The sequence below is a fragment of the Sinohyriopsis cumingii genome, unplaced genomic scaffold (assembly GCF_028554795.1).
Source record: "Sinohyriopsis cumingii isolate HCF-2022 unplaced genomic scaffold, ASM2855479v2 utg002407l, whole genome shotgun sequence".
Taxonomy (NCBI): Eukaryota; Metazoa; Mollusca; class Bivalvia; order Unionida; family Unionidae; genus Sinohyriopsis; species Sinohyriopsis cumingii.
Window position 1 is genome coordinate 151731 of NW_028316200.1, and position 144179 is coordinate 295909.

Below are 144179 nucleotides of genomic sequence, written 5' to 3' on the forward strand. Positions count from 1 at the left end.
TATATTTCCAAATTAATGTTTCTTTCCAAAAATGTATTAGATGAGCATTTTGTATTGATCTGTTAAACATCCCATGGTACATATTCCGTTGGAGATTCCACGTCCTGTTTCACTTATGCATTTTGTGCAGTTAATGTCGCGAATATGGTCCCATGTTTCCCAGAATAACACTTCAATTAAGAGTACATCACTCTGAATTCATATGATGCCTTTGCAATTATTGTCGCACGTATAATTACAGTAGTATCCCGTCCAGGACAGTTGACATGTACCTTGCCTATGAATACTAAACTGAATATACAATTCCACCCAAATGAAAATCACGATAGAGCTTATGAAAACGTTCGTTCAGGAAGGAGAGAAGGTCTACTTTACAAATATGTATAATACAGGAAGACCTAAGAACATAATAGAAAGCGTTGAAATAGACGCAGTCAGTGAATGTTGTTTTTCGGACATTTTGAAAAATAGGATTTGCTGTAACTTTAATTGTCGATAATATCAGAATTAAATATACTGTTCCAAGAGTGAATCTGAGTAAATGTTGTATTCAGTTAACACTTTCAGTTTATATTGTTCATGAATTTGTGCATACCGTGTATTAGTCCAATATAAAATTATAGCGCTTTTATGAAAAGGAAGGATCCGGCATTTATTGCGTTACATTTAAGATCTATTACAAAATTCGCCTCCAGCACAATGGCCGCTCTGTCCATTACAATTGACGCCATAAAGACCTGTTAAACATCCCATGGTACATATCCCGTTGGAGATTCCACGTCCTGTTTCACTTATGCATTTTGTGCATTTAATGTCGCAAATATGGCCCCATGTTTCCCAGAATAACACTTCAAATAACAGTACATCACTCTGAATTTATGTGATGCATTTGCTATTATTGTCACACGTATAATTACAGTAGTATCCCATGATAAGGTTTTACAACATCCAGGATAGTTGGCATGTACTTTATTCTGTTTATCAATGGGTCAATAAGAGGAACTGTACGTATTACATGTCATCCACATACGTTATTTTCGCAGTCTACAAACACCATTATAAACATGTGAACAACAACACAACTTGTACAGAAAATACATATAGATCATTCGTACCCAAGCCAATGTATTCATTTGGTGAAATATATACCTGGTTATTGTTAATACGTTCATTTATTCAATTAGCCCATGAACTGATGCTTAGTTTCTAACATCATAATAACTTATAATTCGGACATTACATATGATTTGTGAAAAAAATAACGTCTAGCTTATTAAGTTCTTCAGGAACAAATCCCATACTTTATAATTTACAACAAGCCATTCTACCAACAACAAAAAATATTTTTTGCCATGACCAAAATCAGTTTCTCTGCTTCCAAAAACTCTGATAAAGACTTTACAACTTTTTACGTAAATATATGTTTGATTTTTTAAACAAGACCTTGTTACTTTCTTAGTACCAGATAACTCCTTTAAACACGATGCGCTTCTCTCTTTTATCAGGTTGGATAGTATGTCCGTGAATACATCCTGCGACGATTCTCACTCAAAGATGAAAATATAGACTACTTGGAGGCGTTGAACTCTAATATAGTTTATTTGCTTTCATAGTTGGAATGAGACATTACTTTATGGAATGAGACATTACTTATGGAATGAGACATTACTTTATGGTATGAGACATTACTTTATGGAATGAGACATTACTTTATGGCTAAGAACAATTATATTATCATTGCGTTCGACTTTATGAGATATGATATGACTTTCATTCGACTTACTTGTTGTTTAACTTCGTTTATTCTGCTCTGAGTAAATATCACCGCCAACAGTAACCACTCGAAAGATATGGGAAGTTATAGTCTCATTCGCGATTGATGTGTTTTCATAATAGCATAGATAATAGTCAATAAATGCATGTCGCAATATACTCTCCATTGCACTTATTTAACTTTAAATTGATCTGCTTTAGATTTTTCCCTTAAGACATCGTTACCATCTTCAATTATAAAGTACCGATCTTACCACAAATTCATTAAAGGGAAACTCGGAGGATAAGTTATACTATGCATCGATAGGGTTTATTTTATTTATTAAGTCTGTACAATAAAGCACGACCCGTCCAGCAGTTCAAACAAAAACATCAGAAGCACGATGTTCGCCTTTTTAGAAGATGTCACATTTGGAACATGCAAACGGCACTTCTGATTATACCCTAATCAGTCATATCTGCTTGACCGTGTGTGTCTGTGTGTGTGTGTGTCTGTGTCTGTATGTATGTGTGTGTGTGAGAGAGAGAGAGAGAGAGGGAGAGAGAGAGAGAACTTGGGTATACTAGTTTTGCAAGTGCAAGCAAATGAACGAGGCCACTGCCATTTCAGTTCTAATTTATGTGATAATTGGGGGTTGAGGGCGTGACCCTCATTATTTTTGCTTCATTTTAAAGAAGGTTGTGTTAAAACTGATTACCGGCTTGCCACAATGTGATTAATAATTCACTCGAGTATTAAAATGATTTATTATGCAAAAACTTGACTGATGGGACGAATGACAAGAAAACATAAATATGATAATGATCATTAAATACGTTGTATTATTTTTGGTTACTTTCACTAATCAATATATAAATCAATGTAAACTTTATTATACCGTTCGGAAAGGGTGTGATTATGCGATCCAATCCGTCCTTGTGTGCGCGCATTTGTTCGTGTCTACGTTCATGCAGCTTTTGCAGCAAGGTTCAAGATTTTAATGTCAAACATTAGGTGTGAGGTTTTCATATATACACAACGGTTCAACCAATTTGATACAGACCCTCTTTGTGGGTCCAGTAGGCTCGATGTTTTGCAAAAGCTTAATAACTGTTTTTTTCTTCTCACATAATTAATGCCAGTTAGCAGTGAACCGCCCGGCTTACTAAACGTAGATTCAGCACATGTCGGCGAGAGAACAGTAGTAAATGGCATAAAAAAACTAAGACTATACCTGAAAAAGATCCAAATGCATTTAGAACATTAGTGAAATGCATAAACCCACCCGTCCCCACTTTCCATCAATGTTTTCAGTACGAGGTAGAAATATAAATTGTTCATTATACAATAATGTTATTCTTGAACTTCTATGAATTATTTAAAGAAGTTCAAGACATCGCCGACTTGACAACGTCATCAGTCTTGATGGACCAGTATATTCAAGATTTGGAGTTTATTTGGAGATTTTCATTATTTTGGACTTTAATAGGACTTGTACAGTATTATTTTGATTCACTTCCCAATACTGAAAGTACCTCTCATATTTTATTTGTAACTCTGATAACTAAATTATTTGCTATGTTTTACAAAACGTGTTGGTTTTGATTCGTAGTGTGATCTAGTTTATGACAATACAGTCGTAAAAAATCAACGCAGTTTGAAAAAGGTTAATAAATCATAAAACAATCCAAGTTACATTACTTCAATATTCAGCATCCAATAATAAACAGGTCTATATATATATATATATATGTATATATATATATATATATATATATATATATATATATATATATATATATATATATATATATATATATATATATATATATAGAAAGAGAGACAGACAGTTCTAAAATATCCCATCCATATTAAAGAAATATGCTTGTGCCGTGGAACAAGCGCATTTTTACACACTTTCGAAATAAAGCAGGTATCAAAATTCTTTCGAGCTATAAACTTTCTCGCCATGTTAACTGTACAAACTTCATTCGAACAGGACCCTACAAAACAAATATACTCTGTTAGAAGTTTCTGTTGAAGGAGACAAACAATAAAATAAACCGAAAAGTTTTAATAAAAGGTATAAGAAGTGTTTTAAAATGATTAACGGTTTTTTTATTCAAACATGCTTTAAAAGTTATGTGACTTAGTACGTGTTTGAGAATAAAAAACGAAGAAGACAGTTAAAATTTACAGTACCAATTACATGTTTGCTTCAGAGATACAATGTGCTATTTATTATGTATTCTGATGTGCTGAATTCAAATATGACAGTTAAACAATGTGTAAGCTATTGTTTCAAGATATTTAAGTTTTTAGATTTTTGTGCTATGCATGTTATGTACATAGTAGAGTTTTCATCATAAGCTGTAAACCTAGGTCTTTTCTTGTGTTTATGGTTGCTTTCCATGATAATATTTCACCTATCCTGTTTATGCAACACCTTGTAAAACAGTAAAGGTGTTATACAGATAATTTTTGTTATGAAACAAACGGCAACAAACTGTTAGGTATATATCATTACATAATTTAATCATTATTCAGTGTCTACTCAGAACGTATTGGCTTGTCTCTTGTATTCATTAAATAGAGCACTCTTCTCACTGTGCAGCAATAGTCTGCGTCATTTGAGAGGTTCCATTTGCCCTGACTGCGTTTCTCCATTGTTGCTATGTCCTGGTGAAATCGCTCGACTGACTCATCGGTCAAGAAGAATGGGACAAGATTATTTTGTCCCTCGCGGAACCTGGAAACCCTAACTTCACCTGCCAGGAGATTCCACTGCTGTAGTCTGGAGTCCAATACCTCTGCCTTAAATCCCTGACAAAGTCATTCAGTTCACCTTGTGTTATAAAGTGGGGTTGAGAGGTGGAGGATGTGATATATATGGGTCATGTGACATTCATGATTCAGGACTAGAAGTGTCATCCTCTGCCTCTTCTTCGTCTGACTCAAGTGAGAATGATTCTGGTGCTCCATGAACCGGCAGTCCTTCTCCGTTGGGTACTGGGCGTATAGCTGATGGAATCTTTAAATAATGCATAGTCCACTGTTTCTTCTTTGACACTCCTTTCCCAAATGGAGGCAATATGCAGAAGTAAGAATTACTGATATGATCTGTTGGCATCTTTGCTCACTTTGGCTAAACAGAAATGTGTCTCTTTTTAAAATCAAACACTGCCAAAAAAGATAGCATGACACTGTGATTGCTAGAACGGATACAGGGCAATTTGTTCAGCAGAATGATGTAAGCATCTGTATGATTGCATCATCCATGACTTCTATGAATAACATGATGCAGTCCGTATCATGTATGGCGCAATGGCAGCTTCAGACTGCATCATTCATTGCTTTGCCTAAAGATAAAGTGGTCCAAAACCTCAGAGGTTTATTCATAGCTCCGGTCAAAGATATATTTTAGTTATTTCTGGTTTAAATTGAGATCCCTTCCCTTTATAATTCACTTATCCTCCGCCATTCCCATGTCAATGGTCGTATATACGGACTCAGTATCATATCTTTATTGTTAGAGCCAATCAACAATTTTAAACATGATTTTCGTTTTCAGTGACACGGAATTAGTAAAGTTTGACTGCATTTATTTCGGAAGCATTTGAGCTATAGGACAGTGTTATTGAGCATTTCTTGATGTAATATTTTAAAACAAGGCATTTTACATAGAGGTATTTTCTCAGAACTTCATTCATCACTTGATTTGACGGCACCCTTTTATGCATCCTTATAAAACCGTAAAGTATACCAACATTGGAAATAGTTGACCGTTATGCATAGAAACTGGACTAAAACGCATTACGTAACACGATCAGAAATGTCACAACGAAGTTTGGTCTTTGTGAACTTCAAATATGTTCAGGGTTTGTAACATCTCACAATCATATTTAAATAACATATAACAATACCTCGCGAGAAGATACATTTGAACCAAGCACGTAATATTCACAAAGAAAAATTCAGTGTTCAATAACATCTGTTATGGTTACGGAATCTTGATATTGGGAAAAAGTATACCAATTTTCACATGAGAGAGTCACGTATTCGATACCTTTCAACTTTTTCTTCACAAATAATATTTTTACAAAGAATAACAAGTAAACATTTTATCAAATTTGACTATTAATGTGAAAGAAGTCATGTCTGCTGATATATATTTCTTCTCTATTGCTCTTTTTTCTCTTTGTTCTTCTTTTCTGGTTATGATGTTGTAAATGAATTTTATTAGGGTAATATGTGTTGAAAAACACAAAAGCCCATGGAAATTTATATATTTCTTATTCAAAAAAGTGTTTGATGCTATATGTATTGAACTGCTATACCCCAACAAGTACCAAATATTGTAGTGTTAACGAGGTTTGTATATTTTTACATCTTTATTAAAAATAAAATATCGTCCAATTCTACAAGCTTTGTTCTCCTTAAAACCAAATTTACAAACTAAAAGTAGAAACGATATATATATATATATATATATATATATATATATATATATATATATATATATATATATATATATATATATAGTGAAACACTAAACGTTAGAACAGTTTTCTAATAAATGTTAAACAAGCTATTAGTACCGTAATATTAATTACAATGACGCGTAAGAATGGATATTTCTTTCCTTTTGCTTTCGTTATCTACCATACAAATTTAATTTTAATTTCTATTATGTCTTGTTTTAGTATTAGTATTTTTATACTTAAATATAAAAATTTAATCAGTGTGAAACTAAACTGCTTACAAACTAACTGCTGAAAACGTGTCCATAGGAATGATTTTCCTACTTAACAAAAACAATATGTATTTTATCCCCTAAATTGTTTTAGTCAATGTTCACAAATCCGATATTGTACATTCTTCTAAAATGGCTACTGATAAGTAAACAACAATTTAGACATTGGAGGACAGTTTCTTAGATGAGTTTGTGTTTCTTAATTAAATGTTGGTATACATGGTAGATTTGTCCAGGCTGTAGAATACAACGTCATGGCAGAACTTGTATTGTTCCTGAAACAAACCTTATATGAAGTACATAATATCATTGTTGATCAATCGTATTGAAACAAATAAATTGTCGCTCGAGTTTACAAAGAATATTTACAACTATGAAATAAAAATTAAACAATTGCACAAAACACTAAACATTAATAATCAAATTACGCGTCGAGGCAATGTTTACATCGTTATTAACAAAGATAAAGCTCCTTATATTCATGAGAACTACCCTTTTGTGCAATATGCAACTGTGTCAGAACGTAAGAATTCAAAATGTATTGCTAAATTTCGGATAGAAGTAGAATGTGTTATTAGTGAACAATATTATTATTATTAAAGATATACTTAACTATGTTCTTGCTAGGGTTTGTGAGAAATTACAAGCTTTGAGATCCATCATCAAGTTTTTAATAATATATTAGCAGAATAATCATTGAAATTATACATAATCTTGAATTCTGTTTTCTCTAAATACGTTTCCATCATAATTCGCCTTTATGAAGTAACATTCACGTTAAATGTCTAGTACGAACGAAATAGAAAGAGTTAGATTATTTGCATACTTACAAAATTTGGGATGATGTGTTGCCTTCGAATACGCATCTGTCGGATGATTGATCGAATTGCCACCTCTCTGTCGGACTTGAGTTTCTCAAGGACACACCACAGAACGCAGAAAAGGCCACTTCTTTCAGCACCGTTCCTGTAAGAATTAAGTTACAGTACCATACGATTATGATAAATAACGAAATGGGGAGGGATGCCATGTATGCCTTTCCCCGCAAACAACTACGCAAGTGAAACCTTTCTCTCAAGATTATTGTAGCTTCATGCCATGGCGACCAGCGCCTTTTGCAAATATAAATTGATTCAGAAGAGTAGATCGAAATTTAATTTAGGTTTATATTAATACTTAGCACGATAACCCTGGCAATCACTCAAAGATAGAAACCATATAGCTCGGTTTATTGTTAATAGTCTTTAAATGTCCGGTTTGATCTAGCTATTGCTTGCTTAATCCTTCTGTATGGGGGTTCGCGGTAGGTCAGTGTGTAGAGCATTGGACTCTTCGTTTATTCTAGGGTTTTGGGATCGTTAATCACACAGGACAGCCAGCCATTGTGGACTGCTTCTATGTGTTTTGGTAAATGTACTAAGATCCCATTTCCTCGGCATGATATAGACAATAATGTGGTAAAATGCTTTAGAGCAAACAGTTACAAACCCTTTCTATACGCAGCGGACGCATGATAGACATTTTAATGAGGCTATGACCTGTTCTGATAAAAAAGAATAATGTCTATGCCAATTTAAATTAAATGATATGTTGTCAATTAAACCTTTGGCATAAAGATCAACTTGGTTTGTAAAGATATAGTATAATTTACATTCTTACAAAACAAGACAAGTGCTCTTTTGTAATTTTTCAAATATCAAACAATGTGAGAAGACAAATATAAATCTGAGAACAGTTAATGAGTCAGAATCTTACATGCAATGCACTAGAATCGGTCTCTCGCCTGACTGTCTCTTCCAGTCTTCCACATCATCTATGAGGCTTAAGAATCCATCCATACTTTTGGGAACTGCATCATTTAACCTCCAAAAGGAGCAGGCAAATTGCTTTAATGATAGACTCCCCTCCTTCATTTCGAAAGAAAATAAAATTAGTTTTTGTAATCTATCAGAATCAAGGACAGGTTTTTGTTTTAAAGGAAGTCTTAGAATAGCACTATATGAAGACAACGATTGCCAGTCTATAAACTATGGTAGCAGAGATCCATTAATTTCACTAGATACGCATTATTGAATAAATCAAACAGTCTGCATGCAACAATCAAAAGGATTGTCTTTATGAAAGTAGCAAATGGTTATTAAATTACGGTGAAAATATATATATTTCATAAGATATGATGGAGATCTAAACAACTGACATCAGAATAACTGAAGATATGGGGCATTATTATCCTATAATCTAAGCAGGACGAAAAAAATGTCTGTCAAAAACAACTATTCTTAATTTTCAAGTCTCACCTCCCCCTCTTTTGAAATCTGCAACATCCTTTCAATGTGGCTACCTTTTTCAACGTTAGATGTTATCGTCACTACGAAAGGCCCATGTCGGAAAGTCTCGTTGTTCTCAGGCCAATACACACCAACCTAAGTAATACAAGCCATAACTATGTGAATATCTGCTATTAGAAACATGCAATTAATCTTCCTACTTTAACTGTGTTATGGTCGAGGAATATACTAATCCCAGAAACAAACTCACCTTAGGTGTCACGGAATAAGGCAAGAAAATAATTTAGAACGCCTTAAAAACAATTGGGTTAATTAACTTAATATACGCATATAGCGTTACCTTGGGCAGATCGTTATTTTTGTTTGTTTGTGTGACTGAATAATACTTGCATTCGCAGAGATACTCGTTTAGCACGGTGTACACGGATGCTTTAACCCTGCTCGTGTGCATTTGTAGGAGGCTTATTCTTTATTCTTCTATGCGACACAGTGATCTCTTGTATTCTGTCAGGGAGTGTCAACATTATTTCCATCTACATCAATACGGTTGTATGTATGTATGGATGGATGGATAGACGGATATATCGGCTTGAAGAACCAGGATGGTGAATGTAGTATCCATAGTGTGGCAGTGAAGCGATTTCAACCGAGAGTGTATCTGTTTCATGATGGGAATTGTTAAATATGGACGCATACTTCTGGAGAAGGTGGAGGGATTATTACGTAAAGTCTCAACTCCTAAAAAAGGAGCGTGATGTTGTATAATTTATACAAAGATACATGTGAACTATATTTAATTTTCTTTGTATCACATGGTTGTTTGAACCATACTTCATTTACTCTTTGGCAAAAGGTTATGTGAACCATATTTATTATTCATTGGTCTCATCTGGTTGTGTGAAACATACTTATTCTATTTTTCGTCATACGATTCTGTCAGTCGTGCTCGTGTTTATTCATTTGTATCGTACGCTTTTGTAAATCGTATTCTTTTCATTGCGCATAGTGTGGATGTAAGAACCATACTTGTAATTTTGTTATACATATCTGAATATGTAACACGTTCAGTATGGTAGTCGTATATTAAATGTGGTGGGTGGGCCTGCGAGTCAATTTGCGTATGTGTTAAAGTGAACATTTATTCTTTTTATAAACTTTCATAACATTATTGATGATAACTATTACCATTAATTCTTCTCTTATGATTATTATGCATGCTAGATGCATTGTCATAGTGTACCATTTGATTAACAGTATAATTAAAGGACAAGGAATGTACTAAAGTTGAATACAATGTTTATCGCATGGCATAATATGAACGTTTGTTTTATGTATTCTTTACGTACTAAAATTTTAACGTATCCCAGAAATAAGTTATTTTGTAGTTTCAGACCAATACATAGATACACAGATGCACAAGTACCTGACAAACTCGACACATTGAGTTGCGCTCAACAGCATTTCCAGACTTAAATTTTGCATGATGAATGACGTATGAAATAATATATACAGTATTCATTTCGGCGACTTTTCTTTGTGAAACGTACCAATAAAATATTGTGAAACAAAATAGGATTTGTTAGATAATGGCTCGTCATAGAAAATGGCTCAAATGGAATGTTCGGGCAAAATGCATTCATTTCCTGTAAGGTCGAGAAATATATCAATTGATCAAATTCATTAGTACATTTTCTGAATAAACAATACAAAGTGGCTTATAAAAGACCTATCTATCTAAAACAATGTTACAAAAATTAAGTTTATTTTAGAAATGAAACGAACACACAAAATATTTACCACTTCTCCGGGCATAATTGCTTCATTCATCATGACAATCGACTGAACTTCGTAATCGTATACGAGTCGCCAGAAATCTATAACTGTGTTAGGTAACGGCATTTGTGTCACAAGCAAACCTTTTCCATTATATCGTGTCTAGAGATGGGGAGAGAAAAACTGCTTGTTAAACATACGTCATGAAACGTTAATAACGACTAAACAAGTATTCAGCCTCAATAATAATATAGAAGTAATCCAATTATTAATCTGATAGCTATACTTTATATATTGTTAATATGTCATATTTGGAATATCATGTAGTTAGGAAATAAGAGAGCTACCAGACATTTGTCTTTACGAACAATTTAATAAGATACATTTATTTATATATCACAAAATCTGACGTAAACTAAGTCAGGATTGCTTATAATACAATAATGCAAACATTTACAAATAAGGTATTGATATAGAACAAAATATTAAAACGGGTCTGAATAAAATCTAACGGTAAAAAGATATTAGAATTAATAAAATAGAAATCGGTCACCACATATTATAAATATTCGTCAAACGAACAATAATACCGGAAGACAAACTGCGTTGATGTAGTCATTGAGACCCGGTACGAACGTCGACAAATACGGCCGATATCTGTCCGCTGTAATAATAATAATAATAATAATATATGGTTCAGAATATGCGAAAGGGCTCTACAAGAGTCGACCAGTAAGGCAGTGAGATTAGAAAGCTTCCCAAATTAGTGAGGAAAACAATCAAGTCAAACTTGCCTCTGCTGTCCACTGTCAACGTCCAGTAAAGATATGATAAACGTAGCACAGGTGTGGTATTTTCACAGGTAGAGAAAGTAATTGAAAACAGCGAGATGAAAATTGCATACCAATTCTGCCATCGAGGCAAAACAAAAGACACAAAATAGGAATACGATAACTACATAGCAATTACACCACTGAGACAGGCCACATGGTACAACAGAGTGAGTGATAATTGCATGAAAATTCAGTCATCGAGACAGGCCACATACTGAAATACAGTGAGATGAGAATTCGATGAGAATTCTACTATCGACACAGGTCACAGCATACAACACAGCGAGATGAAAATAGCATGAAGATTCCACCATCGAGACAGGCAACAGGATACAACACAGCAAGATGAGAACTGCATGGGAACTCTACCATCGAAACAGGCCAGACGATACAACGCATCGAGAAAAGAATTGAATGTTAATTCTACGAGTAAGACATAGCACATGATACAACACAGCGAGACGAGAATTGCATGGGAATTTTACCATCGAGACAGGTCACATGATACAAAAGACCGGGTCAGATGGATATTCCTCTTCAATAAAGCACAGTTTATGAACATGGCATTATCAGGAAAATCACACTTCACAGATTATACAATAAGCACTACCAGGGAACATTCACGTCACATACAAGATCATTGTTATCTAAAACCGTAGTAAGTTACTCAACATGCAGATAAAATGATGTCTTACATCGGAAGGACTTAGATAACAATAGTAATAATAATAATAATACCAATAATAATAGTATCACATACGCAAAAACAGCAATAGTCATCGTCACATTCTTGATAATGATGCTTCGGGTATATGTAGGTGCGCATGTATATATATATATATATATATATATATATATATATATATATATATATATATATATATATATATATATATATATATATATATATATATATATCTTGCAGTATATGTATGTACTGATTATTTGTTAAATGAATAGTATGCATATTAACTTCAATAATATTATACCTCGTACAATGCCACTCTAAATGTAGAGATTTCCTTATATTCCATAAGTTATACAAGTGTTATTTTCTACTTTCTTAAATTGAAGTTTACACGTGTTTGTACCTTTTTAACGACAGATCAAAGCCTTAATATTTCAAATTATTTTAGCATTCTAAGTATTTTCGTCTGTTTTTACAAACCAAAGAAATGACGTACAATCTATTCAAATTAAGGACATACTCTCTTTAATTCATGTATATTAAACATGTAAATAAGAAATGTGTTTGTGTCCTATACGACTGAAATCTATATCGTTTTTTAAATTATATTACAGTATAAGATTATGCTTTAAATGCAGTATGATAGATCAGTTTTATTTAATGGTTCATACAAGGCAAAATATTATTGCATCTGTTTTTTGTCTTGTTTTCAGGCAGCTTCCCATCCAGAAATTCGTCTTTTGGGTCAGAGCCTTTGCCTTTCGTAACTCTCATCCGATCTATTTCAAAATAAATGCGTTCATCTTCTTGCAAGTTCTGAAATACAACCGTCCTTAGCGTTTTAAATGAAATATTGATACAACAAACAGTACAATGCACGAAAAAAATGCAAGGTAAGAAATGTGAACCGACTGATTAACCTATAAATTAATACTTTGATTGTCCTTTACGGCTGATTGGATTGGTGTGGGTAAAATGGAATATGACATTAAAATAAGAAAAATTTGGGCGAACTTATTGTGAGTCTTTATTGCATTTTGTTATGGTATTTGACTACGAACTTTCCATTACTGACAAATTTTATTTTTAATATAATTATGTCTGAAACTCACGAGGTAATCATGTTCGTTTTTTAGGTCAAATTTGGTTTATAATATTGATAGCCAATCTCGTGATCATTTTGCAGTGCTTCGTCATGCAAACAAGTAGAACGGAATTCACAAATAAGACTCTTTCAAAACTATTATTTAGCACTTTCCATGTCATAAACCAATACCGTGTTTGCAAATTGTATTTCATAGAAACAATTTTTTATCAAAGCCCTTATATATTGTTAAACTGCACTTTATATATAACAATATTGTTGCTGATTAACCACAAACAAAAGTCAGTTTGATAAATGAAAATAATAAATCCTAAATAACAACAAACCCAGTCTCAATACGCAATGTGTATTGGAATTTTTAAAAAAAACCTAATTGACAATTAAATCATGTATTTAACACATTCAGAAAATACAGTCCTACAGCACAAAATTATGGAATAGTTGTATTAATAAAAGCTATCGCGTACAGCCAATTTTCCACTGCCGTAACAAGAAACATTAGATACCTCAAACTCAGTTAGAAGCTTGGTTTGCTTCGTCTTTGGATCTATATGTCGCATCTGCGCGTAATGGTTTTTGAAATCACCGGCAGACATATCGTTCCCAATGTTTCGGAAGGCCTCTAAAATAACCTCGTGCAAATAGACATACTGCTCCTACAATCAATACCAATATATTTTATTATAATGGTCTGTGTGCCTAGGTAAGTATAGAGACAATTAGGGAAAGTAATTTTTGTAAAGTTAAGTTAGATTTTGGTTCACCCGTTTGGATTCACAAACATATTATTAAGGAAATTCTAATGCAACATTTCTTTAACCGCAATGTCAATGGGAATTATTTGATATTTTTTCCAACTTTTTGAGAACTATTATTTAATATGTCCATATTTTTCTTAAAGACTTTGAAAACTCCTTTTGCAAGACAAATGGCACATACTTTCATGGTATTGTAGTAGTGAAGATAATATTTGAATATTTCCCACGATAACCATTTCAAACTTAAACTGCAGCATTTCATAAACGGGCATCACAATTAAATTCATCAGCTATGACGATATATACCGTGGTCTGTACAAGTCCTACTCTCTGTTCCCTCAGTTTATTAATGCATTCAAATATGTTGACATATCCTTTTTCACTTCCTTCATCAAAACTATAGTCCAGAGCGATGTATGTTCCAGTCATTCCAATACCGGCGCTGGAGAAATATTGAAAATGTCAGACAATTTCATGAGCAATATTTTTAAATATTTAATGTGACATAAATCATTGCTGTTTGAAGAACAAGTGAACACACACACACACAGATATATATATATATATATATATATATATATATATATATATATATATATATATATATATATATATATATATATATATATATATATATATATATATATATATATATATATATATATATATATATATATATATATATATATATAATGTCCTTTATGAACAGGTTAGAAAGTAGGAATATAAATGAAATGTAGTCCTTTATTAGAGGGGCCTTCATATACAGGTGTCAGCTAAGTTAGGTTTGACTATTATTATACTGATTGATTGCACTTACTAGATCATCAAAAGCTCATTCTTGTATGCATACACACACATAAGACAGAGACACGAGAAAAAAAAACATATTAAGAACTCTTTATCAGGTATTAATTAAACTTGTACCTGCAATGAACAAGAATTGGTGAGTCAAGAGCACACTCCGAATGGCGGACTTTATTCCAAAATTGAACAAGACTTGAAGCTGTATCGGGTACACCTCTGTCAGGCCAAGAGGTGAAATGAAACTGCTTGACAGTCTTTTGTTTCTTTGAGCCAGTCTGAAGAAATTACAGCTATGCATTAATTCAGTATGAAACCATTCCAAAACAATGATGCATTGTGGGATTACCTTTTAACGAAAGTAAACGATTCTAACTTTCCTAACAAAATATCGTCTGTGAAACTTATAATGGATATCGACCAGGCTTTCTTGATTTTGTAATGATAAAATAACGTATATATGGCATTAGGTCACTTAGATGCTTGGGAGAAAAAAACACTAAAGAAAACGATCATCATTTCGAGTGCCCATTTATACTCCACACAGGTTTTAGGTTATAACAGCAAAGAGTGAGGAATGAGCCTGTACACTCTTAACAATTGGGAACATCCGATAGTATACCTCACCTGAAATGTATTAAGCTGCAAATATCAAAGGTAATGCATGTTGCAGTGCATGTTATCTTATGTTAATAAATGATCATATAGGAAAAAAATAGAGGAATCAATAACTCCATTCAGTATCTGGATTTCTAACGCATTGCATTAATTCCAGTGCATTTAAGATGGTTCTGAGTTTTGAATAGTGCCATGTGTGGAATACATAGCCAGGTGCCAAATATATTTGAATGCATGCGATTTAAGTAAACACATTTTGATCTAACCTGTCAGAACATACCATGTTACGGTCATCTTACAATAATCAAAGGACCAAACATTGATACTTGCTTAGAACTGAATATCTCTAGATTTAGACTATGGCATAAGAAATGTAATCACATAGCTTACGTGTCCATCGTGCATATTTTTTGCGAAAACAGATTTTGCATTCCTATATCTATTTTTTGGGATAATTGTCAATTCATTGAAAGAAGAGCTGAACAATGATATTATGATACATCAAGACTGTTTGCACCTCAGCACACTTGATTAGAATTCATTTGGAACACTATTCTCTAGGACGTCTGCTAGAACATTTAGGATTAAGTGATTCTAACTTACAATACTGTAGATTCCTTTTAAATTTCAATTAGATAACTTGAGGATTAATATATATCATGCACGCAAACCTCCAACACCTGAGGGTTTTGTCCCAAATGTAGGGGTGTCTCCTGTTACTTGTTGACATCTTCTGCATAAGCAAACAAACTAGTGAATTTGTGTCTCCATTTTTCACATCTACATGCCATTGTGGTATAGTTACGGCAATACTACCTTACATCATAGGACTGTGAACTGGCGTAAGCAGGCAAGACAAAGTAATTACTAGTGTCATTTGATCTTGTCAGTATTGATGGCTGCATTCATTGTTTGAAGGTCGTTGATGCGTATAATACAATGTGTGAGCAGAAAATGTTTAGACGGGATTATAAACATTAAGAATGACTACGCAAGGGTTACAAATGAGCTTAGTTACATAAAACAAACAAAAAACAACTTTTTTCTCTCAAAATAAAGTATCTGCTGTTTCGGTGCATAAAGGTGTAGAGATGGATACCATCAGAAGCAATTTTACATAATTAATAATGCTGTTCGATTATGTTTAAATTGCTTAGCAGCTCTAGTGGGATAAAACTACATTGGTTTGAGTTCACTGTTCAAAATTTGTATAGACACCTAACCATGCATGTTCTACCAATGACAAAACACCGAAGTACACCTGATAGAAATGATGGATGCAATCAAGTTAAAAAAAATGACTATACATTATGATCATTATGTAAGGCTAATTGTTAATTCGGTTACAGTAGCAAGAACGACATCACGTGTCATGCAGAAACCACGTCTCATAAAATCATATTAGCCCCAACAACAAATATGACACCAGTAAAATCCATGTTCAAGGAATCTTCATGATATGTGGATACAATTACATGTGCCTATACGCTTTTCCCAAATTCATATTCAATATAATGTACCCTTTCTGGTAGCAGCTTACTGTTCATATCTAATTTAAAAAATGTCAAACGACTTGGAAATCACATAAAAGTTCTCATGCAAACGTACAAACTCTATTCACATTGTGACCCAAACTTAATGTCTGGAACGAACGAGGTATTTATTTTAGTCCTTAATACTAGCAAGTACTATTTTTTAATACAGATTTGATTGTTTTTCTTAAAAAATGTGACAATGACAGTAACGATGTCAGCAATGTAGACTGCAAATTAGGCTTTAATTCACCAAGGATGACATGGTATAACGCAAGTGAATAATATTCTTAAATGACGTCAGTACATGCAATAAATACTCACTTATCCGACTAGGTAGGTTTTCATACATCGTATGAACAATATTCATAGTTATGATATTTTGATGCGTCAACAATGAAACAGTATTATTAGTCTGCACTGCGGACTAAAAATTAAAAGTAGTAATGGGTACCTTTAAGGAAAGATTCGCCACAGTGGTTATTATTTCCGAAAAAAAAATGTTTTCATAAAGTTCCAAAAACAATAACAAGCATAGAAGTGTAATTTCTTGACTTAAACATTATGAAACCACTGCAACATATTACAAAATATTTCAGAGACAGACTTCTTTGGAACAAATGCAAGTAACAGTTATAATGTGATGATTGGAAAGCAATAAAAAGAGAGAGAAAAAAATTCAAAGATTTTTGGCATCGATTGCATGTAGTACCAGGCTAACGTCTGTAGCCAGAATGGTAAAGAAGATCTGCCTCTGTCAGATGACGATATCATTATCTCTCGAGCCATGACACAGTGGATTATTATTAAGAACAATAATCACATTAGTGAAGTGACATAATAAGAACTAAGCAGGATAATGTCTGAGCAACAATAACAATATTTTAAATTCTTCTGGTATGTACAACAATAAAGAACAGTAATTAAACTAGTTTAACGTAACTGTTTATATTAATTTATTTTAATTGCTTACTTTACAATATCGTCATAATTGTTTTAAGCTTTAACTCGGGTATTCTTTTTCATACTCATTCAGTCATAACAACACGAATTAATATTTTAATTATGTTACACTTTATTTATTGATTTCGATTAATGTTTTGATTGTAATATCAATATATTGAGAATCTTTCATTTTATATTTGGTGTGCACTGAAATAATATTTCATAATATAGTTAAACATAGATGTTTCTCATCTATTTACAACAGTTACTAACAAGGCGGGCAAGTTTCCACTTCATAATGAAACCCTTGAAGACAAGCCCTACCTAAACCCAAAAGTCAAGGAAAAGTCGCAAATCCAACAGATGAATTTGTGACAATTTGTATCTTGTAAAAGTGGGAAATAAGTTTTACTGACAATAGGTTTACATTTTGTAATCTTTTTGAGAGCATAACTGTAGCATATACAAAACGGTTTGTAGCCTTCTGTTATAATTTTTGAATTTACGTATTGTATACACGTGATTAAAACGTCAACGTTCTCATATTTGGAAGTTGAATTACATTGGTAAATATGTCTGACAGATTCATTACATTAACCCAGAGTGAGAGGACTGCATTAAAAGATGTCATTTACAACAACCTTCTAATTTCCGAAGAATGTTTTTCAAAATTTGACTGTACCAGTCTTCAACAGTCGTGGCACAAAGGTAGGAAGTTGAATCTACCCATATGCAGGAAACATTTTAATCTTCTTGGCATTAAATTGGCATTACCACATTCCAATGCATACCCCGAAAGGATATCTTCCATTCTGAAAACAATTCAGACTGACGTCAGAGGAAGCTGTATTGTGCTATATAAAAGAATAGTATGAATAGCAACACGTTACTGTGAAAAGAATGAGTTGATGTCACAATGTGTATATTTTAATATTTTTAAAAATGTAAATCTTGTTCAATAGCTTTAATTATTTCGATTCGTATAATAAAATTTAGGTCGATAAATAGCGTCCCCATTTTGAGGTAAAAACTTCTGACCAAATTTTGGGAAACCTTTAGATCACTTATCACAATATATATATATATATATATATATATATATATATATATATATATATATATATATATATATATATATATATTCTTACCTGTGATACAAGAAGCGATCTAATTACGTATTCCGCAAAAATTTCTTCGTCAATAAGCTCAACCCTTATCATTCCGTATTCATGTGTGCCTTCGTTTGGCCAGTATTGGAGACATTTTTGCTGCAAATATTGGTGTCTTTAGTACATGCATCAAAACATCGAGAAGGTCAGCTTTTTTACCACCTAGCGTAAGCCAATAAATAGCATAATTAGTTTCTAGCTTCACTTCTTCAAATATTTTGTATATTAATCACTTTCATAATTTCAGGTATGGAACACTCATCCATAACTGTAGTACAACACGACGTTTCGGTGCTTACTGTATTTTAAAATATCCATTGTTAAATGAATATAAAGTAGTTGAGTTGGAAACTTATTTTGTTTTATTTTTCCTACATCAAAATATTAAGAACAATTAAGAACATCAACATCAATATGCTGAACATTATTAAAAATCGAAAAATATATCAACTTGTAATTTTTCTTGTTCTAATACAGATGTATTTATTGTTCATACCAAAATGAATGTACCGGCAAATAAGTTATGTTATCTTTGAATGGAATTCTCGTACTAACTAGCAGTCAGATTATCTGTGTGTATTGTAGGCGTTGTTCTTACGGAATAAGGTGACAGTGTATTTAGATCCAAACGTTACATACCGAATATCTCTGAAAAACCCAAGCACGTGACCAAGTGGAATCGCATACGAAAACTAAATGAAGAACCAAAGAAATTGATCGACATTGTGCTAATCAAAAGTAACAAGTCTGGTTGGGATTTGTGAACACGATGGTGTGAGAAGCCTCGTACGGCTCAAAGGAATCAGTAGGAACAACAAAGGTTGTATACGGTCTATGATCTTCATCATTAGCTACACGTTTAACAAACATTATTTTTGGACCAGATGTTCTCGAGGAATCATCGGTGTTCCTGGTGAATCAAACATTCGCAACATCGATGTTGTCAAGATTTGATTAGATTTCTTTTCAGTCGGTGAGATGACGAGCACTGTTTAATAACAATGTGATTGATTTGTTAATAAATCTCAATTGGGCATTGCCGGGGTATTTTTTTTATCATCGCCCTGTATTAGTTTTCCTTTAATTTCCTCGATTATTTCGCATGCAATGAAACCCGAGACGTGTCCTGCACAAGTAGTTCTATTTTTAATTGCTTGGGGTCTCTGGACAAGTATAGATAATACAGAAAATCGATTTGTCTTCGATTAACCTAAACGCAGGCACGCCTTGTCAAGTGCATGTTCAGATATACATTAAATTCGGCTATCCTTATCGATTTTGTTAAATATCTTTGCGTAACGGCTTTTGTTGCTTTACCAGTCACCTCCTAACCTACAATCCACTTTCCATTTCCAGATTTACAATCACTAAATCGGACAAACTTTGTTAAGCGGCTTTATTAACGACTTTGACAACCGCACGCATCATATTTACTGGCGATAGTAGCGTAACCTAACTTTGTTAATGCTAGAGTTAATATTTCTTACAGTCGATCTCAACTCGATCCCAGATTTTTCTTCCAGTTCATAGCAGCACCTTTGATATTATCAACGGCTCGCATTAGAGCTTTTACTTAGCGATTGATGCTGCGCGCGAGATCAGACTTCTGAATACATTTGGAGCTGCAGTGGACGATCAACGAACAATGTCACAGAGGCCACTTCCGTAATATGTCGCATAAACTGGTTTTCTCACGCTATCAATGCAAACAGTTCTTACGTGTCCAAGCACGACTTCACTAATATTATGGTTCAATGTCATGTCGATCACTAATTAATTGTTGTATCGTGACAGGATTCCCTTTTAGATCAACAACGCGTCCGTAATAATGCATAATGGTAACACTAATATGTGTCAATCGATTATCTTTGCATGAAAAGCACACAGGTGCTAAAGGCGCAATTGTTATCAAATCACTGGGGTTAACAGTTGGCGAATACCCGAACAGTATATAACCCTGAACAACTACAACTGTATTTTAATACCCGCATTCGTAAGTGCCACTGATACGGTCAGATATTGAATTGCTCTGGTCCTTGAGGTAATCCCCACAATGTCGAGAGCAGTTTGATCTCACAGACATACAAATAGTTTATCATCTGAAATATCGTCACCCCAACCAAAAACTGATCTTGATTGTTTGATATCAACCGCATACGTTTGAGATTATATTGCGATCACAGAACTGTGTGTGTACTCATTAGCCAACTGTGATAGACTGCTTCTGTTAAATCTAGTACTTTTTCATACGTCGATATTATTAGCCATTATTATATTTTCGAAGCTGTAGCCTGTGTACATCGATCCACCCAGCTTCTGCTTGGTAACATGTTTCACGAACGTGGATTGTTAATGATAGTCCAGTTATTGTACATTATATTTAGCTTGCTTGTCACGTCATGGGAGTGATAGATGCTGTGGTGAATGGCCAGGGCCCGAAAAGGCGATTGGGTGCAAAACACACACAGTATGACATTATTTAATTGCATAAAATACAGATTCACAGCTCTATATCCTTCATATAAATAGTGTTATCGTGATCATGTTATATATATATTCCCATACCTACCTTTCCTTGTTCTATTAATCCAGTGAGCATCACAATTTGTTGGATATCATACTGCCAAATCATCCGCCAAAAATCGGTGATATTGGACGCGATAGTTCCTTGATAAGTACATTAAAACAGAAGATTAATTTAGCAAAACAAAATAAAAACACGATCTGTGTTTATAGAATTCTACATTGCTTAAGAAAAATGTGCAGAAATAAATAAGTATACAACGAAAGGTATCTTCATCAAGAAGATAATTTAATTTCTTTTCACTGTTTTGTAATCATTTTATTTAAATCATTGTTTTCTTTTTAGATCCGACGTCTTTCACGAATGGACAAATATAATGAATTAGATTACCAAAATCAGCCTGTGTGGCGAATGGTACCATTCTACTTGTAGTGTATATATCAAGCATGTTTGTCACATATTCATACCTTGAGCCGCAATATATGCTCTCTCCCTCTTGTAACCCTGAAATGCAAAAAAACAATATCGTCATCATCTAAACCATCATTTTCTTCCTCCTTCACATCATCACAGTCAAAGTATTATTATTATCATAAATTATTATTTATCTCGGCCTATGTCAAAAGACCTATTTTAACGTATCAATATTGAATATGCAGTTATCAAGGAATATCCTGCATAAATCTTACAGTGAAAGAACTAAGAAAAAATATCTGAGAGCGGATTGATAGAAATAATATTAGATGACAAGATTTTATTTAATACATCTCATCACTTCCCTCTGTTCTCTTTATAACAATAAGCTTAATTACATGTCCACATCAGATTCAAACATTTCAATATGTTAGAAATAAGACAAGACATCTTGCGTTTATAAAGGATGCGTTGATATAATCTGTATGTGGCTGCACATCATAATCTGACATTTGAATATGTTAGAAATAAGACAAGACATCTTGCGTTTATAAAGGAAGCGTTGTTATTATATGCTCATTTTCCCCCGTTAACTTTACATTGTCAGAATCGTTCAATATTCTCCGATACTGAACGCGCGCGACAATACACATATAGCATTCACGTGAATAAAGGAAACTACTTTCATTTGTAAACAAACAATGGACTCAGACGCCAGCACTTTTGATTTGTAAACAAATCATGTGCACGCGCGTAAGAGGCTCTTTACGTTGTGGTTATTTAAATTTGTTTCTGAATGAACTAAAACATGTTTCGTGGACTGCCAAAAAAAAAAACAAACAGCTGTTTTGACACATTCCGCGTTGATACAATGTTTCGGATTTAGGTTAGCTACATTATATAAATAACGGAAGATTAGGTCTTTACAAATAACAGACAATTGACAAGGCATATACTGTTTTCTTTAGCTGGTATAAGAATGGCAAAATAAAATATGCTTACAGTTTTATATCCTGAATTTCCTCACAATGTATTTTCTTAATTCTGTAAATCCGAATTACATAAGCCATGTCATCGGTTTTCAATATGGATTACACATTTCGAAATTGTGCTGTAATTTCTATGATAAGTGCAACTGCATCCTCCTTATTGCACTCAAAATGAAATAAGCATTAAATTCCATAGCATCATTTTGATAACTGCAGTTGAAAGACTTCATATTTTTCCCACAATATGATTTGAAACATTTAATGACAAAAACAAACACATTTGCAGACGTAAACACGTTTCTCCCGCGCCACTTCAATCCGATGTATTTCATGTATAATTTGCACAGATGAATCCAGTCCAAAATTACAAACTTTCGTCGAATCGAAACAAATTACTAAAATATATTCATTCCAGATCAAATGGAACAGTTGTTGCAATGCGCATTCATTCACAATATGACTGCAAATTGCAACTTTAACTAGACACGCCATTTTCTTTCGAAAGTTATGCCGAGAGCGCGACCAAGTTCAAATTTATCTGGGCGGAGTTATGTGCGCATTAATAATGCTGTAATTGTGTAATGACAAATCTGCGCTTGTGTATTTAGTTTAGAATATATTATTCATTCATTTACATTGTTTCTTGTAGTGTATTTTGTTTATATAATTAAACCTACGGTAGAATAAAAAATGAGCATATAATAAAAAGGTTACTGCATTTGTATGGGAAAATATGAACTCATTTTGTCGGAAGGATATACTGCACTCACAAGTTCGTGCAGTATTCAATCCAAACAACTCTTTCATATTTTCCAATACAAATGCAGTAACCTGTAAAGATAAACTGTATGAGGCTACACATCATATTATGACATTTCAATATGTTAGAAATAAGACAAGACATCTTGCGTTTATAAAGGAAGCGTTGATGTAATCTGTATGACACATCATATTCTGACATTTCAATATGTTAGAAATAAGACAAGATATCTTGCGTTTATAAAGGAAGCGTTGATGTAATCTGTATGACACATCATATTCTGACATTTCAATATGTTAGAAATAAGACAAGACATCTTGCGTTTATAAAAGATGCGTTGATATAATTGTATCAGGCTACACATCATATTCTGACATTTCAGTATGTTAGTAATAAGACAAGACATCTTGCATTTATAAAGAAAGCGTTGATGTAATCTGTATGACACATCATATTCTGACATTTCAATATGTTAGAAATAAGACATCTTGCGTTTATAAAGGAAGCGTTGATGTAATCTATAAGACACATCATATTCTGACATTTCAATATGTTAGAAATAAGACAAGACATCTTGCATTTATAAAGGAAGCGTTGATGTAATCTGTATGAAACATCATATTCTGACATTTCAATATGTTAGAAATAAGACAAGACATCTTGCATTTATAAAGGAAGCGTTGACGTAATCTGTACGACCCATTATATTCAGACATTTCAACATGTTAGAAATAAGACAAGACATCTTGCGTTTATAAAGGATGCGTTGATATAATCTGTATCAGGATCATCGGATAGTGGCTCCAAAGTTACTCTGTTCTTGTCATCTGGAAATAAACGAAGAACTAAGTTGTTAAATGTCGATAACTTGTGTGGTGTCTCTTCGTTCGAACCGGAAACAGTTGTAAATTAACATTTGTTATGCTAATATAAAAATCATAATCAATATTTGATCAGTGTTCTGCGTGGCTGATGAAGTAAATTACATTAGGCATATGCTTGTAGACCATGCTAAGCCGTATATTGCTATAAGACATTACAGTTTTATTAGATTCATGCACAACTCAGTCCGTTGAATACTTTTCTCAAGTTTCTGCGCGTTTCCTCAGACCATGTCAATTATAGAACCAAATATGTACAATATGATGGGGAAAAATATACATACATGCATACATTCCTTTATATCGATTCTTCTGCCGATTTCTCGGTTTTAGAGCAATATTCATTTCGTGTTGAGGACCCGACAATAGCGTCTGCAAAACAGAATCCCAAAGAGTATTTTCTGATAGGTGAAAGAGCTCAAAATGTTGTCATTGGTAAGAAATGCAATTGTAAGAACATCCTTGTACCGTACTTCATCGGTATGTGAAACAATACAAATATAACAAAAGTGTATACAAGAATTCAAAAGTACCTCACCTATAACTTTTCTCGAAAATAATGTACATAAACACAATGTATTTTTAACCTGCTTAACCCACCCCTCAAACCAACTAATATACTCAAGACAAAAAAACATAAAACATAATATTGACAATTATTAATCATCAATGGAGAGCAAGAAAATGTAAAATCATTGCGAAGTAATTCAGATCGTTCCTGAATATGAAATTGGACATTCTATAAAGTATTTAGTTTGCTTGCGTGTACATGTTTTTACTCTGTAAATACACACGAACATTACTGTTGATGCGTTTATTTTATCATCATTTATACATCATTGTACATAACCGAAGGTGGCTCCAGTCCATATACATTTTAGTTTGTAGCTATCATCTTTATCGAGTAAAATATATAAAAATAAATTTAAAAATTCAATTATTGAATATAACATTTGCGTGAAATTAAGTTTCTCTTCTTAATTATATATAATGAAGCAGATAACGTTTCACCTTAAATTCTTCTTCGATGCCATTAGAACGATGAATTCCCCTCTTAATATACTCGTTGAGATCTTGAACTGCAACTCTTTTTCCACCTCGTTTAGAATTTCTCACTGTGTTGTAGTAAACATTTTGCTGGATTCCTTCATCCCAGTTTTCAAGGGTTTCCTCATTGTCACTCTCTACAACGACTTCGGTATCTGCGGGAGCATTTCTATAAACCTGTCGATCGATTCTTTCACCCGCATCTTCACATTTTTCAACAGGTATATCTTCTTTCTTATTCCTGTTTATCTTCAAAAAGGAATCTTCATTTTCTTGCTTCGTAACGGAACGTTCTTCTTCAGCATAGGAGAAAGGCATCGTTTTGATATTATTTCAGATGTTTCGATTCTAACACATATAAATCGATGAATGTATGTTATTGCAGGCAATGTGAATAAGGTTACTGAGTAATTTTGTCGCTTTTGTAATCACACTACAAAAACGGGGGGTGGGGGTATCAATATTCTCTTACATGCCATGACGCAATGGTATGGCATCAATGTTTTCATAATCGACCGCTCCTTTTCAAATATGATGTTTCATGAGTATAAAATAATTATTTCTCATAGAAAAGCTATTGATCTTCTATCATTTTGAAAATGTATATCTTAACGATTGATAGGAAAATCTGTTACATTAATACAATGTATGTCTTAACGATTGATAGGAGAATCTGTTACATTAATATTTGGTTATTATGGACCGTTCCATGAGATTTAAAACGTGTTCGTCCAGTTCTCACAGATAGAAACAAGATTCCTTTTGGACGAAATATCGTTATATTTGCAAGTTTGTATACTTGACACTTATGCAAAACAAATTACATTATATTAGGCTATAAAATTTTACTCAAACTATCGAACCCATCTTAATTAATATTAAACTACCTAGTCTTAAGGCAGCAGCATTTTCGTAGATATTCGACGAAAACTTGGAACCTGATGTACTCGGAACAGATTGTTCCGACTGATACTGCTTCGCTCGAAGGGAACCGTTCCTAAAATAGAAAAACATAAAAATTGGCATCATAGCTATCTGCATAATACATTACTAAATGTAGACTTTGAAGATGATAATTATATAACTATACCAATTCTTGTTCAATCAATTATTATTCTATCTGTATGCGTCCTAGTAATAATGCGAATTATCTCCGTTACATTGCATATCGAATAAATGTCCGGACAATTACGATCCATGTGCATGTCATCTGTCCTCGGGTAATCTCCTTTATGCAAGTGTACAGAAATAACTTAGCAGATTATCTGACTGCAATTGTAAGATAGAAATAAGCACCAAAGATAACGAGGTAGCATATTTATATTGTGAACAAACAAACAGTTGGGTAATTCATTCCCAGTTGAAATCAATGTCCTTTTAATATTGTTGTTTCCTTTAAATCGGCGCGTTTTGTGTAATTGTTGACCTTTTTAAAAAATGTATGTTTACGTAAAAGTACTTAATAGCCTTTTCTACCGTCTCTTCCAAAACATGATAGCGACCAAAATAACTATTAGTATCAGGCCAGCCGCACCGAGAGCCCCTCCCAATGGAACACCTATAGGCAAAACAGATTCTGTCGGTGTTGCGTCCCGTTGCAGACCTGAAAATGTAATGGTACAGTTCCAGTTGTACTTATTTGTGCACTATTTGTTATCTTTGACAACATTTCAAATTCTGCGCACTCATCGAAATATTGCAAGATAATCTCGATTATATAAACAGAGGAATGTGTAACTGATGATTTGAACAATCCAAATTTGAATGATCGTTTCTTTACAGAATATGAAAATAATTAGTATAGTTATGAAAATGTTATAACCTAACTCCGACTATCCAAAATAGCCAGATAGTATAGTGGATGTTTTATGTAATTATCAATTCATATTACTTGAAAGCTATTTATATTGCTGTATAATTCAATTTGCCTTTTACATTGACAAACTTATTCACTTTCTAAAGATCGCTGAAAAACGTATTATATTTGTATTCATGTTAACTGTCAACATCGAAATTGTTCTAAAAACAACAACAACATTTGCAAAAATTAATTTTACCGCAAAATAAAATAAAAAACATGTTTTATCAAAGCAAAAGTCAACAAGATTTGTTTGTCTCTTTTAACTTGTATGAAGTGTTTATTTTATGTTTTGTTTGCACTTTCAGCAACAATCGTTCTGACCGATTGCCAACGTGCAAACGACTCAACTCCATTTATTTCAAAGATCTTATTTTGAACCATGTAAAATTGCAGTTCTAAATTAGCCTACGTATCTAATGAGAATTTCGATACAATTTGATGTATGTACATGAACAAATTCTTACGTTCCAAACACCCTATTCCACTGTATCCTTCAGAACACCCCAAATAGCAGGTCCCATTGATAGAGTCACAGGTTGTATTGGCGCAATTACTACATGTATTACTGCAATTTATACCGTACCGCCCCTGTGAACAGGCTGTAAGAAAAATATACAAGAAAAACTTAAAGTATAATCCAAAACAATATTCATACAAAATATGTCAGATACAATTAGAATGTAACGAATTTCTATATTTTCTCTCACGTGAATGATAATCCTAGGTCATTAGTAGTTTAGAATAGCGCTGAAGAGACAAACGTGAATCCCGTGTTAAATAGAGTCAACATCACAAAGAAATTAACATTACGCCGCCACTTTAGAAGGTAGTTTTATTTTGCTTGATAACAAAATCAAATTCTTTACATCATCTAATCATGATATGAGGCCCCTTGTAAGGTTATGGTCTCCACCACATTCAATAATTGTCCCATCTCTTTTTATCAGCACAACAAACTACTATACTCAGAACACTACTAATACTTAGTTATTGTGTATACACAACGAAGTTGTCTACTATCCATCAGCAAGTTATGTACTATCCATCAACCAATTCTTTACTATCAACACGCAGTTTTCTACTATGCGGTTTTGAACCCCGACTGAGTCAAACCAAAGACATAAAAAAATGATATTAACAGCTGCCTCGCAAGGCAATCAGCATGAAGAGGTTAGCGTTAGAACTTGTGTCAGGATAATGTAGCTGGATGGGAAATCTTCCTGAATATCTGCGAAATGATGCCGCTGTGGTAGACATCACTACAAACTGCCACACGGTAGACATCGTAGCGATATGACTGAAAGATTATTAAAACTACATTAAAACTCCAAATCACACACACGCACAAACATATCTACTCTGCGCTAATTAGTTATCTACTATCCAACACGTTGATATCTACTATCCAGAGCGCATTTATCTACTATCTTGCACCTGGTTGTCAACATTTCACCAGCCAGACATCTACTACCACCACACATTTATCAACTATCCGTCACTCAACGTACTTTAACGTCTAGCATCTTTAACTAAACATTGTCACTTACCGTCCTGATAATCCCCTTTATAAATAAAGCATGCTAATCCTAAAGTACCAATAACTGCGCTTGTAGTGACCAGTACGAACTCATCTGCTGACCCTACGAAGTGTAATAAATAGAATTGTAATCCATTATCAACATATCGTTTTCCTATTTATCCCCACCACCACCTTATAATCCCTCTTATAAAGTAAAATCATATTCACCCTAAAAAAGATTTCCTTTAATATCCATTTCCATCCTTTAAAGCAAAAGTACCATGCCGTTCACACAGAGTAAGATCCTAATCCGAGGCATGTATTTATCGTTTTGTCCGTGTTTGCGCTTAACACAGCGGTAGTGAGAGAGCTAAAACAAATGTTCGAAAAAATGAACACCATTTTCTTAACAATAAAACCGATCACTCAAACATAAATAAAGACTAAAAGAGAATTAAGACTGTCCCATTCCTTTTTCATGTGCAGATGTCAAGTACTAAAGATAAACAGATTTACAGGCTGGCTACGTTTCAAAGTTAGATTCAATTTTTATTCATTTGGTACTATGACCCTTTAAAACAATTGTAAATCAAACAGATACTCATAACATTCACAGATCAACTTTTCTATTTTGTCATCGCTTCTAATCACGAGTCTGGTCTCTAAGGAAGGGATATTTTATTGAATACACTCACTAAATAATTGCCAAATAATTGCCAAGTATGTTACAGACAAGACGCTTCCAGAAAGAGTTCACTTTCAATCTAGTCCGACCTCCTCTGTTTGTAACTTGTTCATTCAATTTTGACTGGAAATGCGAGTGGTAGTAGGGCTTTGCCAAGGCACAACAAGAAAACACGTCTTCCGCAGCAGCCGTTTTAAGCAATGAGTTGAACTGAGATCATACATTGTCACATCTAACTCTAGCCAATGAAATCGCTTATCGTGACTAAGCATATCTTTGCTTGAATTTTCGGTGGATGTTAACTAATCAGTTTGGAATGAAGCTATCTTTTGTAACGTACAGCTTGTTCTAGTTTCTTTCAAACCAGTAACATCAGACATCCACACAGTCCAATCATAGCATGGGCCTTACTCAAGTACCATACAAAACTTAGTAGTAGTATTACTAGTAGCAGTGATGGCAAGATAATATATATGTAGGAAACCTTTTTTGGCTTTGCGGCATAAAATAACAAGAAGAAATTAATGGTAGGTTACTATTTTAATGAGCTTACCAATTAAAGGGTAAATCCTAAATTATAAACATTCATTCACATAAATGTCACATCATATATTTATTGTCAAATACATGCAGTAACACCTGGAGTGTGCCAGATCTTAATCACTAACGTGTCCTTCTGCATTGCCCATACTAACAATTTGCACAGACGCGTGCCAGATTCGGTTCTTCATTTGTTATGCTATGTTTCAAATCGGGGTCCCTTTGCTGTCAGCTTCCACAAACCAACGTTTTGTATCTGTCAGCGTACTTGAAATAAACTACTTGGAATGCAAAGTTAATGCAGTGCAAATAAGTTAGATACCATTGTCATTTAAATCTAATCATTCGATAGGAAGTTGCGTCTTTCTGTCTGTATGTCATTGTGAATGTGTGTTTTGTAAAACAGTGAGAGAAAAGGTCGTGGGTTTGTTCCCCGGCCGAGTCATACCACAGACTTAAAAAATGGTACTAACAGCTGCCTCGCTTGGCGTTCAGCATTAAGAGGTTAGTGTTAGGACTGGTCGGCCTGGTGTCAGGATAATGTGACTTGGTGGGACAACATGCTACATATCTGCGGCATGATGCCCCAGTGCTAGACATCACTATAAACTGCCACATTGCAGACATCGTAGCGATATGACTGCAAAATTGTTAAAGCTACATTAAAAATCAAAATCACATCATATCACATCAAATGTTCATCTGCGTGATGCAGCTTAAAATGGATCAGGGATAACCATTTCATTTTCACCTAAAAATACAAAATATTAAATACGAACAAGTTTGCAAGGGTGACACATTTATGATGACTAGACTCCCGATGATGTACTACATTGTCATATTACCGAATTTCCCAGTATTTATTTTTTGCAGAGCTGATGATAATTCATAAGATCGCAGTTACCTTTTGTTGAAAAGATCTGTCAGGCAAGTCGACAAACTGAGAATTATCTGGTCAAGTGTTTGATTCTTTCAGCTTCTCTCATAGTTTTTATTCTCGGGGTATTATCTAATCCTGCATAGCAAAAGTTATATGCTACACCCGCAAGGATTTATATACACGTAGATTTCATACGTAGTTGGCAGGATTTTATTTTGCTGCTAATATGGTCCAGGGTAAATTATTATCCCCGTTTATTTATTTCAAGGTAAAAAATATTTACATTTCTCAAAAGCAAAACAAAGTTCAGATTTTCTTATGTTCACCGGATTCATATGTCTTTGACATATGCAATTATACGTCGTTTTTAAGTGTCATATCCTAGATTATTATTATTATTATTATTATTATTATTATTATTATTTATGGTTTCTGTAGCTACCTTGTATTAAGAAAGACATCAAGCAATAAGCATCCCTTTCTTTCTATTTCAAATATGCATGCACACTGACAGACAGACAGACAGATATACCCAAGCATCGCATGAAATGCTTTAGATATAAATCATAATAGTCAATTTTAAGATATCCTTTCTCTCTCTCTCTCTCTCTCGTAAGGAAAACAAAATACTGCACTTACTTTGGGGTGCAAACTTTCATTTTCATGGTCGACAATCTCTAACCAATAACATCTCCCTCCCAAAATAGAACCAATATGTTACAAAGAGACCGAATCGGGCTTGACTTCTCCCGCACCTAAACATAGTCAACAGACCAACTCCTAAAGCGTATGACGTAATACAGCATTCCATTTCAAGAGAGACTTTCGCCTTATGATATACTGTTACAACACGTACCATCGAAATGGCAGCCTAAATTATTTCCGACGGTCGCAATAACAACAATAATACGAAAAGATAATAATAACAATAAGCATGATCATGATGAATATGATATCAAGTTGAAATAATCAAAGTTTTCTTAAAAGTGCTGAATCCGAGAAAAAATGTAATACTTGATATAGTAACAGATAAATAATAATGTAAACCAATGCACAGGCGAAATATATCTACCAACCGATGGAGCAATTTTGGTCCTGCCATCCAGGCTGGCAACCAATGATACAAACTCCAGTTGATCTATTACAAGATCCGTCACCAGCACAATGTCCGCAGTGTTTACTACAGTTGACGCCATAAAGACCTGTTAAACAGCTAACAGTACATATCCCGTTGGAGATATTACATTCTGTTCCATTAAAGCAGTTTGTGCAGTTATTTTCGCATAAATGACCCCATTTTCCCCGAGAACATTCCACACAATGTCCGTCACTTTGATTGCATATGTTGCCTATACAATTTGTATCACACGTATTATTGCAGGAGTATCCCCACCATCCGGTTGTACAACTTCCAGGACATTTGGCCTGTATTTTATTATCTTTGTCAATGGGTCCATCACAGTAGCAATAAGTGTCACATGTCCATCCACATACGTTGTTCTGGCAGTCTACAAAGAACAATATTAACATGTAAGCAGACAAAATATTTAAACTCGATTATCCAACAAACATAAATTATCTGAACCAATACATCATTTACTTGATGGAAATATCCATCTGATTAAAGCTTTACCGATTCAGTTGACCAAGAACATATAATGGCGTTCTAACATCATAATAACGTATAATTATGACTTGAAGAAATTTAAATACATTTTGAAAAGTGAGCCGAACGGGAAGATTGTTTCCTTCGCGAAGAAGATTTTAAGTTTAGAGAAAATCTCAAATAATTAACGTCCATCTCATTAAATTCTTACAGACCTAGATAGGTTATTATGACATAAATGGTCATACTCACTGTGACCTAATTTATTTCTTATGATCGAAAACGGTTCTTCTGGTTTAACATATCTTTCATAAGGACTATACCATATTTTGCGGAAATGTAAAAGAAGAAATGGAACGTGTCGATTTGCCAGAATATATAAAGTTTGAATTTTTTTCAAACAATATAAAATATTTTTAAAAATAAAATGTAAGTTAATAACAGCTATTCAATTATACTAACGTTTCACCTGGTGATATGACTTTTATTCGACATAATTTATCATGAGTACATATTTACATGCGATCATCATTTTATTGGGAATTACATTTTTGTGTTGGTGTTGTTCTAAGTAAATTGACCACAAAAATCAAACTCTCGAAAGACGGGATAAAATAGTCTTATTTGCGGACGATGTATTAGGTTAATAATATTGAAACAAGTCGGATAACAACCTGACACAAAGTGTGCTTCTTTGCGATTTGTATTTACAACTTGATATGCTTTAAATGTATCACTAAACCCTTAACATTATCAAATGGACTGTGTAGAGGTTTGCACAGTTACAAGGGAAAATCTGTACTAAAAAACTCATTGCATTTATTTAGTAAAATCTGAGCTAGAATGGTCCATCAATGGAACCGAAAAAGCAGCCATTAATTTTTAATTTATCTGACATAGCATGCTCGCCATTGTTTCGTTGAGTGTACTGCATTGTGTGTGAGAGAGATAGAGACAGAGAGAACTAGAGCACTGATTCTTGCAAATGAATCTAATGTAGTTTCAATTGTAAATTTTCTATCAGGTGTTGTGAACATTTTATTATTAATGTTAAACTAACAAGATCTAAATTCTCATGAACTGCTATTCACAATTTTAATTTCATGCGCAATACCAGCGATTATTTAAAATAATATTTTACGTGGTCTGAAGGAAGTATAAAGAGAAAAGCGAAACACGTAAATCCGTTGACCGGGGTTTTGAATGCATTGCAATATATTATTCTAGGCGAACTTACGCTTACTAAAATAACAAGTAAAAGTCATAAATACTACGCTATCTTTCGACAAACAGCCTATAAATAATGAGATTAATCAGTCTCAAATAGATGTGTGTGATCACCTATCTAAGAATCATCTCAGGTCATTGGGAGTAAAAGGACGAATTTCAAATTTTCAGCTGTCCTTGGTTTCTGTATTGTTTCTTACCGTGACGGATGTAGCCAAAACTTCTAAATATAACCTATTTAAAACACCAGACTGTACCCTTACATACACTTACTTGTCTTTGGCATGTCAAAACAGATGGCTTCGGGGTCCATCTTAAAAATCCGGTGACCCGACCCATGGGTCACAACTTTAATACAAACGTGAGCCTTACACGGTAACTTAAATTGGATCTTTTCGTACTCTTCTGGTACCTTACCAATGAGTCACATATTTCTTGGAATCTTTGAAACAAAGATTTGGGAGCGCAAGGATATATATTTTGCAAACGCTTTACTTGCACTTGTATACTTCTCAGGTTTATAGATACATTTATATGTATTTATGTTTCATTCTTTTACTCTCTTATGCCACCGACAGCTTTAGTATTTTCAGTTATTAAGCTTGCCCGTCCTCTGTAGGTTGATATAAATTATGAATGAAAATAAACCTATTTGTTTCGATAAAATATAGAATTCTTATGCAATAATGTTTGATTCACTTAATATCTATTTTATATTGTATACGTGTGAAAAAGGTTAGCTGGTACAATAATATGGAAATAATACATGAATAAACTCGTCTGAAACATGCGCATCCCAACATTTATCGTAAGAGAGACGTGACGATGTGACATCACGGTAAGAGGTAGGGAATGAGATCAATTTGACTTGGAGCACCTGAAAAGCCAACATGACACATTCCTTAGAAAATTAAATTTAGCAATCTAGAGTCCTTAGAAATCAACTTTTATACCTTAGAGCCCCACAGCTTCGTTTTCCTTTCGCTGTCTTACGAATAACGTGTTGAATAACGCCTAGGTGTCTACAAATAGCATGGTGTGGTTTTTTTAGGAAATACATATGTATTTGATTTAGCGATCCCAATATCCTTACCTCCGAAGACGAAAACTTCGCATAGGGTTAAAAATGTAGGGGTGGTCCTATTCCTTAAGGCGATCTCCACACGTTCTGCTAAATTGTCAGATAATGTTGTTATTTCCGTTATCACCATTGGGGTTCTCTCTGGATACTTAAACACCAGGCTAAAAGTGTCGTTTGTCGCAAATGACACCGAGAAGCCAGACAACCTTTCTGAAATGACCATCATGTACATTTGCAGTAATTACTTGAAACCACAAGAAATATATCTATCGAGACCCACACCTTCTGCGTTTAAATTAGCAGGTTAATTGATGTGTCAAACCCCATCTAATTCAGAATGTGGGCCTGTTCGACGTTTGCTTTCGGATGTACCTGGTTCGGATGCAGCCGTATGTCTTTGGTCTGGGAACAGTACTTCAGTTGTTTCGGAAAAAGACCAACTTGTGTTGTGCTATAAAATACTAAACCTAAAAAACACCAAACTAATTAGATCCTAATCGATGGAAAATGCACCCTGTGTTAACAATATGGTGTGTCACATTTTATCAGGGGGAAAAATTCACTCGATCGTTGTTATTTGCTGAGGCTCCTAAGTGAGTCTATATAAATGAGACACTATGCTATATATATATATATATATATATATATATATATATATATATATATATATATATATATATATATATATATATATATATATATATATATATATATATTAACACTTATTGGAATTTCAGTACGAGAAGCGTAACATATTTCAACATCTTAAATTCAGCTACTGAAACATCTTCGCTAGCCAATATTCCGATATATTAACCATATCGATACTTTGACAAATCGATCAGATAACGTAATGGCGTCTTCATTTTCAGTACTTCGGATCTGTGAATTTCAATGGATGCGCTGCGAACAAACGCATCCAACCAAAATCAAATTTGAACACTGTTCCTACATGATTTGACAAAGAGAACACAGATTAATAAATGAGTCAGTTTCCACTGCTGGTCTCTGTTTGTACAACTTTCGATGTTAAATTTAAAGTATACATTTGAAGTCAGTTTCCTCTACCGTTTTCGGCCAATGGATGCACCCCTGTTAAACACTATTGCTTCGTTTACGATACATACTAAGGGAGACAACTCATGAAATCCAACAGATGTCGCTAGGACAAAACACTAAAACATCTGATCGATGCGCCAAGGTGTAAATATGGTTAACACATTGTAACATCGGTTAGTGAAGATGATACTGCATACGTTTTCATTATTTTTCAGTTTCTTTTTTGGAAAGAATCGAATGTATTGGTACGGAAAGTACAAATTATAGAACTACAATCAGGAGTCAGGATTATCCCTAGCATGGATGGAGCACGTTATCCCCATTTACATATTTTTGCATATGTTGAGAATTTAATGTCTACAATATCATGCAATCGAAATGGTCCAAGAATATGAAAAGAATCAATCCCTGTGCTGTAAAAATTCGTTTAGCAGTTATTTAAACATGTTCAATGTGATATTTTCTTTAGGTGATGTGATAAACATATTTACCTCTGTGCAATACCATGAAGAGAACACATATAGGCTTTATTACAAATTGATTGTCATTTCAAAGATGAATATTCTATTACATTTTGCCTCTACGTAAAGTTGCCAAATAATTATAAGCTATATAGGTGTACAATGGCAAATACATTTTGACTTGGTCGACCAATACATACCGGTGCAACAGATTTCTTCTCTACCATATAGTACTATTCTCTTGATATCGTAAACCAATTCCAAATTTACTCTCCACCATGTTGACGTTTCCTCATTCGTATGAGTGCACGATCTAGACGGGAAATTAGTAGCAACATTACCATCTAAAGCCCGTGATGCCACAGCTTCTCCAGTGTCTCCGTTATATGTAGTACTTTGACTGGCATTGCGTCCGTACGCCAGGCTTCTACCTGGATATTAATGCAAAACACCAAAAATATATAGGTTAATAATATATTAATATGCAAAATTTTGTAAAATCAATGTTCATTAAATGTTATTAAAACAATATCAGCATATCTTTCAAAATATCGCACAACCTAATCAATCAGTAACTCAAATTGTAATCACTTGATTCCATAACCAGACGAAGGGTGGAATAAAACGTCAACAAATATAATTTGTTTCCTCAATTACATTATATCAGTATTCCCTCGAACTTTGTCTGAATGGCGCAATGCAGGCTAAACCGAGGAACCAAAAATTGTTTCCTTTCTGATAAGAGAGAGTGGAAAAGATGAAGACGACTTTACGTATGAGAGAATTTATAGAAATATCATGGTTCAGTAATAAAAAATTTTTTTTAAAGGAGATACAACTTGTATTACATGATGCCTTCGCTTCTGAAAAAATGAATGTATCACCGTAACATGTACTTTTGTTTCATTTTCTTTTGTCAAATTGAAAAGAGGCTTCGCAAAGATTTTCAGTGGCAATTTATAGGTAGTCTCATTCTCCAGATGCATCTACTATGTGTTGTGGGTATAGGGTAATTAAATGTCAGTTTTGCTAGGCATGTACACAGAATACCATTTTCCCGACTCACCTCCATAAACTCTGACATCACATATAGTCGTTCTTGTGGCAGTATCTGGAGTTCTAATTCTTAAATATCGCCCTGCTATCTCGGTTGTACATACTACGTGGATTTCTGTATTCAATTGTTCGGTGGTATTTTGTTTGAAACACGTTTGAGCGATGTCCGAAGATAGATTAAAAGAAGAATTTCCGACGGTAACTTCAAAACCTTGTAAGCCCACTGAAATTCAAATTCAACCTAGTATGTCTAAAATCCACACAGGTATTTGAGAAACAAAATCGAAAAAATTTGTATCGAAGGAACTTTCTGTGAAATTAACGCAGCTGATTCAAAGCATTTATTTTTTAGGATACTGTTCACTTTGTTTTTTCAAACGATTGCAGAACGTTGCTGCTAGAACTCTTTTTGGTGAGAAAGAACCATTCATAGTAAAACCTTACATACAATTTCAATTTTACGCATTTTCAAAAGTACGAAAGACAACATAGCATCGAAAGAAACTCAAGTATCTAAACTAAATAGTCCTTCTTTGTCGAAAATAAACAAATGCATTCTTCACTCATGAATTTTTAAAAGACGTTCCCATATGAACAGTTCATATTCCTGTATGATTTAGCTATGATTTAACTAAGTTTTTTTTAAATTCTATCCATGTAATTATGATTTAAAAAACAGATATGAAAACATTCTTTTAAATTTAAATGGAATTCTAAAGTCAATTGTGTTTATCACTGTCAAGAATAGACTCTACCTTAATTCATTTTATTCAAAGCGAATCGTGAACACTATATCTAATTGGTCCGTTGCTATGTGTGAAAAGTATTTGATGTAATAATCTTTTTAAAAATAAAAGAACTTCGCACATTTCTTCCTGATGCAATTATTATTATTATTATTATTATTATTACCTCCATTGCTCGAATTGATGACTAGTCCAGATATTGTGTACGTAGCATTCAGATCTACTTCCATCCATGTTGTTGACCCAATACAGGTTGCAAGGAGTCCGTCTGTTGCACTCCTTCCGTCGATTAGCGTATTCCTACCATATAATAATTGCAGGACTTGTTTGTTGAATGCAATATCCCCTGCCATAAGACAGATTAACATTGACAACAATCATATGTTAAATATGAAACCACGACACCCAACTTTTAAAATCTTCCACGTTTTAAAGATCCGGATACTTGTAAATATTAGATTGTTTGGAACCAGAGATACGTTCTCTGACAGAAGGACTGCAGCAGACCTTAGAAAGGGAGCATACTTGTGATTCTTATTCTTGAAACCTGCTTAGTTACCTACACTTTACTAATATTTTTTCTCTCTCTCTCTCTCTCTCTCTCTCTCTCTCTCTCTCTCTCTCTCTCAAATCAAATATTGCATTATTCATGCTGGGAATTATTATTATTATTATTATTATTATTATTATTATTATTATTATTATAAAAATAATAAAATATAAAGTGCTATTTATAGTTCCAGTTTAGTCTTATGCAAAATTATATCTGTAATAATTTGTTTTTCTGTTTGAATCAAACGTTGTTCATAACGGGGAATTGATAAAAACACTGTACGCTCTTAATCACAGTGTGAAAATACGCGACTCGCATGAGCGAAAGAGATAAAATTTCATAAAAATGGTTTTTTGTGTTTCATGTTTCAATACCGATAAATATATAAAAGGATGAATTCTTTGTCTGCGAGATAGTTTTATTGAAATTGCATACACTAAGAATGGTTATTTAAGCAAACAAGTATGAGCCAAAAGAGTATGGATCTAGAAATACTCAACACCGTTTATATAACTAATGTACTTGATGACTAAATAATATACAATACTTTCTTTGAAATGATTCCTTAAAAAATTGTTCACTACACAATACTTGCTATCAATTGAAAAATATGGTAGAAATCCCTAATAATTTGTCTTAGGATATCATAGTATAGCATGATACAACTACAAAATCACGAGCACATTTGTATCGGTGTTCAAAATAAATGACGGAGATATGGTGAAATATTAACAAACACAACCTACCATACTGACAACCAGGGCCCATCCAGCCTGCAGCACATCCCCCGGTACATTCCCCCGTAACATAGTCACACTGTACATCACCCACACAGTGACACCTGTACATACATCCGGGTCCAAACTGTGGCTGGGTGCCACTGAATCCACCGCTAGGGCACACCGATTCTGAATAATGAGGTCGATACTAAAAATGGGGATTATAACTTCATTCTATGCCGATAATAATTATTGTGATTGAGTGAATCTACCGTATAGCAAAATAATCGCGAATGATACGATACACTTAGCCATAAGATGGCACTTTTCATACGTGTCTCGTAACATCATAAATAACGTCAGTTGTGTTCGACATATGTGTATTTTCCAGTATTGCTTATTGTAGTAATAAGGAAGAGAAATCGTAACGAATCTCATAGAAAACAAGAGCAATAGCAAATCAAAATAGCACTTCCAAATCCAAAAATAGGTTAGACATGGCAATGCCGAACGTTAGACATCAATCATGGATAGGATGAAACTCTTATCCAGTTCTTAAGGCATATGAATTGTATAATTGCATACCTGTCCAACTGTCCATTAAAATGTATATCAATTTTCGCCTGAGAGATCTCTTAATCTTCATAAATAAAATGTCATTTTAACTGTAGTGTTGACAGTTTTTGTTTTCATTTTTAATTAATTAAAATTTATTTATAGTGTACCTTAATTATTACACCTCTGAGTTCTAATACTGAACCTTAGAACAAAGGAGATGGATTAGCCGAGAATAACGAGAAATTATCAGAAAAGTATTCTACATGTAAGTTTGAAAACTGCTTAAATATAAAAGCAATTGAAAATGTGTTAAGGTCACAATAATCGGCGGGTTTGATAAATAAACATGGTGTTTGAAAATGTAATTCTTGCATTGACAATTTAAAGAAAAGATATTCAATTATTTGACCTTCTTGTCTCGGTGTTACGGTACACCTATTCTGTTTGAATCACCGTGCATTTCTTACCTTTCAAGCGTTTGTGTTAAATTATAACATACATATATAATAAAAGGTCTTGTCCTACGACCACATGACCTAAAATAATAGCAGCGATTTAAAGATGCACCAATCATGTGTCCTTACATTTAAAGGTAACCGACAAGAATGTCTCACATGTATTCGATATTTAATTAATATCACTAATAATTCTACAATTTAAATCTACTACTCCTCAGCATACTAATAAAACACACGCTTACCTGACAAACCCAAGAAAGAAAATATCAGACACGTAGAAACGATGATCTTCATTGCTGTTAAAAAAAATTACATAGTCTATTTTCCACGTTCCAACGTTAACATGTAGTTCATTCTGGTCGATGAAGTTAAAGTATTCCTCACGTTTCACCTTTACTTTCAAATAGCTCGTGCTCGATTCGCTGTTGTCCAACACAATATCTTGATCACTTCCTTGTCTGTATTTTTATGTCATATAAAATATCATGTTATGTTGGTAGGGTAAAATTTGACAGGTAAAAAGAGATCATAAACTGGTTTAACAGGTCAACGAAGTTACTCGGTAATATAAAGTATCGACATCGAAACAATGATTTCAACTTCACAAAAGAACGCATCGTTTTTGCGTAGCAATAATGTGATCATTGTCTGACAGTAAAAATAAAAGATTTTCCTGATTTTGTGTCCGCAACACATTGTAACGAAAGTTGTGAACTATAGAAATATGTCTCCTCTTTGAATCTGACAGCATCATATTTCACAGTTTAAATAAAGAATGTATTATACACTCCATAAAAAGAAACCCCTCGTACTAGAGACGGTCTTGTACTAAGAGTACCTTACCTGAAATAATAGTAGTGACTTAAACATGCACCAAACCAATGTCCTTACATTTAAAGGTAACCGACAAGAATGTCTCACATGTTTCCGATATTTAATTAATATCACTAATAATTCTACAAATTAAATCTACTACTCTTCAGCATACTAATAACACACACGCTTACCTGACAAACCAAAGAAAAAAATATCAGACAGGTAGAAACTATGATCTTCATAAAATGTTAAATTATTATATTTGCCACGTTCCAACGTTAACTTGTAATTAGTTCTGGTCGATTACGTAAAATTATTCCCCACGTTCCACCTTTTACCTTGCAATAGCTTGTGCTCGATTCGCTGCTGTCCAACACATTAACTTTATCATTTCCTTGTCTGTATTTTAATATCATATGAAATATCATGCTAGCTTGGTATGGTAACTTTGCCAGGTACTATGAGATCGTTAACTGGTTGAACAGGTCAGAGAAGTTCGTCAGTAATAGACAGTATCGACATCGAAAAAATAATTATTTCAAGTTCACAAAAGAACGCATTGTTCTCGCGTGATAATAATGTGATCATTGTCTGAAAGGAACAAAACATTTGCCGGATTTTTTGTCCGCAATACATTGTAACGTAAAGTTGTGAAATATAGAAATATGTCTCCTTTTTGCAACAGACAACATCATATTTCACAGTTTAAATAAAGAATGTATTATACACTAAAAACAATAATAGACGCCTACTTTAAAGAGATGACTAGAACGAGACTAGCATCTATGTAAAACACATACCTTCTATCAAACACAGTCATCCCTACCTATCTATCAATCTACTTATCTACCTACCTACATACATACATAGATGCATCCATTCATCCATACCTGCATACATACATACATACATACATACATACATACATACGTACGTACGTACGTGCGTGCGTGCGTGCGTGCGTGCATGCATCCATCCATGCATACATACATACATACAAGCACAAGTATGGGATATAAGATTGTAAAGCAAACATGTAAATATTGAAAGTCTTTTCGGCTACAAGTGAGGTTCAAATAAGTCAAAATTGCTACCCCGATTTCTAATAGAGGGTGGACTTAAATTTACGAAGATTACAGGGAGATAGGATATGACATCCGAATGGATAATATTGTAGTTTGAACATATCTTAGTAATCTGAGAGTACTAAAATATATTTTGTTACTTTATGTCGTCTCTTCCAGTTTCCTAATCATGACATAACCAATAAGCTGTTAAATATGAAATTCAAAATATAATTTATATCCTTTGGTACTACGACAGTCAAAATTAATAACTGCTTTAGTTCTATTTTGACAAACTGAAGTGAATGTTATTTAAGAAACGTTAATCAACTAACGCGGAAATTATGTTTCACTGTATTAACATCTGTATTGTCTTTCTGCCAGGAATACAAATAATAGTAACATGCACAATAAATATCCCATAAAATACACGAGAATTTCACATAAACTCGTGACAGTTGCATCTGAAGGGTGCTGACAAGTAACATTATATGAGGAACTCATAATATCTGTTAGTGTAATGTAAATCTTTATAATGATAATACAAAATAATAACAAAACTTCATTTGATGAGGATAAATCGGTTAGTATATTATACTATTCTCCACAGAGACACTGAAAATGAACAAATTATTGCAAATACAAGAGAGAATAAATATAAAATGCATTTAGTATAAAAGTATAAAGAATCTATAAAACGTATTAAAAGAATAAATTGGATTGCATATATTTCAATATTTACAATGAAAACTGCCTTTCAAGATAGTAGTCACGTGTTCTGTTTTGAATAAGTTCAGATTTATTTCTGACCTAATTGCATTGGGGTTGGGAGTTCATTCTATACAATAGTACCGGAGCAAACAAAATGAGTTTTGAATGAATTTGTTTTATTTTGTTGAGTTTTTTGTGGGATGATGTATTTCATTTATAATTTGTAAGTGGTCCCTATTTAGGTCCTTGGTGCTGTTAGTCGACGGAAGGATGCTCCGAGTTTGCTTGGGATCAGACGTCAGCGAGTGCGAGACACATCTTGCACAAACCGGTGTAAGCTCCAAATGATTATTCAATGCATTAAAAAGAGCTAATTAACACCTGTGATAATATAAATATAGTTCATTATGTATCGAGAATCTCCATGGATTAGCGACCTTCTTTAGAACAACGAAACAACCTAAATATTGCAGGATATGACAGATAATTACATGCATACACGTTATTCAAGTCAAACTTGATATCAGTCAGGAAGTACCCTCAAAATTTATTTTCTTCCCCCACGTGTGTGACGTGTCATGGGTCATATCGGGGTTTTCCCGTGCTCTTCCTCCACAAGGTATGGTAGCCATCATGCACAGCCTTCCTTGTGCTGAACAATGGCTTTAAACCCACAACAACAACAACAAAAGTATACACTGATGTATAAATAGAAATATATGTATACACCTGATATTATGACTTATTCAATAGACAACAGGTCTTTATATTCAATATTTGTGTTTTGGTCTCACTGAAGATTTCGCATTTGGCGCACACATACCACCCGTACCGTATAGGTCGTGAACCTAATAGAATAAGCATTGCGTTTATGCCAACATTAAATGTGCAGTTTTATTTACATTATTAAGAATAAGGCTTGAAAATGGATTTACTTGGTTTGTGACTACTTATGACAGTTAGACAAGTACAAGTGTAATATAGCCTTCAAATGAACAGCCAACTTGATGTATGGTTTATTATTCTGCAATCATAGAAATTATCAAAAGATCACAATGGTTTAACATATCGAGAAGAATGCCAAGTCGCTATAATGACAGTGAACTGGAATCATGCCTATCGTCCATAGTAGCTGTTTGAGTAGCGTTGCCAGAGGTGAATATTAAAAATAGCCCATGGCTGTCGGAGGGTATAACAGAGATTTGTTGATAGAAATAGTTCAGTGTAAAAGCTATTATTTGTACATAGAATCAGCCAGAAAAGCATAATAAAAATCATGCATGAATCTTCATCAAAAATGCATGGTTAATTTTATGTTGCGTTATTTAGTGCACAAGAAGTTCATTATTCTGCATTTTGTTATCATCTGTGATCTAGTGAACCTATCTTCTTAGTTGACTATAAATGGCACTATCCTGGGTACTATATGTACCCTTTAGGAATGTTAATTTGCAACGAAAGAGGATATACCTAGAGCAAACATGTTCCAACAAACATGTTAGCATAGTATCTAAGCAGAGTTACCGCAGTCGACTCCTGCGTTTCTTAGCAGCCAGGTCCCTCTCTCTCTCTCTCTCTCTCTCTGTCAGCCACATAAAATCATAAAATCACATTTAATTTGCAAGTTATATGAACAATAATAACAAAGAGCATGTGAACGGATGAGTTTAGGAGAAATACTTCTTAAAATGTGTGCATTGAAATACAGAGATGGTTATAATCAGGCATTACAGACGGTTAAAATAGTATGACTGTCGTAAGATACATTCCTGTTGAAACATTTTTTAATGGCTTGATAAGTCTTTCGCACACCAAAATGGCAACCGCCTGTTTTTGAATCACGCTATGCCAGACGATCATCATGTCTGAATCTGCTGGTAACCCTGTTTGTTTCATCAGACCATCAGATAACGTTCAGTCTTAATTCTGAATTGAAACATAAGTATGTAAAATTTCATTTATAAGTTCGCATTTGTTAGCTTTATACGAATAGGGTTTGTGTAATTAAAGTTCGGCGGCAAGATTCTTCTAAGTAAAGACATGTATTCTTACAAACAGAACACACGCGCTAATATTGGTAAATAGCCGCTGGTAAATGAAGTGATATATCGTTAAGTACGAAGCCATTAGGCGACAGCTTATCGGCATATTGTGCGTGTGTGTGTGTTTGTGTTTGTGATTTTTCAGCAGGTGTAAATATTATAAATGTTATATTCTTGTAAACAATGATACCAACGATTTGGAATATTCGATGTGTGTATCACTTTATTTAGTCACAAGAATACTTATTGATCTGTAATAACAGGAAATATTTAACAAGATGTAATTGAATTGTACCTTTTATGATACCTTCTAAACGTCATTTTCTATATGTTAGGGCTTTGTCGCCATAAGCAATCTCATGCTTCGTCTCTTGTTTGCCTGTTTGAGACAAAAATATAGTTGAGAGCAGTGCTGCCTATTATAACACGTGCATCTGAAGGACGTGTTAAAATCACGGTTAGCCAGAGTAGGGACACACATCGTCGCCATTTTGAGTTTCAAATGATGTGGTTACTGATCATCTCAAAGAAATAGAGTATCATTTGTAAGTAATTTATGTAATGGCACTGCTAAAGCAGCATACGCATGGAAGAATTTCAGTTAATACATAATGGGGGAACATCCTATCATCCCTCACACACACATATGCACACACACACACACACACACACACACACACACACACACACACACACACCGGAGGTTTGGAAACTGAATAAGTTTTGATAGAGTCAATTTAAATTTATCTATCTAACTTCCATTTCATGAGAATTTGTAACCACAATGTATGACTTCAGGAGCTGCGAATACGCATCATGAGGGTTTACTTGTCATATTTACCTGTAAATGGAACAGACCACGGTATTTCCTTAAAGATATGATGTAGAAGAATGCAAAGACGGGATACTCCATAAGACAATATGGCATTATGTTCAAGTAATACAGATTAACTAATCTTTTAAAACTAGTTTTGTAATTAGGTATGCATTTCATGACCGCCGGTCAATATGAAGAAGTTAACTTGGAAGTTCTACAACTATATGGGTGTGTTTGTGTAACATAATTAATTTGATCATTCGATTTCTGTGGTGGAAACGTCATTTGTTGTACTACCTTATTAATATACATTTTTGGTGTTACTAAGTCATGACAATAAACGAATAGTATGTAAGCCGTACTTTTGATATGAAACAAGAACTGCACATTATTTAATAATGGAAACAAATGGTGTATCTAAAACATAGTATAATACTATACATATATTTCGTTTATACTATATGTAAATACATGTATTTATATTTCGAGTAGGGATAAGATTGACTACACAAATTGACATCAAGAAGCTGAGTATTCACAATGGGTGTTTTATTGTCACACCCCTGCAGAAAGTGACTAATGCCAGACTTAAATATATTGGTATAGGAATGACGTCACTGTCGCGTTAACATGGTCACTTGCTAAACAGTCGGAAAAAAGGTTTAATTGTTACCGACCAGAGATATGGAAATAACAATTGAGAACCGGTGCCATTGAACTTTAGTAGGAAGTTTTAGTCTGATTCGGAGGCGCCATGCTTGCGCGGGGTAATTAGTGCCAAAACTAATACCTTTTACGTGATATTTTATTGTTATAACCGAGGTCATAAGTCCACTGCGTAGCACTGTGTATTTTCCATCGACCCGTTAACAGAGAAGGTATTGCGCTTTCGTTTTCCAGACATGACTATACATCTAAGATAAGAGCGACAGGGGTTGCGCTATGTCAAAGAGATCTGGAGAGACAATAGTCCCTGTCCTAGTTGGAATCGGTTCACAATTAATGCTTCCAGTTCAGTACCCACGAATGTAGTTCTAGTCTATTTTTAGAACATTTTTTTCCTCTCTCATTTTGGTGGTGATGGAAGGGTTTTATTTATGCATTTTTGGTAGGGATTTAAAGGTAACTGTTTATTCTTGATAATATGAGCTCAGGGTGTTGTTGTATGTGTGTATTTCGGCGACAGTACACAGTGAGTAATAAGGCCTTGGTGATGATCCGGAAGTGAAATCTGTGTTCTGTTTACATGCTGCTATGTTGACAGTTCAGCATCTAAAAAAGGAGCAGGTCAACCTTTGACAAGAACTTCACCGTGAAGTCATCTTTGAAGGTATTTTAGATTAACATATGATTTGTATTGATTGTCACACAGTGGAAAGGTCACTACTGAGAAACAAATGTAGAGAACATATAGTAAAATGAATTGTGTTCTATGTCCAGTTATAATGCTAAGAGCCACTGCCTCCATTCGCAGTCGCTGCTATCGCGGCTAGACCTGAGAGTACCTGTACAATTTTCAAGATGACCACCATGGTAGATGTATTTCATATCAGAGGGGTATTATTTTAATTCAGGACCAAGCCGTATGTATTGGTTTGATTTGCATTTTTAACGTTGTTTTAACAATTTGAGTCATATCGCTATGATGTTTGCCATGTGACAGTCTATAGTGATGCAACATAAGGTGAGATAGTGGTGAATTATTCAAGGTTCAAAAATGTGAGCAAAAAATCAGTTTCAGATATTGTAACAAGTGTGTTAAGGAAATATTAGGATAAATGTACCATCAGAGTATGAGCTCTCATATGGGCCTCAGTGGACATATTTTCCATTTAAATTTCTCAACGCTCTGCTATCAGCTACTTAATTACGCTCAGCTTCCGCAACCGGATGTTTTAGTTTTAAAAATTGCGCACATGCGCAACAGAGAAAATATTCCAACAACATTGTTAAGGCTTTGTAGCGACGTAATGTATACTGCATCGTACGAAAATATACGTTGCTGAGGGTTGAAGGCCTTAACAATATCAACAATTCCAGGCTTGTAGGCTGAAACAATGGACGTATCGGGTAATACAAGCATACATGGACATGTGCATTTATGTAGGCGTTCTGTATGTATGTATGTATGTATGTACGTATGTATGTAGCGGTGAAAATAAGCAAATATTTGGCTTAAAGGGTGGAAAAACCCTGGAAATGGAAATAGTTGAATTGAACTGATTTATGTCCTACGTTTCTAAACAAGAAAAGTGATCAATAATTAAATGATAAAGAAACTGAAAACTGAGGAATTATTTATATTTGACTTTTAAATGAATTGTTCGCAGCACTGGATGTCATATATTTTTAAATAATAAGTATGGGTGATGCCTTAAAATTGCCCGGTTTCACGTTCATGTTCATTTGCTCTTCTGAACCTCAATTCTGCTCTCCATGCCACACACAAATAAATTTTGCGCAACCATTTTGGATTACAACATCTTAAATAACTAATAACATATTAAGTCCATATGCATGCATGCATGTATGTACGTATGTATGTATGTATGTATGTATGTATGTATGTATGTATGTATGTATATATGTATGTATGCATGTGTGTGTGTGTACGTGCGTGCGTACGTACATACGTGCGTGTGTGTGTGGATAGAAGTTTCACTTTGTAATCGTTGCCAGGAAGCTTTCAATTAGGATATCACCATTGTTGCAAGGTTTTTTACTGAAATAAATATATAGCTTCGATCTTCAGTTGTATCTATAAATCTTTTTGGAAGGGTATACTGTCATATACATATCAAATTACCTCGAGTGGTTTTCTTTAAAGTGCTTTGTTCAGTAGCAATCGCAGCAGAAGAAAATTTGGGGTAAAACTAAATTTCTTTGGGATTCTTTTAACAAGGATGAATGTCCTTTATCCTTATATGTTCATTGACCGTATTACTCATTCAATGATCATAATTGCTGTACAAGCTGTACCAACTTGAAACATAATTGAAAATGCGGGTTTAAGGAATTTTAAAGTTTTCATGGTCTTAAATATGATTAAAACCGAATGTGTATTTAATTGATAGCAAACTTGGGAGGTATATAGATGTGTTATAAGACACATTGATAACCGCTACCCCAGTCCCTCATGTATTGTAATGACCTGTTGTCCTATTGAATAACTTGTAACATCAACCCTTCTGCACGGAAATCACTTTTTATGGGGAGTTAGTACGTAAGCTGTATGTTGTATCACCTAGTCCATTAAGTTTATAATATGTCATAGTTGTTGTTGTTGTGGAGTCTAACGCTATTTTTCAGCACATGATAGGCTATACATGACGGCCAGTATTAATGGTGGAGGAAGAACCCGGGAAAACCCCGGAAAGAACCACCGACCCATGAGAAGCTACTGGCAAGCTTTATCACATACCCATATAGGCCGAATGTGAGTCTCGAACCCACGCAGACAGAGGTGAGATGGCAGTGATCCGTAACGGTGAGTGCTTTAGACCACTCGGCAACTCGGGCCACCCTTTTCTTAAAGTAAAAAATGAAAAAGAAAATTGTAATGCTACTTGACATTCAGAAAATTGTAATGCCACGCGGGGCTCCTATAATATGTCATAGGATTTTATTCTTTGATTTTTCTTATTCCTTAATTTGTTCTCACAACTTATTAGTATTTGTAAAAGCCACTGGATATTTAGTTGTAAAATTTAACCCATACTTTATTGCCCTAAAATACTAGGTAAAAAGTGGCCAAAACGTTACGGTATTGCGAATTAAATCCAAACATTATCCAAGAATTAAATACACGTTCTATCAATGAACAGTTCTAAGTTAATCACAGCTCAAATCCCTAGGAAAATCCAAAAAGAGAAGGCAATGGCGTCTATAATATTCAGCGTTATATTGACGTGTCAAGATTCTCTTGTTGAATCACATAAAATATTATTCCAGTTATTAAATTCCGTAGAACACATCTTTACATCAGGATGAACCAGCGACTCCATTTACTGAAAAGCAATGTACATGTGGTACAGATCATGACCCATGAATGCAAGATTCAGTCTCAGTCTAATAGTCGTAACAAGCACGGGTCCTGAAGCTCACCACAGCATGCTTTGAAAATTCCAGGCCAAAGAGAACTATTATTGAGTACGGCTTCAATTACCAGGTCGATATTTTTCAGGTGAGTACTTAACTAGGTTGAACAAAAGTTTGTATTTACTTCTGGTAAATATAAGAAAATTCCTTTTATTTGACAGTTCCCTTTCCTCTAAGAGTGTTTACATATGTCAGATAAAATCATATATATATCTCTCTCGCAGACGACACAAACTAGCATACCTGTATAAATTCCACAGACCGTAAAGTTAATTGATGGGATTCAGAGCATGAATAGCTATCAAATAAAAAGGTAATATCAACCTCACAAGATTTGAAAACACATCATACCTTTCCATTATATATAAGGAGAGAGGATTAGTGTCAGGTCATTTGGTTTGGACATTAGCATATGTACAAAAACAGCATTTGCACCGCTGTGCCCTCATGCTAAAATAAGACCTGCTTAGGAAAGCTTTATTGTATCATGGGTTACAAACCAGAAAAAGCAATAACTAATTTAAAAATAAAGATAGTATGCTCAAGTCTTATGTCCGGGACCGACCATTTAATCTTCAGTTCAGGGTCGGAGGGAAGGGGGTATAATTCTCTTTCTAACTAAGATCTTTTGTTTTTATTCATATCAACTAATTTCGTTTCCAACTGATAGGAAGAAGTATTTTTAAGCAGTCTTTGAGCCTGAATACCCCCACCCACCTTATTGGTTGGTCCAAAGGTTGACAAAACTCAAACTAATGATACGGATTTTCCCACAGAATGGATGCTGAACCGTTGTTGCTCTGCTATAATGATACAGCCACCATGATTCATTTGTTGTCCATTTGTATTTGTTTGCAACTAATGTAAGACATGTGCTTGAGTAAGAACGTAATTCCAGATGTCATTTGCTTAAAAATTAAACAATCGTCATGTGATTGTTGACGTCATTAAGTATGGCGGGTTTTATCAAGGCGAGTGACCCCATCACATTCACTAAACACGTTCAAAAACGTAGGAACGATTTCATGTACATTAGTTGTTTTATACTTCTCCAGGTATTGGGCTAACGTCGCATTGGGACAATAGTGCCAAATTTTGCCTCTTTTCAAGCTATACGCCAATGGTTAGCAAATTTGTTCGGGTCACCGCCCCCCTGGTTATCCTCAGCGCCCCTCCCCCACCTTATCACGTAACAAGCATTATTCAGCATTAGCGCACCCTCGATAATGCCACAGTCCCCAAGGGAGCGGTACTGCCCACTTTAAGAACCACTGCTATACACGAATATCATATTACAGAAACGTTTGAGTCATACATGTGCCGTCATAGATGAACAGAATGTCCATGCCAATCATTTTTTGATTTTGAATTGTAAGGGAGGTAACTCACATCAATGTTTTTTTTTAAATTCATTTGTATTTGTTTTCATTCTCAGCAAGACAATTTCTCTATCTAGCATTTTTTTAAAGCAATCTAGGAACCTGAACCGGAATATTCCCACCCTCATCGTTGGTCGATTCATAATCTTGCTAGCTTTAGCTGGTACTGATTTTTTTCACCAAATGGATACTGTTGTTACTAGAATGTATGTATGCATGAATATTCTATGGTCTTACACTTAGTTAAAAAAGAGAGAGAAAACCAACAATTATTTTAAAATTCAAGAAATAATTTATTTTCCTAACACGCAAAGTAAGCCTTACAGTATTGTGAATTAAATCCCAAATTGTCCTAAAAGTTCTATCACAAGTCCAAATGTAGGAAGCGGTTGCTGAATGAATTCCAGTGGTAATACAAATAAATTTCTATATTAAATGTATTGATTGACCAAGACTCTCGAACGTAGTATTGTTGCAATGGTGGGAAGTGTGGCGAAGTACTAACAGTCTTTGAATGTATCACAATAACATAATCAAAAATGCCCATTTCTGAATTCACCATAATAATAAATTAGTGTTCCATTACAAAAATATTTTTGAGCACTTAGTATTTCAAAGTGAATAATGATTTGAATAAACAGGTAGACCCAAATTTTTAAAAACTAAACCAAATTGTATGACTAATTCAGCTTTAGATGTTAAGGCAAGATTGAGTAATATTTAAAATAAATAACAGTAATAGTCTATTAAAAGCTAAGACACAATAGTAGAGCCAAAATGTGGGTCAGCTTCTATTAAAATGCATTCAGAGTTGTCAAAAAAATTTATAATTTCCAAATGAAAAAATGATATCCTACAGCCTGATGCAAATAAACGTGATTACCATTCATAACTATCTGAGTATGTAATCTACAATCATAGAGAAAATATTAATTAATTGTTATGTATTATGTTGTTTACAAAGTAAATGTCACAGGTCAGCTACATCATGATTTTGGACAAAATTAAGTACACAATACAGAGGTACATAACATATGATCATTTTGGAAAGGTGAAACATAATAGAAGATAAATCTTCTTCTTTGGTTGTCCATCGTGTCCGATAATGACGCTAGTTGTGCTGTCCATGGCGACTACGCACGTGGCTTCTGAGTCCAAAGCTGGAAGCACACAAGAAGTGTTAGGATGGGCATGGAAAGTCTGTAGACCTGATTATCAGGAATGTTGCGATGTGCCGTTTTTCTGTCATATCTGTGAGTAGTTTGCGGAAGTCATTCTCCACTATTTCAACAGCCTTTGTGATGAGCCTCTGTCATGTAGACATTGCTTTGGCCGAGTCTTACAGCTCGCTTGGTTGGATTCCTCATCATTTCAGGTTACACTTAAGGTTATCCTTGTTCCTTTTTCAGGGGGAGTGACCTAGATTCGATTTCCCTGATTGAGCTCACCATAAAAGAGCTGTCTCGGTATTCGGGTTCTTCCATTCGAATGACGTGGCCATCTGAGTTTGGCTTTCAACACCAGTGCTTCAGGAACACACGCCCTTTTGAGGATTTCTCAATTGGGCAGTCTTTCATGCCATCTGATTTGCATGAGTGACCGTGGTGAGCGCATGTGAAATTGCTCGAGTTGCTTCACATGCCTACAATAGTCAGTCCAGGTTTCACAGCATTGAAACAGAGTAGTGAGTACGTCAGCATTATAGACATTGGTCTTGGTGGGCATCCAAATATCTTTTTGCTGCAGGATTCTGACACGAGGTCTTTCAAGGACTTGGCTTGCTTTTTGGATTATGGCTGTAATTTCATTGTCCAGCGACCCATCTGAAGATATTGTGTTTCCCAGGTATGTAAAGCTCTCCACGTTCTTCAACTGTCTCCACTCGATCTTGATGGTGGATTTTGGTGGGTTTCTGTAAGGAGCTTGCTGAAGGAGTACCTCTGTTTTACACAGGTTTGTGGTCAAACCAAAGAGCCTGGATGCCTTATAGAAGCTTTTCTGCTAAATATGTTAAATAAACATAAGCATATATACAAATCAAATATCCGAAACAAAATTATAAAGTCACAAGGTCTCATTGTATGTTTCTTTTCTATTTGTTTGCAACTAAATCAGGCCATGTGCAAGGAATAATGAAGTCATTCAAGATGACATTTGTGTACAAGTAAAAATTGGTCAATCGTGATGACTTCATTTAATATGGCTCTATTTTGCAAGCAAATTACCCTACCCCCAAAAGGTTTAGAGCATATAATGACCCTCTAAGCTGAATATAATGTCCGCGCTAAGCTCTTTATGATCTTGAAGTGTAAATTAATTGACTTAGGCTTTCTAAAGAGGTCGTTCTAAATGCTAAAAGAGATACTGACAAATCAGCGTACCTGATTATTTTATGTAGACCTTTACTTTTATTTCCTGCGTACAGATTGTGCCTCATTCATGCTATTTTTCTAATTTCAGTTTTTGTCTTCAAATTAACGACAACCAGAACACGAGACCTTTTTAAAGGTCTCAACTGATGTAATGATATACTACCTTCACTTTTAAGGACTTAAAGCTTATGAAGAAATGATAAAAGTGAACATTAATAAATCACTAATAAACTTTATAATTTTATGTAAATCAAACAAATTAAACACTGGTATCTCAAAATAGATAAATAATGGTTACATTGTAAACATATAAGGGCTGTAGGAAAAATGGCAATGACGTCACAAGTTTACATCCGCGTCTTAGCCAGAAGTACAATAGTAGTGAATATAAGGTAGTTTCTGAGCCAAACACCTATTTTTTATTAGGATGACCAGACGATCTTACCCATAAAACAACTTTGTTGAGGCAACAGGGTCGTTTTCATTATCAAATACTAAACTCGAGGACCTATCTATGAAATGATCACCGTTGTCAAACAAACAGGGTTGCCTCAGAAACAGCAGCAGAGAGACTGAACAGGTTCTAATTTGTTCACTCTCCGTTTCGCAAAATAAGACTTCCTGGAAAATCGCAAAACAAAATCGCGATTGTCTCAGTACCTGGTATGAGTCAACCCTGTCAACGAACTTAATAAACTCTAATTGACTTACCCAGCCTATCGCTGATAAGATTTTCTGATCGCGAAAAATCGCAGCGATCACGTCGGTGTCAAGTTTGAGGCAGCGCCTCTCTGCTGCTATACATTTATCCAAAAATGTGATCAAGTCCGAATCGATATCTTGTTATGCGATCATGTAAATTTAGTGTTATAAATCCGCGTGGAGTATCTTGCGCTCGTGAAAAAAAGTTTCTAAATTTATTTATATCCATGTCACCACCACACCAAGTTTGATGAATATCTCGCAACTAATGAGTATCGACTCCATTAAACACAACTAAAATATTACAGTTATCTCTGATCACTTTAGTGTTTGTGTGTATCGCTGAGTAACATAAATCACATGATTGTTTTATGTCTACCTCGAGAAAAAATCCTAGCTGGATTTGATTGTTTGTCCAGCAGTACATCATCATATACAACCAAATTATTAATAAATCCGTCTAAATCATCAAAACTCGGCGCTTCATCAATATCGGTTATAAATTCAATGATGTCGTCATCCAATAATCTTGCGTTTTCATTAACATCCTTGAGTACATCATAACATCTTTGATCATCAACTGATGGTGCTACCAAATACAATTTATCCCATTTTAACCATCTCATTATCAAATTAAGTAACAGTTGCATCTTACCACTTCCAGATGGAATTATGATAATCATTCGGTTAGAATTTGGTAGCGCTGCATGATGCTCGACTGGCTCTTCTTTTCTTGTCGCTGAAGAATCAAATATATCCATGTTATATATAAAATAATTATGGATCTTTATTGTGTGAAATGTAGGACGCGTACCCCAATAGGTGATCTAACAAGTATTACAACAAAAATAACAGATCAACGGTTACAGGTAAATGTAATCGATGTGGTACAAAAATATTAAATTTATTCCCTCACAGTCAAAGTCAAAGAATATTTAAAATAATAAAACGATGAGGTGATACTGCCGCAAAATTAACAGAGTTATCAGGGACTCCGTGGGTCAAATACCCAGGAGAAAAGCACCTCCCATGATATAACTACTGAGACCCTGGAACCCGACTTGATATCAGACTTGACAACCAAGACCAACCAAAACCAGGTGTGTATCCGATAAACGCTATTGATAAAGCGTGTCATGCTCATGATTAGCTTATAAAAGCAAAGATCTGCAGCACAGGCACATAGCAGATGTAAAATTAATTCACGCACTAAATTCCATTACAAATAAATCTTTCAAGGAAGCATTGGCTAATTGGTTAGTAAGATCCGCAATGAAAGGTAAATTAGCGCTAGGTGCTGGTAATTAATTATAAATGGAATCGATTATTATTCTCCATGAGGATATTGGAAAGGTAGATCAGCGATTAGTAAACTCGCCGAAGCAGTAAAGGTTACACGTGCCACCGCTGAAGCGGGGTTAGCACGACAAGCAATATGGCAAATTTAGCTACCACCACCTAAACGAATTCACTTTGAACATTTTGATATTGGAGTTTCTAATGAAGTTCATCAAGCTGATACATTATTTTTACGCTACGATACCATTAAAATCCGAAGACGTCAAATAACATAAATACGCGTTAACTGTCGTTGTTGTTGCAAGTAGATATAAAGAAGCAGAGCCGTTGTCAACAAAGGCAGCAATTGAAGTTGCTTCTGCATTTAAATAAATTTATCAGCGTGGACCCTTGCAATGGCCACAGCTGTTACAAGTTGATCCTGGCATAGAATTTCAGGATGCAGTATCATCGTTGATGAAGCAACATAATGCCACCATCAGACGAGGACATATTGCAATTCACCGTGATCAGTCAATTGTTGAACGATTTGATTGAACACTTGCTGAGCGGTTGTTTGGATATCAGTACGCGAAAGAATTCATTCAAAACAAGAGATCACGCGAATGGGTTGCAAAATTACAAAGTGTGATAGCCGCGCTAAATAATGAAATAACCAATTAATCCAATCAAAAGCGCGTGTATAACAATAGAACGACGTGATTTTTCAAAATAACCAGTGCAGGGCAGTGTGACTGTAAGATATTTATATGAACCCGGGGAACTTGAAAGCGGTAAAAAACAGAGCGACTGATCCTGTCTGGAGTATCAAGACACACAAGGTATCTAACATAACAAGATCCTCGGGTAGACCCGCGATCTAGAGACTTGATTCAACTGCTCCTCAACATGGATTTCCACGTGAACAATTAAAATTAATTCCCGAAGACACTCAATTAACACCGCGATCACTTAACTAGCACCAAGGGTGCCAGCACCCCTCCGTCGATTACATTCAAGGCAGGTCAGCATCACATTTTCTCGTGTATGACCGCGACAGTTATCTTTTCTGTCCACGGTAAATTGTCTTGGATTATTACTCGAGTACTGCAATAACATTAAGCAATTACAACTCGCGCAGTGATCATTCTGCTGTTGTTTCAGCGTGTTAATAAATTCAGCATCGATATCAAATTCTCGATTATTATTTTTTTTTTGTCACTTTGTTTATAACCGGCTAATTTTTTCTTATTATATCGTTGTCAATGTCATCATTAATGGTTTCTGACGCGTCCAGGACAATTCTTCGTAGCTGCGATATTTTTCTGACTCGGGATACTACAAGATAAACCTAGTTCGACCATTCGATATAATAATCAACGATCCAAACAATTGTCTCAGTGATGGTTAATCCTTGAGATGAGTGAATCGTCATCGAGTATACTAGCGTCCACGGAGATTCGTAAGCGCGTATCGCATCCTCAACATCACTGACAGGAACCAAAACAATATCATTTAATACAAGATTATGTTTCTCGGGTTGTCCTGCTATATCAACGTCGATATTCTATAGTCGTGTATTAGTTGGTCTGTAACACAACGGTACACGTAACGCTAAGAATTTTTCTTTATGCGTTTTAAACAACTCCTGTTGAAGTGTGTCTCTGATTGTCTTTCTACTTGCCACTATCAAATCATTTGGTCTCCACCTTTCCCCAAAGTCGTTCAAAGAAGTTTCTGGAATCATTTTACACACTATTTCACACTGAATTTTATTCGGTTGTAGTCTGATTAATTCTTTTAACCCTTTTAATTCTTCATCAAGAGATTGGTGATCATCATTTATCTCCGAGTAATAATCTACAAAATCCTTTAGCCACTGATGTGGAGATGGTCCAACAAACGGAAGTGGTTGACCGTGATCGCCGCACATTATCACAGCTATATTTTTTGTTAATAACTAATTAAGAAATGTTTTTAATGTATCTAGTGACACAGCGCATATCTCATCCCTAATGATAATTTCAGGAATATATTTATCTCCCATTCGGTCAGGAGTACATATGCCACCGCTGTATTTGAAAACAACTGCGATAAGTACAAGAATTAACTCCTCTTTGTTTCATCTCCCTGGGGAGTATATGTGTTGGTGTTAGCAGAATCATATCATCACCCTCGTTGTCTTACCAGAATATCCATGTCCGCTTAAATAAACCGTCTTGTGTCTGGATGCTGGGACATACACGGACGCCGCAGACAACAATTCTGATATCTTATCACCGCGATAACTATCTTTAATCGTAACATCTGCGGATTCACAATAATTATGTAAATTTTTTTTTAATTCTCCATGAACCCCATGATAAATCGGTGGTTATAAAACGATCCAGTAATTCTAAATATATTTTATCAATATAAAATGAATCCGTGGCAACTCTGACTGCGGTGTGAGGAAATCTATTTATCATCGATAACAGGTTTATAGACACATAAGCGAGCATTGAAGATCTTAAATGAGTATACTGATGAGATTCTCCTTCCATGTAACTAACAATTGTACCTAACTTTTTCCCGTCAGACGAGTAAACATCTTGTCGATTACAATATATATCTTTCGCTGTTGCATCAGCGACCACACATTTATATTCGGCGGGGTCCATAATCAAACTTGCACAATGCCGTTGATGATCATATGCACCACCTTAAGTAAATTTACCGATTATTCTACTACCAAAATCCTTTGCGGTTTTTACACTGTTACCGAGTTTAATCTTAAGATTATTAAAAGCATCATCGACGATGACATCAATAGGAGTATTTGGACACACTTTATTGTATTCTTCAATAACCTCATCAAGACTGATACGTTGTGGTGTAGGTAACCAAACTTTGGTTTGTTTCCGATATGATATAATTGCCTCACTGACCGTCAACGATATTAGTATTTTTCTGTCAAGCATATATTGTAATAACACTTTTGAAAAATGTCTACCAAACCAAACATAACAACACGGATGAAGATCCCTAGCAAATTCGAACGAAACTACACAAACGAATCCTGTCAAATCAAAATCGGGTAATGGACCATTAATTGCAATTCTCGTCATCTCGTGCATGGGATATCCGAACCGCGCAAAATATCCAGAACACTCTCCCGCTCCAAGAAAACTCCCTGAATAACACGCGATCATATCCACCGAAATAACATAATTGTGGTTGTACTTGATATTCCACAAACCGCCATGGCCGTATTCGACACAACTAGCTTGAACATCCTCTAGAAATCGAAAAAGGAACAGTTAAACAATTTTTCAATATTTGCTCGGTGTTTTCTGTTGAAAATTTCTGCGGCAGTTTTTCATTTCCTCGTGAAGAGATTCTTGAAGATATAAATCACCGTTGGTTCTTACAAATTGATCATACTCTCCATCAGTAAGACATTTAAATAACCATACTGACACAATAAAATCAAACATGTTTTCCGACGGGTAAAATCATACAGTTCGATCTCCTGGAAATATTGTTACTGCGCTAGTCCACGCGTGCGCATTGTGATCAATAATTTCAATAGGAGCTCCTCTCGATTTATTCGGTGATTCATATAAAATCTCTCCGGTTAACGTTTTTACTATCATTGGAAATTTTAATTTACCTGATAACTCGACATCATCATTTATTGTAGCTCCGGTATTCTTGACCGATTCAGCCCACTTCGCTATTTTTTCACGTTTCTCTTTTGTAAAATGTTCCATTACTCTTTCGGCTACACAATTCGACTTTGAAAATCTCATTGGTGCAAGATCATTAATGTTGGGCTTATCATTTAGCTGATAAATTCCATAAATAACCGGGGTCACATGACATGCTCGCGAGTAATATGCACTGTCAATACCACTCAGCGTTCCTGGCGGTTTCTCCACTAGCAAAGACAGGGTCACGTTTGTCATGGATAAGCCACGTATCGGAATTATCTACTAGCACAATAAACTTTATTCTGAAAAAAGTATTTCTGATTCTTAAGGTAATCGATAATGGTTTTCGCCCGTGTATCGTTCATTCTAGCATCAATAACTTCGTCATCGCATATAATTTTAAATGTAGACCACGTGTGAGATGCACCATCATCACGAAATTCATTTTTAGCATCCTTGATAATATTAGTCTGATCAGTCACAGCTCGTCTCCGCGAGTCAGGGCTTAGTCTATCAAGATTGAATCTTGAAGCTTTCCATGGCTGGATCATGGACAATATCTCAAACTCTTCCATATTATATTTCAGACAAGTACTTAAATAAAAAATATTATATATCATGAAGCAGTGTAAATGGCTTATGGTAGGATCTTCAACTCCTTGTAACAAATCCTGCGTAAATGAATTATGCGGATAACATTCGCAAAGTGTGTGGAAAGGCAGTCTTGGTCCATAACCGTGTTTAAGATGTGGTGTTGGGGTTAGAGGGAAAACACAACTGTGCGCGCGTTGTGGTGATAAATTGTATAGATAGTTACAACGTTATTAAGACCAAAAACAATGACAACTCTGTCAAGGTTATAAGAACCCCTGAATACTACATAGCAAGAATTGAAGATAAGTTATAATTTAGACAAATACATTACATATAAATGGAGGAAAAAATTATGAACCATCTCGTGATGGTACAAATAGACATTGTAGGTAAAAGAAACTAGTTGGTGCAGTTAATAATGCTGGTTATCTTAGATTTACTTTTGGGGAAAAATGTGTTACAATCACAGGTTTGTGTACGATTGTTTCCAAGACGGTCTTGTGATCCATCATATTGAAGGAAATACATTTAATAATAATTTATTTAACCCTCAGGCTATTATACAGAATGAGAATGTTGCACGTGGGAATGCTGGGAAAACAAAAAGTCTAAGGTAGTTAAATCTTTCAATATAAAGGCCGGTGAAGAGACAATTTTTCAATCAATGAACGGGGCTGGTAAGTATTTTGGTATAAACTGCGCGGTGGTACGATATGTTGCAGAAAATATAACTAAATCGGTCTTTTCGTACGGGTACAAAAATTTGATCTCATTCTCTTATGTAAAGTACAGGGAAGAAACGGAGATAACTCCGCCCCGACTGTGTAAAATTCGATGATGGAGTTACCTACCTTGATTTCAGAAGATTGCGCAACACACACTATTTTGTATTATATAATATCCAGAAAATGAATAAATTTTCAAATAGAACTAAATTCAAGTTGAATAATTGTTTCCAATCTAAAAGTAATTGTACTATTTTATTTAAAATCCAAAATAATTGTATTATTTTCTTGCAATCCAAAAGTAACTATATAATAATTTCTGAATCATATATCAATAACAAGGCTCCGTGCGCAGTGGTAGCGTGGCTAATTCTCGTTCTCGACGCTTCGCGTTCGAATCCAGTGGCCAGCATCATATTGTCGACGTAGGCAATATTTTGCAATATTTATAAAATTGGGATTACACCCCAAGCTCAAAACTTAACAGAAAAAAGTCACACTCTCCCCATGTCGTCACCTTGGCGTGGGTGCTTTTTCCCCCGGAGTTAATTTCTGGGGTGGGGAGATTGTGCAAAAATATGTTGAGCGTAGAGAATGGCCTCCGTCTATCGGATAAGTTATAGTTAAAAAGTACATGTAATGTAGTCCTTAGGATAAGTTAGCATTGCGATTATATGTACCTGCTGATCCCGCTAGCATATCATTTGGTAAGCTAGGGGGTCACATAAGTTTGTGCTGTCCTTATACTTAGTTAGAATTAAGATTATATATTATCCGTCAAACCTAATAGAATGCCATAAGACAATCTGGGAGAGGTACGGTGTAAGTAGTGTAAATACAATGTTGTGCTATTCTTAGGATAAGTTAGATGTATTCCTCTGAACCCGCTAGCATATCATTTGGTTGGCTAGGGATTCACATAAGATATGTTTAGTTTTCTTCGCAAACACGCCCTTCTGGACCTTCTAGACTGTTGTTTGACAGGTTAGGGGACCACACAGGTGGGTTGTGTTTTCGTGTTCCTGAGTCTGGTAGGATGTTATATGACACCCTAGAGGCTCACACAGGGTTGTTAGTGTAGAAAAAAAAAACATTCTGGATGTTATATGGCAAACTAGAATTTCACGTAATGGTGTAAAAAACAATTCTTTTAAATATATAATATTCGGAATATATATATATATATATACACACACACACACACACACACACACATATATATATATATATATATATATATATATATATATATATATATATATATATATATATATATATATATATATATATATATATATATATATATATATATATATATATATATATATATATAATGAATTACAAAACTATCAATGATGTAATTTCTCCTATTAAAAAATTAGAACACGACTGGATAAATGTATCCGATGAATAAAATCCTGAAAAACTTATTTCTGATTTTGAAACACTATAAGAGCGAAACCAGGGAGGATCATACACTCTGCCATCTCAGTATAGATTTATAAAGAAGATTCTTGTCAACTGCTGGCTACAATAGAAGAAACGCTGGTAAATGAATTTGCCATAAGAGAATAAGATCCAATTTTTGCACCGGTAAGAAAAGACCGATTTAGTTATATTCAGAGACTGTCGTGGAATCGAAAAAATTAGATCAGAATTATCTCGTGAATATGAAACAAAGAAGATAATTAATTCTCGCGTGAGGCAACTAAGAAAAATTCTGTCCAATGAAAACGAAAGCTAGACACATTCGTAGAGATGAAAGTAAAAGTATGTCCCTGACTCTGTCAGGAGTATTATTGTTTCTTCGTCCTTCACCACGTACAGATTTCAGTAAAATATTATAAGAAATTAATTTTTTTACTGAAAATCTGTCGAATTTTTAAATTCAAAAAGTAACAAGGTAGTCAAAATCGTGTAGATCGACTTATTTTTCCAATTCTGATAGGGTAGCAGCAAGTCAAATCGTGTAAATCGACTGATTTCTCAATTTTCATAGGGTAGCAGGTAGTCAAAATCGTGTACATCTAGCAAATTTCAGTAAAAATTAAATTTCTTATGACATTTGTGAAATCTAAAGAGTATTTTGTCAATCCGCCTTTTGACTTTATCAAGAACGGAGAATTATTTTTCATACTGTTTCCTTGAATTCGTAGACTTTTCACGATTGGAAGTCCCTAGGATGTTACAAGCAAATTGATATTTGCAGTCTATCTCTTAAATCCAGCAAGTGTCCGGACTGGTCAGTTAGTTTGAAATGTATTCTTTGTAACAGTGGATTATGACATCGTATATAGACCGGATTGATCGGATTCTTGTACAATCAGGAATCCGGGTGGTTCTTACTGTGTGAATGAATAAAAAATAAATCCTTGCTGCGCTTGAGTTAACATTGTTTTGTCCGTGCTGTAACTTCCTTCAATTACATCACACACAAGATTGACCGCTACCACCTGGGTTATATTTACGATTTCTGGGGATAGTTGTCGTCCTTGGCCTTGTGGATTATTGCTGTGCCGGAGAATAGTTACCGGTGGTAGTGTTTCTTTGTACCGTGTAAGTATATCAGGAAAGAACTCATCAACGATATCATTGACTGATTTTCTAAACGCCGCGTCTGGGTTATACCCGGGTAATTTAAAATTTGTAGATCAGCTTCTGTTATCTTGTATTTGTCAAGAAATTGTTGCTTGATTTTTTCTGAGTTAATTATCTCTTGTATACAAATTTGATTTATGTATTTTAAATCAGCCTTAATTTGATTTATCGCCTCAATTTGTTCAATAATCTTTTTTATCTGATTTTATATCAGTAAGGTATTCTGTAAAATACTGGTTTAACCTTTTTAATGGTATTTCACGTGAATAATTAACAACCTCTTCGATAAATTGTGTGATCTTCCAAATAAACCAACCATCGGAAATACTAAGGTCAAGATTTAAATCCTTTCTTACTATGGAATATGTTCCAGACAGACCAAACCAGTTTGTATAGGGTTTACAAATATCTGATTTCTCATTAGACGAATATGATTGTTTGTCAGTGATTTAATCAGACCTTTTTGGTTTAGGTGGTATCGGTGGTACTTCAGGTGGAATTTCAGGCCATCCTGACACTGTTCTGATCGATGACTGATATATATCCACGGCGTAGTTGGGACAGTTTATCTCAAATGCAGATGACAGCTTTGGTTCATGAGCGGTTATTTCTATCTTGGATTTTTTCCCAGTGATATATTTTATTCGCCGTTGTAATTCCTCATTGATTTCTTCGATTTGATACCACCTGGTTGGTATTCCAACAACATTCCAGTCGTGAGTACCATCTGGTTTATTTTTATTTGCAAACACAAATGATTTTGATCTGATATTTGACCAGCTGTGGTTTACTCGCAACTGTGCCAGCGCGATCTCGCTTAACGGAATCGCAATTGGAAAATAATACTGAATTCAGGCTTGGTTGAGCTTACTGTTATCATTGTTCTTGGCGGGGTTGTATTTGCAGCTATCTGCTGAAGTAGTTCTCTCATTATTTATTTCTTGTTTTTTCAAATGGTGGTTTAGGAACTCATCAATGATATCGTTGCAGGATTTTCTTTACATGGTTGCGTTATACCCGGGAAGTTTAAAATTTGGTAGATCGGCTTCTGTTATCGAGTACGCGTTTAAAAATAGCTATTTTTGGTCTATTTTTCCAGTATTAATTATTGTTTGAATTTCTAGCTGGTTAATATGTTCCATGTCGGACACGAGCTGATTTAATATTTCAATGTATTTAATGATTTCTCTGCGATCAGAAATATGTTCCTGGAAGAGTTGCCGTAGTCGTTGTAATTTTTCTTCATGTTCTTGATTAATTTATATAAAGAACAAAATAATTTCACTTTGAAAAACGGAAACAAGATAAATAACATCATTGGATTCTTTATAATAAAAATACCAACAAATACGATCCTTGGTGTCGAATTCAAAATCTCCTGACGTTGCATTTTTTATATCGAGTAATTTTCGTTTCTAATACGGGTTAACATCGTGGTATGATTGATTGTCCGTAGTAAAATTAGATCTTTTAGGTTCCTCAACGTGGTCGGTGGACTTTTATCTCCATGACCAAATTTCAAAATTATTCCTGCTTGTTGTTGAAGCTTATTGATATTGATCGTTTTGATGGAGATTATTCTGTCATTATTTATTTTCTTTTAAATGGTGGTTTATTACTTCATCGTATACGTTAACCATTAAAGCGAATTCGTAATCTGATATATTTTCATCGCTGAGGCTTGATGATAACAACGTCGATAATTTCTGATATGCGCCCTTGGTTGTTTCTAATTTTACAACTGCGTTGTTGAGTTTTGTGCTCGTGCACGTGGATATCTTTTTCGCGATAATATTAAAAACACCTGCTATTGCAGGCGATGATGAAACGCATATTGTTACTGCTATTGCCGTTGTTACTGGTGTTAACGCTGATAATACTACCACGGTGGACGCAACTACCGCGGATACCGATTAAACCATATCATCCAGCGCGATTACACGCCGCTTGTAATTTTTTTGACTTTCAACGTCTGCTGGTCAATGATGGTTTTTAACTCTGACTGCCATTCGCGCACTTGATCGTATCTATATTGTTGTGCATCTAATGTTGTTGTTGACGCTGTCATAGACTTCGTCGTTGACTTCGTAGTTGACTTCGTCGTTCACTTCGTCAGAGTCATTGCTTTTTTACGCGGTAACTAAATGAGTTGTTTCAGCTACAAATTCTAGACACCACCAGTAAGATTTGCAGTTAATTTCTTCTCAGCTGCTTCCAGTATAAATGTTTCTTCGGTTCCTCTATTTAATATGATTCGCACAAACCCGGAAAACGTATGGGTAGAATGCCGCCAGGAATAAGTTGTGAAAATCTCAAATTTTTCAGTACTGAACACAAACAGCCTGTACACACCAGTGACTGTTGAGGTATGTTTAATAGTATTATTTTCTTTTGACCATGTTGCAAAGCCAAGATGATACTGTGCGTACGATTTACTACGGGTGGGATTTTAATCAGACTAACCTTGTTAGCAATCTCAGGAATTCCACTTACGATGTCTTCTTGTGTTCTCTTAATCATATCTAATGCTATTTTGATATCAGAGCGTTTTGTGTCAACGGTCAGTGGGGTAATTTTTATAAATTTTCTACGGAGATTTGTAAACGCGTTTACGTGAACATCATACTCGGCCCGCAACGTGGATAATTTATCATTTACGGTGATGTGGTTAACATCAACATATTTTTTTATCGCGGCATCTTCATCATATGTTAGATCCGTTACGGCTACTATTTTATTTCCGTTCACGTTGAGTTTACTTGTCATTGTGTCACCGGTATTTTTTAAGCGATTAGTAACACTTCTTGCAATTTCATCTCTAATGGTTGTAAACGATATACTTGAATCCCTGATTTGTTCCATTTGATATTGCTGGTTTTTAGCTTGTCATATGGGTCCTGAAGAATAACAACCTCATCTGGGTCTATCCCGGACAACGTTAAATGATTATCAATCTCATCTTTGTTCGCATATTTTGACAAATCCACATCGTCATGTCTTTTTACTTTTACTCGTGCTGAGAGATCTTCCATAAATATCAACCATTATTATTGTAAGGATTGTTTAAAATGTTAAATTTATCCGCGGTATACTCGTGCACGACTTTGTGGGGTGGTTTGGTTGATTTTGAGTACATTAATTACTTCACGGCCGCATATTAATCGATCGGTTAATGTTTGTGTTGGTAGCGTTGAGTAACAAACTGGAATTTTAGGAGTACTTTGTATGCATTTTAGAAATTCAACTGGCGGTGCTAACCCATACGAATCGAAATAAACAATTCCACGTGGATCAATCGCGTAAACAACCCAATGATTTCCTGGACCATCGCTGTTATCAAGATTAATAATTCCAGTTTCGCTGGTATTCGGTTACCTCTTTAACTGATTTCCCATAAAAAACACCTCTAAAATATTTTGTTTTAAATTACTTAGCGGCATCGAGTAAATCAAAATTTGACATCGGTGCGAGACGCGCTGCGTCTGTTAAAAACGTTTTTGGTACAATGAGGGCGGAGTTCCTGGAAGTCTTAGACCGCTCCTTTTTTATAACCTTATCCAGCTGCTTTCTTTAATGATATTCCAGCAGCAGTTCCAACAGCACATAACGCTGCTGCTTTTGCAACTGCTGGTGCAGCGCAGCAGTTAGTGCTGGTATTGCTGCGAGAAGTGGAAATATACCACCGGTTTTAGTTATGTCTTTGATGGCACTTGGAGCGAAATCAAGTTGAACTCCCAGTTTTGCTCTTTGCGCTTTATTGAAATGTTTTAGTTGAGTTTTAGTCAACGATAACTTGTTTGGACCACCACTAGAAATTTGATGTCGATTCAATGTTATTTTTGTCCCGCATGCGCCCGAGTTTTTTTGATTGTAATTTTTTCACCTGACCGGGAGTCAGAGTGACATTAACGAGACTATCTGACATTTTTATAATAACACGGTTGGTCTAATTGTCTACATGTTTTTGAAATCATAACTTTTTCCACTGGTGCATCAATTACTCTCATTCGCCTACCAACACCTTCAAGTAACATTGCTTTATCGCTGAGGATAACTGCGATTGCTCTGTAATTAACACCAACACCTGTGTTTTTACATTAGCTCGATAGTGTATATCAACGACAGATTGTCAAATTAAATCAAGATGTTCCAGTGAAAAGTAATAGATTCGATAATATGTTCTAAAATCTAATTGTCATATTTGTAAGCCAGTATTTATGTCTAAACCACGTCCTAGATTTTTCGTCAAACGATGATATACACGTGCAGCACGATTAGTATTAAAATCAGTATATTCTCAGATGGTTCTTGATGTCCGTTTATTCTTAAGAAAACTTCAGAAACACCGAGTTTATCAAATATCATATGACTCCGTGTTTGTGAGCTGAATCGTGCAAATCTTGATAATCAATGAAAATACGTCGTGGTGCAGAAACCCCCTGCTGCGATGCTATATGCCATGTAAATAAACCATTAATTACACTTTGAGCACTATCTGTGGTTACCGTGAGACATGATAACAACGATTTACCACCTTGATCCATTAAAGAAAGTAATCGCTGTTCTTCAGCAATTGCCGGAGTCATTACAGACATCCAAACTGAAAGTTTTGTTAGTATTACTTTACCAGCATCACCCAGAGGTCGCCATAAATCATCATTGCCATCAGCTTTTCTAAAAAGCACAACTGTGTGTTTGCTCCAAAAATTGCTTTTCTAACATCTACGAAATCGAAATATATGCGATAGAGGAATTGCACAAGAAAAGCTTCTACGATTACCACTCAACATTAATTTACGCATTGTAAATCCTAAATTAAGTTCTGGATTAGCACAAAGAACCACCGGCTGTACATCAGCATCAGCGTTTTTGGGATTGTTTCTTGGTCGTCCTATATCGTGCTAATTATTGTCAGGAAAAGCAGAGGTGTCTTTAGCAAACATCATTGATGGACCAGCTGATCTGGCATAATCATCAAAATATCTTGCTAAACCTATTGTTGTTGTAGCTACATCGGCATTATTTCCAATTGATTCAATTTTTTCTCCCGTCAATCATATATATACCACTTTCAAACAAGGCCATGCATCCATTATTAACAAAACTGACTCTAACATCATCTCCGTATACCGTATCATTTGTCCGTATAATTTCACCTACTACTGTAATAAATGCTTTAGCGGGTAAGAAATATCTTCTTGTATCTTGAACCTGTAATTCAATTCATCCTTGCTGATTTGGATATCGTGAGTCATAAGAATAATACTGAAAATCACGCACTGATTCATTTTTTTCTATGTCAAACGCTGAGTCGGATTCACTTTTAAAACATTTTATTATAAGTTGTTATCGTCTAAAACGAAGACCACTTCCTCATATCAGACTTGTATTTATGTGTTCAGTCCCTTGATTCATCAAGGCTGCTAGTTTTTGATTTGCGGCTTGATTTATTATTTTACTGACATTTGCGGGCAAAACTTCAGTACTGGGTAATTTTACTGGTGAAGGTTGGACCACTTTTGGTCTGCGTATTAATCGTGCTAGTCTGTCCTTGATTGCCAAGTACGCTTTAATGGCAACGTTACAAATAGCACCAGGAGCTTTATCTCGAATAATATCCATGGCTTTCATCGATAATTGTTTTGCAATTGGCATTGCTTTAGGGGTATCCTCGTGAATAAATCCCGAACAACATCACCAAATCTATTTCCGTAAGTCATCCTGTATACTGGCAATCGTGAATTTACCACCCTGACCATAACTAGTCTACGATGAGAATTGTGTACGATCATTTTTATTTAAATATTTATTTTTCTAATCACTGTGACAATTAGTTGCTATGATAATCATCAACAAGTTCATCAATAAGCTCTCAGTAAATATCAGTATCCTTGATACCGCCTTGAAATAATAGTCGACAGATATCAGCTGCTTCATTAATTATTTCTGGTGAGTTATTTCCTGCTCGTTTTCCTCCTATGAGAACTTCTGACCGTTGCACGTCCTCGAGGATATTATTAGAACAAACAAAACCACTTCCCAAACCACTTTCGGGTGCTCCTTCTTCTGTTGCTTCCGTGCTTGTGTTAAATGATCTTAAGGGTGATCTTTCTTCTTTTGCTTTTTTAAGTAGCTCCTCTGACTTTATAAGCTCCGACATCAACTGTTGCTGCAGTGGAGAAGACTGTTGTTGTTCTATCTGTTGCTGCTGTTGTTCTAGTTGTTTCACACTCTCTTTATAAAGTCTCTGTACTTTTTCAAAAAGACTTCTGTTGAAGTTGAATATTTTCTCTCATTGGTTAAGATCCAAGTTCTTTTTTTACGTCGACGACTTCAGTTCGAATTTTTCCAATACCTTCAAGTATTTCTTTGCCGACCGGTGGAGGTTGAGCTGCAGCTATGACAGTCGGAACATCTCGTAAATTCTTTTTTTTTTTTTTGTTTTTTTAGTTCTCGCTGCTATTTTTCCCAGTTCCAGTTGCTATTTTATCAGTCTGCTCAGCGGTTTGTTTTAACACTGGGAGAATACCCTTCTTCCTCTCCTCCTCATCCTTAATATCTCCCCATATAGCCTTTTCAGTAACCGCTCTAATGGGTTTAAATAATTGTTCTGTCGCCTCTGCAAATTCAACTTGTGCTTCTTGACGTTCTTGAAGTTTTTGTCTTACAGAATCACGAACAGGGAAAAAAAATGATTGCTTCTAGTCGCTCTTGTGCCACTCTAGCGGAATATAGGTCTCCGATGTTTGCCATTTTTAATATAATAATGATTTCATTTATAGCAGCCGAGACGCGCTATCTCAAACTTGACACCAACGTGATCCCTGAGAATTTTCGCGATCAGAAAACCTTATCAGCGATATGCTGGGTAAGTCAATCAGAATTTTTAAAGTTCGTTGACAGGGTTGTCTCATACCAGGTACTACGACAATCGCGACTTTTTTTGTTGTTGCGATTTTCCAGGAAGGCTTATTTTGCGAAACGGAGAGTGAACCAATTAGAGCCTGTTCAGCATCTCTACTGCTGAAACAACCCCTTTATGCTCAATTCTGCGATTTTTATTTTATATTTCACACAAAATGTTACTATTACCTATTTTTGACATTTACACAATATTGTACACAGCTGCTTGTCGAGCTATTTTCAAATCGCAGTTTTTACTATTATATAAATTTCATCATCATAACAGAACAAATATAAATGTCTCTTACCACTGATAAGAGAGCCAGATTATAACATATTGATAACCTTTCCATGTGTCACTATTGATTTATTGACATAATACTTTTTTGAATTCGTCATCAACTGTGATCTTTGTGCATTTGTCGTTTTATATTTGATTGTAAAGATTATCTGCAAAATCAGAAAGTGAGTCTATAATCAAAGCAATCCTACTAAAATATTCTGAATGTTCTGCGCAAATCAGAGACAACTTTATCTTATTTCTGTTTTTGAAATACGTACTGTACTTTTCATTGTCGAGCATAAAACTATGACACATTTCATAATTTTTATCAATACTAAGTTCATCCATTGTAATATCGTCAAGCTCCTGATAACATATATCTCGTTCAACATCATCATATGACTCAATCCTATCCTCAGTATCTGATACTGCGTTTAGTGCAGCTTTAATGTGATATATGTTATACTTTTTTATCACCAGTGAGAGAGTCTATTGGAACTAGATATGATATTGTTAGCAGATTAGTATCAGTAGTATTATCTACCATTTCCAACAACGTCTTTTATCATAATAGTCCATGCCTAACACGTACAATACTCCATGTTTAGCAAATGTGTCTCTGAGTATAAGATTTTTTAAAAACTTATGTTTCCTTGTTTCAGACAGTTTGTCAAGTTCATCATGAATCACTTTTAGTCGTTCTTGTTCAGGTTTTATACCACCATGATATTTGGGTTTACAAGGTTAGATTTGTCGATCGTTAAAAGATTTTCCTTATTTAGAACATTCAACAACTTTTCAGCCTTTAATTGTTGTTCCTCACAGTCACTTACATCACAGCATTTGCTAATTATATCAAAGTCTCTGACTTCGTATTTCCGTTGAGAGCCTCTCATTCCTGCAATTCTAAAAAATATTTCATTGTTCTCATTTGAACCGGGTGAATTTAAATTTGATTTTTTCATTCGAGCACATATATTGACCGCTCTAGCTTCCTCAATACATTCTGAATCTAGCAGATCAACATTAGCTATTTCGATCTCCGTTTTAGAGTTTAAATAAAATTATAAAACTCTTTTGTGACTCTGATAGATGGATGATCAGCAGACATTACGTATTACAACCAGATTAAATCGTCAACTGTCTATCTATGAAACATCGTCAAACCTGGATATGGACCATTCAAGTTGACAACATAAAACCGTGAATACGACTACGTGTTTGTGTTTGCTGCAGGATTAAGTATAAAGTGCTGAGAATAATTAATCTGATCAAGCAAATCCTCATACAGTGTACTCTGTGTCTAATCATCTTTATATCCTTTTAATCTCCAGTTACAAATCTCTCCAACATAGACATTTAGTTGACCTCGTAATTGAAATTTTCACTTTGCCACTGGACACTGTATTTTAATCCAAATGTTACTTGTTTCTCCGTTTGGCATCTACTCTAAACCGTCAAATATAGGGCTGTTAAACACAAACACATATATGGACTATTTCTATGATAATAACTTGACGCGCTTACAACAAAACCCCAACGATTATTAACAGCATCAGCGAGATGTGGAATACTACCAACACTATCTTTAGCATGTTTTGGACTACCACCAATCGCGATTGGGCAACACTATGTACTGTTTATTTACAAGATCGGGTAAAGCAACAGGTAGATACGTAGAAGTTATCTTATTGGCAACCATATCGAAAGAACCTGTAATTGTTCTTATGGCTTACGTAACGTAAAGTGCAGCAGCCGCTGTATTTGTCATATCAAAGGCATTATTTCAGTAAATGATCTTAAGTCAACATAAGATCTATTTGTTAAATCAGATGCGGCAGTCGCATTATATGTAGTTGCTATTTTATTCGAGCCCATGTTTGACGTAACAGTCATTGTATCGACGGATTTTATTACAAACTCATCCTTGACAAACTCAACATTTGTTACAAAATCGTTACGGTTAAATTTGTATTACTGAGTTGAGTATTAAATATTAATTTCCCGCCCATATCTTTATTTCCGGCCATTTTTCCACCCGCTAGTGACAACTTGTTATTATCGACCGCTCCGAGTTGTGAATAACTTACTGCTAGTGTGTTATTTACATTAGCAGGAGGATATTATGTGTCAATATTTATTTATTGTTCCATTTATATTAGTATTTCCAGTTATGTTTCCACCTCTCAGCGATAATTTGCTTTTATCGATCTTCTTAAGTTGAGGAAAACATATAGCTTGCGTATTATCTACGTAGATAGGTCGATATGTTGGTTCTGTGTCTAGCATTTACTGACCTGACATACTTAAGTCATCTAGAATTGTATTTCTAGATGTTTTAAGATAATTCGTTAAACCTTCGTCAGCCGCTCTGGTTATAGTTGCTATGGTTATAGTTGCTATTTATTTTCTTCTGCTGAGCTCGTGATTAACGTACCAAATTTTGTATAATAGCTCATTTTTATTCTTATTGCGCGATAAAACTTTATGAATACCTATTATAGTATGAGCATAATTAACTTTGACACGCAGCGATTAATCAAACATCAACACAACCATGATCTACCAGAATGTCATTATCTGAAAGTAGGACGAACTGGATCAGGCGAAACTAACTGGCTGATGAATCTGTTATTTAACGACCTTTACAGGTACTGTCGAGTTAATATGTACACTATAAATCCACAGCAGTTTAACTACATGCTGCTTAGAGAATATAACAAAAAACTAAAAAATAAACTTGGCGCAGGTGGCGATATATTTATCATAACATAAACTGAAGATCGTATTCCTGTTGCCGAACTAGATTCAGTCGAGCATTAAGTAATTGTGTTCGATGATATCCCGCTCAGCACCGCCTAGACGGATAAGATAAAATCTTTTTTATTCACTGTCGCGCAAACAAAAAATGTCATGCAGTTTATTTGGCAGAGGGTTTCTATAACGTCGATCGATTTTTCAGGCGAAATACGGATTGTTTTATATTATTCACTAGACTCGACAGCATTGACGTACAAAATACAGAGCGGAAACCTTGCGGAGATGTAATAAACAATAAATGTGCTGAGTTTCATCATGAAGCGTCAGAGGGAAAGCACAGTTTCTTTTTTTTTAGATAAGCTAGCATGAGATCGAAATCACGTGTTCAGATGTGAAATAGACAAGTTTTTTAGTGTGAAAATTAATCTCACAAATACTTATATAAATATGGTGTCAAAACGAAAAGAGGTTCCATTGAAATTTGTTGCAACGAGAGCCACATTGAAGGAAAAGGCGGAACAGGAACGTCGAGAGCAACAACATACAGGAGAAGAAAATGCTATACCTTTTTAGCCTGTTACTGAAGCTACACTTGGCAAACAGCCAGATATTTCTGATTTATCGCCACAAGATCGCAAACAATTATTGGAAAAAGGATTATTTTGATATAGTTGGATTACTTGGTATAGTTGAAGAAGGACAGAAGAAAGTAATTGAAAAAATAGTAGACCCTAATGCGCTACAAGAAGAGGTAAAAAAATAATTTCTAAATCAATAAAACGTCAAAAAGTATTATCATGGAAACAAAAAGCTCTTCCTGATATTGTTGCAAAGATGTCAGATGAGGATCAAATTAAGTTTCATAGAAAACGTGCAAAAGAAGAAATAACAATAGAAGATTACAATATTTTTGAGAGATTATATTTCTAAAGAAGTACATCATGTTTATCAAGTTCGGAAATGGCCAGCAGATATATACAATACTTTTATTGAAACTCTGAAAACATGCGTGCTAGATTCATTGCTGGCGTTATGACATTGCGGTGACAAGCACAAAACTAGAACATTTTCACACGAATGGACACTGATATAAAGCGTGATAAACTTCTTCCAGTGGAAAGATCATGACTAACAGGAGATGGTCTGAAACTTTAATCTCTCAAGCTGAAATAGTTGAATGACTAATAATTCTCATATCATCAAAAGAAGCCGGAAATGTGAGCAAAGAAAACAATGAAATTGTTTAAATTTTAGATACTCTCTGATCAAACGGTTATCTAACATCCGACAAATATTCTAATTTACATAGTGATCTAATCACAGCGAATTAGTTTACAGCAAATTAAGTATTCATCGCAGAGCATTCCGATTTGCCTCTTTCAGATAAAATAAAAATGTTATCAACAACGTTACTACTTGATTGATCTCAGACATCATCAAACATCACAACCTTTTCAGTGTCATACAACCCAGTTGTTGAACTTGACAACGATATACAATATGAAATAGGATTACTATCAGCTACTGTCTCGATCTCAATGGTAAATGTTAGAACAAATGTTAATGATGACTTTCCATTCGGAGCAGGAACCGGTTGCGTCATCGAGTGTCATTATGTAAAGATAAAACATAGAGCCTATAACGTAACAGATCTCAACAAAACAATAAAATCTTATAACTGCTTGCAGCAGCGATATTTCATCAAATAAATTTGAGCTCATTCCAACCTAACACGGGGCCCCGAGTTGCCGAGTGGTCTAAAGGGCTCTCTGTTACTGATCATTGCCATCTCACCTCTGTGTGGTTCGTGTCTCGGATTCAGCCAAAATGTGAGAAAGTTTGTCAGTAGCTTCTCGTGGGTCGGTGGTTCTTTCCGTGGTTTTCCCGGGTTCTTTCTCCAACATTAATATATAGCCTATCGTGTGCTGAAAAATGGCGTTAAACCCTACAACAACAGGAACAACAAACAACCAACCTAACACATCATGATCAAGAATAGCATTGAAAAATAAGTTTTCATAGGTCTGCATAAACAAAATACAATCGGATAATTGCTCTGATTTAATAAACAACAGTGCGGATCTGCAATAGTTTAAACAATACGGAATGTTAATGAATCAGATGTCACAGAAATAAGCCCGATTCTAGCAAACTACTCATTAGCAACTGAATCATACGCATCACATGGTAACCAAGCACAAACTGTTATTTTAGTCCTGATGTTCCACCATGTTCTTTATTGCAAGTCATTCCAAGACGAGAAATATACTATCATGTAAAGTGTCGAAATTCAAATATCACAATGACACTTTCTTATCAATCAGGTCAATTGATTGATCTCAATAATGAAATTGTAACATAATCTGCATATGCAGTCGATAAACCGATGGAATGAATTTTATCATGCAGTTTTTTTTTATAACAAAATGAAACAACAAAAACTGTATCGCAGTAAAATCGTAGGAAGTTTTTTCGGATATATTTTTTCTAAAATAATTGAAAATGTACCTGGATTTCCAAATAAAGTAACACCTATCGCGTTAGACGTTTCAAAAGCTTTTGCCATATCAGCCGCCTTTGCGGCAGGTTCAACTGTCGGACAAAAAATTGCTGATAAAATTAATGGGCAATTTACACTAAGTGCACCAATCTCAAGCGATAGATATATAAAACAATTTCTGGAATAACATCAATATCATAAATATCTAAGGCGTTGATAAAAACGACAAACAACTGTTATCTTGGACTAAGAAATTATCAAAAAATTGCTACAAAAACAGAATCACCAGAGACACCTCCAGTTGGAATGCGGTACAATATTGCCGCATTTTAGTGTAAAACGCTCGCAATTATGTCTAACAATAACAGATAAAGAATGTCTGTCAAAAGTTATCTTGACCTTAACGAGGAAATAACATACACCTCAACAACAGAATTGGAATATGTTGGGTATCTCGATGAAAATTCGAACAAGCCTAACAGAATGGGCATCAGGACCTTTAATACACGCGCTGAGGATGTGTTTATGCTGCCACACAAAACCGTACTTGAACAACGAGGTAGAATCCGAACGACTGTAAATCGACTTTACAATATTGATGCTGGTACTCAAATATCACTCGTGAATAACGGTTGGAGTTTGTTCAAAAGCGACAGTTATCAACTAGCTAATTAAACTGTAGAAGATATTTAAATGTATTTGCCAGTGGCAAGTATTATTATTAAAGTAGTTTTATTCCGCGATGACTACTTGCGATCTGTTGCAACAAATATACTGTGGTTTAAAGATACTGGAACTGGAGATGCCATTTCAAACGAATTTACAACCGGCACTAGTGTTGATGCTGCAGTAACAAATGGGCTGATTCTAACAGCAGCTGGTGTTGATGCAGCATAAAAACATAACGTAGCAGCACTTACAGCAGATGCGGACGGTGAAGTTATTGTTTTAGCAGCAATTGGTGCACCTGGTAATGCTCGGCGACCCAATTATAATGATGTATACACTAAACGAACAACACTCACATAGAACTCAAATCATATAACAAAGATGATTCCACTTAGCACAATATCCGGGTTTTGCAGAGACTAGAAAATATTTCGTGGTATTAAACAGGCACTTATATTTGATGGAGCTGAAAAATGATTGTCTGATGCGAGCTGCAGGTAATGATGTTCAATTTGTAATTTCACGACTAGTGCTGTGGATGCCAGGAGTCGTTCCATCTATTGATAAAACAATCGAACGTGAGGAGATGCTAACTGCATGTATCCACCCCCTAACAAAAATATACTTTGAACAATATAAGATTTATCAAACAGAGGTACCACATTCGTCAGATAACACGTAGATAATAACATGACCAAACAAACAGTTACCAATACACGTGTTTATCGTATTTCAGCGATGAGACTGTGATAGACAACTACAAAATTCTGTTTTCGATAGTCCCGACGTCAGACGAATATTTCTAAGTAGTATCCATAACGAGCTATCGAATGTAATTTTGAAGGTAATGAAGCAGCATTAGATAACAGAAGCGTCTCGTCCTTACATGTGTCTTATATAAGCAATGCAAAAATACCAGGAAGCTTAAAGTGGATCTGAAATTTCAATCAAGGAGTTTAGAACACTTTATCCGATATTTTGCTTGACGTCGGTGAGCATAGCGAACGAGCTATTGGATCAACTTGTCTAATTGAGTTTATATGGACTTTGGGAGGGATTCCATCAGATGTTGATTAGCATGCTTCTGCGCAATGAGATTCATTATAATTGATTATACAAAAGATAGAATGACTTTCCAGGTATAAATACCTGATGTGAGCAGTATAATTTTACCAGACAACATGTGAATGTATTGATTTTCTAGCAATAATATATCCAGGTTCTCTACAATTTACAGCAGGTGTGTATTACTCTCTAGCAATCGGCAGAATGTACTGACGTCAAACAAAAAGGCAGAATGACTCCGGTACAATTTGTTCACCAAAAAAAAATACAAAATGAAATATACACGAAATAACTTTATTACCGTGACAAATTTAAAACACTGTCACAAGCTATTGTTAAACGTTAGTCTATTTCGCTGAAGTAAGATTTCAGAACGCAAAGCGGCGAAACGAAAAGGGTTCCACTCCCAAAAAAACTGATGGTAAAATAAAGACAAATCAATAAAATGCGACTGCAAAAATCTTTTATCTTACTTTATCAGCTGCATAAGTAACTGCTCGAAGCAAGGAAATAAGTGGAGGATTTATGGGGCCGTCACTAAAATTTATTGCATAAACGGTACTACCGAAATCAATGCAAGTACTAGGAACAATAGAAATAGGTGCAGCATCAGGTGCGACAAAAAAAGCAGTGTTCAGAGACTGTAACAAACAGTAATCTAGTCATGGTGTCTAATGATTATAGTAAAAAAATGCTTGGGAAACGTAAATCAACAACAAACCGTAAAACAACTAAAACAAAAGAGAACTGAAAAGACGAACATCAAAGCGGTCCAAGGTGGATACATATGGCTATGGATAGGAAAAGGGAAAGGCCTGATGCTACCTGGTACCGGCCGTTAAATAACTTTGAAATTCTAGATAAACTAAAAGATATCAACGGATTTACCTGTGTAGTTTTCAAAAGACGAGACAGACCGCTAGAGGTCCAATCACAATCTAGAGGGCTTCGCTCTGCTGACAACAGCAGCTTCGTGCGGAAGTTGTGTAATAATTATTCAAACTTTTAATGATAGATCAGGTACACATCGGGTAGCACTTTACAACAACAAGTATTTTGACATGAGTGGTCTACCTCCGAGTGATGTTATCAAACAGTATGTGCTTGTAACAGGATAGACCAGAATGGGTACTTTGAACAAATGACAACACAACAAAATAACACAATGTGATGATAGATGGAAGTTTATAATATGAATTAATAACAAAATTATATATATATATATACATATATATATATATATATATATATATATATATATATATATATATATATATATATATATATATATATATATATATATATATATATATATATATATATATATATATGCTACAAATACAGTGATTGTTTCAGGCTCTAAACATTAGTCTCATTCAATTACTTCATCCAAACATTCACAAATAGGGGGAAAAAAGTGATTCATATATTCAAATGTAAACCAGAAATGAAATATATGAATTTCCTCGTTAAATATGACCCTTACTCGGCCTTTAATATGTTACACACAGATTCTGAGGTATCGGAATTTGAGAAATACCCAAACATATTTGTTCGATATGACAGTGATACTATTATGAAATTCGCTCACTGTTGTTTGAAATGGTAACATATCAGACGCTTTCTGAGAATTGATCTAAGAACAGCAATTTTATGCTGTTTCAATCTTATGTGAAATATAAAATAATGGATAGTGTTACTCGAACTAATGTGGAGAGTCCTAGCGGTGACAGCATTCTAAAGCAACAACAAAAAATATTTTGCTTAGCAATGATGAGATCGATATAGCAAGATCCTAGACTACTTCGATGAGTAACCTTTAAACAAATACGACTCTTGCTGCCTGACAAACAACGACGTAATAACCATTTTAAATAAAATGTGTTTCATATCGAAAATTTGTTATATCCCCACTTGTTTGTACTTCTGGTGAACGTAGAATATATCCTGCTCACTATTCGTTGATATGAGTTAACTAGGCATAATATCAGCTTTATTTTATTAATAAACAATTTTCGTATCGTACTATTAGATAAATATAAAACAGTAAAATAACGATTCTGTAAATAATGATATCGCAAAGAAAACTTTATTTTCGACAGAAAGCTATTAGTCTTAAAAAAAATGGCAACTCTATTTGCTGAGTTCGATTACAGCTGGAAATTTGATAATCAACTTTTACTAGTAAATTTCTTTTACAAACATTTACATCATCTACTTCTGCCAATAATTAAATCTGAGCTTGCTGCTCATAAGAGTGTGAACATAAAAGAAAAGTTGTATATTCAGTTTTCTAAGCTAAATATCGCCTTGGAGCAGCAAAATGTTCTGATGCAAGATTCCCAACAACAACAACGCGAGAAATTTGCTGATTCTGATATCACATCGAAATCTCGTCGTTGTCTTTGTCAGATGAAATATTTCAAGAAATATGGAAAAGAATCGACGGGTACACAGCATCAGGATCAGTTTTCAGATTTGATAAAATAACATAATTACTACTTCACACTATGAAATATAATCCATTGCGAGGTAGCTCATATGTTGAGCTGCCAATGAAAATAAAATAATCGAAATAAAGTTTAAATATACGAGCTTGTAAAAGGCTGCTGTAAAGCTTGTGAACAAGGAAATTAAATTTTATTTATGAGTATCTTGATAATTGGAGCAGATTTGATGAAACAAGTTTACCTCATAAAAATAAGTTTTATTCTTGGCTAAATTTTGAACGTGTTATTGATGATGATGATGCTTATGACTAATTCGACTGCAAAAACATTGCTGATTATCATGACTTGTATCTTATCTGTGTCGTTGCAGATATATTCGACAATTTCAGAGATGTCAGCGTTGATACCCAAGGACTCGACTGAAATGAAGATGTGCTCCTAAAATAAATTGCAAAAAAGTGGAGACAATAAACTTTGTAAAATTTAACAAATAATTTATTTCCCTGGAATAAAAAAGTGAAAAATAAGAAAGAAGAACTTAAGGTAGTGCTAATTAAATCCAAAAATAATCCAAGAATTAAAGACATAAGGCCAAGTAATAAATAGTTCTAAATAAACCTCAGTTCAAGTCCCAAAGAGAGCTAAATGGCAGGCGATGACGTTGCTTTTATATCCTGAAAAGAGTTGATGTGTCAACAGTTTCTAGTTGATTCACAGAAATATTATTCAAGGCTAAAATTCAGCATAATTTCCAATTAATGTATTTTTTCAAATATTTTGTCAGAGCACTTTTGTATTTCCAGAGAAAATAATCACTTAAATTTATAATTTGAAGAAAATATAATATATTCCAAATTGGTTACAATATAATACAACTTAAAGTGCTAGATGTTAAAGCACGACTGGTAAAATCCTCAAAGCCACAAGGTAATATAGTTCTCTTCTTGATCTCAGGTTACAATTAGTATTCTCCAAAAACAGCCATTACCTAAAGAACATAACCTTCAATAATGATCTAATGAGCCTTGTTTTTTACAACACAGTAGCCTATATAATTCACTTAGGAACTTCAAAACCCTGACCGTGGTCAACATATTTACTTCTTCTTGTTTACCTGAATAATAATCCTGATAAAAGGTTCATACAGATAGAGACTAATGAAGCTAATATTAGTTGTTTACACATACGAAATAAATATATAAAAAATAAAACAAAGACAATCAGGTCAAGCAGAAACTAACTAAGTTTTGGACAAGGTAAAGTCCAGGACACCATGTTACATTACAATAGCATGTAATGAAATTAAAGTACATTAAACTAACAATAAACAATTAAACTAAATATCCATTACACGAACCAGTACGAAGCTGGGATGCATTACTGAAACATATCAAAATAAAACTAGAACTGTTAACAGACCGGGACGTGTTATGTTTTATCATTCATGGAATAAGAAGCGGAATAAGTGTCATAGCAAAATTATAAGCCAGCACTAATAATAAGTATTTGCCCGACAATGATAATACAGCTCCTTCAATTATATAACCCATCTGGATCACAACACTCTGTATGGGTATGCAATATTGCTCTCTATGCCGGTTGGTGGTTTCAGATGGATTAGTGGAAAACAGTTTTTTTGACAAAAACTATAAAATCGTAACTTGAATTTTGTTGAAATTTGTCATGAATATCCCGTTAAGTTAAGATAATGATTATCATTTTGTTCCTTCAGAATCATTGATAATGGACTACAGTTTGTTATCAGTGAAGCAACACAATTATTCGGAGTGTAAATCTATTGCAAATAACCCTGTTCTTCATAAATTATTTTCTAATCTGCTTATCAAGCAGATATACGTATTGCATTACAAAAATCTGATCATGGTCTAGTATTAACAAAGTTTATCGAGTTTTAAAATGAATTCAGTCTTTTTGGATGAAAGATTACATCTACGTTTATATTAGCTAGGAGAAGTTGCAAAAGATGAATTCGAAAAGAACTTGTTCAAGCTAATAAATATCAAGGTCGTTGGCAAGACTTAATCAAATATCAGAAAGCCAATGAGTATTGGGGTCGTTAATAACATGGGACTTAGTAATAAACTTGTTGTATCTGATGATTTTCTCGTAATGAAAATTATGTAGCGTTTCAACGACGAAAGACAAACTTAAAGTTGAATAAGCCACTTTATGTCGGTATGCCAATACTTAAAAGATTTAAAAAGGTAATGTACTGGTTTCACTACGATTTCGTTTACGGTTACGTGGCCTGGGGCAGAGCTATTATTAACAAATACCGACCGAATGTACAAGATAGAATCTGATGATATTTATCAAGAGTTTTATTATAGCTGAGAATTATTTGATCTTTCAGATTTTCAACAAAAAAAAAAACAACAACAAAAAAGCGGATTTCACTGTGACAATATCACTAGGAAAGTTTAAGGATGAAACAAATTTTGTCCCTATCGTCGAGTTCATTGGGATTGCGATGCAAAATGCATTGCTTAACACTAGATGATAATAACGTTAAAAAACGAGTCAAAGGCATCAAAATATATTTAGTAGGTAAGGTGATAGGATTCGATAATTATAAGGCTGCGCTATTCAAGTTATGTTGAGATGATGACAATAAAATCTAATCGCCATAAAACTGAGACTGATATCATAAAATATGGTCTGTGTAATGTTGATGACATGCGACATTTTTCTGACGGCATTAACTCATTCGCGTTAGGATATCAAAGTAGAATGTTGATTTTAGCAAGGTGGAGTTTGTAGATGGTTTATGACAGTACAATTTGTGTGAGTGTTTAAAAAAGGAATAGTAAACGACGATGGTGATTTCCTTTATAGGTCCTCGAGTTAAGTAATCGATAATAAAATCGACGTTGTTGCCCCAACAAAGTTGGTTTCGTTTTTGTTTTGCTAGCTCGGGTCTATTGGAAAGATTATATGATCCTCCTAATAAAATAATAGCGGCTTGGGTCAGTGACCTGCTTTATACTCACTACTACAATCTGGTCAGTCTCGCTAGAGAAGATGCATTTATTCGTTACATCATACACAATGATCCATCCATTTTGTGTAATAGAAGCGTGTCTATAATACATATATGTTCAGTTTTTAATATTATGTATATCTCTGATGAAGAGTAAAACATACGTGGAAAAGAAACATCTTATCTACGCCCGCAGATGTCATGCCAATGGACGATTTGCTCTACGTTATCATCTACAGCAGATATAATGAAAACTGGAATTAAATAAATTTGGCGACGATTATTCGGAAATTGGCAAAGGAATAGTGTAGCCACGTGCCAGTTTAACCCGGAGATTTATTATCTGATGCCAGGATTATTTTATGAATGCAAATCAATCTCCACGATATCCTGCCTCAAAATGAACCCGTTTAACCAGTGAACAGGTTTCAAATCGCCTGATAGCTTACAAAAGAAACTGAAAAATCTTTATAAAATCTTTTATAAAACAGGAGCCAAATTGTTAAGTTGAAAAGATAGACATTATATTTCTATTGTTTCTATTGTAATTTCTTCATAGTATTAACCTAAATTAAGGAATACGTGTCCATTCAATTTTGACTAATTACCGAGAGCAAGGAACTGCCTATTTAATGAACAGGCGACGATATGGTGTTTTCCCTTTATCTGAAGATAAACAAATTCCAACATATTATGAAGGAATTAGATTTTTTTACAAATCAAAGAATACTTTTTTTCAAGCTATTTGAGAGTCGCATTTTCCTTTCAAAACATAAAGCCCTCAGGCAAGTAAACGGTCGGTCCCTGACATTACTGAAGTTTTGCTTCAGAAACATCATTAAATAACGATAATTATGACGATGATAATAATGATGATGATAGTAAAATCAATCTGACATTATTTTCTGCGGATTACTCTATCAACTCTTCCTTAAATACAGCAGAGAGAGGGCAAACAGACCTTTTGCTTAACGTCATTTATGAAAACTAAAACCTCATGCGAAAAATAAATAAGGTGAATAATGCCTAACCAAAGCCTCTAACTTACCAAAAATTTCTCTAACTGGGTTATTTTTTTTTTATTTTGTTACTTTAGTTTTGCCGAAATTTGTATGTGCGTTTCTGTTTACCAACATGACGTTTAATTAAGGTCGAGGAAAATCTGCTGCTATAAATAGACCATTATTTATATATCAGTAATGACACCGGGTACGGAATCTTATACAGCTAGATAAGCTCGAGAAAGATCTGAAGCAATCAAAAAAATTCTTCCTGATCGTGATTCTCTTAGACGAAAACGTCAATAACGTCAAACAGCTCAGGTAGAATTTGTTGAAGATATTCAAACCTATTACAGAAGCATGTGAAAAAGCTGCATCAGTTTCTGAAAGTCTTCGTCCAACGTTAAAACAGATTCCTAAATATACTGAGAAAACAATAGTTGCTGCTCCTCCTCCTGACAAAGTTGAAGAAATACTTGAAGATATTACTGATACAAAGAATCTTGCACCCAAACCTAAAGTAGAAAAAGAAGATGTTGAGTTGATTAAAAGATATAAGAAAAGTGTTATTGAACAACTTAAAGAAATTAAAAAGATCGATTTGCCTAGGCTGACACTTTATGCTCTTTTTGATAAAAGTAAATTTTTAAAACCTAAATATGCTACTGTGAACGATGATAATTTCTGTAAGTGGTATATTGTATATATTACAATAAAAGACAAGCTAGAGATGATGATCTAAAATATAGAAGTTGTGTTAGTGAAATAAAAAGACTTTATGATAATATAAAAGGAACAATTTCTCAACAAAAAACCTTCCATATCACAATCTCCCCAGCATGAACCTTCTTTTTGACTTCCTCCACCACAACACCAAATCTCTTAAACAAAAAGAGTCAGAAATAATTGATATTAAAAATAAATTTAGGTCTCAAGGTTTTAACTGTATCTTGATGTCAAACATGTATGTAAGATTCAGATATATTGATTTTTGCAAGAGTGAAGATGGTTGGGTTAAAGATATATATTCCATATCTGCCAATAAACCTGTCAAAGATAATGGTTTTAAACGTGAAGTAAAAAACAAAAAGAAAAAGATATTTTTGATTAGTTAACAAAACCATTTGAAGAAGAATTTTATGATGTAGAAACTGACATACCTCCGGTGCTACTAGAAGTGGATTTTACTCAACTATTCCACAAAGAAGTGGTCTTATTACTTGCCATAACAATATTCTTTCTGATGTAGATATATTAGAAATTATGATTGGAGGAAAACGTGCAGGAAATAATTCACCGGAAATTATTAATAAATTATCGGATATTTGTCGAAAATTATTTACAGGTGGTGTTACGGAACATTTATCGATCACTCATTGTTGAAATTGCTGATGATTATCACAGCTACTTGAAAAAACAACTAAGTAATCGACGTGTAATTTGAAAATGATTATAGACAATGCACAACGTGGACCAGTAACGTTTAGAGCAGCAAACACACGATTACCAACCTACGAAGCGATTTACGGAGATGGACTCGATGATGCTTTTATGGCTTTATTCAAAAGGATAGCTCCAAAAGCAATGCTGATTGTAAAATAATTAGGGATGAAAGCTATTCAGGCTGTTCGTGATAAAGGTATTAGTGATGTTGGTAATATTGCTGGTAAAGCATTTTTATCGATCAAGGATAGATTAGCTCGATTAGTACGAAGAAAACCGCAGCAAGTAAAGTTACCCAGCACTGAATTTATGCCTGCAAATGTCACTAAAATAATAAATCATTTCGCAAATCAAGAACTATCAGAGTTGGCTGGTGAAGCAGAAAGAAGTATGATTGCAAATTTAATAGCAGTAATTGGTCTTCCTTTTAGACGAGGATAAAAATAATAAAATGTTTAAACGTATATCTGATCCGTCATTCGACATGGACGCACCGATTTTCAAAGATGAATCGATATGCGATTATCAATTTTATTCTTATGAAGCAAGACAACCAAATCAGCGTAGACGAATCGAATTACAAATTCTGGATACAAGTAGATATTTCCTGCCCGCTGAAGCGTTTATTGAATTAGAAGGAGAATTGCTAAAAACAAATAATACTGAATTTGCGGATGGTTCTAGAATTGGTTTTGTTAATATCGGTATTATGGCGTATATTGACAGTGCTACATGTTTGACCGACGGAAGACATATTGAAACGATTCAAAAGGACTTTGATGTTGCTACAGCGATATTAGGTCTAGCAAGATATTAAGATCATTATAGAAGATCAGCTGGCCCATCAGTGATGTTTTCAAAAGACATTAATGACCATCCTGACCATAGACCTCATCTTTTGGTACAAATAGAATAAAATGCTTCGTCTAATGTACAACAACCTGGAGCGATAGCACGACCCTTCGCAGCATTTATGATGTTACAGTCTGTCAATCCAAATTATAATCTAGGATTTGTAACGCGTTTATCAGTATTCGTTAATAACCGTAGAAGATTTTCATGTGCAATTCCATTATCCCATATCTTTGGATTTTGCAGAAATGTTAGAAAAGTAATTTTTGGAGTTAAACATACAATTGTACTTGTAAGAAAGACTACTGACGATGATGCAATCTTGCGCACTCCTAGTGGTGCTGCTGATATTGGTAAAGTAATTCTGACAAAACGATCACTGTGGATGCAAATAATGACTCCAACGGTTGCCGAAGAATAAAAATTACTTTCTTTCCTGGATCAGAGCGTTAAATCATTGTTATCATGATTACAGTATCTAAGTAACACTAATAGTTTCATTTTTAAATGGCATATAGCATCACAGCAACGTGTTTCTGTAACACGACATATATTTACTGCTTTACAAAAACCTGTACGACTAAACTCTCAAGAACACAGTCCAATGATATTTGACAAACCTGGAGCTAGTGTAGTTTCCCTAAGGATAAACGGACATCAAGAACCAGCTGATGATATTTTATTGAATTTTGATCAAAGTCATGTAGCACGTGAAGATGATCATTTAATGAAATTTATAAAACGTGATCAAAATATAGATAGTGGTTTACAAATATCACAGTTAGATTTTACAAAATTATATAAAATATTTTACTTTTCTTTGGAACATCTTGATTTATCTAGACAATCTGTCGTTGATATACATTTCCGAGCTCGCATAAGTAGAGGAGCTAATCCAGAGTATAGAGCAATATCAGTTATTCTCAGCGACAAATCAATGTTACTTAAAGGTGCTGATGGAAGAATGAGAATTTTTGACGCACCAGTAGAAAACATGTAATTAAATCACTTATCATATTATAAAAATGTCGTATAGTCACATTAATGTCACTCCGCCGTCTGATCAGGTGAAAAAATTACAATCAAAACGTCCAAGTAAATCAGGAACAACAATATCAAATTTCTAGTGGTGGTCCAAGCAAATTATCATTAACCAAGACTCAACTTAAACATTTTAATAAGGCATTTACAATAAAAAAAACGGAGTTCAACTTCATCTTTCATCGGTTCCATGAAAGACTCAATTAAAACGGGGGGGGGGGGGGGGTATATTCCCACTTTTTTCAGCTTTACCGGTGTTTATAGCTGCTGCAGCTCCAACTATTGCAAAAAAAGATGCACTTGGTGTTTTAAGTGGTACTGGCGCAAAGGTTGGTAGTATGCTTGTTGATAAAATAATAGGATATGGATATTAAAAGAGAAGGGGTCTAAGATTACCAGGAACCCCATGTCAAATCGGAAAAGGTATGCGACTTTCAGGAACACTTCGCTAATTGTGCCTATGTCAAATTTTGATTGACTCGATGCTGCTAAAAATTAAATATAAAAAATGTTTTTATGCGTGATCAGTTAGTTACCCTTCAAACCAAACAGTTTTGAAATAGGAATTATTAATCTTGATAACGGTTCTGGTCCAGGAACTCGCTGGGTTGCATACGCAATTGATCCACGTGGAATTCTTTATTTTGATTCGTATGGGGTGGCACCACCCATTGAATTTTTAAAGATATAAACACAATAAAAATATTCCAGTCTGTTATTCAACATTACCAACACAAACAATGACAGATCCACCAATATGTGGTCGTGAAGTAATTGCTGTACTTGACACTATATCAAAATCTTTCGATGCACCTCTTAAAGTCGTGCACGAATGTACAAGTAACATAACCGTTTGAAACATATCTCAAAGTCTAATGGTTGATATTTATGGGAGATCTTCTCTTATTGGTACCATTAAGGACAAGAATAAAAAGATAATATTGATTTATCAAATTACGCAATAAAGATGAACTTGCCGCTATTATGAGCCTCTCTGGAGTTGATCGAGATGAAGTTGTTTTTTTTCGGATAAATACGGTGTTTTAAAGACGAACAACATCAAATGGAATGATATATTTCGTAGACTTCTTGGTGCTACTAAGGAATAACATTCCGGTATTTACTAATGACGTTAAACTCAGAGACTCAAGCATATCAATCGTAACTATTAGAAATGAAATTGCAAAAAGCGTTGACAATCGTTTGCGATCCACCGGTGATATAATGACAGGGGAACTCAGCATGAATGGAAATAAAATAGTCGTTTGAGGGATCCAACATTTGATGAAGATGCCGCAACATAAAAGTATGTAGACGCATTTTATAACAAAGCCTATTATACAGTAGATACTAAATAATCCACGCTGCGGGCCGAATATGACGCTCAAGTAAATATGTTTATGAACACTCGTATGCATTATGGTCACAACTCAATAAAACCATTAAACATCGCGCTGAGGCTACCGGTATGCACAGGCTCTCAGTAATCGGTGTTGCAACATTTATAATATCTTCCACGATTTAACTGCGTTATCCACTAACTTCCTCAGGTGGATCTATGTTAGTCATGTTACATCAAAACGACGAGGAAACATTTACTGTGGAACCCGAAGAAACAAAGCTCTGCTTAATTTACTATTGATGCATTGAATTAGTAGCTAAATTCCCACCTAATTAAATGATCAGCTTCCGATCAACTTTCAACATTATAGATATCATCAAGCACGTGAATGGCAAGAAAAAAAATATAGTTGACGAATCTATAGTAAAAGTAAAGAAATATCGCAGACGTGTGTGTGTATGTTGTTGATATAATTGTTTATTCAGCGTCTGCTGTTATTGCTAGAACCGGTGTATTATTATCAGCAATAACACCATCACTAGTGATGGCACCAGCAGTTGTAAAAATTTGTGTTTCAGCTGCAACAACGATTGTCGGTATTCTTAATATCGTTGCCAAAAACAATATGCAAGTGCACATATGCAAATTTGCATGATTATATAATAAAATTAGACACAATGACGTTCGCATACTCCACATTTTCCTCAACAAGTCTTAGTGATGGGAAAATATCAGATTGTGAGTTCACGGAGATTTTCAAAATTTACAAGGAAGCAATGACTGATTGATTTAGAAAATTGGAATTTAAATAATAATGTCGACTCCACTGACATCGTCAGGCAGGCTACTTCAACAAATCGTAACGAACACAACTCTTCAATAACAACAATGATATCAGTGAGATCAACTAATCCAGAATTTAGTATTAACCTTCCAGCTGCAATTCCAGTGAAAGAAATCGCACTAGCACTAATCCGAGTATATTACAACTGGCCAAAATATCAGATCAAAATCATTCGGTGGATTACCGGAGAGTAATATTCGCTTGCATTTGCAAATAAAAATAATAATGATGGAAAACCAGACTGGTTAGTTGTTTCTATTCCTACAGGTAATTATCAAATCGAGCAAAGCAATGACGAAATTCAGCGCAAAATCAAATCTACAACCTCAAAAGAAGCAAAAATAGCTATAACAGTTCACAAACCAAAGTTATCGGCTGCAATTGAAATATATTCTCCAGATTACTTTGTAGATATTTAACAATCATCAATTATATCTATTTTAGGTTGGCCAGAAATTTCACCAAAGTATCATGGACCATCAGAACAAAAATGAGATGATTTGTCTACTAACGAATGTTTTTAATAACAACTCCAAAATATCGAAATATGTTTCCGTAGAATGGAACTAATGATCGATACAATAGTTATAGTTTTAGTGGCGAAATAAGGTATTTGGAAGTTCATTAAATGTATTCCGACTACATTATTCTGAACTCAAACAATCAATCGACAAAACACAAAATCTGTTTTTGTCGTTATCACAACGTTATAATGATGATATAAAACAACAAATCATTGAAACTGTACAACATCTAAATCAATTAGAATCATATTATAATCATGTTAATGACACTTTCATTAAGGAAGTATTTAACCATGTTATTTCTTTCCCCCGCTATAGAAAACCATTTATGAATCATTAGAAAATAAAAGAAAAAGAATACCAAGGACCTGGTGATAGTACATTTGTAGTACCAAAATTTAATAAAGAGGAACTAAAAACAATTATCAACGAAAACTTTCCTAAAATCGTTGAATCATGGAAAAAAATAGCCCCACCAGCATCTCTTCTAATACACAATAATAATGAGTATGGTGAAGGTCATCATATTTCACCAGGAATCGTTAATATGACTTCAACTATTGCAGCCAATCTAATATGCGATGTAATTGATGGTAGTTATTAAATAGATCTTGAAAAATCAAATAAACCTCAGCAAGGATATATTCCGTTAACTTTTACACCGCAAGTACCTCCTGAATATTTAGTCGTAAAAGAACCAATCTGTCCTGTTTATCTACGATGTAATAACAATTTATTATCAAGAATAAATTTCAAACGTATTTACCAGACTGGACACTTAATTGACCTGCGTGGAATATTTTTAAATATAACGTTAAACGTAAAATCTTTTTTTTATTATATAAAATTGTTGAAGACAATCTATCAGATTTCGTAATACTTGAGGGTGAAAACCCCAGCGATTCTCTAATTAGTTTTGACTATTTTTCGATAAATTCTCTTTTTTAACTCAAAGATCAGTCAAAAAACTCACAAAAACACATGAAAAACATCATTTTTAGGTGTGTTATACAATAAAGTTTTGAAAGATTATCGATTTATCGATAAACCAATCAGAGAATCACTGGGGATCTAACCCTCAAGAATTATGAAATCTAATAGATTTTCCTTCATAAAAATGACTAAAATGGATGAATTTTGACTCATTTTCATGAAAAAATAAGAAATTGTAACAAAATTTAGAGAAAATAAAATATATCAGAAAAAAAGAAATTATCATAATAAAAATATTGTCCGTATATGTTTTGATCATGAAGATATTTTTGCAGAGTGTTTATTAACTAATTAAAACAAGAGTTATATTATATAATGTACAAACGTGTGAGTTTTCATATATAGATGAAAATGATGCTGCTTTGACATCCCGTATGACCACAACAAGAGCCGTCTTAAAATCTTGTCACTGCTACAGTTCCTGAACAGATGGTCGTATCAACATGGTTTTCACTAAACGTCTGGTTAGTGTTAAATGAAAATAAGGCACCATAGCAGCCATCTTGAAAATCCTATTGCTACTTCTCTCGAAAATTGTGTCAAAATGTGGTTTTCTCCAGAAGACTTTGATAGTTGGTTCCAATTTAAAATGGTGCTGATCTGACTTAAAGTATGTCTGTCGTAGTGGATATCTTGAATAATTATAGTGTTACCTCCTGGATGGGTTAGAACGTCTGCCTATGATGCGGTAGGTCATGGGTTCGATCCCCAGCTGAGTCATACCAAAGCTTATAAAAATGGTACTATTAGCTGCCTCGCTTGGCACTCAGCATTAAGAGGTTAGTTTTAGGACTGGTCGGCCTGGTGTCAGGAAGCAGCAATGAGACTGAGCCCACCAAGTTTTCGGACAAAAAGTACCCCCTATCGAAAACATTTCTGATAGAAGATCTTATTTCACAAAATAAACCCTCTATTCAGAAAACTATGATAAATAACTCTTCTCTGCTGACTAGAAGAGTTATTTCATAAAAAATAACTCACTATAAAAATATTTCTTGACTCCGGGGTCTGCTAGACGAAACACTTGGTGGCTCAGTCTCTCTGCTGCTAAAAATGTAAATATTTTAGGATTTTTAGTTAAAAATTGTATCTTACCCAACTCGATACCGTGTCCGAGGATCATGTAAATTTATCGTTACCAATCCGTGTGGTTTTGCCTGAGCACGACTAAAGAAATTTCTGAATTTATTGATGTCCATGTCACCGCCGCACCAAGTTCGATGAATATTTTGTAACGTGTGTGCGTCAACTCCGTTAAACACTGCAAGAACGTTACATTTATCTCTGATCACTTTCGGAATTTGTGTATAACGTTGAGTTACATAAATCGCATCGGTGTTTTTATGCCTGCCACGTGAAAATATCCTGGCAGGGTTTGATTGTTTGTCCAGCATGATATCATCGTACACAACTAAATTATTAATACTCCCATCAATATCATCGATACTCGGTGCTTCATTGATATCAGTTATAAAATCAATAACATCTTCGTCGTTTATCGATTTTGCACTTTCGTTAAAATCTTTTAATACCTGATAACACCGCTGATCATCCACAGACGGGGCTATCAAATATAATTTATCCCACTTCATCCACTTCATTATTAAATTAAGTAACAACTGTGTCTTACCCGACCCAGATGGACCTATAATAATCATTCGAATAGAATTTGGTAGCACTGAGTTATGTTTGATTGGCTCTCGTCGCTTTGTCGTGGAAAAGTCAGTGATTTCCATTTGATATATCATAAAATAAATATGGATTTATATTGTGTGAAATGCCGAGCACATACCCCAACTGGGGATACAACAACAATTACAACAAAAGATAATCGACAAGCGCTCACAGGCAAGTGTGAACGATGCGGTATAAAAAAGTTTAGATTTATAAAAAAAAATGAGGCGGTGACATCGCAGCCAAGTTAACAGCGCTGCCAGGAACACCGTGGGCTAAATACCCAGGAGAAAAACATCTTCCAGGATATAATTACTGTGGTCCAGGAACCCGTCTTGATATCAGACTTGATGCTCAGGATCAACCAAAACCCGGTGAGCATCCGATAAACGCTATTGATAAGGCGTGTCATGCTCATGATGTAGCTTACCGAAGCAAGGATTTACAACAGCGCCATCTCGCGGATGTGAAATTAATTCACGCGTTAAATGCCATCCCTGATAAATCTTTCAAGGAGAGGTTAGCATCCTGGTTAGTAAAAAGTGCAATGAAATCTAAACTTGTATTAGGCGCTGGGTAATTAATAGAAATGCAAGCATTTCCAATGGAGTCCATTTATTATTCCCCAAGCGGATACTGGAGAGGTAACGCGGCAATTAGTAAACTCGCTGAAACAGCAAAAGTTACAGCAGTTACTGCCAAAAATTGGTTATCCCGACAGGCAATATGGCAAATTTATCTACCACGCCCTAAACAAAGTCACTTCATGCATTTCGATGTTAGTGTACCAAATGAGGTTCATCAAGCTGATATATTATTTCTGCCACATGATACTATCCGAAGACGCACATACAAGTACGCGTTAACCATAGTTGATGTTGCCAGTAGATACAAAGATGCGGAACCGTTAACAACTAAAACAGCATCTGGGGTTGCTTCTGCGTTTGAAAGAATTTATCGGCAAGGACCTCTACGATGGCCAAATTTATTACAAGTTGATCCTGGCAAAGAATTTCAAGGTGCAGTATCATCGTTGATGAAGCAACATAACGTCACCATCAGACGAGGACACATTGAAATTCATGGTGATCAGGCAATTGTTGAGCGATTCAATCGGACACTTGCTGAGCGGTTATTTGGATATCAATACGCGAAGGAATTCATTCAAGATGCGAGATCGCGCGAATGGGTTGCAAGATTACCAAGTGTGATAACTGCGGTAAATAATGAAATTACCCGAACCACCAACATGAAACCTGCCATCGCGATCACGAAAAAAAATATACCCGTACGACGTGATTCTTCAGCACAGCCGATACTGGGTAATGTCACAGTTAGATATTTATATGAACCAGGCGAACTTGAAGGTGGTAAACGAAGAGCGACTGATCCCATTTGGAGTGTTACAACACATAAGATATCCACCGTGACAAGATCCACTGGCAGACCAGCAATCTATAGATTAGATTCAACTGCCCCTCAACGCGGATTCACACGTGAACAACTTCAGGTAATTCCCGAGGACACACAATTACCACCCAAATCACTGAAGTGATTTCGATCACTTAACTAGCGCTGGCGCCTCTACGTCGATTACACTCAAGACAGGTCAACATGATATTATCACGTGTATGACCGCGACTGTTATCTTTTCTATCTACGGTAAATTGTCTTGAATTTTTATTCGAATACTGCCATAGCATTATGCAATTACAACTCGCACAGTGATTATTCTGCTGTTGTTTCAACGCGTTAATAAATTCAACATCAAGATCAAAATCGCGATTATTTTTTTTGTCACTCTGTTTGTAACCGGCTAATTTTTTTCTTATTAAATCACCATCGCTGTTGTTTTCATTATTAATTTTATCAGCGTTTGATTCATCCAAGACAATTCTTCGCAGTTTAGACATTCTTCTGACTCTGGACACAGCTAGGTAGACTAAGTTTGACCATTCGATTCGATCATCAACGATCCAGACAGTTGTATCTGAAATAGTCAGTCCTTGAGAACAATGAATGGTCATTGCGTATCCTAGCGTCCACGGGGATTTATTCATTTTTAGTGCGTCTTTGACAGCATCGATGTCAACTAGCACAATACCATTCAGTACTAAATTCTGTTTCTCTGTCTTTCCTGGAATATCAACATCTATATTCTGTAACCGCGTATCAGCTGGTCTATAACATAACGGCGTTGGCAGCATTGGAAACTTTTCTTGTTGTAATTGAAATAGCTGTTGTTGAAGTGTGTCTCTATCTTTCTACTTGCCACTATCAAATCGTCTGGTTTCCACACGCGTAAAAAGTCACTCATTGAAGTTTCAGGAATCATCTCGCGCATAATTTCACATTGAATTTTATTCGGTTGTAGCCTGATTAATGTTTTAAATTCTTTCAGCGTTGCATCAAGTGCTCGGTAATCATCAGACACTTCTTCGTAATAATCAACAAAATTCCTCAGCCAATCATGTGGATATGCGCCGACAAACGGAGGTGGTTGACCGTGATCGCCGCACATAATCACTGCAGTATTTTTCGTTAACAGCCAATCAAGAAATGTTTTTAACGTTTCCAGCGGCACCGTACATATCTCATCCCAAATTATTATATCATTGATATATTTTGTTCCCATTCGATCTGACGTCCACACACCGCCGCTGTATTTGAAAAAGCTGTGATAAGTACAAGAATTGACTCCTCGCTGTTTCATCTCCCTGGCAAGCCTGTGTGTAGGTGTTAGCGCAATCATATCCGATTTTTTAAATAATTCAATCGCTCGAGTTGTTTTACCAGACCCACCCGGCCCGTTTAAATAAACGGTTTTGTGTCTAGTGATTGGATCATATACAGACGGTGCGGAAGATATTTCTGGCATCTCGGATTTATAATAATTATCCTCGATTGCAACATCAGCGGATTCACAATACTCGTGTAACATCTCCGCTTTTATTCTCCACGAACTCCATTCATCTCCGCCGCAGAATTTCATTATATCGGTCAGTGATTCTGAATATTTTTTATCAATATAAAATGAATCCGTGGCAACTCTGACTGCGGTGTCTGGAAATCGATTTACCATCGATAACAAATTTATAAAAACATAAGCCAGCATTGAAGATCTCAAATGTGTGTATTGAGGCGATTCTCCGTCGATATAACTTACAATTGTGCCCAACTTTTTCCCGTCGGACAAGAACACATCCTCCCTGTTACAAAATATGTCTCTGGCAACCGCGTCGGCGATTATAAAATCCAATTTAGCTTCATCGATAATCAACCGCGAGTGATGCATTTTATGACAAAATGCTGCACCCTGAGTAAATTTACCGATTATTCTTCGTCCGAGATCTTTCGCTGTACTTTCACTGTTTTTGAGTTTAATCTTGAGAATTTCAGGAGCTCCTTCGCGGATAGCATCAAGAGGAGTTTCTGGACGTGCTTGTGTCCATTCTTCGATAACTTCTTCGAGAGTTACACGTTCTGGTGTTGGCAACCAAACTGATGTCTGCGGTCGATAACATATGATTGCTTCACTGACGGTCAACGATACCAGTATGCCGCTGTCAAGCATATATCGCAATAACACTATTGGTACCCAGCGCTTTTCGACGAAGTGTCTGCCAAACCAAACATAACAAATCGGATGAAGTCCCGTGGTGAATACAAACGAAGTCACACGAGCAAATCCTGTCACGTCAGCGTCGGGTAAACTCCCGTTTACGGCGACTCGTGTCATCGAGTTCGTGGGGTGTCCAAACCGCGCAAAGTATTCGCGGCACTCGCCGTTCCCGAAAAAGCTTCCTGGGTAGCAGGCAATCATATCCACGGAAATCATATCCCGGTAGTCATATCGGGTATTCCATAACCCGCCGTGTCCATACTCGACACAACTTAATTGTATATCCGAAAGAAACTGACTTCGGGTTGGTCTCCACGAATTTCTTTCTCTGGCGGCGTGAGCGGCAACACTTGGAACTGTAAAACAATTAACCAATAACTGCTCATCGCTAGCATTTCTCATATACGTTTTTGCGAGTTTTTCATTTCCTGGTGCAACGATTCTGTTCTGTATAATTCTCCGTTCGGTCACACAAATTGATCATAGTCGCCATCTTCAGAGCTCCTAAATAACCACACTGACACAGGGTCGGTTTTACTCAGTGCGTAAATAACCTCGTATATGTTTCCGTGATAAAATTTGACAACACGATCTCGTGGGAATATTGTAACCGCATCAGTCCACGCGTGCGAATTATGATCAATAATTTCAATCGGTGTTCCTGATTTTTTATAATGCTTCGAACTGTATAATATTTCTCCGGTTAGTGTTTTTACTGTTATTGAGCATTTTAATTTACTTGATAACACAGCAACATCATTTATTGTTGCCCCGGTATCCTTAACCGATTCACCCCATGATGTTATTTTTTCACGTGGCAGGTCGGTTAAACCATTCCCTCGTTTTGCGTTTCTAAAATGTTCCATTACTCGCTCGGCTACACAATTCAACACCGTCGAAGTTTTCATCGGGGTGAGTTTATCAATTTTTGTTTTTTTACCGGATATATTCCATAAATGACTGCGGTTACAAGATACTCTCGAGCGTAATATGGTTTATCAATCCCGGTCAGCATTCCTGGTTTGGAATTGCTACTTAACAGAATTGTCTTTCCGTTAGCAAGAACAGGGTCGAGTTTGTCACGGATAATCCACTCATCGGAATCTATTTGCACAATAAATTTTATTCTGAAAAAAAATATTTCTGTTTACGTTGATGAAAATCAATATAATCAATAATTGTTTTTGCTCGGGCATCAGTCATTGTAGCATCGATGATGACCTCATCACCGAAGAAGAGTTCGTCAATGATATTGACCTTGTTAATATCGCAGATAATTTTAAATGTCGACCATACATGAGATGCGCCGTCGTCGTGGAATTCTTTTTTACCCTCGTTGATAATATTAAACAGATCAGTTAGATGCCGTCGTCGTGGATCCCTTTTTAGCCTGTCAAGATCGAATCTCCCGGCGCCAACTGCGGATAATTTCGAAAACACTGTCATATTATATTTAAGACAAATATTTAAATAAGAAAATATTATATATATATGCAAAGAACAACTGCAAGTGGTTAAAGGTTGGATCTGTAACAGTCTGTGGTAAGTCCTGCAGAAAGGAATTCTGCGGTGAACACATACAGACCATCAAACGAGGAAGCACAGGACCTATTCCCTGCCTGCGATGTGGCATTGGTGTCAGAGGTAAAACACAATTATGTGCGGGATGCGGGGGGAAACGATACCGTGAACTCAAGCGATATTACAATAAAAAAAATAACGGAGACGCGCCAAAATCCGAAAGTGATTATATAACTAGGTTTTCAGACAAATTATAAATTAGACAAATATATTATATATAATGAGCCAAGAATTTGTTCGGCATCCTATCATTAAGAATTACGAAGCATCTCGCGAGGGAATAGTGAGACACTGTAGGCGGAAAAAACCAGTTGGTGTTGTTAATAATGCTGGTTATTTAATACTTATTGTTGGAAAAAAAACTCTTCTTATTCACAGGGTTGTGTACGAGTGTTTCTTTGGGATTATCAAAGACGGTCTTGTAATTGATCACATTGATGGACAGAAATTTAATAATAATTTATCCAATTTGAGAGCTGTGACGCAGAGCGAAATTTATAAAGCTGGTAATACTGGAGGGAAGAGAGAGTGTAGGGCAGTTGTTTCCATAAACTTAAATACAAATGAAGAAATAATATTTCGCTCAATGACCTCAGCTGGCAAGTATTTTGGTATTTGTGAACCCTCAGTACGAAAAGTTGCAGAAAATATTACCAAATCCGCGTTGTCAAAAACATATAATAATCAGAAAATTATATTTCGTTATTGTTAGGTAATTTACTGTAATCGAGAGAGAATTTTCCAGCGGAGATAACTCTGCAGTGACTGTGTGAAAAGTAAATGATACAATTATTTCCCCGTTGTCACCTTGACAGCGTCAAGGATGACAGCGCGCTATAACACTTCCGCATTTACAGGTAAATTTATCCAGTGCGGTATTTTTTTAACTGTATACAGTCTCGCATTTGTCAGTATTTTCATAAATCAGAGCTTAAGTTCAGTGTTTCAATTCAGAATTTGTTAACTTACCGCTACAGGTATTTTATAGGTAACACAGCGAGCAGACGATTTTCTGCACAAGGAAGTAAATAACTACCTGTATAAATTTCACAGGTATATCAGTATATAATAATTTTTAAATCCTATGTTATCAGATTGGAAAGTGGCACAGTGGTAACGCGTTTGACTTTCGTCCTGACGCTGTCAAATGCCGTGTTCGAATCCTCGTTACGGACATACTGTCGACGGGCCCGATTTATAGGGTTTTTATAATAGATGGGGGGGTCGAACCCCAACGAAGTTGCACAACTTTCTCCGTTATCACCCCCGTCAAGGGTGATCTTTTGCCCCAAACGGGATTGATTTTCGGGGGTGGGTGTGCAACTTGTTGGACGTAGAATATAACCCCGCACTGTCTCTGTTGTATGTTTGTACCGTCCCTGCTGTAAATACAACTGCTGTAAATAGCTTCTACTGTAAATATTGTAAATATTATTTGTTTGTATCGTCTTAAGATAAGTTAGAATTAAGTTATACTACTGTGTAAGCTTGCTAAAATGCGGTGGCAATTTAGAAGCTTTACAGATGTAAATACTATGTGTTGGTGCCGTCTTAAGATAAGTTAGAATTAAGTTATGCTACTGTGTAAGCTTGCTAAAATGCGGTGGCAATTTAGAAGCTTTACAGATGTAAATACTACATGTTATGTGTTGTCCCTATATAAACCTTGCTAGCATATCAAATGGTAAGCTATGGGGTTCACAAATGGGGAATGTCTCGTCGTTCGCAAACACACCTTCTGGGCTTTCTAGACTGTTATTTGGCAGTTTAGGAGCTCATATGGGGGTAGTGTTTCCGCTCCTGAGTTTGGTAGCCTATCATATGATAAGTTAGAAGCTCAAGGAGATGTGATGTTTTTTTATTTTAAATATATAAAAATATATATAAATATGAATCGAGAAAATATCAATAATGTGATTGATGCTATTAAAAAATTAGAAAAACAAAGATTTAATATATTACTAAATGTTGAAACTATTCTGTCGGATTTTGAATCATTATACGAAGCTAAATGCGCAGGGCGTTATATTCTTCCTGCTCAATATCGATTCATAAAGATGATCCAAAATAATTTGTATAAATCACTGGCCAGCGTAGCGGAGACACAAATAAATGAATTTGTTTCACTGTCTCGTGCAATCGAAAAGATCAGGCTGGGACTGGCAGCTGAGTATGAAACAAAGAAGATAATAAATAATCGGGTCAGAAAATTGAAACATTGTATGTCCGCTGACTTCGTCACTGACGAGGAAGTAAATATCTCACCTTGATTGCATTTTACTTGGAAGTGAAATCGAAAGTAAAAAAAATATTACTTTTATTTTACTGCGTAAATTATGCAATTGTCCGATTTTTCTGGTTGCTACTAGCAAATACCAGCGAAAACTGTCACTGAAAAAAATTATATTATAATAAAATTCTGCAACTGTCCGCGGTTGTTGATTTTCATAGCAAAATACCCTATCAAATCCGTGACTTTGGTCTGTTTTGTTAATTTTTACTAGCAATTACCCTATCAAAACCAGTGAAATGGACAATTTCGTTGGTTTTTACTAGCAAATACCCCTATGAAATGAGTACTTTGGTCTGTTGCAGAAAAATACTATAATAAAAAATAAAATCCCGCAGAGGAAATAATTATTATATGAAATTTATACAAACTGCATGATTTTCACTGGTTTTCATAGCAATTACCCTATCAAATCGAGGAAAATGGACAATTTCGCTGGTTTTTACCAGCAATTACCCTATCAAATCCGTGACTTTGGACGATTTCTCTGCTTTTTACTAGCAAATACCCTATCAAATCTGTGACTTTGGACGATTTCTCTGATTTTTACTAGCAATTACCCTATCAAATCTATGACTTTGGTCTGTTTCGTTGGTTTTTACTAGCAAATACCCCTATGAAAATCAGCGAAATTGTCAGTGGTAAAAATAATATATACAAAGTAAAATATTTTCAAAGACATTTTTAAAAATCCTAAAGGATTTTCACTGCAGTATCTTATCGAGATGATCCCGTGAAATGCACGAGTGAACAACATTGAGGATTTGGTCTGCGTCACAATTAATCATCGTGATATTGGTTTCGCGGAATTGCTTCAGCTGAAAATCTGTCAGTAAAAAATCATCATTGCCGTACTTATCGATGATTATTTTAACATAACCCGGTAAATGGTTTCCGGTAAATAATTTTCGGATGAATTCTTCAAGCGCGCTTTTGTCAACGATGGAACATTTCACGTGCTGATACATTTGCTATGTTATTCGCGTTCATTTAATATAATTTATCATGACAGTGCTGTCATTGATGATGATGTCGCTGACAGTGCTATCATCGTCGTCGTTGTCACTGTCAATAAAATCACTGTCAGAGAGATCTTCATCATCATCACTAACAATAAAATCACTGTCGTCGGAAAAACCTTGTGTTTCTACGCTAGCGTCAGAACTGTCGGAGAGATCTTCATCATCATCATCGTACTTCCGGAAATTCGAAGATTTTTGGGACATTATTATGATATGATATTCTTAATTGAAAGTCTTAAGATGGAAATCGTTTCACGATGAAAGTCCTTAGGACTTTACCAGCAAATTAATACTAATTGTTTTATTTCTTAGGTCCAAAAGTCTACCCTGTTGGTCAGTGACTTTAAAATTCATCCTTGTCAGCGTCGGGTTATGACACCGCAGAAATACTGCATTGATTGGCTCTTGCACAATCAAAAATCCAGGTGGTTCTTTAGGAGTAAATGAGTATAGTATAAACCCTTGCTGGGCTTGATTTGATACTGTTGTGTCTATGTTGTAACTGCCATCAATTGCGTCACATACAAGATTGACCGCGACGACATCAGTGATATTTACGATGCCCGGAGAAATATGTCGGCCATCGCTCGCTGTGGAATTATCCTGTCTAAGGATAGCGGGTTCTGGTAGTGTTTTTTTCCATTATGCAAGTATGTCATCGAAGTATTCATCGACGATATCAGTGACGTATTTTCGTAAGATGACCGGGGAAACATATCCTGGTAATTTAAAATTCGGTAGTTCAGCTTCGGTCAGCGAGTACTTATTTAGAAATTTTTGTTTATCGCGGGATATACTGCTAATTGCTGCCTGAACCACTTGCTTGTTAATATATTCCATATCTGAGGCAAGTTGATTTAATATCTCAATTTGTTTAATAATTTCTCTGCGTGAACCTGTCACCGAGGATATATATTCCTGGAGGTGTTTCCGTAGACGCTCTCGGTGCGCTCCATGCGCGGTATTAATACCTTTCAAGTATTCAACGATGTCGTTTAGATAAATAGCAACTCCAACACGCACCCACCCATCTTCGGGTTCAGGAGTAAAATTAAACACAATATCGACACCGTGTGTGACAGGAAAAATCTTACCTTGTAAAATATCCCTGCGGATCTCATCAAGACGTTCTTTGTATTGCGGTGTAATTCCGTGATATGACTGCGTGTCAGTTACGTAATCAGACTTTTTAGGTTCTGGTAGTATCGGTGGTGTCGGTGGTGGTTTTTCCGCTGGTCATCCTAATACTGTTCTGATTGAACTGTTATAAATGTCTACGGCGTAACCCGGTGTTGAGATTTCGATGACCGTGGACAGCGTTGGCTAATGTGCTGATATATTGATCTTTGATTCTTTGGTGGTAATTCGTTTTATTTGACGCTGTATTTCTTTGTTGATTTCTTCGATCTGATAACTCCCAGTGGGTAACGCAATGACGTTCCAATCTGGAACACCGTCAGGTTTATTCTGATACGAAAATACAAATGAATTATTCGGCGATTGTCCATGAAATGATGTCGACCTGATATTGGGCCAACTGTGATATACTCGTAATTGTGCCAACGCAATTTCCTTTACTGGAATTGCAGTTGGAAAATTAATATTAAACTCTGGTTGCGTCGAAGATATTGTTATCATTGATGTTTTTACCGGAGTTGTGTTCGCGGCTATCTCTTGAAGTATCTCCGTCATTATTTATCTTCATCGTTTTCAAATTGAAATTCCTTGCGCGCTCGTAATCGTTGTATGCTGCTGCGATCAGCGTGAATTCGGAATCGGATATAACTGTATCGTCAAGGCTGGATGATATCAGCGAGGACAATTTCGAGTAGGTGCTTGTGGCCGCGTTGTTTAACTTTTCATACTCGTGTAATTTTGTTAGCGAGCACGAGGATATTTTTTTTGCAATTATATTAGCAACTCCTGCAATCGTCGTTGATGCTGAAATTGTGATTGTAATCGCGATTGCAGTTGTCACTGGTGTCAGCGCTGATAATAACACACCCGTGGATGCAACTACCGCGGATACCGAATACACTATTGTGTCTAATACAGTTACACGCCGTTTGTATTTTTTTATTTTTGTTGCGCATTTGTCAATAGTGTTTTTTAGCGTTGACTGCCATTCGCGTACCTGATCGTATCTATATTGCTGAGCATCTAATGTTGTCGTTGATGCTGATTTCATTTTATTATTTTACGCGGTAACCAATTGAGGTGTTTCTGCGACGAATTCCAAGCACCACCAATAGGATGTTGCGGTTAATTTCTTGTCTGCGGCTTCAAGTATAAATATTTCTTCGGTTCTGCTGTTTAGTATTACAGTTACAACCCCGGAATACTTATCGGTGGAATGTCTCCAGGGATATGTTGTGAAGATTTCAAATTTAGCGGCGGAAAAACAGACAACCTGTGCACGCCAGTGGCTGTTGATGTATATTTGATAGTATTATTTTGTCGGGACCATGTTGCGAATCCCGATGATACCGTGTATACTATATTGGTGATATACCCGGGAGTTACTCCAGTGGGGACTTTAATCAAACTGGTTTTGTTAACGATCTCAGGAATCCCCGATACGATATCTTGCTGTGTTTGTTTGATCGTGTCACTGTCGGTCTTGATTTCAGAAAGTGTCATGTCGATGACTGGAGGAACCCCAAAGAACTTATCAATGGACTCATCAGCTTTTGCGAAGTTTCTTCGAAGTCTTGTAAACGCGCTCACGTGAACATCATACTCTGCCCGCAACGTGGTTAGTTTACTGTCAACGGCGCTAGTGCTTGTGTCTACATATTGTTTGTTTGCGGCATCTTCGGGACCTTCCGGATCTCTTAAAACGGTTATTTTATTTCCGTTCATGCTGAGTTCACCTGTCATTGTATCACCGGTCTTCGCTACACGTTCCCCTGCGGCTTTTCGTGCATCATCTCGAAGCGCCGCGATTGATATCAGTGAATCTCTGATTCTGCCGCTGTCGGTGAATACAACTATGTTGTCCGTGGTAGCTCCAATAACCCTGCGAATTATGTCATTCCACTTAATGTTACTGGTTTTTAGTTTGCCGTGTCTGTCCTGAAAAATAACAATCTCATCTGGGTCTATCCCGGCTAACGTTAAAAGATTATCAATTTCATCTTTGGTCGCATACTTTGATAAATCGATATCTTTTTTTTTCCTTGGTTCTGCTTGATCTTCCGTAAATATCTACCATTATTAGTTATGGGGTTGATTAAATTTGGAAATCACATCTGTGGTGTATTCATGCACGACTTTGTGCGGAGGAGTTTTTGGGTGTTTTGTTATCGCGTCAAGAAAGTTTAAAACCTCCTGACCACAAATGGGCGGATCAATCAGTGTTTGTGTTGGTAACGTTGAATACCAAACTGGAATGTTGGAAAATCTTTGGACGTACCTGAAAAACTCAACTGGCGGTGCTAGCCCGTACGAATCGAAATAGATAATTCCACGTGGATCGATCGCGTAAGCAACCCAGTGAGTTCCAGGACCTTCCTTGTTGTCGAGATTAATAATTCCGGTTTCTGTGCTATTCGGTCGTGCTGGTAATTCATCTCGCATAAATACACCTCTGAAATTCTTTATACGTAATTGTTTAACAGCATCAAGCAAATCAAAATTTGACATCGGTGTAAAAACACTTAGAACCTTTTTGGGTACCATGACGCCGGAGTTCCTGGAAGTCTGAGACCGGATCCCTTCTTTTTTTTGTATCCTCGCCCTGTGGCTTTCTTTAGTGCCATTCCAGCAGCGGTTCCAACTGAACCAAGTGCTGCAGCTTTTGCGACTGCGGGAGCAGCAGCAGCTATCAGTGCTGGTATCGCGGCGAGAAGAGGAAATATACCTCCTGTTTTAACCATATCTTTGACCGCGGCTGGAGAGAGATCAAGTCGAACTCCAGTCGTTGCTTGCTTCGCTTTATTGAAATGTTTTAGTTGGGTTTTGGTTAATGACAGCTTGTTTGAACCGCCCGCTAGCTGATCGTGTTTTAGTGTTATTGATGTCCCACATGTGCTCGCGTTTTTCGATTGTAATTTCTTCACCTGACCAGGAGTCAGTGTGACATTAACATGACTGTATGACATTTTATTTAATACGATATTGATCTAATTGTTTACAAGTTTTCCACTGGGGCATCGATGACTCTCATTCGGCCGCCAGCACCTTCAAGCAACATTGCCTTATCGGAAAGTATAACCGCGAAGGCTCTGTAATTGGGTATATCTACTATATTTCTGTTTACGATAGCCCTGATGTGAATATCAACGACAGACTGTCTGGTTAAATCAAGATGCTCCAGCGAGAAGTAATAGATTGGATAACGAGATGTAAAATCCAACTGTGATATTTGCAAACCAGTGTCGATGTTTAGATCACGCGCTAGATATTTCATCAATCGGTGATATGCACGTGCAACATGGTTGTTATCAAAATTTAGCATTATGTTCTCGGATGGTTCCTGATGTCCGTTTATTCTCAGAGAAACGTCAGTGACACCAAGTTTATCAAATATCATATGCGAACGTGTCTGATCACCCACTCGTGCAACACTCTGAAAAACAAAGAAAATATGTCGCGGCGCGGCAACCCCCTCCTGTGATGCTATATGCCATGTGAATAAACCATTGATGGTACTTTGAATACTATCTGTGGTTGTTGTGAGCCACGATAGCAGCGTTTTACCACCTTGATCCATAAAAGAAAGCAGTCGCTGTTCTTCGGCAATTGCAGGAGTCATTACCGGCATCCACAGTGATAGTTTTGTTATGTTTACCTTACCAGCGTCACCATCACCAGCACCAGCTTCTCGCCACAGCGCATCATTGTCGCGGGATTTTCTAACAAGCACGACTGTATGTTTTGCTCCAAAAATCACCTTTCTGACATCTCTGCAAAATCCAAAGATGTGCGACAGCGGAATCGCACAAGAAAAATTTCTACGACCAGCGCTTAACATTTGTCTACGTGTAGCGAAACCTAAATTGTGATTTGGATTTAAATCTATTACTGCAGGTGTTTCCGCAGCACCAGTTGCGTTTCTCATATTACCTATAGTTACAGAATTTGGTTCAGGATGATCAGAATTGTCCTTGGCAAACATCATTGATGGACCAGCTGATCTTGTATAATCATCAGAATATCTTGCCAGACCAATTATTGTTGTAGCAACATCGACATCCTTCTGAATTGATTCAATATTTTTTCCATCAATCATGTAGGTAGCACTATCAAACAGCGCCATAATTCCGTTATTGACAAAACCAACTTTAAACTCATTCCCGTATGCTGTATCATCTGCTTTTATAATTTCTCCTTCTACCTCAATAAATGCTTCAGCGGGCAGGAAATATCTACTGGTATCCTGAACCTGAAGTTCAATTCGTCCTAGTTGATTTGGGTCTCGTGCGTCATAAGAATAATGCTGATAATCACGCACTGATTCATTTTTAAGAACCGGTTCGTCTATGTCGAATGCTGGGTCGGATTCCCGTTTGAACATTTTATTGTAAAAGTTATCGTCTAAAACGAAGACCACTTCCCGAAATCAAACTTGTGTTTATTTGTTCAGGTTCTTTTATCAATTCCGCTAGTTTTTGATTTGCGGCTTCATTTATTACTTTGCCGACATTTGCTGGCATTTCTGCGGTGGCTGGTAATTTTACCGGCGGGGGTTTTCTACGTATCAGTCGTGCTAGTCTGTCCTTGATTGCCGTGAATGCTTTACCGGCAGCGCTACCAGCAGCGCCAGTAGCTTTATCTTTAATAACATCAATGGCTTTCATCGATAATTGTTTTGCGATCGGTATTGCTTTAGGTGCCATTCTCGCAAATAAACCCTGAACAACATTACCCAATCCGTTTCCATAAGACATTTTGTATACAGGTACTCGTGAATTTACAACTCTGACCATGACTGGTCTGCGATGAGAATTGTGTACAATCATTTTATTTAATTGTTATTTCTCTAATCGCTGTCGACGAGTTCATCAATAAGTTCCCGATAGATGTGAACATCCATGATGCCGCCGCGAAATATCAAATATCAGCCGCTTCATTAATTATTTCTGGTGAGTTATTTCCGGCACGTTTTCCTCCGATGAGAACTTCTAACCGTGATACATCATTGAGAACATTATCAGGACAAGTAATGTGACCACCAAGACCACTACCGGTTACACCCGGGTCAGGCGATGGTTGTCTTCGTGGTCGAAATCGCTGCTTCGTTGGTGCTGGAATACCCCCTCTCATTTTATTAACCTGCTCAACAAAATCATCATATTCGCGCTTATATTTTTTGCTGATCTGTGAAATATCTTTATACTCACGAAATACTCTCGCGTTCCACTCATGTTCTGGAGTGTTATAAAATTCTGGCTTTAGAAGCTGATGACGTAATTGATATCCCGCTGCAGCGACCTTAACAGGATCGGCTATAACTTCTGTATAACCATCCTGATTAAAATATTTAGTTTTTAATTCTGGTTTAGATAGATCCTCGACAATATTTTTAACGTCTTGGATCTCAGCACGTGTTTTATCAGCAGACTCCATTGCTTCGCTGATCTGTTTTGGTAATTTCGCGATAACTTCCTGTGTTGCTGTTGTGGCTTTCTGTGTTGCTGTTGTGGCTTCCTGTGTTGCTGCTGTGGCTTCAACGATCTTTTTTGTTGGCTCAGTAATTGGTTTAAATAACTGTTCTGCATCTATTGCAAATTCAACTTGTGCTTGCTGACGTGCTTGTAATTTTTCTCTAACACTATCTCGTACAGGAATAAATTTTTTGATTGCTTCAAGTCGTTCTCGAGCTAGTCTAGCAGAATGTGCTTCTCCAATGTTGGCCATTATTGTTAACTTAAATTTTTAATTCACAGCAGAAATCCTAAAATATTTACATTTTTAGCAGCAGAGAGACTGAGCCACCAAGTGTTTCGTCGACCCAACCCCGGTCAAGAAATATTTTTATAGTGAGTTATTTTTCATGAAATAACTCTTCTAGTCAGCAGAGAAGAGTTATTTATCACAGTTTTCTGAATAGAGGGTTTATTTTGTGAAATAAGATCTTCTATCAGAAATGTTTTCGATAGGGGGTACTTTTTGTCCGAAAACTTGGTGGGCTCAGTCTCTCTGCTGCTCAGGATAATGTGACTGGGTGGGATATGATGTTGCATGTCTGCGACATGGTGCCCTAGTGTTAGGTATCACTATAAACTACCACACTGCAGACATCATAGCAATATGACTGAAATTTTTTTAAAGCTGCGTTAAAAATTCATATCACACACACACACAGACACACACACACACCTCCTTGATGGTCATATCATCAAAGGGTTTCACCAAAAGACTTATTAAAATGTCCCAAATAAAAATGTTGCCAATCTGACATCCAATATGGCCACCATCTTTAAAATCTTGTTACCACTACTAATTAACATAAAGTCATGTCAACAAAACTCTTCTTGGGTTGTCTGGTTGGGCCTTTGGCCCTCATTTGAACACGATTCTGATCTGATATCTGATTTGGCCACCAAGGCTGCCAGATTAAAAATTTTACGTCTGCTCCTAAATGGATGGCCATATTGACATGGGGTTTTCACCAAAAGACGTTTTATATGTATCAGGTTGGTTATGAAAGAAAATGGTGCCAGTCTTGTATCAAAATTGGCTGCCACAACAACCATCTCTTGCGATCACTACTCTTTCTGACCGAATGGTCATATCAGCGTGAGGTCTTCACTAACAAGAGTTCTGATATATAGTTGGTCCAAATGAAAATGGTGCCAGTCTGATATTCAGTATGGCCATCACCAATTTGAAAACCTTGCTATTGCTAAAAAAAATATCAAGGATTGTTTTAATATCTGGCAGTTAACACAAAAGTTATAGCTTGAATTCCTGTCAGGTCTTTTCTGACTGTAGACCATTGGCCCCTTTAAGGGACACTTGTTGATCAAACACCTCTTAAAGTTCGAAAAGATATTTTAACATTTTTCACGTTTATTCAGTAGTCTTGAATCACATATATTGCACAATTTTTATGGTACAGATGGGTCTTCTGATCAGTTATTTTCATTAATATAATGTTTCGAAGAGAGTTTTCTAACTTAGGGCTGCTTTCTAGGAAAAACTTTTAGAACACAAGAAAAGTTGTTGTTGTTGTAGGGTTTAACGCCATTTTTCAGCACAAAATAGACTATGCATGGCGGTCAGTATTAATGGCGGAGGAATAACCCGGGAAAACCCCGGAAAGAACCACAGACCCATGATAAGCTACTGGCAAGCTTTCTCACATACCTACATTGGCTGAATCTGAGACTCATACCCATGCATACAGAGGTGAGATGGCAGTGATCCGTAAGGGAGAGCGCTTTAGATCACTCGGCCACTCAGGGCTCCTCACTAGAAAAGTACATGTACTATATGTGCACTCTTTCAAATATACAGCACTACATGAATGTAATCTTTCTTTGTATAATATCTCATGCAGAAATGTGTGAAGACATGTATTTAGAAAAGGACAAACATCTTTTAATTGCTTTATTTCAATTTATTTTGATCACTGTACTTAAAAGTGTAATCAATACACAAAAAGCATAAGATGTAATTCAATATACAAAATCATAATGGTATGCCAAAGTTATAAAAGTTGACAGTTATATCAACAGCAACACAGTAAATAAAATATAATTTGTGAGACAAATTTTAACTCCAGGGTCGTACTGGCATTATCGGACTCTTGTTAAGCCTTAAAGCTGGAATCTGAGCTGGTCTTAAAAGTACAAGAGTACTAACAAATAGTTTAACCTGATATCAAAGAAGAGCTATCTTTTTCGACTGTGTCCATGAATGCTAAATCTCTCTCTCTCTCTCTCTCTCTCTCTCTCTCTCTCTCTCTCTCTCTCTCTCTCTCTCCCACATATTCATTTTCAGATGATATGACCAAGAATATGAAGGTTGTGCGACTGGATGAGCTTTAGAGAGATGATGCTCAGAATGCATGCATTAAAAAAATGGACAGTTAAAACAGGCATTACACAGTCATATCGAAATTGGGTGTCTTAAGGTACTATCGAGTCCAAACGCTTTTAGTAGCTTAATATGATTTTTTGCAAACCCAAATGACAACTGCCTGTTATTGAATCACGATATTGCTGAAGAAGAACATGATTGACATTTCCTGTACGTAATGGCAGGTGTCCTTACATTATGTTATTGGCCTCTGGATGCCAGTAGATCAAGAAATGGATCATTGAGCACGAGACCATAACTCTCTGGATGGTTGTCGCGACAGCATATCGGCATATAATGTGTGTGTGCGTTTTAGTGTGTGTAGATGTAATATATGTTATATTCATGTAAACATGGAGACCAACAAATTAGTCTATCGGATGGATACTTTGCTGTCTTTAGTCAGCCTAATGCTCTTGCTGTGTAATAAAAAAGGTATTTATGATAGGGTAAATAAACATTACATGTTCTTGTACCTTCTAAAATTGTCCAGCAATCCTTTCTTGTGACCTTACAAAGTCAGTTTGTATTTGAGACAAAAAATATAGTTTAAACCAGTGATGTCCAGTATCAGATGATAATCAAAAGGATTCCTTGCAATCAGAATTTGCCAGAATAGGAGCAGGGGTCGGGGAGATTTTGAGAATGAAATTATACGGTTACGGATCAGCTCACTAAAACTGAATGTCATTTGTAACTAATGTACTTGATGTCATAGCAATTGAGCATTTAGCATGAACTAAATAAGTATTGCATAATTTATAAACAATTAACACCCTATTTTTATGGACTATATAATATTTAACAGCGTCAATTTAGATTCATCTATCTTATCTTAAGATATCTCCGCACTTTCAATTATCTCAAACTCAAACGTGATATCTGATTTTGCATACTTCGCTTTGGTGTTTGTGGACAAATTCACCCTGTTGTAAGTGTTAACAGTTAATTCCAAGGAGAATCTGTCGTTGAATCAATTAGGGTGGAATGGTGCGTGGCCGTCACTTATCTCTAAATCAAGTGGAATGCATAATCCGTTTTAAAAAGTATCTGCCACGGCGGCATTTGACGCACCCGCTTATGCACGGCCTGTTGCGGCACCGATTCGTCTACGATTGATATCATCAGTGGCACCAAATGCTATTACTTTGTAAACAGCGTTCTTTCCGATATATGATGACAACTGTAGGTCACTGTAGCCGGATGGTACAAACTCTGAGGCAAGAATACTCTGGTGCGAAAGTATAACTTCTCAAGTATAATTTTTTTAAACAGATTTTAAGGTATCCTATCAAAAATAAATTTCAGTATAGAAAAGGCTCCTAATGGGGGCTATATACATAGTGATAATAACTTTTTACAGATATCAAGTAACATGCCATGCCAAAAATGAGTAGGATCCACAGCGAATCCTTTAAACTCTACGTGTTTGAGGCAGAAATAATAGGAAACTTTGTGTCATTAGAACAAACGACGAAACATATAAAAAAGTGCTCCTTCATTTAGTGATCAGCGATGATGGCATCGCCGAGAGTTTTGCTGAAAGTAATGCGTCGCTGCTTCCAAGATTCATCACCGTGGTATGATCTCGTGGTAATTTAATCGCCTGTTTTGTAGCCGATATGGAAATTCTTTTAATGTTTATTGTTGTTATGTTCAAGTGGCGACGATATCATCGTTAAAGCCCGCGGTTCTACAGGTGCAACACCTGGCCCGTCACGAGGTGCAACACCTGATCAATCACCATTACCTGGTCTATGACCATCACCTGATCAATCTTTACAAGAAAAGCTAAAACAATTGTTACATCTTAAGAACTGGTACTAGTTCTTAGATTTAGCCGCCTGGACCGCTGGAGCACTTCCATAGTTTATCGTTTGCCTGGTAAGTGGTTTCTTAAAATTTCTCGTCGAAGGAGTCGACGTGGTTGCCGGCCATACATTGGCATCACTAGCTATTGCAGTCTTAACAGCAATTGCGGCATATGAAACATGAACAAGTAAACACCATCACCCGGTTAAACGCAGTGAATCAACCATTGAAATCTTTTTGAACGATGAGTTTGAATTTCGGTATAAAATCTAAACTCATGGAGAGGAATCCTAATCACATGTTCGACATTATCGTCTCCAAAGAAAAGTTTCTCACGATATATAAATGCTCTTATTATTTATATTGATCCTGGTTGACGCGACGCACTTGATCAAGTATTACAGTCGGTGAAAAGTAAAATAAATTATATTACATACAGAAAAGGAAATATTCTTTCCAAATGGTCGAACCGGCCCTGAATTAACACTGCGGGAAAAATAGCCGATGTGGTCACTTTAGAAATCTGCTATGAACCAGCTAAATCCTTCGCAACAAATCTAATGTACGACTCGATTGGTAACTTCAAAAATATAAACATCGGCGATTACGCATAGATGGACACAGTTGATGTACCAGGCGATACTATTTACTCCCCCGTCGTGGTATCAACGAGTCAGCTTGTGATAATGGCGAATCGTATCGCAGAAGCGTGGTTTTATCCAAAGCGCATTTCTAATCAAACGGTGTTTTCTCAAAACCAGTTTAACTTTGCATTTTGCTGCGCAACAACCGCATGCGGTATAAGTTTATATAATCTGAATACGGGTTGTACCGCAGCGGGACGATCATTACTTCGATACCACGTTTTCTACTCCATGAGGAGCATTCTAAACGAGACGAGGGTATGACTACTAGATAAATCGCAAAATCAAACTGGAGTGAAATTTAAGTCTCACTTTACCGAGGTGGCATATCAAAATCTTTGCAGCCTATACAGGATAAGTTCAACCATTGACTGGAGGATTAAACGTGGCAACACTAACGGGCTTGGCATGTGTGTAAAGGAGGGCAGCGCCAGCAGCATCGATTGGAATCAACACGCGAGTAAAACACCGAGTAGTTATTTAGTGCCCGCACATGATATCAGAAATTCAAACGAGCAAATACTCAATCACAAATGTATTAATTATAATCAGCCGCAGGATGACGATGCCTCGGCCGATTCGTATACTTTATGACATCAACCTAGCGATGGTTTAACCGAGGATGGGATGGGTGCGTTAAGTAAACGTAGTCACAACTATGTTTACACGCTGATGATATAGCAGATCACCATGGATAGAGTAACCCGGTCTCTGGTGAGCAAATGAAGATTATCATTTTCTGACTATAATAGCTGATGTTATAAAATATATATAAAAAATGTATGCGGCCACAGCTACACAACATCAGCTGAAATAACAATATTTAACAAACAATTATTTTTTAACTATTAAATGCCATTTTATCCATGTCAAGTTAGATCAAGTTAATCAGCAGTTTAACATATTAAAAGGCAAACCCTCACGATGAATTTGGTCCCCTGACGTTACCGATGAAAATTGTAAAGCAATAAAAGTCAAAGGTAAATCCGGTCTACATATGAACCCCAATTAAAGACAGTGGTAATTACACAAGTATTATTGCTTGTTTTTTGGGGGTTTTTTTGTTTTGTTTTGGGGGTTTTTTTTGCTCCAGCGTTTATATTATTTTAAAAACGTTCTTTTGCTTTGGAAAAGCAAATGATTCTGTAACCGAGAAAACAGCTGAGAGCAATATTGAAGGAGTAAGGGTAAGAAACATGTTAAAATATAGAGGAAAAATAACTGTGCTAACCGGCATGGTAAGCAGATTGTTTTTACAAATAATAACGTTGAGATATAATATGTGATTCAACAGCAAATCGCGTATGTGAGGAAAGTAAGGTTGCAGTAATTGTGGAGATAGCCAGCCATGAGGCTACAGTTAAACAGGATGACCCAACTATAGAATGATCGAACTGCCGCGGTGGAGATTTAATGATATTCAGCAGCATCAAAAGCAATTACATGACACCATAGATAAACATCGTGTTGTTAAGGAAAATAACTGGATGTCATCACGTGCTATTGCTGTCTTGAGGGGATCATAACTTAATGATATCATGGATCTGATCTATAAATTCACTCAAAATAGAAAACTATCAACCAAATGATCCCACATGGGAATTTGTTGGTATTAATAATATTAATTTCCACAAAGTTAAAATTGATCAAGTTCGAGGTGGCGCAAATATTGAATTACCAGCTCAGACAACAAAATACGAAAAACTGTGTTAATGTCAAAAACAACGACGAGTATTGTTTTGTTTGGTCAGTGTTGTCTGTATTCTACACTGCATATGATAACGCCGACAGATTTTCAAATCAGAAAAAAAAATATTTTAAAACACTAAAAACCGATAACATAAAATTTCTCTCTTAGGTAAAAATGTGGAGCGATGTACAAAACATAACACACTATCGATTAATGTATTTTGGCTTGATGAGAAACATTCAGGCGACAAAGGTGCACGATTTATCCGATATGCATTTCCCCGACTGAATCTTAGTTTGTAATTAATCTGATGTATTTTAAGCAGCATGTTGCTTCGATAAAAAATGTCAACAAATTGTGTAAATTAAGTATTATAATCATGAGCACGAAATATTTGTTCTGTTATCGTTGTCTCCGTGGATTTAAAAAGAGGTAACGTTTGAGGATCAAATAAGATCAGGCTACTGCCAGGAGACCCATAATTTTCATATGTATACCGAAAGGTCACAGGGGCTAATGGCAATACAGTTCATCTCCACCTCACTCGTACACAACCACACACAAGTATCTACCCGTACTACTACTACTTATCCATTTTCTTCTTCTTCTTCTTCTTCTTCTTCTTCATCTTCTTCTTCTTCTTCTTCTTCTTCTTCTAATAATAATAATAATAATAATAATAATACTAGATGATTTGCTAATTAATAATCACACAATTCTGAATAGAAACGAGATACATATCAATACATGAGTCATAATTGATAACTTATTCCCAAAGGCTTTATTTATGTATTTAAACTGTGAAAAAGAATGAAAGGGAAAATTCTTTATGCCTGCATTTTCCATATATAGGATGAATAGACCCATGAACAGAGTCTAAAATGCAATAAGCAGTGATAAACCAACCTGAAAGAGACCAACACACTGGAAACAACCCACAGACACACCAATATTGCTTGAAAACTGCATAAAAAGAAACTAATGACATTGATGTTCAAATTAACATCGCAGAACACATTATTTGCTTCATTTTCTCTCCGCCTGAAGGTCCTTTACTGTGATTTTTTTTATTTAAAAAAATTATATAATCAGAGAAGTGTCATATAATGCAAACCTTTTATAAGTAAAATGGTATTTCAAGTTTCTGTTCACTTTGAATATAAATAATATAACCTAACGCCCTATATAAAAACCGTTTTTATAAGTCGAAAATAGACAAAATGTTTCAAGCAAGATGCAGATGGAATATGTCATGCTTTTCTACAAGCACGGCATCCACTGTCGTACTCGATTGTATCTTTATATTTAGATTAATGAGATAATTTTTCAGCGGATATCCTTGATCTAGGAACAATATACTACCAACTATAACAGTTAATTTTTCATTCACGTTTCTTTGTCATGATTAATGCTACTAACTAGATATTTGCCTATTATTATAATTATATTGTCTTAATTCAAGCAATGCAAACGAGTGAGAATCAACAAGCTTTGTAAAATTCAAAAATTAATTTATTTCCATAGAATGCAACGTGAAAATCTAATATAAATTAACTCATGGTATTGCGAATTAAATCTTCAGTAATACTAGAATTGCAGACACATGTCATAATGGTTAATGTTAATGTTCTGAATACACGTAGTGGATATATAAATTAAAATAAATCCAATGCTAGACTTATTGATGTGCCTGTGTTGGCCAGTATTGTGCTGATGTGTCAACAGTCCTTAGTTGGATCACAAATGTACAATATTAGAATAATCAGATTTTAAATTTCACTATTAATTCAAGTCTCTATTTTAAATAATCTTATTTTTTATGGGTATTTTGTATTTGCAAGCTTATTTGAAATATATAAAATTCCAGGCGAAATGTACTACTGGATAAAATAATAATACAATTAATTCTGATCAGATCGCAAAGCGCGTTTGAATAATTTCTACATCAACGAGATTATTTGGTCTTGCACCTGATTTCAGGTTACAATTGGCATTTTCTAAAACAAAACTTTATTCTAATGGAAAATAACCTTCTAAAAGGTTCCTAATGGTTAAAAAATAAAATCTTCGTTTTAATTTGAATATAAAATGTGGTAAACGCAATGTAATTGATGCAATCCAAGATAATAATCCTAATACTTAACCCATTCTTATAGGAAACTATTTGCTATATATTGTTTTTCTTACAGAATAAAAAAATGATTCAGGTCAAGTAGAAAATAAACTAGATTTCTACAAGGACACATTCACCATATAATTTTCCATAGCATATAATAAAAGTAAAAATAAACACAAAAAAACTAACAACAGAAGATAATAATAATAATAATGATAGTAATACTAATAATGCATACATCACTGCTTTACAGTAACACTAAACGCGATATTTAGCAGCATATTTAAATTACGATATTATAGATTCCATCTACACATTAGTACACATGTTGTGATGACTGCTAATTTTTAAACATTGCATGAATTTTTGATGTTATTGGTAGAGATAATGAAACACGTGACGATGTTTTATAAACGTCCTTCCATACACCTTCATTTAAATAATCACAATAAGATGTGAGAAATACATCCGAAGTTAAAATTGTTTATCACCTATATACTTTCAAGGGTCTTCCAATTTAATCCCAATTTCACATTGTTTTTAACTAAGTAACAGAAAAGAGCGAAAACCAACAATTTCGGTAAAATTCAAAAAATTATTTATTTCCCAATTGTTGTTGTTGTTGTTGTGGGGTGTAACGCCATTTTTCAGCACACGATAGGCTATGCATGGCGGTCAGTATTAATGGCGGAGGAAGAATCCGGGAAAACACCGAGAAGAACCACCGACCCACGAGAAGCTACTGGCAAGTTTTCTTACATACCCACATTGGCCGAATCCTGGACTCGAACCCACGCAGACAGGTGAGATGGCAGTGATCCGTAACGGAGAGCGCTTTAGACCACTCGGCCACTCGGGGCCCCTTATTTCCCAATAATACAGTATGAAAATTTAGAAAGAACTTACAGTAATATGAATTAAAACCCAAATAGTCACAAAAGGTATATCACAAGTCCAAATCTGTAATGTTCCAAATGACTTTCAGTGCTATTTAAAATACATTCCAGTATCGAATGTGTTAATGTACCAGTAGTCTCGAATAAGCTAATGTGCCAATGGCCTGGATCGTGACGCTGTACTATCAGTCTTTTGATGTATCACATTAATATAGCTCAAAAATGCCCTTCTCGGAATTAACTATATTTCCAAATTAATGTTTCTTTCCAAAAATGTATTAGATGAGCATTTTGTATTGATCTGTTAAACATCTCATGGTACATATTCCGTTGGAGATTCCACGTCCTGTTTCACTTATGCATTTTGTGCAGTTAATGTCGCGAATATGGTCCCATGTTTCCCAGAATAACACTTCAATTAAGAGTACATCACTCTGAATTCATATGATGCCTTTGCAATTATTGTCGCACGTATAATTACAGTAGTATCCCATCCAGGACAGTTGACATGTACCTTGCCTATGAATACTAAATTGAATATACAATTCCACCTAAATGAAAATCACGATAGAGCTAATGAAAACGTTCGTTCAGGAAGGAGAGAAGGTCTACTTTACAAATATGTATAATACAGGAAGACCTAAGAACATAATAGAAAGCGTTGAAATAGACGCAGTCAGTGAATGTTGTTTTTCGGACATTTTGAAAAATAGGATTTGCTGTAACTTTAATTGTCGATAATATCAGAATTAAATATACTGTTTCAAGAGTGAATCTGAGTAAATGTTGTATTCAGTTAACACTTTCAGTTTATATTGTTAATGAATTTGTGCATACCGTGTATTAGTCCAATATAAAATTATAGCGCTTTTATGAAAAGGAAGGATCCGGCATTTATTGCGTTACATTTAAGATCTATTACAAAATTCGCCTCCAGCACAATGGCCGCTCTGTCCATTACAATTGACGCCATAAAGACCTGTTAAACATCCCATGGTACATATCCCGTTGGAGATTCCACATCCTGTTTCACTTATGCATTTTGTGCATTTAATGTCGCAAATATGGTCCCATGTTTCCCAGAATAACACTTCAAATAACAGTACATCACTCTGAATTTATGTGATGCATTTGCTATTATTGTCACACGTATAACACTGGTCAACAGTGAAATCATTACTGACTTGAAAAGGCCCTAATCTGTAGTATTTTGGTGTGCCGAACACGAATATAACCGTGAAAAATTTGTATTGGCTCTCGTTTTGAAGATATTCATATACCTCATTTTCTATGTTTCACTGTGTAAATTTCTCCAGTAGGACTGCAGCAACATCCGGAATAATGATGTAACATTGCATAATACCATCATGCTCACATCATCCACAGTTGATTGCATCATTTTCTGATGCAATGCAATACTAATGCCATGCGGCTGCTGAAGTAAGTTGACGTCAGCAGTGTACTATACATGTGTAGGCCTATTATACTAATGCCAGGCGGCTGCTGAAGCTGACGTAAGCAGTGTGCTATATAAAGCCCAATCAGATAGGTTCAGCATTTAAAATATTTTAGACGTTGTGCGAGACAGTTCAAGCTACTGTTACATAAAACTTATTATTTTATCCATTTACGTACAATAAAGAACAGTAATGCCTCGAAAGTGTGTTAATACCGCGGACAATTTTTGCTATATTTGTGGGGAAGTGACATTTGCCAACCAGAAGAAAAGTATCAATTCTCAAGTGAAGAAGGCATATCATCTTTACTTCGGATGCAAGGTTGGTGACCAAGACAAGCCTTGGGCTCCGCATATATGCTGTGCTACATGTACAACACAGCTTTCACAGTGGTTGAATTGCAAAAGGTCATCAATGCCGTTTGCAGTCCCAATGGTGTGGAGAGAGCCAAGCAACCACCTAAATGACTGTTACTTCTGCTTGGTTCCTCCTCTTTCCGGCGGAATAACGAAGCGAAAGAAGTCGAGAATAGTCTACCCAAACATTCCGTCTGCATTGAGACCAGTTCCACATGGTGAGGGACTTCCTATTCCAGAACCTCCAGCAGAATATTCTCTTGATTCATCTGACGAAGACAAAGGTGAGTCGACCTGTTCTTCTCCTGGTCCATCAGCATGCAGTGATCCAGATTTTCACTGTGGTGCATCATCAACCCCACACAGAATAACACAGGAAGAACTAAATGACCTGATTCGTGATTTGGACTTATCAAAGAACAAGGCAGAATTGCTAGGATCAAGACTCCAACAATGGAGTCTTCTAGAAGAAGATGTCACAATTACTGCATATCGAAAGCGCCACCAGCAATTGGAGCCTTTCTTCAGAAAGGAAAGTAATCTGATATTCTGTTCCGATATTGAGGGCCTCATGAATGCTTTAAAAATCACTCATGACCCACAAGAATGGAGACTATTTATGGACTCTTCGAAACTGAGTCTCAAGGCTGTGCTTTTGCACAATGGAAACATTCTTCCATCTATTCCAGTAGCGTATGCTGTCCACATGAAAGAGACATACGATAACTTAAGGCAGCTACTGAATTCCACTGAGTATAACAAGTACAGCTGGCACCTCTGTGGTGATTTGAAGGTAGTTGCCCTTTTAATGGGACTGCAGCAAGGATATACAAAATACATGTGTTTCTTATGCGAGTGGGATAGCCGAGCAAGGGAAATGCACTACATGAGGAAGGAATGGACTCACAGGCAGAATGTAGCCATTGGAGAGAAGAATATCCAACACCCAGCTCTGGTTGAGGCTCAGAAAATCTTGCTACCACCCCTTCACATCAAACTAGGTTTGATGAAGAACTTCGTGAAAGCCATTGACCGGACTTTGCCAGCATTCCGATACCTGCATGAAAAATTCCCTCGACTCAGCGAAGCAAAGATTAAAGAGGGAGTTTTTGTGGGTCCTCAGATTCGAGAGCTTTTCAAAGATGACCGGTTCAACAACTTGCTGGAAGGTGACGCGAAACAAGCATGGAATGCTTTTCGCCTAGTTTCTACAAACTTCCTCGGAAATGTTAGGGCAGAAAACTATAAGGAACTAGTAGAAGACATGTTGATGAAGTATAAGAAACTTGGCTGCAATATGTCTCTAAAGATTCACTTCCTTCATTCCCATTTGGATTTCTTTCCTAGCAACTGTGGTATTGTTAGTGATGAACACGGCGAACGTTTTCATCAAGATATCGCAACAATGGAACAAAGATACCAGGGAAAATGGTCCACTACAATGCTGGCTGACTACTGCTGGACACTCCTCAGAGATGCTCCCGAACAGCTGTACAAGAGACAGGCGAAGAAATCTAAGATGTAGTCAATGACTTGATTTTTTATAGGTAGGCTATTACAGTTGACCTTTTACTATTGGAATGCATTTCGTTATGTAAACATTAATTTCTTGCAGATTACAAAAAAACTAGAGCCAATTTTGCAATTTGACTGTCATATTCGTGTTCAGCACATAAAAATTGATAAGAATTGACTAATTTTATTTCAGTAACATGACTTTTGTAAAAATTTGTTGTCCAGTGTAATTACAGTAGTATCCCATGATAAGGTTTTACAACATCCAGGACAGTTGGCATGTACTTTATTCTGTTTATCAATGGGTCAATAAGAGGAACTGTACGTATTACATGTCATCCACATACGTTATTTTCGCAGTCTACAAACACCATTATAAACATGTGAACAACAACACAGCTTGTAAAGAAAATACATATAGATCATTCGTACCCAAGCCAATGTATTCATTTGTTGAAATATATACCTGGTTAGTGTTAATACGTTCATTTATTCAATTAGCCCATGAACTGATGCTTAGTTTCTAACATCATAATAACTTATAATTCGGACATTACATATGATTTGTGAAAAAAATAACGTCTAGCTTATTAAGTTCTTCAGGAACAAATCCCATACTTTATAATTTACAACAAGCCATTCTACCAACAATAAAAAATATTTTTTGCCATGACCAAAATCAGTTTCTCTGCTTCCAAAAACTCTGATAAAGACTTTACAACTTTTTACGTAAATATATGTTTGATTTTTTAAACAAGACCTTGTTACTTTCTTAGTACCAGATAACTCCTTTAAACACGATGCGCTTCTCTCTTTTATCAGGTTGGATAGTATGTCCGTGAATACATCCTGCGACGAATCTCACTCAAAGATGAAAATATAGACTACTTGGAGGCGTTGAACTCTAATATAGTTTATTTGCTTTCATAGTTGGAATGAGACATTACTTCATGGAATGAGACATTACTTATGGAATGAGACATTACTTTATGGTATGAGACATTACTTTATGGAATGAGACATTACTTTATGGCTAAGAACAATTATATTATCATTGCGTTCGACTTTATGAGATATGATATGACTTTCATTCGACTTACTTGTTGTTTAACTTCGTTTATTCTGCTCTGAGTAAATATCACCGCCAACAATAACCACTCGAAAGATATGGGAAGTTATAGTCTCATTCGTGATTGATGTGTTTTCATAATAGCATAGATAATAGTCAGTAAATGCATGTCGCAATATACTCTCCATTGCACTTATTTAACTTTAAAACGATCTGCTTTAGATTTTTCCCTTAAGACATCGTTACAATCTTCAATTATAAAGTACCGATCTTGCCACAAATTCATTAAAGGGAAACTCGGAGGATAAGTTATACTATGCATCGATAGGGTTTATTTTATTTATTAAGTCTGTACAATAAAGCACGACCCGTCCAGCAGTTCAAACAAAAACATCAGAAGCACGATGTTCGCCTTTTTAGAAGATGTCACATTTGGAACATGCAAACGGCACTTCTGATTATACCCTAATCAGTCATATCTGCTTGATCGTGTGTGTCTGTGTGTGTGTGTGTGTGTCTGTGTCTGTATGTATGTGTGTGTGTGTGTGTGTGAGAGAGAGAGAGAGAGAGAGAGAGAGAGTGGGAGAGAGAGAGAGAGAACATGGGTATACTAGTTTTGCAAGTGCAAGCAAATGAACGAGGCCACTGCCATTTCAGTTCTAATTTATGTGATAATTGGGTGTTGAGGGCGTGACCCTCATTATTTTTGCTTCATTTTAAAGAAGGTTGTGTTAAAACTGATTACCGGCTTGCCACAATGTGATTAATAATTCACTCGAGTATTAAAATGATTTATTATGCAAACACTTGACTGATGGGACGAATGACAAGAAAACATAAATATGATAATGATCATTAAATACGTTGTATTATTTTTGGTTACTTTCACTAATCAATATATAAATCAATGTAAACTTTATTATACCGTTCGGAAAGGGTGTGATTATGCGATCCAATCCGTCCTTGTGTGCGCGCATTTGTTCGTGTCTACGTTCATGCAGCTTTTGCAGCAAGGTTCAAGATTTTAATGTCAAACATTAGGTGTGAGGTTTTCATATATACACAACGGTTCAACCAATTTGATACAGACCCTCTTTGTGGGTCCAGTAGGCTCGATGTTTTGCAAAAGCTTAATAACTGTTTTTTTCTTCTCACATAATTAATGCCAGTTAGCAGTGAACCGCCCGGTTTACTAAACGTAGATTCAGCACATGTCGGCGAGAGAACAGTAGTAAATATCACAAAAAAACTAAGACTATACCTGAAAAAGATCCAAATGCATTTAGAACATTAGTGAAATGCATAAACCCACCCATCCCCACTTTCCATCAATGTTTTCAGTACGAGGTAGAAATATAAATTGTTCATTATACAATAATGTTATTCTTGAACTTCTATGAATTATTTAAAGAAGTTCAAGACATCGCCGACTTGACAACGTCATCAGTCTTGATGGACCAGTATATTCAAGATTTGGAGTTTATTTGGAGCTTTTCATTATTTTGGACTTTAATAGGACTTGTACAGTATTATTTTGATTCACTTCCCAATACCGAAAGTACCTCTCATATTTTATTTGTAACTCTGATAACTAAATTATTTGCTATGTTTTACAAAACGTGTTGGTTTTGATTCGTAGTGTGATTTAGTTTATGACAATACAGTCGTAAAAAATCAACGCAGTTTGAAAAAGGTTAATAAATCATAAAACAATCCAAGTTACATTACTTCAATATTCAGCATCCAATAAAAAACAGGTCTATATATATATATATATATATATATATATATATATATATATATATATATATATATATATATATATATAGAAAGAGAGACAGACAGTTCTAAAATATCCCATCCATATTAAAGAAATATGCTTTTGCCGTGGAACAAGCGCATTTTTACACACTTTCGAAATAAAGCAGGTATCAAAATTCTTGCGAGCTATAAACTTTCTCGCCTTGTTAACTGTACAAACTTCATTCGAACAGGACCCTACAAAACAAATATACTCTGTTAGAAGTTTCTGTTGAAGGAGACAAACAATAAAATAAACCGAAAAGTTTTAATAAAAGGTATAAGAAATGTTTTAAAATGATTAACGGTTTTTTTTATTCAAACATGCTTTAAAAGTTATGTGACTTAGTACGTGTTTGAGAATAAAAAACGAAGAAGACAGTTAAAATTTACAGTACCAATTACATGTTTGCTTCAGAGATACAATGTGCTATTTATTATGTATTCTGATGTGCTGAATTCAAATATGACAGTTAAACAATGTGTAAGCTATTGTTTCAAGATATTTAAGTTTTTAGATATTTTGACTATGTATGTTCTGTACATAATAGAGTTTTCATCATAAGCTGTAAACCTAGGTCTTTTCTTGTGTTTATGGTTGCTTTCCATGATAATATTTCACCTATCCTCTTTATGCAACACCTTGTAAAACAGTAAAGGTGTTATACAGATAATTTTTGTTATGAAACAAACGGCAACAAACTGTTAGGTATATATCATTACATAATTTAATCATTATTCAGTGTCTACTCAGAACGTATTGGCTTGTCTCTTGTATTCATTAAATAGAGCACTCTTCTCACTGTGCAGCAATAGTCTGCGTCATTTGATAGGTTCCATTTGCCCTGACTGCGTTTCTCCATTTTTGCTATGTCCTGGTGAAATCGCTCGACTGGCTCATCGGTCAAGAAGAATGGGACAAGATTATTTTGTCCCTCGCGGAACCTGGAAACCCTAACTTCACCTGCCAGGAGATTCCACTGCTGTAGTCTGGAGTCCAATACCTCTGCCTTAAATCCCTGACAAAGTCATTCAGTTCACCTTGTGTTATTAAGTGGGGTTTAGAGGTGGAGGATGTGATATATATGGGTCATGTGACATTGATGATTCAGGACTAGAAGTGTCATCCTCTGCCTCTTCTTCGTCTGACTCAAGTGAGAATGATTCTGGTGCTTCATGAACCGGCAGTCCTTCTCCGTTGGGTACTGGGCGTATAGCTGATGGAATCTTTAAATAATGCATAGTCCACTGTTTCTTCTTTGACACTCCTTTCCCAAATGGAGGCAATATGCAGAAGTAAGAATTACTGATATGATCTGTTGGCATCTTTGCTCACTTTGGCTAAACAGAAATGTGTCTCTTTTTAAAATCAAACACTGCCAAAAAAGAGGGCATGACACTGTGATTGCTAGAACGGATACAGGGCAATTTGTTCAGCAGAATGATGCAAGCATCTGTATGATTGCATCATCCGTGACTTCTAGGAATAACATGATGCAGTCCGTATCATGTATGGCGCAATGGCAGCTTCAGACTGCATCATTCATTGCTTTGCCTAAAGATAAAGTGGTCCAAAACCTCAGAGGTTTATTCATAGCTCCGGTCAAAGATATATTTTAGTTATTTCTGGTTTAAATTGAGATCCCTTCCCTTTATAATTCACTTATCCTCCGCCATTCCCAAGTCAATGGTCGTATATACAGACTCAGTATCATATCTTTATTGTTAGAGCCAATCAAAAATTTTAAACATGATTTTCGTTTTCAGTGACACGGAATTAGTAAAGTTTGATTGCATTTATTTCGGAAGCATTTGAGCTATAGGACAGTGTTATTGAGCATTTCTTGATGTAATATTTTAAAACAAGGCATTTTACATAGAGGTATTTTCTCAGAACTGCATTCATCACTTGATTTGACGGCACCCTTTTATGCATCCTTATAAAACCGTAAAGTATACCACCAATGGAAATAGTTGACCGTTATGCATAGAAACTGGACTAAAACGCATTACGTAACACGATCAGAAATGTCACAACGAAGTTTGGTCTTTGTGAACTTCAAATATGTTCAGGGTTTGTAACATCTCACAATCATATTTAAATAACATATAACAATACCTCGCGAGAAGATACATTTGAACCAAGCACGTAATATTCACAAAGAAAAATTCAGCGTTCAATAACAACTGTTATGGTTACGGAATGTTGATATTGGGAAAAAGTATACCAATTTTCACATGAGAGAGTCACGTATTCGATACCTTTCAACTTTTTCTTCACAAATAATATTTTTACAAAGAATAACAAGTAAACATTTTATCAAATATGACTATTAATGTGAAAGAAGTCATGTCTGCTGATATATATTTCTTCTCTATTGCTCTTTTATCTCTTTGTTCTTCTTTTCTGGTTATGATGTTGTAAATGAATTTTATTAGGGTAATATGTGTTGAAAAACACAAAAGCCCATGGAAATTTATATATTTCTTATTCAAAAAAGTGTTTGATGCTATATGTATTGAACTGCTATACCCCAACAAGTACCAAATATTGTAGTGTTAGCGAGGTTTATATATTTTTATATCTTTATTAAAAATAAAATATTGTCCAATTCTACAAGCTTTGTTCTCCTTAAAACCAAATTTACAAATTAAAAGTAGAAACGATATATATATATATATATATATATATATATATATATATATATATATATATATATATATATATATATATATATATATTGTGAAACACTAAACGGTAGAACAGTTTTCTAATAAATGTTAAACAAGCTATTAGTACCGTAATATTAATTACAATGACGCGTAAGAATGGATATTTATTTCCTTTTGCTTTCGTTATCTACCACACAAATTTAATTTTAATTTCTATTATGTCTAGTTTTAGTATTAGTATTTTTCATACTTAAATATCAAAATTTAATCAGTGTGAAACTAAACTGCTTACAAACTAACTGCTGAAAACGTGTCCATAGGAATGATTTTCCTACTTAACAAAAACAATATGTATTTTATCCCCTAAATTGTTTTAGTCAATGTTCACAAATCCGATATTGTACATCCTTCTGAAATGGCTACTGATAAGTAAACAACAATTTAGACATTGGAGGACAGTTTGTTAGATGAGTTTGTGTTTCTTAATTAAATGTTGGTATACATAGTAGATTTGTCCAGGCTGTAGAATACAACGTCATGGCAGAACTTGTATTGTTCCTGAAACAAACGTTATATGAAGTACATAATATCATTGTTGATCAATCGTATTGAAACAAATAAATTGTCGCTCGAGTTTACAAAGAATATTTACAACTATGAAATAAAAATTAAACAATTGCACAAAACACTAAACATTAATAATCAAATTACGCGTCGAGGCAATGTTTACATCGTTATTAACAAAGATAAAGCTCCTTATATTCATGAGAACTACCCTTTTGTGCAATATGCAACTGTGTCAGAACGTAAGAATTCAAAATGTATTGCTAAATTTCGGATAGAAGTAGAATGTGTTATTAGTGAACAATATTATTATTATTAAAGATATACTTAACTATGTTCTTGCTAGGGTTTGTGAGAAATTACAAGCTTTGAGATCCATCATCAAGTTTTTAATAATATATTAGCAGAATAATCATTGAAATTATACATAATCTTGAATTCTGTTTTCTCTAAATACGTTTCCATCATAATTCGCCTTTATGAAGTAACATTCACGTTAAATGTCTAGTACGAACGAAATAGAAAGAGTTAGATTATTTGCATACTTACAAAATTTGGGATGATGTGTTGCCTTCGAATACGCATCTGTCGGATGATTGATCGAATTGCCACCTCTCTGTCGGACTTGAGTTTCTCAAGGACACACCACAGAACGCAGAAAAGGCCACTTCTTTCAGCACCGTTCCTGTAAGAATTAAGTTAACAGTACCATACGATTATGATAAATAACGAAATGGGGAGGGATGCCATGTATGCCTTTCCCCGCAAACAACTACGCAAGTGAAACCTTTCTCTCAAGATTATTGTAGCTTCATGCCATGGCGACCAGCGCCTTTTGCAAATATAAATTGATTCAGAAGAGTAGATCGAAATTTAATTTAGGTTTATATTAATACTTAGCACGATAACCCTGGCAATCACTCAAAGATAGAAACCATATAGCTCGGTTTATTGTTAATAGTCTTTAAATGTTCCGTTTGATCTAGCTATTGCTTGCTTAATCCTTCTGTATGGGGGTTCGCGGTAGGTCAGTGTGTAGAGCATTGGACTCTTCGTTTATTCTAGGGTTTCGGGATCGTTAATCACACAGGACAGCCATTGTGGACTGCTTCTGTGTGTTTTGGTAAATGCACTAAGATCCCATTTCCTTGGCATGATGTAGACAATAATGTGGTAAAATGCTTTAGAGCAAACAGTTACAAACCCTTTCTATACGGAGCGGACGCATGATAGACATTTTAATGAGGCTATGACCTGTTCTGATAAAAAAGAATAATGTCTATGCCAATTTCAATTAAATGATATGTTGTCCATTAAACCTTTGACATAAAGATCAACTTGGTTTTTAAAGATATAGTATAATTTACATTCTTACAAAACAAGACAAGTGCTCTTTTGTAATTTTTCAAATATCAAACAATGCGAGAAGACAAATATAAATCTGAGAACAGTTAATGAGTCAGTCTTACATGCAATGCACTAGAATCGGTCTCTCGCCTGACTGTCTCTTCCAGTCTTCCACATCATCTATGAGGCTTAAGAATCCATCCATACTTTTGGGAACTGCATCATTTAGCCTCCAAAAGGAGCAGGCAAATTGCTTTAATGATAGAGTCCCCTCCTTCATTTCGAAAGAAAATAAAATTAGTTTTTGTAATCTATCAGAAACAAGGACAGGTTTTTGTTTTAAAGGAAGTCTTAGGATAGCACTATATGAAGACAACGATTGCCAGTCTATAAACTATGGTAGCAGAGATCCATTAATTTCGCTAGATACGCATTATTGAATAAATCAAACAGTCTGCATGCAACAATCAAAAGGATTGTCTTTATGAAAGTAGCAAATGGTTATTAAATTACGGTGAAAATATATATATTTCATAAGATATGATGGAGATCTAAACAACTGACATCATAATAACTGAAGATATGGGGCATTATTATCCTATAATCTAAGCAAGACGAAAAATATGTCTGTCAAAAACAACTATTCTTAATTTTCAAGTCTCACCTCCCCGTCTTTTGAAATCTGCAACATCCTTTCAATGTGGCTACCTTTTTCAACGTTAGATGTTATCGTCACTACGAAAGGCCCATGTCGGAAAATCTCGTTGTTCTCAGGCCAATACACACCAACCTAAGTAATACAAGCCATAACTATGTGAATATCTGCTATTAGAAACATGCAATTAATCTTCCTACTTTAACTGTGTTATGGTCGAGGAATATACTAATCCCAGAAACAAACTCACCTTAGGTGTCACGGAATAAGGCAAGAAAATAATTTAGAACGCCTTAAAAACAATTGGGTTAATTAACTTAATATACGCATATAGCGTTACCTTGGGCAGATCGTTATTTTTGTTTGTTTGTGTGACTGAATAATACTTGCATTCGCAGAGATACTCGTTTAGCACGGTGTACACGGATGCTTTAACCCTGCTCGTGTGCATTTGTAGGAGGCTTATTCTTTATTCTTCTATGCGACACAGTGATCTCTTGTATTCTGTCAGGGAGTGTCAACATTATTTCCATCTACATCAATACGGTTGTATGTATGTATGGATGGATGGATAGACGGATATATCGGCTTGAAGAACCAGGATGGTGAATGTAGTATCCATAGTGTGGCAGTGAAGCGATTTCAACCGAGAGTGTATCTGTTTCATGATGGGAATTGTTAAATATGGACGCATACTTCTGGAGAAGGTGGAGGGATTATTACGTAAAGTCTCAACTCCTAAAAAAGGAGCGTGATGTTGTATAATTTATACAAAGATACATGTGAACTATATTTAATTTTCTTTGTATCACATGGTTGTTTGAACCATACTTCATTTACTCTTTGGCAAAAGGTTATGTGAACCATATTTATTATTCATTGGTCTCATCTGGTTGTGTGAAACATACTTATTCTATTTTTCGTCATACGATTCTGTCAGTCGTGCTCGTGTTTATTCATTTGTATCGTACGCTTTTGTAAATCGTATTCTTTTCATTGCGCATAGTGTGGATGTAAGAACCATACTTGTAATTTTGTTATACATATCTGAATATGTAACACGTTCAGTATGGTAGTCGTATATTAAATGTGGTGGGTGGGCCTGCGAGTCAATTTGCGTATGTGTTAAAGTGAACATTTATTCTTTTTATAAACTTTCATAACATTATTGATGATAACTATTACAATTAATTCTTCTCTTAGGATTATTATGCATGCTAGATGCATTGTCATAGTGTACCATTTGATTAACAGTATAATTAAAGGACAAGGAATGTATTAAAGTTGAATACAATGTTTATCGCATGGCATAATATGAACGTTTGTTTTATGTATTCTTTTGGTACTGAAATTTTAACGTATCCCAGAAATAAGTTATTTTGTAGTTTCAGACCAATACATAGATACACAGATGCACAAGTACCTGACAAACTCGACACATTGAGTTGCGCTCAACAGCATTTCCAGACTTAAATTTTGCATGATGAATGACGTATGAAAGAATATATACAGTATTCATTTCGGAGACTTTTCTTTATGAAACGTACCAATAAAATATTGTGAAACAAAATAGGATTTGTTAGATAACGGCTCGTCATAGAAAATGGCTCAAATGGAATGTTCGGGCAAAATGCATTCATTTCCTGTAAGGTCGAGAAATATGTCAATTGATCAAATTCATTAGTACATTTTCTGAATAAACAATACAAAGTGGCTTATAAAAGACCTATCTATCTAAAACAATGTTACAAAAATTAAGTTTATTTTAGAAATGAAACGAACACACAAAATATTTACCACTTCTCCGGGCATAATTGCTTCATTCATCATGACAATCGACTGAACTTCGTAATCGTATACGAGTCGCCAGAAATCTATAACTGTGTTAGGTAACGGCATTTGTGTCACAAGCAAACCTTTTCCATTATATCGTGTCTAGAGATGGGGAGAGAAAAACTGCTTGTTAAACATACGTCATGAAACGTTAATAACGACTAAACAAGTATTCAGCCTCAATAATAATATAGAAGTAATCCAATTATTAATCTGATAACTATACTTTATATATTGTTAATATGTCATATTTGGAATATCATGTAGCTAGGAAATAAGAGAGCTACCAGACATTTGTCTTTACGAACAATTTAATAAGATACATTTATTTATATATCACAAAATCTGACGTAAACTAAGTCAGGATTGCTTATAATACAATAATGCAAACATTTACAAATAAGGTATTGATATAGAACAAAATATTAAAACGGGTCTGAATAAAATCTAACGATAAAAAGATATTAGAATTAATAAAACAGAAATCGGTCACCACATATTATAAATATTCGTCAAACGAACAATAATACCGGAAGACAAACTGCGTTGATGTAGTCATTGAGACCCGGTACGAACGTCGACAAATACGGCCGATATCTGTCCGCTGTAATAATAATAATAATAATAATAATAATATATGGTTCAGAACATGCGAAAAGGACCTACAAGAGTCGACCAGTAAGGCAGTGAGATTAGAAAGCTTCCCAAATTAGTGAATAAATCAATCATCAAGTCAAACTTGCCTCTGCTGTCCACTGTTAACGTCCAGTAAAGATATGATAAACGTAGCAGAGTTGTGGTACATTCACAGGTAGAGAAAGTAATTGAAAACAGCGAGATGAAAATTGCATACCAATTCTGCCATCGAGGCAAAACAAAAGACACAAAACAGAATACGATAACTACATAGCAATTACACCATTGAGACAGGCCACATGTTACAACAGAGTGAGTGATAATTGCATGAAAATTCAGTCATCGAGACAGGCCACATACTGAAATACAATGAGATGAGAATTCGATGAGAATTCTACCATCGACACAGGTCACAGCATACAACACAGCGAGATGAAAATCGCATGAAAATTCCACCATCGAGACAGGCAACAGGATACAACACAGCAAGATGAGAACTGCATGGGAACTCTACCATCGAAACAGGCCAGACGATACAACGCATCGAGAAAAGAATTGAATGTTAATTCTACGAGTAAGACATAGCACATGATACAACACAGCGAGACGAGAATTGCATGGGAATTTTACCATCGAGACAGGTCACATGATACAAAAGACCGGGTCAGATGGATATTCCTCTTCAATAAAGCACAGTTTATGAACATGGCATTATCAGGAAAATCACACTTCACAGATTATACAATAAGCACTACCAGGGAACATTCACGTCACATACAAGATCATTGTTATCTAAAACCGTAGTAAGTTACTCAACATGCAGATAAAATGATGTCTTACATCGGAAGGACTTAGATAATAATAATAATAATAATAATAATACCAATAATAATAGTATCACATACGCAAAAACAGCAATAGTCATAGTCACAATCTTGATAATGATGATTCGGGTATATGTAGGTGCGCATGAATATATATATATATATATATATATATATATATATATATATATATATATATATATATATCTTGCAGTATATGTATGTACTGATTATTTGTTAAATGAATAGTATGCATATTAAGTTCAATAATATTATATCTCGTACAATGCGACTCTAAATGTAGAGATTTCCTTATATTCCATAAGTTATACAAGTGTTATTTTCTACTTTCTTAAATTGAAGTTTACACGTGTTTGTACCTTTTTAACGACAGATCAAAGCCTTAATATTTCAAATTATTTTAGCATTCTAAGTATTTTCGTCTGTTTTTACAAACCAAAGAAATGAGTGCAATCTATTCAAATTAAGGACATGCTAGCTTTAATTCATGTATATTAAACATGTAAATAAGAAATGTGTTTGTGTCCTATACGACTGAAATCTATATCGTTTTTTTAATTATATTACAGTGTAAGATTATGCTTTAAATGCAGTATGATAAATCAGTTTTATTTAATGGTTCATACAAGGCAAAATATTATTGCATCTGTTTTTTGTCTTGTTTTCAGGCAGCTTCCCATCCAGAAATTCGTCTTTTGGGTCAGAGCCTTTGCCTTTCGTAACTCTCATCCGATCTATTTCAAAATAAATGCGTTCATCTTCTTGCAAGTTCTGAAATACAACCGTCCTTAGCGTTTTAAATGAAATATTGATACAACAAACAGTACAACGCACGAAAAAAATGCAAGATAAGAAATGTGAACCGACTGATTAACCAATAAATTAATACTTTGATTGTCCTTTACGGCTGATTGGATTGGTGTGGGTAAAATGGAATATGACATTAAAATAAGAAAAATTTGGGCGAACTTATTGTGAGTCTTTATTGCATTTTGTTATGGTATTTGGCTACGAACTTTCCATTACTGACAAATTTTATTTTTAATATAATTATGTCTGAAACTCACGAGGTAATCATGTTCGTTTTTTACGTCAAATTTGGTTTATAATATTGATAGCCAATCTCGTGATCATTTTGCAGTGCTTCGTCATGCAAACAAGTAGAACGGAATTCACAAATAAGACTCTTTCAAAACTATTATTTAGCACTTTCCATGTCATAAACCAATACCATGTTTGCAAATTGTATTTCATAGAAACAATTTTTTATCAAAGCCCTTATATATTGTTAAACTGCACTTTATATATAACAATATTGTTGCTGATTAACCACAAACAAAAGTCAGTTTGATAAATGAAAATAATAAATCCTAAATAACAACAAACCCAATCTCAATACGCAATGTGTATTGGAATTTTAAAAAAACCTAATTGACAATTAAATCATATATTTAACACATTCAGAAAATACAGTCCTACAGCACAAAATTAGGGAATAGTTGTATTAATAAAAGCTATCGCGCACAGCCAATTTTCCACTGCCGTAACAAGAAACGTTAGATACCTCAAACTCAGTTAGAAGCTTGGTTTGCTTCGTCTCTGGATCTATATGTCGCATCTGCGTGTAATGGTTTTTGAAATCATCGGCGGACATATCGTTCCCAATGTTTCGGAAAGCCTCTAAAATAACCTCGTGCAAATAGACATACTGCTCCTACAATCAATACCAATATATTTTATTATAATGGTCGGTGTGCCTAGGTAAGTATAGAGACAATTAGGGAAAGTAATTTTTGTAAAGTTAAGTTAGATTTTGGTTCACCCGTTTGGATTCACAAACATATTATTAAGGAAAGTCTAATGCAACATTTCTTTAACCGCAATGTCATTGGGAATTATTTGATATTTTTTCCAACTTTTTGAGAACTATTATTTAATATGTCCATATTTTTCTTAAAGACTTTGAAAACTCCTTTTGCAAGACAAATGTCACATACTTTCATGGTATTGTAGTAGTGAAGATAATATTTGAATACTTCCCACGATAACCATTTCAAACTTAAACTGCAGCATTTCATAAACGGGCATCAAAATTAAATTCATCAGCTATGACGATATATACCGTGGTCTGTACAAGTCCTACTCTCTGTTCCCTCAGTTTATTAATGCATTCAAATATGTTGACATATCCTTTTTCACTTCCTTCATCAAAACTATAGTCCAGAGCGATGTATGTTCCAGTCGTTCCAATACCGGCGCTGGAGAAATATTGAAAATTTCATGACCAATATTTTTATATATTTAATGTGACATAAATCATTGCTGTTTGAAGAACAAGTGAACACACACACACACAAACACAGATATATATATATATATATATATATATATATATATATATATATATATATATATATATATATATATATATATAATGTCCTTTATGAACAGGTTAGAAAGTAGGAATATAAATGAATTCCTTTATTAGAGGGGCTTTCATATACAGGTGTCAGCTAAGTTAGGTTTGACTATTATTATACTGATTGATTGCACTTACTAGATCATCAAAAGCTCATTCTTGTATGCATACACACACATAAGACAGAGACACGAGAAAAAAAAAACATATTAAGAACTCTTTATCAGGTATTAATTAAACTTGTACCTGCAATGAACAAGAATTGGTGAGTCAAGAGCACACTCCGAATGGCGGACTTTATTCCAAAATTGAACAAGACTTGAAGCTGTATCGGGTACACCTCTGTCAGGCCAAGAGGTGAAATGAAACTGCTTGACAGTCTTTTGTTTCTTTGAGCCAGTCTGAAGAAATTACAGCTATGCATTAATTCAGTATGAAACCATTCCAGAACAATGAGGCATTGTGGGATTACCTTTTAACGAAAGTAAACGATTCTAACTTTCCTAACAAAATATCGTCTGTGAAACTTATAATGGATATCGACCAGGCTTTCTTGATTTTGTAATGATAAAATAACGTATATATGCCATTAGGTCACTTAGATGCTTGGGAGTAAAAAACACTAAAGAAAACGATCATCATTTCGAGTGCCCATTTATACTGCACACAGATTTTAGGTTATAACAGCAAAGAGTGAGGAATGAGCCTGTACACTCTTAACAATTGGGAACATCCGATAGTATACCTCACCTGAAATGTATTAAGCTGCAAATATCAAAGGTAATGCATGTTCTAGTGCATGTTATCTTATGTTAATAAATGATCATATATGAAAAAAATAGAGGAATCAATAGCTCCATTCAGTATCTGGATTTCTAACGAATTGTATTAATTCCAGTACATTTAAGATGGTTCTGATTTTTGAATAGTGCCATGTGTGGAATACATAGCCAGGTGCCAAATATATTCGAATGCATGCCATGTAAGTAAATACATTTTGATCTAATCTGACAGAACATACCATGTTAAGGTCATCTTACAATAGTCAAAGGACCAAACATTGATCCTTGCTTAGAACTGAATATCTCTAGACTTAGACTATAGCATACGCAATGTATTCACATAGCTTACGTGTCCAAGTGCATATTTTTTTTCGAAAACCGATTTTACATTCCTTATCTATTTATGTTCATATTTTAAATTAAGTCTGCAGATGTATTTACTGTTGTATTTACATTTTGTTAAATGAAATCATTTATTTTAATTTTTTTATTTAAATTATAGTTTGACTGTTTCGAGACAAAATGCACGTTATTTTGGGATAATTGTCAATTCATTGAAAGAAGAGCTGAACAATGATATTATGATACATCAAGACTGTTTGCACCTCAGTACACTTGATTTGAATTCATTTGGAACACTATTCTCTAGGACTTCTGCTAGAACATTTAGGATTAAGTGATTCTAACTTACAATACTGTAGATTCCTTTTAAATTTCAATTAGATAACTTGAGGATTAATATATATCATGCACGCAAACCTCCAACACCTGAGGGTTTTGTCCCAAATGTAGGGGTGTCTCCTGTTACTTGTTGACATCTTCTGCATAAGCAAACAAACTAGTGAATTTGTGTCTCCATTTTTCACATCTACATGCCATTGTGGTATAGTTACGGCAATACTACCTCACATCACAGGACTGTGAACTGGCGTAAGCAGGCAAGACAAAGTAATTACTAGTGTCATTTGATCTTGTCAGTATTGATGGCTGCATTCATTGTTTGAAGGTCGTTGATGCGGATAATACAATGTGTGAGCAGAAAATGTTTAGACGGGATTATAAACATTAAGAATCACTACGCAAGGGTTACAAATGAGCTTAGTTACATAAAACAAACAAAAAACAACTTTTTTCTCTCAAAATAAAGTATCTGCTGTTTCGGTGGATAAAGGTGTAGAGATGGATACCATCAGAAGCAATTTTACGTAATTAATAATGCTGTTCGATTATGTTTAGATTGCTTAGCAGCTCTAGTGGGATAAAACTGCATTGGTTTGAGTTCACTGTTCAAAATTTGTATAGACACCTAACCATGCATGTTCTACCAATGACAAAACACCGAAGTACACCTGATAGAAATGACGGATGCAATCAAGTTAAAAAAAATGACTATACGTTATGATCATTATGTAAGGCTAATTGTTAATTCGGTTACAGTAGCAAGAACGACATCACGTGTCATGCAGAAACCACGTCTCATAAAATCATATTAGCCCCAACAACAAATATGACACCAGTAAAATCCATGTTAAGGAATCTTCATGATATGTGGATACAATTACACGTGCCCATACGCTTTTCCCAAATTCATATTCAATATAATGTACCCTTTCTGGTAGCAGCTTACTGTTCATATCTAATTTAAAAAATGTCAAACGACTTGGAAATCGCATAAAAGTTCTCATGCAAACGTACAAACTCTATTCACATTGTGACCCAAACTTAATGTCTGGAACGAACGAGGTATTTATTTTAGTCCTTAATACTAGCAAGTACTATTTTTTAATACAGATTTGATTGTTTTTCTTAAAAAATGGTGACAATGACAGTAACGATGTCAGCAATGTAGACTGCAAATTAGGCTTTAAGTCTCTAAGGATGACATGGTATAACGCAAGTAAATAATATTCTTAAATGACCTCAGTACATGCAATAAATACTCACTTATCCGACTTGGTAGGTTTTCATACATCGTATGAACAATATTCATAGTTATGATATTTTGATGCGTCAACAATGAAACAGTATTATTAGTCTGCACTGCGGACTAAAAATTAAAAGTAGTGATGGGTACCTTTAAGGAAAGATTCGCCACAGTGGTTATTATTTCCCAAAAAAAATGTTTTAATAAAGTTCCAAAAACAATAACAAGCATAGAAGTGTAATTTCTTGACTTAAACATTATGAAACCACTGCAACATAGTACAAAATATTTCAGAGACAGACTTCTTTGGAACAAATGCAAGTAACAGTTATAATGTGATGATTGGAAAGCAATAATAAGAGAGAGAAAAACATTCAACGATTTTTGGCATCGATTGCATGAACTACGAGGCGAACATCTGTAGCCAGAATGGTATAGAAGATCTGCCTCTGTCAGATGACGATATCATTATCTCTCGAGCCATGACACAGTGGATTATTATTAAGGATAATAATCACATTAGTGAAGTGACATAATAAGAACTAACCAGGATAATGTCTGAGCAACAATAACAATATTTTCAATTCTTCTGGTATGTACAACAACAACAAAAAACAGTAACTAAACTAGTTTAACGTAACTGTTTATATTTGTTTATTGTAATTGCTTACTTTACAATATCGTCATAATTGTTTTAAGCTTTAACTCGGGTATTCTTTTTCATACTCATTCAGTCATAACAACACGAATTAATATTTTAATTATGTTACACTTTATTTATTGATTTCGATTAATGTTTTGATTGTAATAATCAATATATTGAGAATCTTTCATTTTATATTTGGTGTGCACTGAAATAATATTTCATAATATAGTTAAACATAGATGTTTCTCATCTATTTACAACAGTTACTAACAAGGCGGACAAGTTTCCACTTCATAATGAAACCCTTGAAGACAAGGCCTACCTAAACCCAAAAGTCAAGGAAAAGTCGCAAATCCAACAGATGAATTTGTGAAAATTTGTATCTTGTAAAAGTGGGAAATAAGTTTTACTGACAATAGGTTTACATTTTGTAATCTTTTTGAGAGCATAACTGCAGCATATACAAAACGGTTTGTAGCCTTCTGTTATAATTTTTGAATTTACGTATTGTATACACGTGATTAAAACGTCAACGTTCTCATATTTGGAAGTTCTTCTACATTGGTAAATATGTCTGACAGATTCATTACATTAACCCAGAGTGAGAGGACTGCATTAAAAGATGTCATTTACAACAACCTTCTAATTTCCGAAGAATGTTTTTCAAAATTTGACAGTACCAGTCTTCAACAGTCGTGGCACAAAGGTAGGAAGTTGAATCTACCCATATGCAGGAAACATTTTAATCTTCTTGGCATTAAATTGGCATTACCACATTCCAATGCATACCCCGAAAGGATATCTTCCATTCTGAAAACAATTCAGACTGACGTCAGAGGAAGCTATATTGTGGTATATATAAGAATAGCATGAACTGCAACACGTTACTTTGAAAAGAATGAGTTGATGTCACTATATATATATATATATATATATATATATATATATATATATATATATATATATATATATATTCTTACCTTTGATACAAGAAGCGATCTAATTACGTATTCCGCAAAAATTTCTTCGTCAATAAGCTCAACCCTTATCATTCCGTATTCATGTGTGCCTTCCTTTGGCCAGTATTGGAGACATTTTTGCTGCAAATATTGGTGTCTTTAGTACATGCATCAAAACATTGAGAAGGTCAGCTTTTTTACCACCTAGCGTAAGCCAATAAATAGCATAATTAGTTTCTAGCTTCACTTCTTCAAATATTTTGCATATTAATCACTTTCATAATTTCAGGTATGGAACATTCATCCATAACTGTAGTACAACACGACGTTTCGGTGCTTACTGTATTTTAAAATATCCATTGTTAAAGGAATATACTGTAGTTGAATTGGAAACTTATTTTGTTTTATTTTTCCTACATCAAAATATTAAGAACAATTAAGAACATCAACATGAATATGCTGAACATTATTAAAAATCGAAAAATATATCAACTTGTAATTTTTCTTGTTCTAATTCAGATGTATTTATTGTTCATACCAAAATGAATGTACCGGCAAATAAGTTATGTTATCTTTGAATGGAATTCTCGTGCTAACTTGCAGAGTCAGATTATCTGTGTGTATTGTAGGCGTTGTTCTTACGGAATAAGGTGACAGTGTATTTAGATCCAAACATTACATACCGAATATCTCTGAAAAACCCAAGCACGTGACCAAGGGGAATCGCATACGAAAACTAAAATGAAGAACCAAAGAAATTGAACGACATTGTGCTAATCAAAAGTAACAAGTCTGGTTGGGATTTGTGAACACGATGGTGTGAGAAGCCTCGTACGGCTCAAAGGAATCAGTAGGAACAACAAAGGTTGTATACGGTCTATGATCTTCATCATTAGCTACACGTTTAAGAAACATTATTTTTGGACCAGATGTTCTCGAGCAATCATCGGTGTTCCTGGTGAATCAAACATTCGCAACGTCGATGTTGTCAAGATTTGATTAGATTTCTTTTCAGTCGGTGAGATGACGAGCACTCTTTAATAACAATGTGATTGCTTTGTTAATAAATCTCAATTGGGCATTGCCGGGGTATTTTTTTATCATCGCCCTGTATTAGTTTTCCTTTAATTTCCTCGATTATTTCGCATGCGATGAAACCCGAGACGTGTCCTGCACAAGTAGTTCTATTTTTAATTGCTTGGGGTCTCTGGACAAGTATAGATAATACAGAAAATCGATTTGTCTTCGATCAACCTAAACGCAGGCACGCCTTGTCAAGTGCATGATCAGATATACATTAAATTAGGCTATCCTTATCGATTTTATTAAATATCTTTGCGTAACGGCTTTTGTTGCTTTACCAGTCACGTCTTAACCTGCAATCCACTTTCCATTTCCAGATTTACAATCACTAAATCGGACAAACTTTGTTAAGCGGCTTTATTAACGACTTTGACAACCGCACACATCATATTTACTGGCGATAGTAGCGTAACCTAACTTTGTTAATGCTAGAGTTAGTATTTCTTACAGTCGATCTCAACTCGATCCCAGATTTTTCTTCCAATTCATAGCAGCACCTTTAATGTTATCAACGGCTCGCATTAGAGCTTTTACTTAGCGATTGATGCTGCGCGCGAGATCAGACTTCTGAATACATTTGGTGCTGCAGTGGACGATCAACGAACAATGTCACAGAGGCCACTTCCGTAATATGTCGCATAAACTGGTTTTCTCACGCTATCAATGCAAACAGTTCTTACGTGTCCAAGCACGACTTCACTAATATTATGATTCAATGTCATGTCGATCACTAATTAATTGTTGTATCGTGACAGGATTCCCTTTTAGATCAACAACGCGTCCGTAATAATGCATAATGGTAACACTAACATGTGTCAATCGATTATCTTTGCATGAAAAGCACACAGGTGCTAAAGGCGCAATTGTTATCAAATCACTGGGGTTAACAGTTGGCGAATACCCGAACAGTATATAACCCTGAACAACTACAACTGTATTTTAAGACCGGCATTCGTAAGTGCCACTGATAAAGTCACATATTTAATTGCTCTGGTCCTTGAGGTAATCCCCACAATGTCGAGAGCAGTTTGATCTCACAGACATCCAAATAGTTTATCATCTGAAATATCGTCACTCCAACCAAAAACTGATCTTCATTGTTTGATATCAACCGCATACGTTTGAGATTATATTGCGATCACAGAACTGTGTGTGTGTACTCATTAGCCAACTGTGATAGACCGCATCGGTTAAATCTGGTACTTTTTCATACGTCGATATTATTAGCCATTGTTATATTTTCGAAGCTGTAGCCTGTGTACATCGATCCACCCAGCTTCTGCTTGGTAACATGTTTCACGAACGTGGATTGTTAATGATAGTCCAATTATTGTACATTATATTTAGCTTGCTTGTCACGTCATGGGAGTGATAGATGCTGTGGTGAATGGCCAGGGCCCGAAAAGGCGATTGGGTGCAAAATACACACAGTATGACACTATTTCATTGCATAAAATACAGATTCACAGCTCTATATCCTTCATATAAATAGTGTTATCGTGATCATGTTATATATATTCCCATACCTACCTTTCCTTGTTCTATTAATCCAGTGAGCATCACAATTTGTTGGATATCATACTGCCAAATCATCCGCCAAAAATCGGTGATATTGGACGCGATAGTTCCTTGATAAGTACATTAAAACAGAAGATTAATTTAGCAAAACAAAATAAAAACACCATCTGTGTTTATAGAATTCTACATTGCTTAAGAAAAAGGTGCAAAAATAAATAAGTATACAACGAAAGGTATGTTCATCAAGAAGATAATTTAATTTCTTTTCACTGTTTTGTAATCATTTTATTTAAATCATTGTTTTCTTTTTAGATCCGACGTCTTTCACGAATGGACAAATATAATGAATTAGATTACCAAAATCAGCCTGTGTGGCGAATGGTACCATTCTACTTGTAGTGTATATATCAAGCATGTTTGTCACATATTCATACCTTGAGCCGCAATATATGCTCTCTCCCTCTTGTAACCCTGAAATGCAAAAAAACAATATCGTCATCATCTAAACCATCATTTTCTTCCTCCTTCACATCATCACAGTCAAAGTATTATTATTATCATAAATTATTATTTATCTCGGCCTATGTCAAAAGACCTATTTTAACGCATCAATATTGAATATGCAGTTATCAAGGAATATCCTGCATAAATCTTACAGTGAAAGAACTAAGAAAAAATATCTGAGAGCGGATTGATATAAATAATATTAGATGACAAGATTTTATTTAATACATCTCATCACTTCCCTCTGTTCTCTTTATAACAATAAGCTTGATTACATGTCCAAATCAGATTCAAACATTTCAATATGTTAGAAATAAGACAAGACATCTTGCGTTTATAAAGGATGCGTTGATATAATCTGTATGTGGCTGCACATCATAATCTGACATTTGAATATGTTAGAAATAAGACAAGACATCTTGCGTTTATAAAGGAAGCGTTGTTATTATATGCTCATTTTCCCCCGTTAACTTTACATTGTCAGAATCGTTCAATATTCTCCGATACTGAACGCGCGCGACAATACACATATAGCATTCACGTGAATAAAGGAAACTACTTTCATTTGTAAACAAACAATGGACTCAGACGCCAGCACTTTTGATTTGTAAACAAATCATGTGCACGCGCGTAAGAGGCTCTTTACGTTGTGGTTGTTTAAATTTGTTTCTGAATGAACTAAAACATGTTTCGTGGACTGCCAAAAAAAACCAGCTGTTTTGACACATTCCGCGTTGATACAATGTTTCGGATTTAGGTTAGCTACATTATATAAATAACGGAAGATTAGGTCTTTACAAATAACAGACAAGTGACAAGGCATATACTGTTTTCTTTAGCTGGTATAAGAATGGCAAAATAAAATATGCTTACAGTTTTACATCCTGAATTTCCTCACAATGTATTTTCTTAATTCTGTAAATCCGAATTACATAAGCCATGTCATCGGTTTTCAATATGGATTACACATTTCGAAATTGTGCTGTAATTTATATGATAAGTACAACTGCATCCTCCTTATTGCACTCAAAATGAAATAAGCATTAAATTCCATAGCATCATTTTGATAACTGCAGTTGAAAGACTTCATATTTTTCCCACATTATGATTTGAAACATTTAATGACAAAAACAAATACATTTGCAGACGTAAACACGCTTCTCCCGCGCCACTTCAATCCGATGTATTTCATGTATAATTTGCACAGATGAATCCAGTCCAAAATTACAAACTTTCGTCGAATCGAAACAAATTACTAAAATATATTCATTCCAGATCAAATGGAACAGTTGTTGCAATGCGCATTCATTCACAATATGACTGCAAATTGCAACTTTAACTAGACACGCCATTTTCTTTCGAAAGTTATGCCGAGAGCGCGACTAAGTTCAAATTTATCTGGTCGGAGTTATGTGCACATTAATAATGCTGTAATTGTGTAATGACAAATCTGCGCTTGTGTATTTAGTTTAGAATATATTATTCATTCATTTACATTGTTTCTTGTAGTGTATTTTGTTTATATAATTAAACCTACGGTAGAATAAAAAATGAGCATATAATAAAAGGTTACTGCATTTGTATGGGAAAATATGAACTCATTTTGTCGGAAGGATATACTGCACTCACAAGTTCGTGCAGTATTCAATCCAAACAACTCTTTCATATTTTCCAATACAAATGCAGTAACCTGTAAAGATAAACTGTATGAGGCTACACATCATATTATGACATTTCAATATGTTAGAAATAAGACAAGACATCTTGCGTTTATAAAGGAAGCGTTGATGTAATCTGTATGACACATCATATTCTGACATTTCAATATGTTAGAAATAAGACAAGATATCTTGCGTTTATAAAGGAAGCGTTGATGTAATCTGTATGACACATCATATTCTGACATTTCAATATGTTAGAAATAAGACAAGACATCTTGCGTTTATAAAAGATGCGTTGATATAATTGTATCAGGCTACACATCATATTCTGACATTTCAGTATGTTAGTAATAAGAC

At 35.1% G+C, this 144179-nt stretch overlaps 2 protein-coding genes across 2 annotated transcripts in view; both read right to left on the reverse strand.

Annotated features, from left to right (window-relative positions):
* Positions 1-6264: 6264 nt before the first annotated feature.
* LOC149770770 (uncharacterized) lies at positions 6265-66051 on the reverse strand. The gene is made up of 25 exons (XM_089949141.1): positions 65995-66051; positions 39655-39835; positions 38522-38701; positions 37620-37832; positions 36754-36984; positions 35046-35243; positions 32196-32627; positions 27111-27237; positions 26522-26631; positions 25599-25930; positions 24872-24959; positions 24457-24533; positions 22011-22047; positions 21589-21686; positions 18999-19118; positions 14879-15033; positions 14258-14393; positions 13700-13849; positions 12760-12904; positions 11158-11231; positions 10592-10729; positions 8804-8929; positions 8262-8413; positions 7337-7472; positions 6265-6781 (listed from the first exon to the last, which is right to left on the reverse strand). Exons 1-25 carry the CDS (start codon positions 66049-66051, stop codon positions 6710-6712), a joined length of 3765 nt encoding a protein of 1254 aa, XP_089805267.1. The 3' UTR covers positions 6265-6709.
* A 59505-nt stretch (positions 66052-125556) lies between these two features.
* LOC149770771 (receptor-type tyrosine-protein phosphatase epsilon-like) overlaps positions 125557-144179 on the reverse strand; it is a gene marked incomplete at its 5' end in the record, with an annotated part of 26991 nt that continues 8368 nt past the window's right edge. The window contains 13 exons of the mRNA XM_089949142.1: positions 125557-127004; positions 127560-127695; positions 128480-128631; positions 129022-129147; positions 130810-130947; positions 131376-131449; positions 132953-133097; positions 133891-134040; positions 134449-134584; positions 134992-135146; positions 139078-139197; positions 141670-141767; positions 142092-142128. Coding sequence (XP_089805268.1) covers positions 126933-127004; positions 127560-127695; positions 128480-128631; positions 129022-129147; positions 130810-130947; positions 131376-131449; positions 132953-133097; positions 133891-134040; positions 134449-134584; positions 134992-135146; positions 139078-139197; positions 141670-141767; positions 142092-142128 — 1539 coding nt within the window. The remainder of the gene's footprint in view (positions 127005-127559; positions 127696-128479; positions 128632-129021; positions 129148-130809; positions 130948-131375; positions 131450-132952; positions 133098-133890; positions 134041-134448; positions 134585-134991; positions 135147-139077; positions 139198-141669; positions 141768-142091; positions 142129-144179) is intronic.

Bases quoted from the DNA above. Each gene is read 5' to 3' on its own strand.
- LOC149770770 (XM_089949141.1), bottom strand. From the start codon at position 66,051: ATGATTAAGAGAACACAAGAAGACATCGTAAGTGGAATTCCTGAGATT. The intron at 12,905-13,699 runs GTATCTAATGTT...GTTGTATTTCAG, and splicing joins AGCTTCTAACTGAGTTTGAG to AACTTGCAAGAAGATGAACG. The intron at 6,782-7,336 runs GTAAGTATGCAA...GGTTTGTTTCAG, and splicing joins AACACATCATCCCAAATTTT to GAACAATACAAGTTCTGCCA.